A 144,179-nucleotide genomic window follows, 5' to 3' on the forward strand; every position below is an offset into this window, starting at 1 on the left:
CATGATGCAAAGTTAGGTGGGAAAGTAAGATGTACAGAGGATGCAAAGACGCTGCAAAGAGATGGAGAGAGGTTAAGTGCGTGTGCAAGTATATGGCAGGTGGAATACATTGTGGAGAAGTGTGAAGTTATCTGATTTGGAAGGGTAATTGGAAAAGCAGAATAGTTTTTAAATGATGAAAGACAGAGAACTGTGGGTGTTCAGATGCACCCGAGCATCCTTTTGCACAGCAATTTAACATGCAGGTGCAGCAAGCAATTAAGAAAGCAAATGGTATGTTAGCCTTTATTCCAAAGGGGTAATAAGTATAAGAGTAAAGAATCTTACTTCAATTATGTAGCATACTAATGTTCAAATACTAGACTTTTCAAGAGGGTCATGTTTTAAAATGTTTCCTTTTACTTAAAGTAAAATTTGGAATTTCAGAAGTACCCCAGCTCAGAGACATGTCTGTGTGGTGTGAAACTCAAACAGAAATCTATTAAAATCAAGTGACAGTTTTCACACCTTTACACAGTAACTCACAGAAAAGGACAGCTGTTTTGAAAGAAAGTAACTACTACTGTGTGAACAAACAGCTGCTACCACTGGGGAAATGCAGAATGCTTGGTAAGAGTACACCCTGAGTGCTGTTAAGGAGGGAGTTCTAGGATTTCACCCAACGGCAATGAAGGAATGGCAATATAGTTCCAAGTCAGGATGCTGAGTGACTTGCAGAGGAACTTGCAGATGGTGGTGCTCCTATGCATCTGTTGCCCTTGTCCTTCTAGGTAGAAGAGATTGCAAGTTTGGAAGGTGCTGTCAAAAGACCCTGGGCGAGTTGCTGCAGCGCATCTTGTGAATTGTGCACACTACTACCATGGTGCGTTGGTGGTAGAGGGAATGAATGTTTAAGATTGATGGGATAAGAATCAAGCAGGTTGCTTTGTCTGGGTTGGCTTCAAGCTTCTTGAGTGTTGCTTAAGCTGGGCTCATTCAGGCAAGTGGTGAGTATCTCATCACTCCATCACACTCCTGACACGTGCCTCACAGAGAATGGACAGACTTTAGGGAGGCAGGAGGTAAGTTACTTGCTGTAGAATACTCAGCCCCTGACTTGCTTTTGCAACCACAGCATTTATATGGCTTAACAAAACTAGTTAGATTTTGTTCAATGGTAACCCCCAAGATGTTGATGATAACACCAATGAATGTCAAGAGGAGATGTATCCACATTTCTGACCTTCTCCTGTAGGTGATTCTACGGCCATGATTGGATAGATAAAAATGGAACCAAACAAATTAAGTCTCATACAGCTAGACAACAGACAGACAATGAAGGAGGATGGTGTGATCGACAATGGCAAAGATTGTTGTCAGGTTGAGAAAAATAGGAGGGACAATTTACTATGGTCACAGTCACATTTTTATTCATTCACGGGATGTGGGCTTCGCTGGCTGGGCCAGCATTTATTGCCCATCACTAGTTGCCCTTGAGAAGGTGGTGGTGAGCTGGCTTCTTGAACCGCTGCAGTCCATGTGGTGTAGGTACACCCACAGTGCTGTTAGGAAAGGAGTTCCAGGATTTCGTCTCAGTGACAGTGAAGGAATGGCAATATATTTCCAAGTCAGGATGGTGAATGACTTGGAAGGGAACTTCCAGGTGGTGGTGTTCCCATCTAACTGCTGCCCTTGTCTTTCTAGGTGGCAGTGGTCATGGGTTTGGAAGGTGCTATTGAAGGTCCTTGGTGAATTCCTGCAGTGCATCTTGTAGATTGTACACACTGCTGCTACTGTGCATCGGTGGTGGAGGGAGTGAATGTTTGTGGATGTGGCGCCAATCAAGTGGACTGCTTTGTCCTGGACGGTGTTGAGCTTCTTCAGTGTTGTAGAAGCTGCACTCATCCAGGCAAGTGGGGAGTATTCCATCACATCCCTGACTTATGCCTTAATGGTGGATAGGCTTTGGGGAGTCAGGAGGTGAGTTACTCTGCACGATTCCTAGCCTCTGATCTGCTCTTGTAACCACAGTATTTATATGTCTAGTCAAGTTCAGTTTCTGGTCATTGGTAACCACCAGCATGTTGATAGTGGGGGATTCAGTGATGGTAGTGTCATTGAACATCAAGGGGCAATAGTTGGGTTCTCTCTTGTTGGAGATGGTCATTACCTGACACTTGTGTGGCACAAATGTTACTTGCCACTTGTCAGCCCAAGCCTGGATATTGTCCAGGTTTTGTTGCATTTGGACATCTGTGATGCTGGCAACCTCCGGAGGAGGCCGAGATGGATCATCCACTCAGCATTTCTGGCTGAAGATTGTTGCAAATTCTTCAGCCTTAACTTTTGCACTGATGTGCTGGGTTCCTCCATCATTGAGGGTGGGGATATTTGTGGAGCCTCCTCCTCCAGTTAGTTGTTTAATTGTCCACCACAATTCAAACCTGGATGTGGCAGGACTGCAGAACTTAAATCTGATCCATTGGTTGTGGGATCGCTTAGCTCTGTCTATCACTTGCTGCATTTGCTGTTTGGCACGCAAGTAGTCCTGTGTTATCACTTTACCAGATTGACACCTCATTATTAGGTATGTCTGGTGCTGCTCCTGGCATGCCCTCCTGCACTCTTCATTGAACCAGGGTTAATCCCCTGGCTTGATGGTAATGGTAGGATGGGGTATATGCTAGGTCATGAGTTTACAGATTGTGTTCGAGTACAATTCTGCTGCTGCTGATAGCCCCCAGCGCCTCATGGGTGCCCAGTCTTGAGTTGCTGGATCTGTTTGAAATCTATCCCATTTAGCATGGTGGTAGTGCCACACAACACGATGGAGCGTATCCTCAATGACTGTGCGGTGGTCACTCCTACCGATCCATCTGTGGCAGGCAGGTTGGTGAGGACGAAGTCAAGTATGTTTTTCCTTCTTGTTGGTTCCCTCACCACCTGCCGCAGACCCAGTCTAGCAGCTATGTCATTTAGGACTCAGCCAGTAGTGGTGCTCCTTCTTGGTGATGGACACTGAAGTCCCCCACCCAGAGTACATTCTGTGCCCTTGCCACCCTCAAGTGCTTCCTCCAAGTAGTGTTCAACATGGAGGGGCACTGATTCATCAGCTGAGGGAGGGAGGGCAATAGGTGGTAATCAGCAGGTTTCCTTGCCCATGTTTGACCTGATGCCATGAGACTTCATGGAGTCCGGAGTCAATGTTGAGGACTCACAGGGCAACTCCCCCCGCCCGACTGTGCCGCCACCTCTGCTGGGTTTGTCCTACCAATGGGTGAGGCCATACTCAGGGATGGTGATGGTGGTGTTTGGGACATTACCTGTAAGGAGGATAACTATGTCAGGCTGTTGCTTGACTAGGCTGTAAGACAGCTCTACCAATTTTGGCACTATCCCCCAGCTGTTAATAAGGAGGATTTTGCAGGGTCGACAGGTTGTCGTTTCCAGTGCCTAGGTTGGTGCCGGTGGGTCCATCCTTTTCCCATTCCTCTTTTGTATATTTGTAGTGGTTTGATACAACTGAGTGCTAGGCCATTTCAGAGGGCATTTAAGAGTAAACCATATTGTGTCTGGAGTCAAGTGTAGGCCAAAATCTGTGCCTATCTTTCCCGGAATTCTAAGTTTGAATCGCTCAAGGGCATTAGCTCAAGATGGGTTTTTACAACAATTGACAATGGTTTCATGCATTGGACTTTTAATTCCAGATTTTTTAGTGAATTCAAATTCCACCATCTGCCATGGCTGGATTCAAAGCTGGGTCCCCAGAGCATTACCCTGGCTCTCTGGATTATTGGTCCAGCAACAATACCACTGTGCCATCACCTCCCCCTAGGATACCATTTATGACTTTGGTGAGAGCCATTTTGGTACAGTGGTAGGGCCAGAAAGCTAACTGAGCAATTCAAACGTAGAATTCCGGGAAAGATAGGCACAGATTTTGGAGCATATTCAATGACTTTGGAGAGGAAAGGTGATGGTGTGGAGATGGTGTGAGTTTGCAAAGACAATGGGGTCAAGGGTTTTTTTTTTTGTTTTGAGAGTTGATATGGAAGATCTGAAGGTAAGAATGACTACCTGAAGGGAAATAACTATGAACAATATCAGCTAGTATAGCATCCAGGAAGGGAAGCTGGGTGGTGAGCAGTTTAGTTTGAATAGTGTCAAATGACCAGGAGGTGGGCCGCCTGGGCAAGATGAGCTTGGAGAGGGCACGAGGAAAGAGAGGAGAGAAACAAGAGAAAAATGCGAGCTCAAGGCTAGGGGAAAATCAATTAGGAAGGCAAAGAGGAACTATGAAATTAAACAAAACAGGCATATAAATAAAAAGAGTCAGGGTGGGAATAGTCTCTGACAGACAGGACAAAAAACACAAGCAGTGATAGTGAAATGGTAAACATATTAATTACTTTCCTTCAGTATTCTTATTGTTTTGTATGGTAGTAACAAAAAGCAAATCAAATGTTAACATCTAAGTCAAATATTCAGGCCAAAGCTTCCAGTGTAACAGTGTGGATATCTTGTAGGGTGCCTGTGAACTTCCTGAGGGCAGTGATTAACGATGTGCCTACTGTTGGACAAGGAAGGTTTGATCCTTCCAGTTGTACTGTGGAAGGTGTTTTTGGCAAGCTTTCCCTCTGCAACACGAAAGGATGCTTTTACAGCTCAGTTTACAGCTCATGGGTGTTGAGGTGGAATGTGGATTTGGCTGGTCATTATTGATGGAGGTAGGCTTTCATAAATTACTAGTCAGGCTGTCCTCAATGTGGCGGGGATGGGGACGGGACAGGTTGACAATGCTATACAAACATTTGGGAGTCAGTTGTTCGATGTCCTTTATCGTCTCTTCTGAGTGCTGGTGTATACACAAGTGTACTAGGTTGCTAAGCATGGAGTTGGAGATGATGGATCATTGTTCTGGAATTTAAAATGGTGGACAGCTCCAAAAGCAGGCTATGCTTCTATATTGTGTGTCATATACTACTGTCTGTTCCACAGTATGCACAGGGAGATGGATCAGGTCAGTCAGAAGAAGAGATTCAAAATAATATAAAATCATCAAACTCAAAGCATAAAACCACCCTTGGTCCAGACAGATTGTACCCAGCCATTCCAAAAGAATCAAGAGATAGCAGAGGCATACGTAAATATTACATATTTAATAATTGAATAAAGGTGTCGTGCCAGAGATCTGGCCCATTGATAATATTATACCTGTATTTAAGAAGGGAGTTAGACCATGTCCAGGGTACTATAGGCCAACCAGCTCAACATTGCTGGTAGGAAAAATAATGGAATCCCCTACTAAATGAGAAAATAGAATATCTGGAAATCAAAATATAGACATGAATAGTCAGCATGGATTTCAAAAGGAAAGTTGTATTTGACCAACCTCATTGTATTCTTTGAAGCAGCAACAGAGTAGATAAGGGTAGTGCAGATCTAAGTTATCGATATTGCCAAAAGCCCTCTGAGAAGATTCCATGTAATAGATTACCGAGAGAATGGTGAGAATGTGAACTCCCTATGACAGGAAGTAGTTGAGGTAAATAATATAGATACATTTAAGGGGAAGCTAGATAGGCATATGAGGGAGAGGGAATAGAGGGTTATGCTGATAGAGTTATGAGGAAGGATGCCAGGAGGCTCAAGTAGAGCATTAATGCCAGCATGGATTGATTGGGCTGAATGATTTGTTTCTGTATTCTATGAAATTGTATATTCAAATTCAAACTCTGTTACAATAACCTGGTCATTGTACCACTGTCCATTTTCTATTCTGTCTCTGTGCAATGTTTAGTTCTAGTCTGAACAAAGGTCTGGGCTGCAACATTTTTACGCTCTTTTTTGGAAGAGAACAGAGTGGAGATCCTACAGGGTCTCCTGTACATCAGCCCTTTTCAAAGGAGTTAGTACGTCCTGTAGTATAGTAGCCCTGACCCCATTCACATTAGCCTAATGAGCACTAGGGTTTGTAATCAGTTGTAATTGTCCTGTTAACACTTAACTGAAGCAGTAAAACATCACCAGTTAAGATGTTACAGGCTACTGTTGCCTTGTAGTAAATAACTAGTCAAAACAAATAGGTCTGTTTTAATAAAATTCATTAAAAAGATTTTAAAATTTCCCATCACTTTAGTACAAATGAATGATTTTTCTCTCCCACTGGAAGGGAGAACAAAACAAATCAGTTATTGCCAAATATGATACAATTAATCAAAAACAATACATTTACAGTGAATAGATTCCTGGAAGACAACAAGTTGCACCACAATGGAGGGATTTCAACCTGCAGCATGGGGAACCGAACACTCGAATGGGATTTTAATACAATGGGTCAGGGTAACCATTTAACATTTCGAAAGCAAATGATTAACTATTGTACAAAGAACTAACTTGCATTGATACAGTACCTATCACTACCTCAGGACATCAAAGCATTTTTGAAGTGTGGTCACTGTTATAGTGTAGGGAAATTCAGCAGCCATTTTGCACACAGCAAGATCCCACAAACAGCGATGGGAAAATCACTAGATAATGTTTCTGTAATGTTGATTGGAGGGATAAATATTGGCTAAGACACACTGTAGAACTCAATGCTTCTTCAAATCGGTCCTATGGCATTATTTACATCAACCCAAGAACGATAAGAACCTTCTGATGCCTCATCTGAAATGCTGCACCTCCGAAAGTGCAACACTTCCTCAGTACTTGGCCCACGATGTTCTGAGTCAGAGGTGAAAATTCTACAACTAAGCCAAGGCTGAAACCAAGGAGAGCAAAAGGCTCTTCTTGGCTCTTTTTTTCAAATGGGTAGTTTGGGGGTTAGGTTTTCTATCAGACAGATACGGGATTTTTAGTACAAGTAATCTTCAGAAACCAGAGGAAAAACACCTAGTTATAGCAATGGACAGGAGATCTGCAGTTTCTATAATCCATTTTAACATAACAGTTCTGGAAAATTGTAAGGGTAGAGACTGCAATTTGCACAGTTCACTTACAAACACTTGACACACTTGGTATTACATTTTTCATTGCACTCAATTTTAACAGATATGGGATTAATAATCAATTAAAAACAGCCCACAGAATTGTTACAGCACAGGAAGTGGTGCCAATACATGAACTTAACCAATTGGAGCTTTTAGAACAGGTTAGTTCCAAAGGGAAAGTTTCTCACAATCGCCTCTTTGAAACTGCTTGTTCATTTATTCTAGTGAACGCCTTTGTAATCTACACATCTAAGGGTAACGTGAGTCATGGAATATCTGTCATCTTGCAAGCCAATAATTGCTGGAGATAGACCAGTCTTGGATCTATAACAAAATACTTCAAAACAGGAGACATACAACATATATCTCAGGAATGGGTTGATCTATAATGAGTGAGCAATGAGATCAATGGTTGACTAATGATGTGGGTCATTAAACTAAAAAAGAATCTCAATGGTCTTCATGCATTTGATGTGTGGATTATATAACAAAAGTCACTGACATCTTACTTCTCTCTTTCTCTCCCTGCCCCCAAAACAGTGCTCAAATTGATATAATCTTCTTGAAATATAAAACAAAAGAAAAGGACTATGATTTAACTGCATGCATCATGAAGTTAGTTTTAATAAAAGAAAAACCGCTAATTACTGTGGTATCTCAGAGTTGACTATTGCCAAGTGTTTGATTAGTCATTTTGTGAGCTTGAATTTCTGGAGGGGTTTTCAATTGTCCAATGTAACTTGGGCAGAGGCTTCATGGAAATCTGGAGTCAGTACTGCTTCTCCAGTGTTCCTGTCAATCATCCCAACTGGTTATAGCAGTGATTAGGAAAACCCCAACCTCCTCACAGGGTATACAGTAATGTAGACCAATGTGCACATTGAACAACATTATGAAAAGGCATTGTCCAGGGGCTGCCAATTATTCCAAAGCTACCTTGATATTTGGTTTCATAACATCTTGCTGCCATCTTCTAGACAGAATACTTATTGTTTTGGTTGAATGGAATCCAAGAAATCAATTTCTAGTGAGAACAGTCCAATTGTCACTTAAGTAGCAAGAACTGTAGAAGGATCCTGAATTAAACAGGCATTTCAATAAACCAAAGTGGAAATACTGTCAAATCTTTATTCTTGAATCTTTGGTACATTCAATATTTTTTTAAGTCTAAAATGAGTGAGTGTAATGTGTCCCAATTTAAAAAGAAACACACAAACCTAAATCTCTTCTTTAGAAAGTATTTACAATAGAAATTACAATATAATACAAGTGTCAAGCTTATAATATGACATCAAGTTTCCATGAAACATTGAATCTCTCCTGATTCGGGTTATGGTGTTTGTAGCATGCAAGGTAGAAGGGGACTAGGCCCAGTTACAAGTAACAGTGTCTTGCAAAAAAAAACGCTGAATGACTGAGAGCAGGGGTTTTTGTACCTCGTCTTGCATCAGAAGGATGATTTTGGTAAACCACAGCATAATATATATATCTCCTTTTTAAAATTCCCCATATCCCCAGATCCATTCTAAAAAAACTTTCTAGTGTGTAATAATACAATATATACAGCATCTTCACACACATCAGTACTACAAAAGGCTGGGGGGCGGGGGGGGCCAAGTCTTCCAAGCAATACCATCCATTCCACAAACACCATGATTTGGGCAGCATTACTCACTTGTACACAGATGCACTATGTAACAGTGCTTTGCTGTTACATGCTACCAAATTGTCAAATGAGTGTATTAGTGTTATTTACAGCATGTGAGAGAATGGAGAAGATGGAAATGTAAATCAATTTGTAACTGTTGAATTCCTCTTGAAACAGGAGAGAGAAAGAAAAAGGAATACACCAGCTCTTTGAGGTTGGTGGAGGGATGCTGCGGGAGAAGGAAAAGTGAAGGGGGTGGGGTCAGGAAGAAAAAGGACACCTCACACTGCTGGTTAAAAAGATCTTTTAAAAAAAAAATTACAATAAAATTTAAACATATGGCAGTATTCCATATACAAGCAGTGCCATAACAGCTGCACTGAAGAGACCAGAGACTGGGACGGTCACAAACCAGGCCAGGAAGATATTACGAAATAGGTGCCAGTCCACGGCTTTGCGTGATCGGATCCATCCCACAGCCACCACAGATCCAACCTGGGGAGGCAAATAATAGCAAACACAGATTAGTACAAGTACAAATGGTGATGATTGTGGGGGTTTTGTGGAAAGGAAATAAAAAGAGAAAACATGAACGAAGAGTAGACCAATACTAAATTACCAGGAGCTTGTCAATTGGCAAAATCATGCGGGTCGCAAATACACTTTGTATGTACTCAGTGGTGCAGGTCTTGCATTTGACGCATTGTAGTTACAAACATTACACCCTGACACAGCTTGGTTCTCACCCAACCATGTGTACTGAAAGAGTTGCATTAAAATCAAGTGCCTTAAAAGTGAAACAATTGCACCAACTCTCACTTTCAAAAGGCACTACAGTACACTGCAAGATCTGCATTCCTTACAGGGAAGTTGTGCTGGGGAAGAGCCTAAGTCAGAGATGAAGCTAAAACTCTGTAATCTTGATGCTCAGACTCACGATCTATTAAATAAAGCTCATCATTAGGAGTGTGCCCATGCTCACTCTGAGTAAGGTTTTCCTGGCCCGGGAATGCAGAATCAAGTGAAATTATCCATTTGAATTTGCATCAGTATCTCAGGTTTGGAGAAGTTATTGGTCTACTCTTTAAAAACAAAAAAACAAGTTAGTTTTAAACTAAGATTTATTTTGTGATGCATTAGGTAGAAAAAAAAATAAAGTAGTTAATAGGATAGTTGGAGAGTGAACAAGTTAAAAACTTTTAGCAAAATGAATTTGACTGATGCAGTTTGCCTTCAAAACATGATAGAACCCTGATATACTCTGAATTGGTCCTTCCTCTCTCCCTGAGAGAAAACACGAGTTCCTCTAATCAGACCAAGTACAAGCCAAAATCTACAACCAGACTATATAGATGATGTATTCCAATTCCCAAGCAGGTGCAAACACGATGTCATCTTGAATTATGTTTCTCATCTCCTCATTGCACTCGCCAAGGTTTCGGCCCATGTTCCCATCCTTCCCCAAGGCTCAGGTCCTTGCCCTCTCACTACCCAAGGCCTAGGCCCTTGCATCCCCATCCTGCAGGTCCTTGCTCCCACCTCCATCAAAGGCCTGGCCCTTGCCCCACAACATCTCTTTCCCAAAGCTTGACCCTGATGGAAATTCCTTCAGATAGCTGCCGAGGGGCAGGAATGAAATTTTATATATGTGAAGATAGCTTCAAAATTTAGGCAACCTAAGGCTGCCTCATAACTGGTTTTCTGCAGGTGCACTGCAATTGCTTACATTTTGGGAGAATCAGGAATGTACTAGGCCAGAAAATAAATCATTCTGGTCCAAGAGGAAAAAAAAACTAACGTGGAAAAATGATTTTGTCTTTGCAAAAAATCTTTTATTTGCTTATTCTCAACTAACTCAAAAGTATTATCTGAATAAAGAAAAATAATATAAAATGGAGATTGTATAAAGCCCTGTACAACTTCTTTCTTTTCCTCGCCCTCACTTCCCACCCTGCCTTAAGCCACTCAACAGAATGCTGGCCTCAACTAAACAGCCTATGCTCACCACTTCATGGAGATCACAAAAAAACCTGCCAAACTAGGTCTGAGTTAGCATTGGCTGCAGGGAATCTTGCCCACATCTGGGAATATTGGAAAATTGTAGGAAACAGCCACAAGTTTCCAAATGCACCGGTAGTGGACAACAGTAAGTCTGAAGAACTCACTGTACATATACTGTAATATAAAAAAAATTGTCCTGTCAACATCCCCATGATAAATAATGATGCAGTAACTTATCTGTTATGATGCAAACTGTCCAGGCAAACATGTCACACTGCAATAACACTCCTGCTATCAGAGGTGCTACAGCATAACTGCTGGCAGAAGGACGGAATTGTGTGATAAACTACAAGTGTGGACATGGGAGCTCATCATATAAAAATATACAAAAAGGACAGAATATAATATATGTGCCCTTGTCTGATCAGCCCCCATTCTCTAACCCCACTTCATCTGGTCCACACTCAGCGTTTGGAAAATCAACTACTTTATCAACAAAAATACACATTTGAAAGGATCAAATTGCAATCTTGCTTTCATCAATTAACTGCTAGTTTGGAAGGAAGCCTTTTGCATGCTACACAAAAGAAGGCAGACTGCAACAATCAGCACGATTTTAGTTCATTTGTTTGGTTTGCTAAAGGTGGTAGCGACACGATCACTGCATTAACACGACACGTGAATACCTTGCAATGAGTGGAACTTATTGGAATGCCCACATTTGAGGCTACAAGTACAGTTAGCGCACTCATTACTTCAATGCAAAATCCACTGTGAAGAAACAGAAAATATAGTTTGTAGTAGGAAAAGCAGGTGAAAGACATTCCATCACAAACATGCAATGTGAAACTGAGAGTGAGTGACATGGGTTCCACCAAACACCAACTCCTGCCCCAAGGAAAGTACTGCAGATCAGTACAGTGGCACAAAAATCTCATCTTGAGCTAAAACAGTTCAATAACTATCAGCTAAACAAGAACTTAAGGCCATCGAGTGCTACAAAAAGCATTTTTGGGTGATTCATTAGCAGCTGTAAAAGGAGTGCAGTTTAAGCTTTAAAACCTTTTGTCTATTCAGCGTAGATTGGCCTTTGTCCCACAAGTACAGTGCAAAAGAAGCATGAGAGATTTGTTTCCTAAAAGTCAAGTCAATTTGTCTGGATGTGGCTCATGTTACAGTTAAAGTTTTTAAAACTAGCTAGAAATATAACACTCACTATAATGGATGACCTGATCATTATCACACTGCAGTGGGGCCTAAACAGCACACAAACTGACCACTTACCTTTCCTACATTACAACAGTGACTGAACTTTCAGGATGTCCCAAAGTGCTTCACAGTCAATGATGTCATGAAAGGTAGGACATTAATGCAAGTTATATATAGTACTGCACAGGAGGAGGCCATTCAGCCCATAAAGTCTGCACCAGCTCTTTCAAAGAGCATTCCAGTTAGTCCTAATCCCACACTTTCTCCACATTCCTGAATTTTTTTTTGAAATATATAAAACTTCTACTTCTGTCGTTTATTATTGCTGAAACAGTTCAATAGGCAGCAACTGTCTACTGGCACCATCCCCAGCAGGTTTTATCATGCATGATAAAAAGGTTATTATAACAAGGAGGGCTTCACGGCTGAGTTCAAAAAGGTCCTCATCCAACAGGGACCACTCGATAGGACCATCAGCAGCAGCTAACCTGGCTAATCATATCCCCCCTCTTGTCCAGGGTGAATGAGGGGCTGCATCCAATTATAAATATACTGGGACTTTTTCCATTAAAAGATCTACCAATGCCTTGAGTTTAAATTCTCATCCACATGTTCAAATCTTCCCCATCTCGCTCACCTCCTCCATCCCAACAAGTTATCCCTGCAAGATGATCAAAAGCTTGGACAAAGAGATAGGTTTTAAGAAGGATCTTAAAACGATGAGAGAGGTGAAGAGGTTTAGGGAGGTAATTTCAGAGTTCAGGGCTTAGATAGCTGAAAGCATGGCGTCAATGGTGGATGATTGAATTGGCGATGGGCAGAAGGCTAGAATTAGAACATTGGGGCGATCTCCTCTACATAAGACAGAAAGCAAAAAAGTCATTGCTTGACAGATGACAGGCCTCTCATCTTTAGTTTCCAACCCTCTACTCTGTTAGCATTTCCTACCTTTCCTTCTCTTTGCGCCCCCCCCAATCACAGTGAACAGGATGAGCAAGACATGCTGCAGCCTCCCTGTCTAACTCATTATTTAAAGCTGGCAAAAATTAGAAAAGGATTTACTTTGTTCAGTTCTGTCAGGACAAGTTAGCAGTAGAATACCAGTCCTTTCCATTTGGGTTCAAGTCCACATTATCTTTTACATCAAAAATGCTCTTTGTAACCAGGCCTGGCACCAAATTGGGTGCATAAAGGTAATCACTTTGCCTTGCAGTTTTCCTGCCTCAGGATGAGTCATGCCACCAGGAACTGAAGTGAGCCAAACCTCACAGTAGTACAGACTGAACTGCTTGTGTTGCAGTCACAGGGCATACGCATACCTTGCAGTGTGTGGTACTGATAGGAAGTCCAACATTGGAAGCAACCACAACTGTGAACGCCGAAGCCAACTCAATAGTGAATCCACTGCAGGAAGCACAAAACAACACTTCACAGTCATTCGAGTCTCAAGATTAATACCATGTTCAGGCAGCATGCAAGAGTCTTACCGCAGTTCTGGATAAATATCCAAGACACATCATTTTGAAAATATCCAGTGCACACGTGTGGATTTTTTTTTTAAAAAGTAATTTAAAAAAAATTTAATTAATTACATCAAGATCAAGACATAACACATTCATGTTTGTGCTGAAATTGTTATTGTGCTGGCATCACTTAAACAAATTCAGTGCATGTATGAGGTTTAGCTCGGGTGAGTGGAACAAGTTCCATACAATAGCCTTGAGTTACTAGCATCAAGATATAAACTCAGCACCAAGCTGATGACATGCAACATTCACAAGGCTCTGTAAATGTGACTCACATCATATGGAAAGAGCCCCCACCGCTTCTCCCAACACACATACAAAATAATTCATATGACCATTGCATATGCGATACTAGTGCACTGCCACATGGTGCAACAATCCCAAAGCACTCCAATGGCTACTCTTAGGAAGTTCTTTTGGTGGAAAATCAGTGCTACTTCCATTCTCCCCCACCCAGCCCAAACCTTATCCGATTAATGAAGCTCAGTCATGAATGGCTACTGCTACTCATGCAAGGCACTATAACCGCGGTAACGGTGAAGGCTTTTATGTCAAACTTGTGCACATCAGAAGAATCCAATTATTTAAGAGAGTAAATCTTGGAGCAGTAATGGAGCAAAGGAGGCAAAGAAAGGACTGGCATTTAGATAGCACCTCCTTACATAGTCAAAGTGGCTGCTGCCTGGGGAAAATTGTTAAAATGAGGCCCAATAAGTGTTCAGTGGTGGTGGGAAGAGGGAGAAGATCTTTTACTCTCTTTGAAAAGGCCACATCAGGAGGGTATAAGGGACAGTGATCTTGGGATCTAAGCCAGTGCATTTTTTAACAAGTGACTGTTTAGAGCCACCAAAAAGCACAAAGACCTGGTCAGCCTGTCCACGCGCACACTATCTTTGAAAGCCCAGGAGGTTTGTGTGGATTATTTTTTACTCTTTTGTGGGGTGTGGGCATCGCTGGTTAGGCCAGCATTTATTGCCCATCCCTGATTACCCTTGAGAAGGTGGTGTTGGGTCACCACCTTGAATCACTGCAGGTACACCCACAGTTCTGTTGGGAAGAGTACCAGGATCTTGACCCAGTGACAGTGAAGGAACGACGATATATTTCCAAGACAGGATGGTTTGTGACTTGGAGGTAAACTTGCAGATGGTGGTGTTCCCATGCATCTGCTGCCCTGTCCTTCTAAGTGACAGGGATCATGGGTTTGGAATGTGCTATTGAGTTGCTGCATTGCATCTTGTACATTGTACACATGCTACCACTGTGTGTCGGTGGCGGAGGGAGTGAATGTTGAAGTTGGTGGATGGGACGGGGTGGGGTGGCAATCAATCAGGCTACTTTGTCCTGGATGGTGTCAAGCATCTTGAGTGATGTTGAAGCTGCACTCATCCAGGCAAGTGGAGGGTATTCCATTACACTCCTGACTTCTGCCTTTTAGATGGTGGACAGGCTTTGGGGAGTCAGGTGGTGAGTTACTAGCTGCAGAATTCCCAGCCTCTGATCTGCTCTTGTAGTCACAGTATTTATATGGCTAGTCCAGTTCAGTTTCTGTTCAATGATAATCCCCCAGCATGTTGATATTGGGAAATTCAGTGATGACATTGCCATTGACTGTCATGGGGATATGGTTAGATTCTCTCTTGTTGGATGTGGTCATTGCCTGGTACCTGTGTGGCATGAATGTAACTGGGATAGCCTGTCAGACTTGTGCACTGGCTGCTAGGTAGTTGGTTCCTCCTTTGTTAGTCGCAACATGTGGGCAAGGCTGGCGTTCACTACCTATCCTTAGTTGTCTTAAAGTGGTGGTGGGTCTTCTAGAACCACTGCAGTGAGCACAGTAGCTGCAAATATTCTTTGTAGTGGTTTGCTATTTTAAGGGGGAAGCTTCTGAGGCTGTGCCCTTGCACAGGTCAGACCAGAAATAGTTTGAGATGCCTTTAAATGGCAACTAGCATTAGATTTACCAACCTGAACAATACTTGGCAATTACCGTCATCACCACCACATGCTGGAAGGAGTTTTGGGTACAACAAGAAAAGTGTGTTAGGATATACACTTCAATGTTGAACATGCAATAAATGTAACTTGCTGGAATTTCTGTGCTGCCCATCCACTGGCTACTCAAGTGGCTCATTTGATGCATAGAATGTGGTGAGGGAATACACAAGAGAGGGGCAGGTGGAGATAGCCAATAAACAAATACAAAATTAAGTCACTGCTTCAATTTGGAAGGGCACAGATTCACCTTTTGTGGGCTAGGGATGTTTGAGAGAAAATAAAAAGCAAGACATCTGATTAAATGATTCAACCTATACTGTGCAGTGGGACAAGCCATCTTCACACGGTCACCTGTTATGTTAGTCGGTGCAACATTAAATGTTGTAGATGCTGTTGGACCATACTCACCTAGATGGGGTGATTGGGGTGAGATCCTTGCCCAGCGTCTGAATTACTCGCCTTCCCCAGACCCAGAGACCAGCACAGATGCCCAGGCCACCATATAGCAGCAACCAGATTGGTGTGGAGGCATTTTGCAGTACAGCTCCTTCCTGGTAGATTAGCCAAAGAGCAACAAGGGGGCCAATCGCATTGCTTAAAAGAAAAAAAAGGGAATCTCAAAACCAGAGAAACAAAGAACCAAACATCTCCATTAAAAATTAAAAAAAATATTGCATGAGTATTAAAACATAAGCTAAAGCTTTCAGAGATAATTCAGCAAACCCATGTTTCCCAGCAGGAACAGCCTTTGCAAGACGCACACTTCAGACAGAGACACCGTTCTTACTGCTTCAGCCCCACGCAGACACAGAATGAGGGGAGTCTTGAGGAAATGCATAATCTCAGTGTCTCGCTTCATGAATTAGGGATCATGGAGTGAGGCACACAGGGGATACCACCAGTGTCATAGGTCGTCTAATAGTTTACTCAGCATCAGTTTAAGTGAGTGGTTGCACATCTGCCTCAGTCAGTAGGTCCTGAATTCAAGCTCCAGTCAGAGACTCAAGCATATAACCTAGGCAACACTGCAGAGCAGTGCTAAGAGTGTGTTGCATTGTCAGAGGTGCTGTCTTTCAGATGAGACCTCTGGCCACTTGGGGAACATAAAAAGATTTTCAATACCAGAGAGAAGGCGATTAGCAGTAATTAACACATATTTAAAAGGGTACTTGCAGAAGCTAATGGTGGTGTGGTGCACCTCAGACAGCAACTTTTGAATATTTGAATGTAACCCTGCATCTGCAATTCACTTGAAGAGCACTGTCATTTCACAGCCAATTCTGGCCCATTATTTCATTCTCAAGACATTGGTATTGCTGGTAAGGCCTGCATTGCCCATCCCTAAACTGAGCATCTAACTGAGTATCACTTCTGATGGGCAATTAAGAGTCAGTCATGCTGTTGTGGGACTGGAGTCTCATTTAGGCCAGACCCGGTAAAGATAGCAGGATACCTTCCCTAAAAGACATTAGTGAACCCGATTAGGTTTCTATTAGTATTTATTGATGCTAGCTTTTCATTTCCAGATTTGAACACCCATTATCTGGATTATTAATCCAGCATATTAGTCCGGTAATGTAACCAGCATTACTAGTGCTGTAACATAACCAGGTTACCACCACACCCATTCTAAAAAGTATAAAAGGGTATCATAAATGTCCTTAAATGTATTTCGATGAGCAACATGAAATTAATGTGAAGAAACTCGGGATGTTTTTCTATGCCTGTTAAATCTGTATGTGTCAGTGCAGTAGTTGCTGTTTCACAGTGTTCACACTACCACAAACCACAGTCATGAGGACTCGAAACATCAACTGTGCTCTTCTCCACCGATGCTGCCAGACCTGCTGAGTTTTTCCAGGTATTTCTGTTTCTGTTTTTGTTTCACAAACCACAGTAGATGCGGCAAAACAAATCTCAAGCAAATAAAACATGCCCAGATTTCAACCAGGCTCTACAATCTGCCAAGTTCAGGAGCCACTTCTGTACATTAAAACGTAAGCCTCGGAGATGTACAACACTTAAAGTGTTAAATTCATATTTCTAGAGGTGGGCTGTGTTACAATTTCAGATTTACTGAATGATGAGCCTAGCTAGTCAGAGCAGGGGCTCCAGAAGGAAATGGTTGGTATTTGTTAAGCCACAGTACAAAACCAGTTCATTCAAGTCAGTGCTGTGGTACAAACTATTTTTAAATTGAACTGCGACTGCAGCAGGCACCATGATGTACAGCAGCAGTTAATGAGCACTTCAGTGAAGCATGAGCTTCACCGGTACCAACAAGGCTTGTGCACATCAACAGAACACTTAGTACAGCTGCCAGGCATGCTCAGAGCTCCTGGAGAGGTCAGACGCACTAATCGGCAAATTCTGTGTAACTACATTCCTGTCACAATACCTTCCTCCTGCATTTAAACCCCAATCCCACCTTGCTTTTTTCTTTAAAAAGACAATTGTTAAAAATAGGTTAATCTTTCCAGCCTGATACCCCAGCTATAACACAGAGCAGGATGTAGTCCTTTGCCTTTACCAGCACCAGCTAAATCAAGGTGAATTTGCCCTTCCAGTATCATGCCAGGAACTCTCAAATCAGGTCTCGTGAGAGGATTTAAAATGAGTTGGCGGAGGGGGGTTGCTGCAGGCATGAGCTCTCACCTTGTGGGTATAAGGCGGTGTGCTGGGTTTAATAGACTGTACTACTGCAATAAAGGGGGCCTCCTGTACACATAATTACTTCCATAGATGGAGGAGTTGAAAGAAATTCTCACACTAGGTAGCGGGGAGAGGTGCATCCATTTTGGTTGATGAGCTTGTGGATTCTTAACATTCAGCAGGAAACAAATTCAGGACAAAGTCATCAAAAGCTGACTCTCTTTTCCACGAGAATTTAAGCAATGCAACAGCAACACCATCTCTAGTACTACAGAGGGAGGTAGGAGGTGCTACCGTCGTTTATATTTGTTAAAAACTCCTGTAGTGGAGAATGCAAAACTAATGAGTCTCTCTCTCATAAACCTTAAGCATTTGTAGAGAATAAATTTGCAGGACTTCAGGGAAAGAGTATGTGAGAGAGAACTGAGTGCCCTAGTACATATTAGCCTTTTGTAATTCATGCAAGTACAAGAAGTAATTAGGAAAGCTAATAGAAGGTTATTGTTTATTACAAGGGGAATTGAGTAAACAAAGTAGGGAGAGGCTATAGTTCAGTTGTACAGGGCACTGGTGAGACCACATCTGGGAGTACTGGGTCTCCTTATTTAAGGGAAGATGCAAATGCATTAGAAGCAGTTCAGAGAAGATTTACCAGACTAATATCTGGAATTAGCAGATTGTCTTATGAGAAGAAAAGAGTTGACGTTTCGCGTCCTCATGACCCTTCGACAGAACAGACTCGAAACGTCAACTCTTTTCTTCTCCGCCGATGCTGCCAGACCTGCTGAGTTTTTCCAGGTAATTCTGTTTTTGTTTTGGATTTCCAGCATCCGCAGTTTTTTTGTTTTAATGTCTCATGAGAAGGTTGGATAGACTAGGCTTGTATCCGCTGGAGTTTAGAAGAGTAAGAGGTGACTTGATTGAAACATAAGATCCTGAGGGGTCTTGACAGGGTGGAAGTGGAGAGGATGCTTCCTCTTGTTGGAGAATCTAGCACTAAGGGTCACGGTTTAAAAATAAGGGGATGCTCAGTTAAGACAGCGATGAGGAGAAATTTCTCCTGTCTTTGGAACACTTCCTCAAAAAGGCAGTGGAAGCAGGGGCTTTGAATATTTTTAAGGCAGAGCTGGATATAACCTTGATTAACAAGGGGGTGAAAGGTTATTGGGGATAGATGGGAGGTTACAATCAGATCAGCCATGATCTTGTTGAATGGTGGAGCAGGCTAGAAGGGCCGAGTGACCTACTCCTGCTCCTAGTTCATATGAGAGAGATTAGCCTAGCTGCTCTTGCAGAGAGCTGGCACTCGCAGGACAGGCCGAATAGCAGTAACCATTCTATGATTCTATAAACCTACCAATGATTGAACCTTGACTTTCAACTCCCTCTCTAAGGCCTGGTCATTTGAACCAACAATAATGGATAAGTAAAAACAGAATTACCTGGAAAAACTCAGTAGGTCTGGCAGCATTGGCGGAGAAGAAAAGAGTTGACGTTTCGAGTCCTCATGACCCTTCAACAGAACTGAGTGATTCTAAGGAGAGGGATGAAATATAAGCTGGTTTAAGGTGGTGGTGGTGGGGGAGTGGAGAGAAGTGGGGGGGTGGGGTGGTTGTAGGGACAAGCAAGCAGTGATAGGAGCAGGTAATCAAAAGATGTCACAGACAAAAGAACACAGAGGTGTTGAAGGTGCTGATATTATCTAAACGAATGTGCTAATTAAGAATGGATGGTAGGGCACTCAAGGTACAGCTCTAGTGGGGGTGGGGTGGAAAGGCTAGCAGGGCATAAAAGATTTAAAAATAATGGAAATAGTTGGGAAAAGAAAAATCTATATAAATTATTGGAAAAAACAAAAGGAAGGGGGAAGAAACAGAAAGGGGGTGGGGATGGAGGAGGGAGTTCAAGATCTAAAATTGTTGAATTCAATATTCAGTCCAGAAGGCTGTAAAGTGCCTAGTCGGAAGATGAGGTGCTGTTCCTCCAGTTTGCGTTGGGCTTCACTGGAACAATGCAGCAAGCCAAGGACAGACATGTGAGCAAGAGAGCAGGGTGGAGTGTTGAAATGGCAAGCGACAGGGAGGTTTGGGTCATTCTTGCGGACAGACCACAGGTGTTCTGCAAAGCGATCGCCCAGTTTACGTTTGGTCTCTCCAATGTAGAGGAGACCGCATTGGGAGCAACAAATGCAGTAGACTAAGTTGGGGGAAATGCAAGTGAAATGCTGCTTCACTTGAAAGGAGTGTTTGGGCCTTTGGACGGTGAGGAGAGAGGAAGTGAAGGGGCAGGTGTTGCATCTTTTGCGTGGGCATGGGGTGGTGCCATAGGAGGGGGTTGAGGAGTAGGGGGTGATGGAGGAGCGGACCAGGGTGTTCCGGAGCGAATGATCCCTACGGAATGCCGCCGGGGTGGGGTGAAGAGAAGATGTGTTTGGTGGTGGCATCATGCTGGAGTTGGCGGAAATGACAAGAGGATGATCCTTTGAACGCGGAGGCTGGTGGGGTGATAAGTGAGGACAAGGGGGACCCTATCATGTTTCTGGGAGGGAGGCGAAGGCGTGAGGGCGGATGCGCGGGAGATGGGCCGGACATGGTTGAGGGCCCTATCAACGACCGTGAGTGGAAAACCTCGGTTAAGGAAGGAGGACATGTCAGAGGAACTGTTTATGAAGGTAGCATCATCAGAACAGATGCGACGGAGGCGAAGGAACTGAGAGAATGGGATGGAGTCCTTACAGGAAATGGGGTGTGAGGAGCTGTAGTCGAGGTAGCTGTGGGAGTCCGGAGGCTTGTAATGGATATTGGTGGACAGTCTATCACCAGAGATTGAGACAAAGAGGTCAAACAAGGGAAGGGAAGTGTCAGAGATGGACCATGTGAAAATGACGGAGGGGTGGAGATTGGAAGCAAAATTAATAAATTTTTCCAAGTCCCGACGAGAGCATGAAGCAGCACCGAAGTAAACATCGATGTACCGGAGAAAGAGTTGTGGAAGGGGGCCAGAGTAGGACTGGAACAAGGAATGTTCCACATACCCCATAAAGAGACAGGCATAGCTGGGGCCCATGCGGGTACCCATAGACACACCTTTTATTTGGAGGAAGTGAGAGGAGTTGAAGGAGAAATTGTTCAGTGTGAGAACAAGATCAGCCAGACGGAGGAGAGTAGTGGTGGATGGGGATTGTTCGGGCCTCTGTTCGAGGAAGAAGCTAAGGACCATCAGACCATCCTGGTGGGGGATGGAGGTGTAGAGGGATTGGACGTCCATGGTGAAGAGGAAGCGGTTGGAGCCAGGGAACTGGAAATTGTTGATGTGACGTAAGGCGTCAGAGGAATCACGAATGTAGGTGGGAATGGACTGGACAAGGGGTGAGAGAAGGGAGTCAAGATAACGAGAAATGAGTTCCGTGAGGCAGGAGCAAACTGACACAATCGGTCTACCGGGACAGTTCTGTTTGTGGATTTTGGGTAGGAGGTAGAAGCAGGCCATCCGAGGTTGGGCGACTATCAGGTTGGAAGCTGTGGGAGGAAGATCTCCAGAGGAGATGAGGTCCGTGACAGTCCTGGAAACAATGGCTTGATGTTCATTGGTGGGGTCATGATCCAGGGAGAAGTAGGAGGAAGCGTCTGCGAGTTGATGCTCAGCCTCCGCGAGGTAGAGGTCAGTGCGTCAGATAACAACAGCACCACCCTTGTCAGCAGGTTTGATGACAATGTTGAGGTTGGACCTGAGAGAACGGAGTGCATTAAGTTCAGAGAGAGACAGATTAAAATGGGTGAGAGAGGAGAGAAATTGTGACGACTAATGTCACAGCCTTCCGGACTGAATATTGAATTCAACAACTTTAGATCTTGAACTCCCTCCTCCATCCCCACCCCCTTTCTGTTTCTTCTCCCTTCCTTTTGTTTCTTCCAATAATTTATATAGATTTTTCTTTTCCCACCTATTTCCATTATTTTTAAATCTTTTATGCCCTGCTAGCCTTTCCACCCCACCCCCACTAGAGCTGTACCTTGAGTGCCCTACCATCCATTCTTAATTAGCACATTCGTTTAGATAATATCAGCACCTTCAACACCTCTGTGTTCTTTTGTCTGTGACATCTTTTGATTACCTGCTCCTATCACTGCTTGCTTGTCCCTACAACCACACCACTCCCCCACTTCTCTCCCCCCACCCAACACACACCCCCCCTCCCCCCCCAACCACCTTAAACCAGCTTATATTTCACCCCTCTCCTTGGATTCACCTAGTTCTGTTGAAGGGTCATGAGGACTCAAAACGTCAACTCTTCTTCTCCGCCAATGCTGCCAGACCTGCTGAGTTTTTCCAGGTAATTCTGTTTTTGTTTTGGATTTCCAGCATCCGCATTTTTTAGTTTTTATCTAATAGTGGATAAGTGATTAGTCTATCATTCATTATTTTATATTTATTTTTTTAAAAATCAATTATCCAATAATTGCAAATGCAAATTCAGCAATGAATTTTATCTACTTACTCTTGGGATGTGGGGCATCGCTGGCAAGGCTGCCATTTGCTGCCCACCCCTAGCTGCCCTGACAACTGAGCGACTTGCCAATCTACTTCGGACGGCAGGTTAGAGTCACCACTTTGATCTGGGACCAGAATCACAAAATATGCCAGACTGGCTAAGAATGGCAGGTTTCCTTCCCCAACGGACGTTATTGAACCATTTGGGGTTTTTTTTTTAAAAAAAAGAGAATCCGACAGCTTCACTGTCACCATCACTAATAACCAGCTTTTTATATCTTTCTGAATTCAAATTCTTAAACTGGCATTCCCATTCTCTGGATTACTAGTCCAGTAACATAACCACAATGCAACATAATATGCCAGACCAATGGACTAAAGCAATTTGGGACTATGAGCTGACTACATTTGGAAGAGAAAGCAGGTGGCAGCTCTTATTTCACTCTGACAGTAAACAGCTGGGGAGAGCTCAGGCCAGGGAGCAGAATGTCAAGTGACTCTCAATAAAGGTGACAACGACACAAGTGGTGTCATGTGTAGAGCTATGGACCCATGTACCATGCTGCCTTTTGCAGTTGCCAAGGTGCCAGCACGTGCAGTGGGAAACTATACTTGCTATATAACCAAAGAAAGAGCTTGTATTTAAATAGAGGCTTTCACAACCTCAGGATGTTCCAATGTGCTCTGCAGCCAATGAAGTATTTTTGTAAGTGTAGTCACTGTTATAGTGTAGGGAAAAGGAGCAGCCAGTTTTGCTCATTGGAAATCCCACAAACAACGGAGCGGTAAATAACCGCTCAGTGTGTTTTTAAGTGACGTGGATTCAGGGATGAATGTTACCCAGGAAGTTGAGGAGAGCTTCCTTTCTTCGAATAATACTGTCCAGAGAGGGCAGGAGTTATAATGCGATTGGGGGTGGGTGGGGAAATTGGGAGGGGAGAGCATGTGAACAAGAGAGAGCATGTGAACAAGAGAGAGCATGTGAACAAGAGAGAGCACATGCGAGAGAGAGCAAGAGAAAGTAAGTCACAGCGATATAAGTTGGCATCTTATATTACACACACTTCATAAATGTCACATTACACAGTAAAAGAACAACATTATAAGTTGACAACAGATACTCCAAATGGATTGTGTTCACTTTTAAATTTAACCACAGCACTTCTCACATCCTGCCTTTCCTAGAAGTGCAACAGTAGAATTAGTTCAGTCTCACTGCAGTCATCAGGGGACAGGCTTTAAAGGAGGTTACAACTGCTGCTACTTACCTATCTTGCAGAAAGAGAGAACTACAAATGTGACAGGATTTTCTGAGGCAGATGGTTGTGGATTCAAGTCCTATCCTCAGCCGTTAAGACGGTTCTTCCGGCAGTGCAGCAACTAGAGGAGTATCAGCATGGATTATGCACTCAGGTCTCTGGAGCAAGGCTTAAAACCCACAACCTTCTCACTCAGGAGAGTGCACTACCCACTGAACCAAGACCCTTCCATTGCCTCAATGAAATTATCTTTTCTATCATTTAATAATTTTCTATTAAGTAGGTTGCAATCATTCTGACCTGTCAACTCACTCTTGTCATCAAGAGTAGCTGTTGTTTGTCTCCCCTTTCTATTCCCCTCAAAATCCCCATTTCAGGTGGCCACTGATTCAGAGCAATTCAATGCCACCTCTCCATCCACCTAACCCACCTCCCCACCCCACCTGTGTGAGAATTAAATTGCAAGGATTAGTCTATGCATAACACACAGCGAGAGGCATTAGAAACCTAGTGGACTGGGTACAAAGCAGCTGTGCTCGATACTTAGAGTTCGGATCAATGACAAGTGACCTTAAACTTCTGTTCAGTTCAATCTTCAGTTCGAACAACGGGCCAGAATCTCAAACATTAACAGATGCTGACTAACATGATGTGCAGTCATCTCAAAAGCTACACCCAATGTACTGCAGGGAAATGCTACCATGGTGTAAAAAGTAGTCATGTCCTTACTGTATTTACTCAACTGGTTGCAGATCCTATTTCGCCCTCTGATCAAGTTTCTGTACATGTCTACATACAGCAGTCCCAATTTTACAAACTTAAAACAAAGTAAATAAATAATTTTATAGCTACTAGCCTCCCAATTCAGAAAGTCAGCAATAAAGGATTCAGAGCAGGCAGAGTCCATCCTCATGTGTGAATCAAACTGCAAGGATTACTGTGTGCAGTCCTCGTCACTATACTACAAAAAAGGAGACTGAAGCACTGCAGAAAGGGTAGAAAATATTCACAAGGATCTATCGGAACTGATACAACGGTCAAGAAATTGGGAAGGCTGCAGCACTTTTATATGGGGGGGCGGGGGGGAAGAAGGTGCGGTGAAGTAAGACATCTGACAGAAAACTTCAAAATATTGAGGGAGTTTGATAGTGTGGACGTGGAGAGATTTTTTTCTAGATTCCACAAGTAGAAACAAAGGCCGGGATTTTCCGACCCCGGCACGGGTGAGGCGGTGCCCCATCGACTTGCAGCGGGGCTGGACGATCCTGGCAGCGGGTGAGTGCGGAAAATCCCACCCAAAGTGGACAGAAATATAAGGAAATCACTAACACTTCAAGTAAAGAATTTAGGAGAAATGCTGTTACAGAGTGGTCAGAGTGTAGAATTCGCTGCCGCATGTAGTGGTTGGAGGAGATAGCATTGACACATTTAAGGCGAAGCAGGACGCACACGAGGAACAGGAGAATACAGGAACATGGGGTCAGTTTGGGAAGAGGTAAATAGACAGGAGGAGGTTTGTGTGGGGTATAAACATCGACATTAACCAGTTGGATCAAATGGCCCATTTCTGTGCAATGGACTCTTTGTAATTCTGTAACTAACCCAGTTGGATTTATGTAAAACTGATACTAGCACTGCCCTCAAGCCTGCTGAGCTTCTAACTCAAAGTTAAAACACAAGGGCATTTACTAAGAATTGATAAATGAGAAAGTGGCCGGAGGTTTCTGCAACTCCACTTCCACAATCCCCTAAAATAACCGCGTGCTTCTAACCAGTTCAGATGAAGCACATAAAACGTTTATGGAGGATGTGTCCAATGATATTCAGCACTGAACTCTGGCAGGGACATACACATCTGGATTATTTTTATATAATCAGTGGCCAATGACCTGGAGGAAGAACTTGTGTGGGTGAATAATGGGGGCGGAAATGCCCAATAAATCCATAATTAGTATTTCCAATTTGCCATCAGTTACATTTTATACTCTTTCCTCGTGCTTTTTTCACACAGGTTACCTGCAGCCAGGCCTCTATTACACCATAGTGTGCTGCTGCTCCAAAGGAATGTACTGCCCCAACAATCTGTTATGTTTCTGGACACTTCATGCATGTACAAAATCCAGGGAATCAGCCTGCACCTCATTAAAATAGCCTGTCCTACATTTTGATAAATGTTAAGCCACCTGAACATTAGAAAATTCAGCAGCTCTTGGATAGAGGGAGCAGAAAAGAAAAAGAGAATTTGCACTTATATTGAAGTCTTTGTGACCACAGGATGTCTCAAAGCGCTTCACAGCCTATTAAGTCCTTCTGAAGCTTGGTCATAGTTGTAACATAAGAAACACGGCAACCAATTTGGACACAGGAAGTTTCCACAAACAGATGATCTATTTGTAGCCATGTTAGTTGAGAGGTAAATATTAGCCAGGAAAATAATGGACAGGACCCTGGGGAGATGTTCCTGTTCTTCACAACAGCGTCAAGGGATCTTTTACATTCACTCAAGGAGACAGATGGAGCCTTGGTTTAAGGTCTCAAAGAGTACTTTCGACAATGCAGCACCCCCTTAATACTGGAGTGTTAGCCTAGAATATGTGCTCTGGTCTATTATCAGTGGGCTCAAACCCACAATTCTTGTAACCCCGAAGAGCACCTACAACATAAAAACAAATCCAGGGGATCCCTCTCTGGACTGTCTCCTAACAGCCCTCCACTGTCTCACATGTACAGATGTTGGCTAAGAACTAAATTGGGCTTGGCTGTTATCGCTTACTAATTCCCAGCAGTAGCTCAACATTTGAGTTCACAGAGGAAAATGTCCATCTGGGCTCTGTATCTTCAGGAGGATGTGTAGATGAGAATAAATGAATCAAAAAGAGAGAGAAAAAGAGCAAATTATCTGTTGCGGTTAAGCCCACATTTTTTCCCCTCCACCTCTATTAAACCTGCTTACAAAACTAACAAGTTGAATAACAATTGCAGGTGTATGGGACTGCTTATTGCCTCTTACAGTCCAGACCCCATGTAGGCACTGTTCAGTGCATTACCGCCAAGGAGTCCTGCACTATCGGCCTTTTGTGCGAGATAGTAAAGTGAGTCGCTGTCTGTCCTCTTAGATGGCGTAAAAAATCCCAAGGTTCTATTCAAAGCAGGGTAGGGGAGGTCCCCAGATAGCCTGGCCAACATTCATCCATCAACAGCAGTTTATCTGGTCATTTACCACATTGCTGTTTGTGGTATATTGCAGTGTAGAAACTGACAGCTGCATTTTCCTACATTATAATGTGCACGACATATAAAACCCATTTGATGAAGTGTGTTTGTGGGAGAAGAGAAGAGAGGGATATGGGGACAGGGTAGAAAGAGGTAATCAAGAGTGGGAGAAGTCAGGTGTGGAACCAACATGTTAGTTTGGCAGACAGATTCAGTCCAATATTAACAGGAATGCCTTCTTTAGATCGGGTTCTTACCAGGAAAAATGAGTTAATGACTTATGAAGCTTTTAAGCCAAAGCAAGATAAGAAAAATTATAAGCCACCATTTTGCTTAAACTGCTGGAAGTTTCACAACAGACTGTTACCGCTTCCTCAATCCTCAGCAAACCTTTGACATTCCACGTGCTTGGCACTAGATTTCATCCAAAGATTACTTATTAGACTGAAGTGTACTTGCAGCCAAGAGTTAAGTTTGTGGCCCTATAAAAATCTGTTCAGTTTAACTCAACCTGCACGGCCAGTCCATGGGCCAAAGTTTGGGTTCAGCAAAGGAATGCACAAATATATATGGTTAGTTCTTGTGGCTCTTTTCCAGAGGCATCTTGGAAAGTTAAACTTTGAACTCGATGTACAAAAACATTAAAAAGAATTACAAAACAAAATGGGTTAATAGGGCACTGTTTACTAATGCTCTGCCAAATTTCCAACCTCACTGTATAGAACACCACCTGGGCAAGCCTGGCAAACTAGTTTGAAGTACCTGAAAGCCTTCCGTACCTAGTGGGTGCCACAGGCACAGGAGTGCATAGTAAACAGGGTTAATATTACTTAATCTGATAAGTTTTCCTTTGCTCTTTACGATGTAATTTTCTGTTTGTTTTGCTCCTTTGAAGGGCTACTTTGCATTTGATGACACTGGGACAACATTATTGTTTAAATGAAGGCATACACAGAGCGGCCTATTGTAAAGGTAAAAATGGGAGAATGGATATAGCTGCATCAGCAATCCATGGTCACACACCAATTACATGCTCAAGTCTCTGGAGTGGTCTCTAACCCATGACCTTCTGACTCAGGAGGCGAGAGCACTACTGACTGAATCAGTACTGACATGCACGATAAGGTGTTACCTCGGCACATGTTGGTGCCAATTCCACTCAACGAAAACAATTCAGAGCCACCATTTTGAAGTGTGAGCTTACCTAACATCATTCCCGCCATGTGCAAATGACCCAAAGCAAGCCGTGAGGATCTGCAAGAAGTGAAAGAGCAGATGGACCTGGGGCTTCTCCTCCTCCTCTTTGTCTTCATCCATGGCATTTTCTGGTGGTGGCAAGGGGTCGCTCAGCTCACTAGCCAGCTTCAACTCCACCCCTCCTTCCTCCGCCTCAATCTCTGCCTCAGCCACTGCGTTGCAGTAGCTGGAGTAGCTGTCATAGCGGAGCCGCTTCTTGGAGTAGGAGGCCATTTCACCCACAAGCTTCTCGCTGTCCTCTGTCCCCACAAAGTCAGAGGACTTGAAGGTCGGCTGCACAGGCATGCCACAGATGGCAGCAGTGTAACATGTATAGCTATTGTTGCGACGGAGAAGCCTGTAGGAATTCTCGGGCTGCGTCCGATCATCGGTGACCTTGTCGAAGTGCATTCTGTGCAAGAGATCTTTGTACAGGCCGGAGTCTTTGTGGACTGTGTGGTACACATGACCGTCACTCCTTGTGTGCCCTTCAAAATTAAACGCACCATTTGAAAACGGAGATTTCAGGCTGCCATTTGTGAGAGATGCAGCTCTACCTGTAGAAATAATCAGGAGAGTTCAGGTTTCAATTTTGGAACAAGATCCTGCCAAACAAAAAGAAAAAAAAAAAATCACAAAAATCAGCAATGCCTCAAATGTTTCTTTTCCCCAGTGATCAATGCGCAGCTACAAGACACACACACAACACACACAAAACAACTTTGCCATTGACACCCACACCCAAAAATGGAAAGGAAAAGCTGTCAACACCATGCAGGTAGCCAGTTTTGATCTCCAGTCTGTTCCAAGTTAGTGGATCCCAGGGTTCAACCAAAATCAGCATTACACATTATCACAGTCCAAAACTGTTGAATCAGGATGCTGTGCTAACGCCTTCAGGCTGAGAAGTTAGAGTTTCTAATCCCATACAGGAGCAGTGAAGTTGAAAGGGTGACCCAACAGAGGCCTTCAAAGTCACTAAAGGATCCAATATGGTAAATAATAAGAATGTTTTGGTGAGATAGTAACAAAAGGGCACATGTTTAAGGTACATCCCAGAGTGATAAAGCAGAGGGTTAGAAAAGTAATTAAATACATAGAGAGCAGTTCGAATGTAGAATTCCTGCCACAGACTCTTGTTGAAGCAGAACCCAAAACTACTTGTAAAAGGAAATTAAGTAGTTACTTGAAAGCAACATTAAAGGGTATGGAAGTGAGCAGGACTGGGATTAGACTAGTTCTGGGTAGTAAGCAGAAGAGTGATGATCTAAAAATAAATAAATAACTGGTACACGATTGCATCTAAACTGTCCCCAAATATCAAAATTGGCTAGATTGGCTTAATTTGGAAGGATTAATTCCACACGCAGCCATTAAATTCACAGCATGACAAAGGGCAAGGGGAAAAACAATAGCTTAATAGCAGAGTCTCTATGTGGAGATACGACTGGCATCATCAAGTTGTACACTTTGGCACGAACCAAAAGCAACAGCTGCTCACACTTTGTCGGTCAGATTTCAGCCAATCCAACAAGCTCATGAAACCACCTTGTTTTCACCAGAAGGAAAGGGAAGTAAAATTAGTCACTGCCAGTCTGGTTGGTTCTACCTTCCCACGCTGTGGTTTCCTCCACAACTACTTTGGCCAGTGGACAGCGACTGGAGAGAGTATTTATAAACAGCAAAAACCTATGCTGTTTTGGTCCATAGTTTTAATATGCTGCGCTTCTATTTTAAATCATATACATGGAATCACTTTGGATACTCCCTATGCGACAGTCAGGAAATCTGGGAATGATAAACCTCTACACAGCTGGATTGAAACTCCTATATTTGAATGAAAACGGTGTTCAATTGATCTGCCAGAAGACTCAGAATTGGTTTCAGGGGTGGGGTGAGTTGGGAATGACAGTTCAGTACTGAGGTCAATGTGGGCAAATCAGGAATTGGATTTTGCACAAGCATTAGTTTCCAAGATGCGTGCCAGATTATTCTGTGTACACCAGATTCTGGCCTCCTATAATATAAACAAATCGTATGAGTTACAAGATGAGAAAGGCATTTCTCCTGTCTGATACATTGTGACTTTAGGTGCACATTTCTTTTTGCATAGGAGCATATGGGTCGAGAGAAGGTTTTCAATGCTGCGCAATGGAGTCATCTTAGACCGTTTACAAATAGAAAAATATCAGTGATGTGAGGAAAATGGATGCCAAGAAAAAACGGGAGACAGGCAAGGAAAGAGTTACTAAAAGCTTGGTTTTAAAGAGGGTCTCAAAAGGAGGAGGAGGAAGAGGGATAAATGGAGAAGCAGAAGAGTTTATTGAGGGAATTCCAGAATGTAGGTCCAAGGTAGTTGAAAGCAGGGCCACCAATTTTGGAGAGGGAATTGCATAGAAATAGCAACATCAGAGTTTGGAGGCAGCATTAAAAAAAAAACAGCGAACAATACTGGAGGTAGCAGTAATTAAATAGGGAAGGGCAAAGCCATGAAAATACTTGATCATTACAGTGGTTCAATTTTGAGCTCGTGCACAAAGGGAGGTAAGAACATCGGAATTGCACACAAAAAAAAAACCCAAGGCACCTCTAGGTCATCATTTCAAATCGCCAGAATATAAATGCACCATGGGCCATGTCACTACAAACATCAAGTCAAACAACTTGAAGAGTAAAAGGAACAGGCAGCGCATACAACCAAAATAGGCTACTCAAATCAGCAGTGTCAGGCTACTCAAATCAGCAGTGCCAAAAACAGTATTTTAATGCAAAAGTCTCCCCATCGAGGCATGTCAGGTTGCTGTCACCAATTGGCTAAAAGCACCAGAGCATACCAACAGTGAAATGTGACTCACCATTTGAAACTCCGGTTGATCCAGCGACGACGTGGCTGTCTGGGACTCCACTAGCTTCCTCAGAGGCTTCACTAGTGAGAGGCAGCACAGACTCGTCTGCCACCTTTGCACCCGGCAGCTCTTTAAATACTGGCGTTTCCTCATCTTGGCTTTTATCAAGGCTTTCATCCGATATCCTGGACAGCACACTTTGCTTCAGTTTACCTTAAGATAGATAGATGGGTCAGTTCTAACTCAGGCCAGCATTCAGTTTTCAATATCTGCAGTTCTCACAGCTTATTTAATGGCAGGGACTTACCTTCTATTTTCCTCTTCAGCCAAGGACACACCAACAGCCACACAACGAGTGCACACACCAGTGCTCCACCAAGGGTGATCAGTGCTATTGCCCACAAGGGGAGAGTGTCCAATCCTAGTACTACAAGAGGAAAAATGCAACCCTGTTAGCAGGTTCATTCAGCCTTAGAACTCAGCAATTTAACTTTAAAACCTGGAAGCACAGTTTGCATTCTAGCTCATAGGAACAGGAGTATGCCATTCAGTACTTTGGGCCTATTCTGCCATTCTGTTAAAATTAAGGCTGATCTGCATCTCAGCTCTATTTACCCAACTTTGACCCACATCCCTTGATACGCTTACCCAAGCACAACAAGAATCTATCAAACTCACTCAAATATTTTCCCAGCATCTACAGCCTTTTGACGCTAAAATTGTTCCAATTTTTTATCTTTCAATTGCAAAATAGGAATTGGAACAATGTAATGACTATTAATTGATTAAGAGACAGAGGGGAAAAAAATTCAGATTTGGAAGGTGCTGTTGAAGGAGGCTTAGCGAGTTGCTGCAGTGCATCTTTTATATGGTACTCACTGCTGCAACTGTGCGTCAGTGGCGGAGGGATTGAAAGTTTAAGGTGGTGGATGGGGTGCTGATCAAGTAACCTGCTTTGACCTGCACTCATCCTGGCCAATGGAGAGTATTCCAACACACTCCTGACCTCTGCCTTGTAGATGGTAGACAGGCTTTGGCAAGTCAGGTGGTGAATTATTCGCCGCAGGATTCCTAGCGTCTGACCTGCTCTTGTGGTCACAGTATTTATATGGCTAGACCAAAACTGTACACAGTACTCCAGATGAGGCCTCACCAACACCCTGTACAACGGTAGCAAAATATTTCTACTTTCATATTCTATTCCCCTTGCAATAAAAGCTGACTTTCCATTTGCTTTCCTAATCACTTGTTTAACCTGCATACCAAGTTTTGGTGATTCACTTACCTACAGGACACCTAGATCTCTCTGTACCACAGAGTTCTGCAATCTTTCTCCATTTAAATAATATGCTGCTTTCTATTTTACCTGCCAAAGTGGATAAGTTCACGTTTTTCCACATTATACCACTCTACCATTACCATCAAGCCAGGGGAATCAACCCTGGTGCAATAAAGTGTGCAGGAGGACATGCCAAGAGCAGCACCAGACATACCTAAAAATGAGCTGTCAACCTGGTGAAGCTACAACACTGATTACTTACACACTAAACAACAGAAGCAGCTTGTGATAGACAACTAAGCGATTCCACATCCAGTGGATCAGATCTAAGCTGTGCAATTCTGAAACATTCAGCCAGGAATGGTGGTGGACAATTAATAACAAAGAGGGAGAGGCTCCACAAATATTCCCATCCTCAATGATGGGGGAGCCCAGCACATCAGTGCAAAAGATGAGGCTGAAGCCTTTGCAACCACCTTCAACCAGAAGTGCCGAATGGATGATCCACCTCGGCCTCCTATTGAGGTCCCCAACATCACAGATGCCAGTCTTCAGCCGATTCAGTTCACTCCACGTGATATCAACAAACGGCTGAAGGCACTGGATACTGCAAAGGCTATGGGCCATGACAACATTCCAGCAATAGTACTGAAGACATGCTCCAGAACTAGCTGTGTCCCTAGTCAAACTGTTCCAGTACAGCTGCAGCACCGGCATCTACCTGGTAATGTGGAAAATTACCCAGGTACATCCCATCCACAAAAAGTAAGACAAATCCAATCCAACGAGTTAACATTCCATCATCCTTCTTTCAATCATCAGCAAAGCAATGGAAGGTGTTGCTGACATTGCTATCAAGCAGCCCTTACATAGCAATAACCTGCTCACTGGTTTCCACATGGGCCACTCGGCTCCTGACCTCATTACAGCCTTGGTCCAAACATGAACAAAACAGCTGAATTCCAAAGGTGAGGTGAGAGTGACTGCCTTTGACATCAGGGAAGCATTTGACCAAGTGTGGCATTAAGGAACCCTTGCAAACTGAAGTCAGTGGGAATTGGGGTGGGGAAGGGGGGTGAATCTCTCTACTGGTTGGAGCCAGGCCTAGCACAAAGGAAGATGGTAAGATGGATGTTGATGCTGGAGGCCAACAATAAAAGCTTCAGGGCATTGCTGGAGTTCCTCAGGGTAGTATCCTAGGCCCAACCATCTTCAGCTACTTCATCAATGACCTTCTGTTCATCATAACATCATAACCCTAACCTCCTTAACAGTGGATTATAGCACATTCCCTATGGCAGATGTTAGGCCAACTGGCCTATAGTTTCCTGCTTTCTGCCTCCCTCCTTTCTTGAATAAAGGTATTACATTAGCTATTTTCCAATCCACTGCAATCCTTCCAGAATCCAAGGAGTTTTGGGAGACTATAACCAATGCATCTGCTATCTGTGCCACTACTTCTTTTAAGACCCTAGGATGCAGACCATCCGTCCTGGGGACTTGTCAGCCTTTATGTCTATTAGTTTTCCTAGCACCTTTTCCCTGGTGATGGTAATTGTTTTAAGTTCATTCCTCCCTCTCGATTTTCAATTATCTTTGGGAAGTTTTCTAAGTCTTCTACCATGAAGACAGGCACAAAGGCAGGGATTTTCTAGTCCCGCCAGCAGTGGGAGTCATCACTGATGGGATTTGACAGACCAGCCATAGGTCCATTGACTACAGGTAAGAATTTCCAGTTCCATGATGGGTGGAACCAGAAAACCCTGGCCAAAAGTTCAGCACCTCCACTATTTCTTTGTTTTCTATCAACGATTCCTCAGACTCACACTCCAAAGGACCAACACTAGCTTCAGTTACTTTTTCCCTATTCAAATACTTGTAGGAAGTCTTACTATATGTTTTCATATTACTAACTAGTTTTCTCTCATATTCTGCTTTCTGCCTCATCTTTTTAGTCATTCTTTGCTGGTTCTTAAAGTCTGTCCAATCTTCTGACCTACCATTGATCTTTGCAGATTTGTACAATTTCAATTTGATGCAATCCTTAACTTCCTTAATTAGCCAGGGATAATGCATCCTTTTCAAAGAGTTTCTTTTTCTTACTGGGATAAATATTGCTGAGAGCTATTAAATATCACCTTAAAAGCCTGCCACTGCATCTCTATTGTCCTATCATTGAACCTAATTTCCCTGTTCACCCTAGCCAGCCCTGCCTTCATACCCTCATAGTTACCTTTATGTTTAAAGACTAGTCATGGACGTGGACTTCTGTTTCAAAGATAACATGAAATTCTATCAGGTTGTGATTGCTGTCTCTTAGCAGCTCCTTTGCCATGAGGTTATTGATTAATTCGGACTCATTGCACACTACCAGCCTGCTCCCTGGTTGGCTCTAGAACATACTGCTCTACGAAACTACCCCGAAAACACTGAACTCATTTTCCTGGTTACCTTTGCCAATCTGATTCTCCCAATCTTTGGGTAGATTTATTGCTGTACCATTACCACGATGTCACCACCACCACCTCTCAGTCAGCAGGTGAAAGGACAGTGTGCTACTCACCTAAATCAGTGCTCAGCTGCTGCATTAGAAAAATATAGTAGCATGTAGCAGATGGGAAGCATTCATGGCTGGGAAATTTATATATGAGTTGCCCCTCCTCAAATTTCCTGGCCCATATTTTCAAAACTCAGCATATTACAATATATATTGGCAAATTGGTAACAAAGATTCCCTATTTTGGCAGTGGATAGTTGATAGAAGCCCAGAATGTATTTATTTAACAGACAAGAGATCCAAAGAGGTGCAATTTTTATTTGAATCAGCTTAAATTTGCATCATTCCCCAGTTATAATTCAAGAGTGACGGAATTTCTTTCAAATACCAGGCTCATTACTTCTGATAGACCCAAGGTCATTAATTCATACAATGTTTCTCTGTTGACAAGTGTTGCTTAGTTACAAAGCTATCCTGGAATTAGAATGTAGATCACAGCCATAATGAAGCAAGACTTAAACTTTGGTTCCTATTTTTAATAGCCAGTTATTACAAACACAACAGGACTGATGAGGATAAAACCATCTGCTGATTATAGCTTGGGAGGTCACCTTTGATTCACTTGTTCCTATGTACAGTTTCTACCAGTTAGCCAGCAATAGTCAAAATGTAAATGGAATGAAATTGATCTTAGCCATTGGGGCAAAATAGATGATGATGATGAATTGCGAGCCCATTTTACACCCTGCCCCATTTTCTTATTCTTGGGGCAAGGTGTAAAATGGATCTGCCAATTTGCTATCACCAAAAACTGTTTTCATCACTAATCGGCCTATACCAGCTTCCAAGAGGTACTTACGTGGAGCTCCTGTGTACATGATTGAGAAGGTATTGATCCCTATAGTAGCAGCATAAAAGAGTGGGAGTGCACGCAGGCCATTTGGTACTGGATCCTCCTACAGAAATGACAATGCAATCAGCACATAGCAAATCAGGGGGTGGAGGAGAAGAATAAAAAGGTGTCACAATTTGCAAGGTTAACCTCTCTAAAACACTTACCTTTTTCAAGATGAAAAATCGAATTAGAACGAAGAGTATGCCGGACATGGCGCCAGATAGAAGTGGGGAAATGAACCAGGAAGCAACTGCAAAGATAAAACCCACATGGTAAAACAATGTGGAAAGAAAAGTGTTAGAAATGCTTAACAAGAAGCTCTGCAGCAATCAATAAACCACAGAAAACAAAAGAGGGAGAATCAGCCCAGTCTCTCCATGTGTTGCAATGGGGAGCACCGGCTCGAAGAATTGTGCGGGTCCCTTGCTGGGATAGGGATTACCAGCTGTTCTACAAGGGACAAATCCACCATGGAAACAACTAACATTTAAGAACAAGTTAGCTAGGTGGTGGAGGGCAAGGGAGATAAAGGAATATGGGGACAGAGCAATCAAAAAAAGGATCTAGTTGGGTCAATCAGCCTGTTTTAGTCTGTCATTTCAGTGTAATTCAAGCCAGCATTTGGGAAACAAGCCACAAGCAAAAAAAAACTTTAAAAAATGTTGTTTGTTTCCTACTTGGTAAGGTAAACAAGAAACAAAACACGTGAACATGTAATCTTTGCCAAATGGGGGTCAGGGCACAGCAGGGGTTAAACGTCAGCAGGACAGGCTGTTCCAAAGGTGATTTCTCACTGGTATAAAAGGAAGATGTGCAACAGAGATATGAAGCCCTGTTTACATTGGGCTGCTTCCAAAGAGAAAACACCAAAAAACCTGCCTGATAAGTCAACTGAACCAAATCTGAATAGCTTGGAATGGGCTGGATAGGGGGCCTCTATTTTTGGGCATGGCTTTGGTTGGGCTCTTTGAATACAATCACAACTTCAGTGCATCTATATGTATAAACCTTGCAATATTCCCGCTCAATGGAACAGCACAAAGGAAATCAGCATCGGTTGCCAGATGTAGTTTAGTGCAAGAAATGAATAGGTGCTTGCACTCCCATCTCACTCCAGAGTCAGTCACCTGCAGATGCCACCTTTCAAATACTCTCCTGGTCACCCTCCCATCCTCTCCTCTGCAAATCTTATCCTATCCCACACAAAGTCTAACTCACCCATCACCATCGGTCTGACTGCACTGCAGTAGTTACCATCTCCCAATGACTCACTCACTTTAAAATCTCTCCATGGTCTTGCCCCTCCATAACCATCTCTAACCTCCTCCAATCAACGGCTCCCAACTCTGCATCACTCCAATACTGACCATGTGTACAGATTCCTCTTCAACCAACCTTCAGCAGATATGCCTTCAGCTGTCCAAGACCTACATTCTGAACTCCCTACCTAAAATACTTATCTCTCCCCTGTTCCTCAAGGCCTCCTTAGAACTGGAACAAGGGCAATCCTGAGAGTGTTCACGAAACATGCATCTTTTTTTAAAAAAAATTTAAATGCTCAGCAAACTGAAGTTAAAGACTTAATTCTCTGTGTGTCGCAAAATGGGTGACAGAAGTGTTAAGCGGACTTACAGGACACAAGTAATTTCTTCCATGCTGGAGAGATTTTAGTGGTTAAATTTAAAATTGACCTGATATGAACGTTGGAGTAAAAGGACGTTAGAATTGTTTTATTATTTGATAGAATATATACGATAGATATAACTGAGATAATATTGTGCCAAAGCAATATTTTCTTTGTGATGATTCAGTTACACTCTACTTTTCAAAGAGACACACCAATATGTGACAATTAAAAATGAACTTCAATGCAATTAAGATAATTCATTAGAAGGCAGTTGAAAACAAACAAACAATTTGATAGGGAAACAATGTGATAAGAGTGGAGCCAATAACCCTGAAAAATAGATGTGTCACAAAGGACTGTCAAGATACAAGACTAGCTGGTATCCTAAAGGATAACAACTGTTATCAGGATTGGCTAGAAGAGAAAGTGAATTCCTGACTGTTCCTATTTATTTCCCTCTAAGTGGAGTATCTGGTCATCCTTTGATAGCATTTCCACTCAGATAATTACAATGGGATAGGATTAAAGTTCAACTCATTCCATGCTTTTTGTATGGTGTCCTGAATGTCATGAATGTTAACTTTCATTGCAAATAAGGTCAACTTATGAGAGTTTGTTTTTTTCAAAAGGAAATCCGACACTGCTCTCTCTCAGGCTATCTCCTACTGTTATTAAGGTTGTTGAAGTATTGAATAAAGTTCTTGCCTGCCTATTTTAATGAATTTGAATCTTCTTCAGACTATTGTATACCAGTACTGAGAAATACACACTAATCTAAACTGGCTGGGTCTGAAAGAGTTGATTGACATGGGGTCTTTTCTTTAGAAAAGAGCCGGCCAACATGTGACCTGTCGGAGATAATTTGGCTCAATAAGGTAGACTTTTGAGAAAATGTTTCCACTTGTGGGGTTTTACAAAACTAGGGCCCATAAATAGAAGCTAGCCATTAATAATTCCAGAAATAATTCAGGAGAAACTTCTTTACTCAGTGGCAAGAATGTGAATTTCCTGCTATATGGAGTGATTTGGGCATATAGCATAATGTATTTTAGTTGGAGTTGTGAAGCAATGGCATCAGCATTGATTCTGGGTCACTTAAACCCTTGTGTGTCGCAAAATGGTGTGGTTGCTGCTTGGCTGCTCCCAGGTAGTATAGGAGTTTCCACACCTTGACTGCATGACGCCAATCTTCTCTACTGTTTCCCACCATGTTATGAGGCGTCCTTCAGCAAGAGACTCGAGGAGTGATGTATTGCGACATTGGGGTCTTCACTTTCCCTATTTTCTTTGAGGTGCCCCTTTCTTCCCAGGGTCCTGCAGGAGATGAAAGATTTTCCAAAGCTCCGGGGAACAAACACACAAACATGGTAGATATCCATCTTCGGGAAGTCATGAGGGTTATTTCGGAGACGTCCAGACCAGCATGGCTCGAGTGGCTTCGTGCACTAGCACATATGATGTCCGCATGGAAAACATCCTCCACAAAAGAGCACCAACTGACAGTTAATGAAGCACTCCCATTAACAACAGACCTCAAAAAGGAAAAACACCCACTCATCTGAAATCCATTAGTCCCTACTGGAACACACTCCACACCCGACAACAGCCCCACCTCTCGATGGAACACCACCTGGTTGACTGCAAACATCACCAACCACAACCTGGTAACTGACCCGGGTGGTAAGGTCCATGGTTTCAACCTTCCACAGAAAATGTGGGCAACCCTCAACAAACTGAGGATGGACCGGGGAAGATGCGGCCACTTTCTCCAAAAGTGGAACATGAGGATCACCTCAGATTGTGACTGTGGCCATCCAAGTCAGAGCATTGCCCATATACTGAACTTCTGCCCTGAGAGATCACAACCATTTACACTGCATCAGCTGAAGCCATTGAGTGGAGTGTTAACCCCAACATCAAACTATACCTGCTTCCCCGGCCATTCGAATAAAGAAATTTAAGTTGGAGTTAGATAATTCTGTGTATGAGGGAGAAAGGGATGGAAAGAGAAGTTGATAGGGTGAGATGAAGGTGTGATGAGGCTTGTATGGTGCGCTGACACCTGCATTGCCCTTCTGGGTCAAAACAGCCTGTTTGTGCGTTTGTGTTGTGAGTTTCTACGTAATATCCTCAATGTGTGCGAAACTTTTTAAAGTGTATCTGTTATTCTATAAACATCGGGTCTACTGGTGAGCAGAGAAACGGAGAGAGCATCATTATATTTGCACCAAACTACATCAGGAAAGAAAATACTGAACATCGGGTCTACTGGTGAGCAGAGAAACGGAGAGAGCATCATTACATTTGCACCAAACTACATCAGGAAAGAAAATACTGAAGTAAGGAAGCAAAAGTGGTCAGTAATTGTTAGTCCATGCTCATGTGCACAATATGCTCACACAAGCAACGGAAAAGATCAATTACCAATCTTGATGAGCTGAATCCATCGGACACTGTGAGCACCGACTGAAACGAGCGAGAAACCGATGGTGGCTCCAACTATGCAATGTGTGCCTGATATTGGAAGCTTCAGGAATGAAGCAATGAGTTGCCAGACAGCAGAACCTGAATAAAAACAAGAACACACACTCAAATTTGAGGAATTAACACATGCCATTAAATCACATTTCATTTCAACATACATTGCCTGGTTAATACTTGCTCCTCAACCAACATCACTAGACTAGATTATCTGGTCATTATCACTGTTTGTCTAACATGGCTGTGCATAAACTGGCAGCTCGCTTCCTACATTGCAATAGTGACTGCACTTCCAAAAAGTCCTTGACTGGATGTAAGTCCTTGACTGGATGTTAAGTGCTATGGGATGTCCTGATGTTGTGAAAGACGCTGCATAAATGCAATATATGAATGCAATTTCTTTATTTTGCCCAATATGAAGTGTGTTTACACTCCAGATACTAGTCTAAACCCAGGTGTTAGGAGTTGGGTTCCAAACACAGAAAAGTTGGTTTAGCTCCTTAGCTGCCTAGAACATGAGAACATGAACTGTCCTAGCGAGCAGAGACCACTGCACATGTCTGGATACATGTGGTTGTCTTCCAACAGATAGAAACTTAAGCAGAAACTGGACCATTAAAATCCCTCAGGTCACTTACTCTGCCCTGGAACTGTTGCATGCTGACATGTCAGATTTAAGTTTCAATTTTTAAAAAAATTGAGAATAAGCAAAAGACTGTCTCATGGACTTCAGTAGCTTTGCAAGCAGTGTCAGACCACCTGACTTTGTACAGAAATGGTGGGAAGTCAGCTAACAGCCTTTAAACAAAACCCGGGAATTAAAATACCTTGAGACTCTCCTTCCTGCCACCCCTGGAACTAGCGATTTCTGAGCTGATATGAAATGCCAGTTGAAATCAAGGGCCTAAAGCAGAGAGATGGACAGTGAGGACACTTGAACAGATTGTTGTCAAGTGGCCACAACAAAGGCAGCTTGTAAGTATAACCAAAACGTCACCTTGGCCAATTGTGACATAGGTTGGTTTTGTGTGTCCAAAAATCACTTCTGGGTCAGAAGAATGAAACACTATATCTGTGACCAGAAAAAAAATTAATAATATATAAGAAGCAGTTCTTTTAAAAAGTATGAATTGAAGTGAAAACTTGTCGTCTCTGTAGGGCATGTTTAGCTGATGCACGACTACCCTCAGCAGTGACTCCATTATTTGGAATGATAAGTAATGCCAGGGAGTCCCTCTCTGCTTCTGGGGAGGGAGAAAAATGTGTTCCTGGTATATGATAGAAGAACAGTGGCAGTTTCCCCAAGCCCACACACATTTAAAAGGACATCAGTAGGAACTTAATAGCAGGTAATCTATTTTTTGAAGATTTTAGAAGCTACAGGTTAGGAGCTACTATTACTCACGCAGTCAGCAGCACATACACAGATTTGATCCTGGATCTGACTGCAGTTAGTTAATCTTAGCCAGGGTGAAAGGTCATGATGAAAGTAAGAAGGAGGGAGAATGAACAAGATCCCACTCTTAAGTCTTAATCTATTGCTCCTGCTGAAAATGCACAGTGAAGGAGTGGTCACGCTTGGCTGTGATGCCCAAATGATTAAGTAGTTTGGCAGAGCATGCCATTAAGGGTCAGTGAAAAATATACCAAAAGCCAACACAGAAGTCTCATAAAATGACCAATCCTAATGGCAGTATCTCTGCAAAGACACCTACACAGGACTATCAGCATTCAAACGTACCAGAAAGCAATGTCAATTAACATCTCAAAATGGTGATACTGCTGTCTAAGATTGGACAATTCCTCTGCCAATAATTAAAAATCAAACTCATTCCTCTCATTAAGATAAAAGCAAAATACTGCAGATGCTGGAAATCTGAAACATTAACAAAAATAGCTGGAAAAACTCAGCAGGTCTGACAGCATCTGTGGAGAGGAAGACAGAGTTAACGTTGAGTCCTTATGACTCTTCATCAGAACTGAAGAGAAATAGAAATGAGGTGAAATATAAGCTGTTTAAAGAGGGGTGGACAGGTGGAGCTGGATAGAGGATCGGTGGTAAGTGGAGGCAAATGAGAGATTGCCAAAGATGTCATAGACAAAAGGTTAAAGGGATGTTGATGGTGGTGATATTAGCTAAAGGATGTGCTAATGGTGACATTAAGGGTAGGAAGCAGGATGAGCAAGTGACAGATGGCTCTCGTGGGGGTGGGGTGGGGGGAAGGGATTGAAATAGGCTAAAAGGTGGAGATAAAACAATGGATGGAAATAAATTCAAAAATAATAATAGAAATAGGTGGGAAAATAAAAATATATTTTAAAAATATAATAATTATTGGAAAAAGGGGGATTGGAAAGGGGGTGGGGATGGAGGAGAGAGTTCATGATCTGAAATTGTTGAACTCAACATTAAGTCCGGAAGACTGTAAAGTGCCTAATCGGAAGATGAGGTGCTGTTCCTCCAGTTTGCGTTGAGCTTCACTGGAACATTGCAGCAGGCCATGGACAGACATGTGGGCATGAGAGCAGGGTGGAGTGTTGAAATGGCAAGCGACAGGGAGGTCTGGGTCATGCTTGCGGACAGACCGAAGGTGTTCCGCAAAGCGGTCACCCAGTCTGCGTTTGTTCTCTCCAATGTAGAGGAAACCGCATTGGGAGCAACGAATGCAGTAGACTAAATTGAGGGAAGTGCAAGTGAAATGCTGCTTCACTTGAAAGGAGTGTTTGGGCCCTTGGATGGTGAGGAGGGGGGAGAAATAAAGGGGCAGGTGTTGCACCTTCTGCAATTGTATGGGAAGGTGCCGCGGCCCACAATCCTCCGATTAGGCACTTTACAACCTTCCAGACTTAACAGTGAGTTCAACAACTTCAGATCATGAACTCTCTCTTCCATCCCCACCCTCTTTCCGATCCCCCTATTTCTAATAATTATTATATTTCTAAAATATATTTTCCTATTCCCATCTATTTCTATTATTATTTTTGAATTTATTTCCATCCATTGTTTTATCTCCACCTTTTAGCCTATTTCAATCCCTTCCCCCCACCCCATCCCACTAGGGCCATCTGTCATTCTGCTTTCTACCCTTAATGTCACCATTAGCACATCCTTTAGTTAATATCACTACCGTCAACACCCCTTTGACCTTTTGTTTATGACATCTTTGGCAATCTCTCCTTTACCTCCACCTATCACTGGCCCCCTATCGAGTTCCACCTGTTCCACCCCCCCTTAAACAGCTTATATTTCACCTCATTTCTATTTCTCTTTAGTTATGATGAAGAGTCATACGTACTCGTAACGTTAACTTTGTCTTCCTCTCCACAGATGCTGTCAGGCCTGAGTTTTTCCAGCTATTTTTGTTTATGTTTCATTCCTCTCATTAATCTGTTCATCCACAGACTGAACCAGTGCCCTGTACACTGACAGCAAAACGCAAGAAATTCAGTTTAAAAAATTGCTTTTCAGTGCCAGAACATTGAATTATGCACCAGTAATTAAATAAATGAAAAAAATTAAAGGATGTGATGCTTCAATTAAGAGACAGGGCTTCTTGCTGTTTGAAGTGAAATTGTAAACGCGTGCACAGAGTGGATGACTTCAACAGAGACAAACTTCAGAGTCCCTCATGAAACAGCTGCCCCACAGCTAGTGACCAAGTGAAGAACATATAGCAGATTGTGAATGAGATAGTTAAAGAGTGAATCAATATAGCTTGGTCAAATATTGACCCATGTCAGTGTGACTGAATGAGATGTAATGCTCACTGATGCTGTCCACAAACACGAAACCATCTCCACATGCCAACTCCCTATAGGTGGCACAGGTATCATCAGCAATGAACCAGTTTAAGTATATGTTTTATATCCAAGTCAGGAGATGGAGTAACTTGTAAGTGTTTCTAACACATTACCCAAGGCACAAAACAAAAAAGAACCAAGGGAGAAACCTTTACTTCATGTGCTCAAGTTGAGTGATAGGGAATGTAACCCTTACTGTATTCATCCAATCAGCAACAATCTCTCTCTCTATCCTCTGTTGAAACAATGTGCCATTACTCTCAAACTCAAAGACTACTGCATGTGACATTTCTTTCCCCCACACCAGACACCATGGCCTCACTGAGGTATTCCATAAAAAGGGCAGCTGGTGCTGCAGTTCCTGCCCACCAGGGTCTGCATCGAGACAGTGAATCATTCAGTCCCTCGAACTCAATCCGCTTCATTTGCCTGCCTTTGCCTTATATCCCTCGATACCCTTGTCAAAAAAAAATGCCTTTGAGGGAGTGTTCTATATTTTCATCACCCTTAGTGACAGGAAGTGCTTCCTGGTTTATCTCCTGTATGGCTCAGGTCTAATTTTAAGGTTGTGCATCTTGTTCTAGATTCCTACACCAGAGAAAATATAGTTTCTCTCTCCTAGATCATCCTTCAATCTTCCACACTCAAGGCAATACAAATGCAGGCGTACTTAATCTATCAACATAATTTAATTCACAGCATCATTCTGAAACACCTAATCCATTTTACATAGAAACATTTCAGACAGAGACAATTTTTCACAAATGCTGGGTAAGGACACAATGCCCAAAGGTGAAAGACCAGAAAAATACATTGAGGAAGTGTCTGTACTAGAAGATTCAATGAATAATTTTGTTGCATTTGTGAAACCAATTTATATCATCAATTATAAAAAAAATGAAGCAAACACTAGAGAATGTTGTCATTCACATTGCTCTCATCTCAGATTCCATGTCTCTTCAGCAAAATCAGATTTAACTTTTAGACCTGGTTTCAGGAGGAAATATTAACTTTGCTATAGAAAGTTAATTAAGATGTTCCATCAACCCATGTCCATTACACAATTATCCCCAAATAAAAGTCTCCCGCGTATCTGGTTTACAGGGAGCTGAAGGGATGGTGCTTGGGACAAAAGGCAAGGGTTACTGGGGAAATTGGCACAGCCAACAAATCGTCAAGAGCAAGGATGATGCCGTCTGAAGCTTGGCACTTGATACTTGTTGACATTGCAGACATGTTCAGCTAATCCTCAAGGAGACACGAGCTGCATTTGTTTCATTTTAGGTTGTATGGCCATTCTTACAGTTAGTGAAGCACCTGGGGCAGTATCCAGCTAGCACTTTCAGTTGGACTTTAGATTGAGAAATTGTTGATGAGGTGAGAGAAAAATAAAAATATACAATAAAAAGTCTTGTTCACACACATGGCCATCACTGGCAAGGCCATATTTATGGCTAAGAAAATGGTGTCCTTCTCCTTGAACGGCTTCAGTCCTAATGGAGCAGGTGCTCCCATTACGGGGTTAGTTAAGAATTGTGGAGATTTGGACCTTGCAAGACACTTTGAGATACGTCCAAGTCAGGATGGAGCGTGACTCAGGAGGAGATGGCGTTTCCACGACATTGTTACTCTCATCTTCCTTAGTGGCGGGAACCTAGGGGAGGTAGATGATGTGAGGTAATCATGTTGAGTTGTTGCAATCCATCCTGTGGATCATACATACTCCAGTCATAATTCACTGGTAGTGGATATATAATGGCAGCCACACCAATCAAGCTCTTTCCTGGATGGTGTACAGCTTAAGAGTATTGTTGTAGCTGCACCCATCCAGGCAAATATTCCATCACACCTTTGACTTGAGCCTTGTAAACTGTGAAGAGACTCAAGGTGAGCCATGTGATGCTGCAAGCCCAGCATCTACAACGTTTCTCACTTGACCATTTTTCTTTACTGGAGACAGTGGGTTGACGAGCCTAGTTGTGCATGGATTGGCATTAATGGTGCAGAAAAATAAAAAGCATCAAATAAGCTTGAGGTTTGGACATCCCCAGAACAAGGTTTTGCAGAAAGGATTTACAAGGATGTCACCAGACTGAGAGGATGGAGCTATCCAGAAAGACTAAGCAGGCTTTGGGTTCTTTTCTCTGCAGAAAAGATTAGGAGGGGACCTGCCAGAAGTCTTTAAGATTATGAATGGATTCAACAGAGTGAAGAAACTGTTCCACTTGAGGTCTAACCCAGAACAAGAGGGCATTAATATAAATGGTATATAAACAGCTAACAGATCAAATAGTGAATTTGGGAGAAATTTCTTTACACAGAGATTGGTGAGAATGTGGAACTGACTGCCACATAGAGCCATTAAAGCAAATATCATTGATGAAAGGCGAAACTTGATGCATACAAGAGAAGAAAAGAAGTTTACAGGGACAAGGTGGATAAAATGGCAGAAAGCTTCTAAAGGACATGGAGCAGTTGGGACATGGCCAGTTTCTATGCTGCAGATTCAACGTAACTGATAAGAAAATTCGTATATTGCTGTAGTGTGCATGACACGTGGCATCAGACAGGGTAGATGGCACCCCAGTCCTTCATTAACTCTCCCACAAATGTATCAAGGATTATCCATTAAAAATTGGTACAGAGTGGGCTAAAAATTCTCTTGCCCATAAAAGGCAATGCACCACTTTCATGGTGTCCTTCACTCCACCCTCTATTTCCAGCATAGTGTTCTGTCAGGATATGGCTGCACACCAATGTGCCCCTTGTGTGTGCTGGAAGGGTCTGCTTCAGACCTGTCATGATATAGCCCATCCAGCTGGTGTGAACCCAAATCTCAAATTTAGGCAACAAATGTCCAAGCAGCACCTGCATTATTTACTCAACAGAAAAAAAGTGAAACTGCAAAATGGGCTGTGCAGAAGTGTAAGGGCTAGGAGTCCTGATTGCAGGCAAGTTACATTTTGGAACTCTTTCCTCTTGGAAAGTAGAAGCACACAAGTGTTTTGGTGAACACCAGGATTTGCCAGAGAGCACTGCTGCTTTCTCAAGGGGCATGACAGGGTTGTTGTGCGGAGGGTTAGGTGACCCACGCACATGAAGACTGCAACAGGTATAGTGCAGCCACAGCAGCACCACTGGGTCTGGCAGCATGATAGGAGATGGGGCAGAGGCAGCGAGAGGACAAGCTCTGCACAATGTCCTCTGTCAAACTGGATCCAAGCTTCTCCATCCTCCTTGCCAATTAAAGGAGGCTGTCTGGCTGGCCAGCCTATGCACCCAGTATCTCAGTCTGCATGTTCATTTAGCATTCTCCCTTATTCCACCCCATCGATGTCCTCATCTGAACCTTCTGCAGCAGTACTCATCTGCCACTTTACCCTTCGGCGAGCTGGCAAATGAACCATCCTTTACCCCTGGCTTGGCTGCAGACCCAGGTGGCTCACCACAAGCTGATCCCAACTCCACACCAGCTGTCAAGGTTTTTGCAGTGCCAGTATCTGAGTTGGTACTTGCAAGTATCAGATCAAGTGATAGCACTGATGATGAGGTCCTATCCTGTTGCTCTCTTTCCACTTCCTGGAGTTTCTGTAGGTGGCTGCTCTTAGGTGTCTGACAGTGGGAATGCAGAAGGAAAATATTGATATGAGAGAGGTGGGGTGGATGGGAAGCCTGTGGTTCAGATCACACCACCAGTAATGCGAAATGACAGGATGAGTGTGGACTTGGAGTTTAGAAAAGATGTAAGGCAGGAAGATGCTCTCAAAAGTGTCAGGCCCTGTTAAATCCAGCCCCAACCTGTGGAGAGCCATCACCTCCATAGGGATCAGAAGATGCAAGTGTCCTGGGTCCCTGGTAGTTATGCTCTGCTCACTATTATGTATCACTTGTCGGGTGTGCAGCATTATACTTGGGTGATGTACCTGCCATACTTGAACAATTGGAGATATATGGAGGCATTGAGAAGTGGCTGAGAGGCTGGCAACAACTGTACAATTAGGGTGTTGCAGCATTAGGCCAGAGTGCCAGGGATTGGGGATGGCGGTGTGACGCAGTGAGCAGCATGAGAGACTTGTGGTATGGTGGGCATGTGATGCCACATGAAGATGCATTCACTGATGCTGATCACCCATGCGAGGTCAATAGATGTCTTGTGGCACTGTTGCCAGTTCCTTGGACCCAGACTCTGAAAGTTGACCTTCCTCAGGCCACCCTTTGAAAGGATTTGGAGCAGTCTCCTGGTTCTCATGGTCTCCTGGATTCTCTCTCCTTCCACCTGCACCACTAATGCCTCCAGCACACACATCTGTCACCACGGACCCTTCCGTCTTTCTTGGTATTCAGGTTGTAATAACTTACATTGCAGCAATATTATTGTGCAGCTTCCCTTTAAGATACTACCTATCTTTAAGGAGAAAGCTGTCTGTACCAAGTGGTCTGCAAAAAAAAAAATGCTGCTGTGGGCAGGGGCTACAGGGAGCATTCAGGAGCTGACAGAAGAGCCAAGGTCACTTGGTCTAATGTTACAAATCATTCAGGTGAGATGGGTACATAAAATTTGCATGCTGTTCAACTTGATCTGAATGGGAATAGAAGGAAGCAAATCACAACCCTGCACCTAAAAAACAGGGTTATCCAATTTCTAACCCTAGGTCTTTAAAAGCTTTTTGGAAAAAAAATGCATTAAAAAAGGCTCTTTTAAAGCATAGGGGCATTAAAACATAATTTAGCTGAACAGCTACAACTACTGCCGAATGCAGAAATGGTTTGTACTGGCAAGACAAAAAAAAAACACATATGCCTGAAAAGTCAAGATAGTCTTAAAAGCTAGAAAATTGTAACATTATAGAAAAGGAATGATAAGCGCGTGAGGATAGAGAATAATGTAAAGGCAGAATGGCTAGAAAAGATTTAGAGCAGATTCTTCTTGGTGCCGTCGCTGAAGTTAAGTGTGCAACAATTAGAGAAATTTAAACAAAACTGTGCAAAAAGACTTTGAAAGAACTAATCACAAAAGTAAGTGAAGTTGGGTAGAGAATAAAAATCAGAAGGTAGCAATAAGCTACCCAAGCCCTAAGCTCTGTAATTCCCTCCCCAAATCGCCTTCTCCTCCTTTATGATATCTCTGAAAATCCATCTCTTTGACCAAGCTTTTCGTCAACTGTTCCAATATCTCTTTATGGTGCTCTGATGTCACATTTTGTTTGATGAAATCATCCCCGTGAAGTATCTTGAGATATTTCACCACACTTAAAAAGACACTTTACAAATACAAAGTTGTAGATGTTGTTGTTATACAAATAGATAATGAACGGAATTATATTAATATAGCATGGAGGCAAACAGGATTTGGGTAGTCACCATTTACATCTGGTTAGGGATAGCTCTGCAACAATATTGGATTTTAAAGTTTAAAACAGGTTATTTTAACCTTGTAGAAATAATTAGGAACAAAATAATTGCTACACAAAAAGAACATCCTGATAGTTGTGTGGTACAATGATGGGAATTGTTAACTAATCATAACAATTAGTCCCAGACATAAAGGTGATGCAAGTCTCAGTGGTGGAGTGTTTTGAGAACCAAAGGTCAAAGTCACCTGTTCCTTCCAAATATGCTACACCTACCAAAATGTCAGGTCTCAAATTACTCATACTGTATCCCAGGGTGTTATTTTATGTATAATTGAGTATTACTGCACAGCTCCCTTTCAAAACAATGTTTTGTTCTTTGGATGCCCATCTCTAATTGCTGCAAGGTCATGGATTACCTTCTTACAATTATTTTTACAATAGACAGGCCACTTCAGAGGGCATTAAGGGTTAACCACAGTTTGGGAATGAAGCCAGATGCAGAGCAGACCAGGTAGGGGTAGCAGATTCTTCGGTGAGCCAGTTAAGTATTAGCCAGATTGTTTGAAATCAACTTCACAATTTGCCATGGTGGGATTTGAATTCAAATCTCTGGTTTACTCACCCAGCACCATGAGCATCACACTATCATGTCAATGCACTGGAAGTGTAGCTAAGAACAAGGCTAGACAGATTTTCACCAAATGGTTTCAACTTGAGAAAGAATTATGGGTAGATACAAAGCAAATCTTATAAAATGCTGAAAGACATGGGTCATGCAGTTGTAACCTGCCTGACTAATCTTACAAGTGCAAAACCTTACATTAAAAATTGCTGTTCCTGTAGGCATAAACAATGTGAATTAGACTTGCAGCAAACATAGTTAATGCAATGGCCATCAACTCCTTTAAAGATAGATTAACACAGTTAAATGAGTGCACGATGATTAAGAAAATTGCAGGTACTTTGCCTGTGATTTTCCTACATTATCCAAGTGCAGGTGAGGGACCTGTTTCCCCATGTCCTGCTATGTCATATGAACAAAGGCTGAATAGGGTTCAACAATGGAGAGTGGACACAAGCCAATGTCATTGGGGAGTTTGCACTTATTTGGTTCACGGATCTAGGAAGCATTTTCAGTGTTTTATCTTCTGTGACAGTTTTACCTGCAGCTCTTTGTTTCTTCACAACGGGAAAAGTGTGGAGTCGAGTTGGTAACATTGCCATTGTTAATTATCCATCAGAGAGCAGGTTGTAGGAACTGAATTGTCTTGTTCTTACCCCATTCATTTGAACAGACAAGAGCAGAAAGGAAATTATGCAGTTCACATTTGAGCAGACAGCAGTGATCTCTAAAATGAGAGAACTGCAGTGTCTATTTGGATTACTCTACATTCCTGGAATTATCAAAATTCATCTAACAGGAGGGCGTTCTCTCTCTCTTTGCTCACTTATATTTTCAAAAAAAATTCTTTATGAGCTCCAACAAACAAAAAATCCAACTAGCATCTACAATCTCAAAAAGTAGGCTACTTACCAACCATTGCACTGACTTCGCCAGCCATAAGCACGCTTTCACTCCCGTTGTACAGGTTAACATCAATGATCCCCTTCCGGATAGTTTCCCCAACCTTTGCTCCTAGCAGTACAGATCCGGTTGTTTCAAAAATGGAAGCCAGGATGCAGGCCTGGCGTAGTGTCACGACACCCGAGCCTACGGCAGTACCAAAAGAATTGGCCACATCATTCGCACCCACAGAGAAAGCAAGGATAAAGGCTATTATAAAGCCCACTATTACCATCCACATGTAATCCTCCAGCATCATTTTGTTTTTTGGGGTTTTTTCAAGTATGTGCACAGAAAAAGGAACTGGAAGAATCACTGACAGACTCTCTCACGCACACGCACACACACACTCTAACAAGCACACCTGGCCAAGCTTCTGTAAACTAGTTTTTTTCTGAGAAAGTGCTTTGTAGTATTCGGAGATGTTTCACTGCTAACTAATGCTTCTCTGGGTAGTGTTAACACAGTTTCTTAAGCTTGAGGGTATCAGAAGATGAATGCATTCCATAGTTAAGTGTCCAGCTTGGCAGGCAGAGACAGTCACCTCCTGTAAAAACATTAACAAAAGAAAGAATCAGCAAAACATTTTATACTATCAGAGGTTAAAAAGACAAGCAAATTCACGTCTTTTGCATTAAAACAGTGAGCTACATGATGAGCACTTTCCCACAATAAAAGACAGCCACATGCAGTGGCTACACAGGTAAACAGTCTGATCTGTACTATCATTCTCTCATTCCCTCCTCCATTGTTTAGTTTTGGGACATCCCAACAGGAGTAGGTCATTCAGTTCCTGAAGACTGTTTCAAAACGTTAAAAGCTGCAGCAATCCCTACCAAATAACCCAACTGGACATCGCAATTTTGGCAAGAGAACTGGTAGTCATGATGTGGTGCAATTAGCAAAATTATAAGCTTTGAATATTGTTTAATCTCAATTCATATAGAAAGAAAAATGAACAGAAAAGAAAAAGGACGATCTTGCACTTCCCATATGCTTTTCACAATGTCTCAAAGCATTTCACAGCCCTTTTTCAAGTACAGTCATTGCTGTAATGTAGGGAAATGCAGCAGCCATTTTCACAAAGCAAAATCCCACAAACTGCAAGGCAAAAACCCAATTCCAGTAAAACTAAAAAGTAAATCACGATGGAAAAAAAAAAGCGGGTCTAGGGAGTTTCAGATTTAAATTAAATTATGGTAAAGCTGTGACCTCTGCCCAATTATTAGATTGTGAGAAAGAAAGCAATGGGGCTGATCCAGGATTTCTGCAAACTGCAGGTGGAATCTAGCCAATGGACGCCACTTGAATTGAAGCTACATTCACACAAACAGAAAGCAAACAACATTCCAGAAAACCATTTGCAGATTTCAGCAAGAATTCAGGCTTTAATAAACAAATGAGCCACAAAAGGGCAACAATATCAGCAATACACTCTTCATTCATTTGCTTAAAAATTATCTAATAATTCTAAACATTTTATCACTAGATTCTCACTTGCAGCTAATATTTATATTGAAACAATGGATCACTTTTATGGTAGTTTTATCATCAGGAATAAAAAAAACACACACACATCAAGATAAGCCCCAAATAAATACACAAGCTTTTTAATATTCTACTGAAGAGCAGAAGACAAAACTAAACTGCACTTTGGTCTAGCTTAGAACACAGTCATTGAGAATGAGGAGAACTGTAGTCATTTAATCTTGCTGCTTTTCACACGGCGGCCTTTGGCAGAGGTTCCAAATTCAGGACCATGAACAACCATATTTCAACATTGGTGCCCAAGTCAGAAAAGTGGCTTCAGACATCTCCAGGAGGAGGAGATTGCCAAACCTCGGTTTTAATCCATCTTTTTTGCGTTTGAATATAAATTTGTTCTGGATATTAAAATTTATACATTTTACACAACACAGAACTATCACTGTTACTCCTACTCATACTTCATTTCACACATATTATTGGATTTGACATGACAATAAAAATAAAAAGGGTACTGGATGTGCAACAGGATAGAGCACTTGAAGGGATTGTAAGGCATGCTTCCTCCACGCTGGTACTTCTCAATGTGCACCAGTTACTACAAGGAATTGTTCCAGAACCCGCAAAGGAGCACTTACCATGGAAACAGGTTACTCCATTTGGTTGACACTATAGGTCAGAGCTGTGCTATTGCTTGTTGAATGACAAAGCAGAAGTCAACAGACTTTGCCCATAAACAGCTAGCAAAGAGTAAGGAAAAGCAAAGAGGAAGAACTTGTAGATATACTTTTTGCTTTGCCAACAATTCTGAAGAAAATGATCAGGTTTAAGCACCAGCATAATAGTAAGGAAGGGTCAGCGTCAGCAAACAGTAGAAATTCCTATCCAGTTGGCACTTCTGAAACAAAACTGGGACCTGTCTGTGCACTGCAACACAGGTCTAAACATGGCACACAACAACACAGGTCTATCTTACACGCTCCATAAACTTGAGCCCATATGCTAACTCACATCAAGTCCCGATCTGCCAACCTCCCCATGTTTGCTGACCTACATTTGGCTGCCAGTGCGGCAACGCCTCAATTTTAAAATTCTCATTTGGGATTTCAAGTCTTTCCATGGTCTAACCCCTCCCTATCTCTGTAACCTCCTCCAGCCCTACAAGCTTTCCCCTCCCTATCTCTGTAACCTCCTCCAGCCCTATAAGCTTTCCCCTCCCTATCTCTGTAACCTCCTCCAGCCCTATAAGCTTTCCCCTCCCTATCTCTGTAACCTCCTCCAGCCCTACAAGCTTTCCCCTCCCTATCTCTGTAACCTCCTCCAGCCCTACAAGCTTTCCCCTCCCTATCTCTGTAACCTCCTCCAGCCCTATAAACTTTCCCCTCCCTATCTTTGTAACCTCCTCCAGCCCTATAAGCTTTCCCCTCCCTATCTCTGTAACCTCCTCCAGCCCTACAAGCTTTCAAGGTCTCAGTGCTCTTCTAATTCTTGCCTCTTGAGCATTCCCGATTTTAAGTGTTCCATCATGCTTTTAACTGCCTTGACACAAAGTTCTCCAACTCCTTCCCTAAGCTCTCTACTTTCTCATCCTTTAAAATACTACTCCTTGAAACTTACTTATTTGACCAATCTTTCCTAAAGTCTCTCCATGTGACTCGCTGTCCAACTTTGTCTTCATAACCAGTGCTCCACTGGAGCAATTTATGTTTTACTGACATTAACTATAGGCTGCTGTTGTTTGTTGTTTATGAAACACAGTTGTGGACAATATAGCGCACAACTATAGAGCTGACAGCCATTTCATTGACACCTTTCACATGAGTCCAGTTAACAAAAGACATCAATAAAAACCAAAAATGAAGCAGCAAAAGCTTAAAATGTGATCAGCAGTCTATAAGAAGGAACAAAATAATCCAGCAGACCTGTCAACAAATGAACTAGGGATTGCAAATGATTTCACTGAAATAGGACTCAACAATTGGCTCTAGAAGTCGTACAGTAGAAAACCAACATAAACTGCTAGTAGGTCTTAAATGCACCGTACAACTGGACCACTCTCAAAATACACTAATTTCAGGAAGAGGGATTTGCAATTGTTTTTAAAATTGGGAAGAGCCCTAAGTCACAAATTATTTACCGCTCTCAAATGATCATTCACAATTGTCCGAGCACTTCAAATGAGGACGATGCATCAAACCTAAGTGTGAGAGGGAGCGTGAGAGAGAGCACGAGACGTGCACGCACACACACACACAAACAAACAAATTGAGCCAAGGAGGCATAAAAAAAGAGCTAGAAATAGAAGCACTTGTCATAAAGAAAACAAAAAGACAAACTCACTGTGCACAGAGATGTTGAGATCATTTGACAACACCTTCTTGAAATGAATTACAAATGTGGATAGATTTGGTAGTGTAATTCCCTGTTTGTATAAGCAATCTAGCTCTATTCAAGAGTTTGGGGAGTGGGGGGTGGGGGGGGTGGGGGGGGGTGGGGGGGTTAAAGAGAGTGAGGAAGGTGGTCCCTGGATTACCCTGCACAAGTTGGTCACAGCTCTGAAAGAAAGAGTGTTTTCATCTCATTACACAGGAGCTATTTGACACGTGCTGACAAAATCCAGTTGACAAAAAGAACGAGAACAAATGTTCATTTATAATGGCACCTTTCATGAATTCAGGCATCCCCAAGCGCTTTACATCTAATTGAATAGTTTAAAATGTAGTCACTAATGTAACATAGGGAAATGCGGCAGCCCAATTGCACACTGGAGCCCAGAAACACCCATTAGATAATGATCAGATGATCTATTTTTTAGTGATTGCCTGAAATGGATAACTGTTGGTGAGGAAACTTGTGAGAATGCTGCTGCTCTCCTATAGTATATAGTGCCACGGGATCGCTTTCATCCACCCGAAGGAAGACTGAGCACCAATTTAATAGCTCATCTGAAAGATGCATCGCTGACAGTGCAGCACTCCCATGCTGACACTTCAATGCAGTAATGAGGATGTGTTCAAGTCTCTGGAAGGGGAGGCCCCTTGACTGGCATCCAATCCACTATCTTAAATATTCACTCCCTCCACCATGGCGTTGTGGCAGTATGACAGGATGCATGCACTGCAGCAATTCACCAATTCCTTCTGCAGCACCTCCCAAACCCACAGACAACAAAGGCAGCAGGCAAATGGCACGTCATCCCAAATTGGAAATATATCGCCATTCCTGCATGGTCACTGAATCAAAATCCTGGAACCCCTTAATACCAAAGTAAGTGTGCCTACACCACATGAACTGCAGTATTTAAGGCAGCAGCTCACCAGCACCTTCTCAAGGGCAATTAGTGGCGGCCTTGCCGGTGACACCAACATCCCATGAAATGCATAAACGCCCCCACAACCTCCTGGTTCAAAGGCATGAGCATTACTATTGAGCCACAGTTAAAAACAAACATTCAATACAATGATGGTTTGCACACACTTGCTGATGTTAAAAACTTTTCAAATATTCCCATATCCTTCAACAATAATACAACGCAAATAAAAATTATAACCAAAAAGATTTTTTTAAAGTGGGGATAAAAGCAAAGGCAGGATGAATCAGAGGCTTGCTCCAGATTCCAAAAAAAGCATCAAAAAATTACAGACACAAAATAACACTTGCAGATTCCAGGTACTTCTTGTCCTTTTTTAAGGGATAGCACAGGCTTGATACTAATAAACAGAAGGGTGTTAATTCCACAGTGCCCAAGCCATTGAAATTCCATTATTGTCACACTTTCATCATTTACTTAGTGCCCTATGCCAGGGGTGGATTAACACGTGGGTGCTACAAGACAAATGCCCAGGAGCTCTGGCTCAAACAACACAGCAACTACATATAACTGCTGGGCTAGTAACATAGGAAACTATTTCTTTGTGTGTTTTACTACAGGTTTGAGGGCTAATGGATTGACAGAGTTATGTAAGAGGGCCCAGAATGCCTAATGCGCCCAGAAGCCAAGAATTCATAAAACATATTAAATTAACACAATACACTTGATCTGCACCAAAAGGTGAATGCCAGTTATTTTCTGATTTATCCAAAATCTAGTTTTAGAGGTAAACAAAGTGGAGAATGGTGAAAGACTTCTGATGAATTTGCGACTTCCTCCCATACTCCTTTACATTTGATCAATTTAAATAGTTATATCCAAGAGTGTGGGTTCAAAAGTAATAACTCACCTGCACTGAACTCCACAAAACCAGCCTACAAATTGTGAACCATCATATTTCGCGCCTGCAGCATTAACTCCCAAAGTAAATGGAGGGACAAGGAGCAGTGCTCAGACAAGTCACTGGGTCCACTGTACATACCCAGGTCTTCTCCACTTTCTCTTGGGATGTCCCTCCATTTGGTGTTAACACGAGTCAGTACAGTCCTGAACTGGGGCCAGGTTGAGCTGTGAATCTCCACACCATGCATGGTGTTTCTTTCCGCCTTGAAACGTGCTGCTGTTCTATACTTCTGTTTTGAATCCCCAAAGCAGTAAATCGGCGTGTTTTTTTTAAGTGTCATACAATCCCCGCAAACACCGCCCCCCCACCAACCCCCATACGAATTTAAAATATTACAATAACCATACTTCTGTACGCGGTTAGCACTGAATTTCCAAATAAACCGAGCTACAATCGATTGAAAAATATCGGTGGGTTCCCAGGGAAGTAAACACATCTAAAAAAAACATGAGGGAGAAAACTTTCTGATCGCACTTCAAACAAAAAAGCTTTGCTGAGCCTTTATAGCTTTAGAAAGTTTTGCCCTGGAGGAAGTAAACGCACCTCCAGGGAAGATACCGAGAATAATCTGGTGGAGCTACCTTACCTTCTCACTCGAGTGACTGATGCAGTGTGCGGGGTCCAGCTCAGCAAGTTTCAGCAGCCCAGAGTTTCAGCGCACTAACCCTTAGCCTCCCACACAGATTTTGGATCCTCAGCACGGCTGCTGGTAAAAGACTAAGACTCTGCACTTTTATAATCTGAGCGCTGGGAGTGTCACCTGGTGCCACGGCACATGACAGTAAAACGGGAAGCAGCGAGAGAGAGAGATCCGTGGGAGGTCCTTGGCATTTCCCCAACAGGCATGGGTTACATATGCAGATGCCACTCGCCCAGCCTGGGCACTAGTCCAGGCTACGGATTATACACAGGAGCAAGTGAGTCATCTCTTGTTCGATACCCAGAGCATGATTTTTGCAACTTTAAATCCGGTTCCATGTGAAACCAGTATGGGAAGATTTCACCCCACCCCCTTACCCAAATTAAATTGGATCCCTGGGAGTAATCCATCACTGCCATTGTGAAACTTGCAGGCAAAAAGGTACTATGGGCATTCCACTGATCTACCCCATTTCGGATTCAGATTCCTTTTCTACACGCAAAACACAAAAATAAGTTTTAGAGGGGACACACAGGGAGCAAATAAAAACAGGGGTCATACAGACTCCAAATGTTAGCTCTGTTTCTCTCTCCACAGATGCTGTCAGGCCTGCTGAGTTCTTCCAGCATTTTCTGTTTTTAATTTCAGATTTCCAGCATCCGCAGTATTTTGCTTTTACACAGGGAACAAAGTGGGTGGGGGGGGGGGGGAGAGAGAGGGTGAGAGATAGACGTCAAGAGGACAGACAGAACAGGGCAATAGCGAGAAAGAAAGGACAGAGGAGCAAAAGAGAAAGTGGAGAGAGGAAACTGGTGTGTTCATATCAGGAGTGAGTGACATTACATTTTAGGCTAATCTACTCCTGTAAGTGGCTCAGACCCCATAACTTCCCTCCCGGCCCCTCATGAAGGTGACCAGGGACAAAATGGTGACAGAGAAGCTTTTGGGAACATTAATTTTGATATCTTCAGCAGTTTAAAAAACCCCCCCAAGGAATCTGCCTGAAAGGTTGTGCAATGACCTGCAACAGCTGTTACACATTCACTACTTGAAAAATCTTATACAATTATTTACCCTGAAGGCTTCTCACTTCACATTAGGTTTTCACCTGCACTGCGGGAATTTGCCCCGAAGCCAGGTCTGAACAACTCCAGTCTGGTGTCCTTGGGGCATCAGCAATAAGAGTTCACAGGAGAAATGAGCACACTGTTCTGAATTAGTAGCATCTTTCCTTACTTGTTTTTTTAGCAAATTACATGGTTCAAATCCCTACATAAACCAATAGGCAAGCATAATGTTTATTTTTTCTTTACTAAATTTGAAGTAATATATACATTTTAACTATACAACTAGCTATTTAACACATGTAGTCATATAAAAGAGGTTCAATAACCAGAGGACACAGATTTAAAGTAATCGGCAAAAACGAGGCAAGATGTTGAGAATATTTTTTAAGAAAAACAGCATGTTACGATGATCTGGAATGCACTGCCTGAAAGGGTGGGGGAATCAGGTTGAGTTGTAACTTTCAATAGGGAATTGGATATATAGTTGAAACTGAAGAACAACTGTAAAGCTATGGGTAAGGGCAGGAGGAGTGGAGATAACTCTTAAAGCTCCTTCAAACAGCAAGCACCAGCACGACAGGCTGAAGACTTCCTTCTGTGCTAGAATTCTATGATGCTCTCCAAGAGGACAGGGGTTGCCTACTTTAGAGTAAGATAGTTTGGGAAATGTTTAAACTCTCTCAGAATTGAAACACTTCCTACCATGAGCTAAATAAATCTTAGATGGAGACAGAAGAGGAGCAAGAGGAAGAAAGGAACAAAAGAAAGTGGAGAGGAGAAAGAGAAAAAAAAGTTACATATGCATTTAGAAAACCAAGGAGGGGTGTTTTAGCGAGATGATTCATGCCATTGGAGGTGCTAATTTACTGACAAGAGCAAAGAGTATGGTACTTAGATTAGCTATTTTCTAATAGCCTCTTGTTCGTTTAACATTACCTGATCTCTACTTGATATTTAATATTCATACTAATAATAATATAAGCAGAGCTGTCCCTCGGGTGGGGTGAATCGACATCACGGTGTCAGGTGTAAAGCGTGGGTCGGGCTCAGCACCATCCGTCACCCTCGGAGATGGCAGCGCTGACCTCGGCAGAGTGGACTTTATTCCGAGACCCATTCAGTGTAGAGGGGCAAGATGAACTATTCCAAACTAGTTAACGCCTTTAAAGGCAGCATATGGTGCATAACGTCCGACCTGCACGGTAAATCACTTGCTGTGTTTATTTTCGATCCTGGGCAATTTATTTTATTTTTCTTCCAGTACGCGTTTGTGACTAACATTTGCTTAGCCTTGGAAGATGGACATTGTTTTTTTATATAAAAGTTGAATTATTTTCTTGCCACGTGTTTATCATTTTATTTTTAAAACGTTGAACACGGTGAATGTCCTCACTTCGACATTTAGGCTGGAATTTTCTAGCCGCACCCCCGTCCCCCGTGGTGAGGCCGGCAAGCCATGGAAATCTCCGTTCACATTGGCGGGACTAGAAGATCCGCTGGCATGAGGGGCTGGAAAATTCCGGCCTTAAAGTTTTCTCCAATTGGGGTGTTTATTGTGTGTCGGTAAAAAATGTTATAATGGAATACCAGAGAGATCATAGATTTCTCCTCATCAAAAGGAGAGCCAACAATTATGTTCAGCCCTGGAAGCAAATTGTAGCTTCACGTATTGCACAGTTATCACAGTCAATATCGCAGTACGTGCTTGTAACCGAGTGTTCAGTAGCTGGATGCTGCTGGTGCTCCTTCTCACACACACAGGCCCATGGACCCAGCCATCACAGGAAACTTGTATAAAGTTGTTACGGCGGCCCACACTATGTGATTTGCTCTGGGCCCCGCACCTAGGGACAGCCCCGAACATAAGTCTAAGTTTGAAGGCTGACTTAATTGAAGTGTACAAGATTATGAGGGACCTAGATAGAATAGACTGGAAAGATCCATTTCCCCTACCAGAGGAGTCAATTACCAGGGGGGCAAGGATTTAAAGGTGACTGGTAGAAGGATTAGGAGGAGACAAGAGGGAAAAACTTCTTCACCCAAAAGGTAGTGGGTATTTGGAATTCGCTGCCTGGTTTGGTGTTGGAGGCAGAAACCCTCAACTCATTTAAAAACCTGGATCAGCACCAGAAGTGCTGTGACCTGTTAGGCTACAGACCAGATGCTGGAAGGTGGGAATCGAATGGGTGGCTTTTTTTTTGTTTCAGATGGGCCGAATGACCTCTTTCTGTGGTGTAATTTTTCTATGGTTCTATAATTGGACTACCAACTTTGCCACAAAAAGTCTGACCAGTAAAAAGGCAGAAGGACCACATTTCTGCATGTGATTCAAAAGAGAGTAAAAAAAAATTCCTCTATTCCACTGAAATAGAACACCTGTAATTTCTCCTCTGTATGCCTAATAAATTAGGACACTGAACAGCTAAGATAATAAGCCAAAACTGAGTCACAGGACCAGGCCCCAAAAACATACAGAACACACAGGCAGACTTATAGTTTCCTCATTTAATTTGATCATTTTAGTGAAGTAGATGTACAAGCTACAATCTCAGAAAAGTTGCTTGCTGGATTTGACACTGTGCATAGAGTGTTGCACTGATCCAGAAATCATGGTGTCAACTTGGTTCAGTTGTTAGCACTCCAACTGGTACCCAAGTACTTTGGGTCATTCTGCCTATGTGAAAGGGGCTATATAAACACATCGTTGGGTGCTAACTATAGTTCAGTGGTAGCAGTCTCACCTCTGAATCAGGAGGTTACTAGTTCAAGTCCCACTAAAGGGCCTAAAGGACAAAAAGATGACAGTCAATGCAATGATGATATAGTGCTGGAGGTGCCATTTTTCAGATATGTTAAAACAGAAGCCCCATTGGTTCTCTCAGGTGAATGCAAAAGTTCCCATGGCACTATTTTATGGAGATAGCGTGGAAAGGTATATCTGAATTAAACGTCAGCACGATCTTATTAAATGGCGGACTGAGTTAGAAGATTGCATTTTAAGTCCAAATGCTACATTGGTAGAAGTCTCATATTTTGAATGAAATATTAATTTTCAGCTGCTGTCTGTTCACATGGGGTTAAAAAAAATCTCAGGGTAATCAATGGCAAGTAGGGGAGTTCTCCCAGTATCTTGGGAAACATTCCCCCCTGAACCAAATCTACTAGATCAGGAATTTTTCTCTTTGCTGTGAGCCTTTGCTGTGAGAATATTGGTTGCTGCATCGGTGAATGCACTTCAAAAGTACTTCACTGGCTACAGAGTTCTTAAAATTATATAGCACCTTTTATCATATCATAAGAATGAGGGGAGGAACAAGTTTCTTCTTACTTCTTAATGATCATTCCTGAAAGTCTCAGGCAGAATTACTCCAAATGAAATACCAGATAGCATGTACTCATCAGGGTAAATTAATTAAAAACAGAGCCTGAACCAGTAGCTTAAAAAAAGTTAATCAGAATAAGGTCCAAATTATACTGCATAACACCATGCAACCAAAAAAAAACTGACCAACCACCCAGATATTGATGCTTCATGTGAACCAGCTTGTCAGCTGAAATCTACACAACGTCACTGCCCCTTTCTAAACAAGAGGGGTCCTGAGACAGGTGAAGCGGCGCGCAGAGGGGTCCTGAGACAGGTGAAGCAGCGCGCAGAGGGGTCCTGAGACAGGTGAAGCAGCGCGCAGAGGGGTCCTGAGACAGGTGAAGCAGCGCGCAGAGGGGTCCTGAGACAGGTGAAGCAGCGCGCAGAGGGGTCCTGAGACAGGTGAAGCAGCGCGCAGAGGGGTCCTGAGACAGGTGAAGCAGCGCGCAGAGGGGTCCTGAGACAGGTGAAGCAGCGCGCAGAGGGGTCCTGAGACAGGTGAAGCAGCGCGCAGAGGGGTCCTGAGACAGGTGAAGCGGCGCGCAGTGTATCAGTATGTTAAATTATTCCTTCATGCAGTTGAGCCCTCTCATATTAATGTACTGCTAAAAAAAAAATCAGTGACAAGATTTAGCTGGTGCATAGAAATTCATAACGATTTGGTGATTACTTATTCCATAAACATATGCACAGCTTTTGATAGGGAACTACTTACATTTATATAGTGCCTTTCACAACATTCACAATGAGCCAGAGAACTTCATAACCAATGAAGTATTTCTGTAGTAATGCAAGAAATGTAACCATCAATTTGCGCACAGCAAAGTTCCACAAACAATACTGAACTAAATGACCAGACAACTTGTTTTGCTCAGGACAGCAGACAGGGCTCCCTCGCTTTCTTTGAATAGTGCCATAGGATCTCTTCCATCCACCTGAAAGAGCAGACAGGGCTGCAGTTTAGTGTCTCAGTTGCAGATGCCATCTTTGACAATGCAGTACTCCTCTAGTACTGCATAGTAGTGTCAGCCTGGCTTGTGCACTCAAATCTCTGGAGTGTGACTTGAACCCTTGGCCTTGGAATGATGCGCACTTTCAATCCAATCCACAGAACTTCAACAAAACAGATTATAGTCCAGGGACAGCTTTTCTATTGTGTTTTTTAAAAAAGGTACTAAATGGACTTTTTTCTTGAGTGGAACAGAGAAATAGAACTTTAAAGAAGCTGATCACAACTGTGGAAAACAATCCAGAAGTGAGCATTTAACTCCAGATCTAACCATGTAAGTCAATGTTTGGTAACCCGCGAGCTGTCATAATACCTCCAATTCCACTGTGCCATCTGCATTTAAGCCACCATGGCAAAGGGCAGCTGCTGGTCATCTAGGGTCATATACATGGCTCATGACTCGGTGCACAACCAACACACACGTGTGCAGCATGCATACAATGAAAGTCATGTCTGCCAGATAAAATGGTGTGCTGAAACAACATTGCCACTGCCCGCACAGCTCTGTAGGACCCCTGTTGTACTTGAGAGAGCAGATATCAAGGTGGTCCATTGTATGCTGCAAAACCTCACCATCATGAGGGCACAGCTATCACCACCAGCTTGGGAGCAGGGGGAGGAAGGGAATGGCAACCTAGGCAACCCCTTTTATGAGTGGGCGGTTCATGAAAAATCAAATGATTGCAATACCAGTAAACACAATGGCAACTTCCATTCTTAGAGAGAGGAGGAGAGATAGCAAGCACAGAAGGGCAAATGCTGTCATCTCAAGGGAACACAGCAGGCTGCACACAACCACTGCCACTAGCACCTAGCCAATTCTAGTAATTTGTTGGAGGACAGATTACTACAGTGTTATGACACCCAGAAAACCCCTTTGAATGCTGGTATCTGTAACCATGACGACAGTAGTCTGAGCCCACAAAAGAAAACTGTGCGTTCCCATTAGCCTTCTTCTGCAGTCTGCCACATTGCAGTGTTTGTCAGAGACCTCTGCAGCAGAACTTGACTTTGCCCTCCAGACTGCTGACAGTTGCACTACTGTTGGGTCGTGTCCTGGCCGCTAGTCACTCATGCCAGATGGCTCACCAAGTACAGATTCCACCTCTAAGCCACCCTCCAAATTACACAGTGTCTACATCTGAGCAAGTGGGTGCATGTGAGATCGAGTGAATGTTTCTTCAAAATCAGTCGTCTTCCATTATTGCCTGGTCGGGCTGCAGTCCTTAAGTGTCTAAAAGAAGAAAGGCATAAAATATGGTTGTGGCAAGGCTGCAGTAGTGCCGGCTAAGGTTTAAGTGAGGCAAAACTATGAATGTTAATATGATTCGTGAATGACAGATCGGTGTAGCTGTAAGATCTGGTGCATTGAGCAGTTGCTATATCTGGGATATGGTATTTGAAGATGCTTTCTGACCTTGACCATCTGAGATGTTATTGAAATTTTTTTGCTGCACTGCATCCAGGTACTTGGGGCTTAGCCTTGGAGGTCACATCAAGGGTCATCTGTTCCAGCAATATTTCAAGTCCACTGGAGGGCAGACAGGATTTTGATTTACCGTCTCATCTGAAAGACGGCCTGTCCAACAGTGCAGTGCTCCCTCAGTACTGCACTTGAGTATCAGCTTAGATTTCACGATCAGGTCTCTGGAATGGGACCTGAATGCATAAACTTTTGATTTACAATTGAACCAGTGCTACTAACCATGGAACCTAGCAACCATGGGACCTAGCCCGGAGTTTTTGTAGTCTTAAAAGTAAGTGTATTCCCTGTCCCAGGGAGGGAGCTGTAGAAAAGGATAAAGGAAGTTATAAAAAAAACCTCAGAGTTAAGAAAATTAAAGCCAAAACTTAAATACAGGCCGCAATAGCCTGGCGTCAAAATGAAGCCAAATACTTTCCTACGTTAAATCATATGATACAGAAAGCTGGCAGAGTATTGGTGCACAGTGACTACTGAGCCATTGTTGTGGAGTTTGGAGCTGATACTTGGATAACTTGACCATGTTTGCAGTTCAACAGGCAGAATCAAAAAAAAAGTTTCCAGCAACCCCACCAGATAGGGTATTTGAATCTTCTGTCAATCCATGGATGACTGGAAGACCTACACCCACAAACGTTCTTGGATGACACTACGCTTGCGGTGCTGCAGTATCTCGATTTTGACTGTGGTCTCCCAGCCTGGTGAAAGAGAGTGAGGGGTGTTGGAAGATGGGGGCAGGTGAGATGTGCTGTGGCTGCACTGAACGAGCACATCATGCAAGACAGAATTAACACGATGTCTGGCAGGTGGACCATGCAATCCAACATTCAGAAATTCCAAAAGCCCTGTTTACCTATGCCCAATGAAAAAAGTTATACAGGCACCACACAAACCTCATGCTGCCTGCTCAGTCCCATGATAGCAGTGTACAACCCAGTGCTAAACACATTAAGAGCTCCCAAAGTTTGTTCAAAGCTAGTATTAATTAAGGAGAGGTGCATTTTGGCTGCAGCTCTTCCAACTGACCAGGAAACACATTAGAAGCTGGAATAAACCCAAGTAATGGCACAGCTGGTCAGAAAGGAAATGCCCTTGTTCTCTGGAGGTCTTAGTGCAGGAGGTTGAGAGGAGATGTGCCCACAGGAGGCAAGCAGGCCCTCCAAACAGTGAAGTTAGCACGAGCTGATAGCCATGGAGGTCAATACTAGGAATCTGGCGCTGAGGACTTGGGTACAGTCCAGAACAATTTTAATGATCTCACATGATGTCACAGTCAATAAATACATTTTCAGATGACAACTCCTACCTACACACACATACACACAACCAACGTCATACTGCTCAGTGTGTGCCAACATCCCCATCACTCACCCTGCAATCTCCAGCAATTAGGACTCATGACTAACATTCATTTGCTCCACCTCACTCGTAATTATCATGTGTGCAAGCCTCACCCACATCTCCATTTTCCCAGCAGGCACATCAACCAAACACATTGCAACACACTCACCGACGCTTCCCTCTCTTTTTACCGGGTCCATAATAAACAGGAGCAGCAGCAAACCGGCTAGCCCCAATGTAGTTGATGATAGGGATAACTGGAGCGGATGTGACTGAGGCCATGGCCTGCAGTGTCATTGAAGCCATCCAGGATGATGGTATGTTCCTGGTTTAGGCACCTTCTCAAATCTCACTCCATCCTTACCTTGCAGACTGGGTAGGATATTGAAGCTGCAGATGGTATAACCATGTATTTCTTGCTTTCTCCTCTGTTCCCTTTAACTCACCAACTCTCCCCTTGTGTATTTATGCTTTCAGATACTCGAGAATTGCCACCAGACCAGCCAGCAGTGCCCGAGATCGAAGGTCCAGGAAGAAGAGCCAATCTCTGAAAAGAAAGTCATTTGCTCTGACACTTGCAGCCAACAACTCAGATACTGGTACTGCACACACCAAATAGGCTGCTGCCTAGCTGGGGGAAAGGATTGTGCGCATACCAGCTCACCAGGGGAGTCAGATGAAGGCTTCAATGGGGCATTACAAGGAAAGGCTGTTGATCATGCATACAGAAACGCTTAGAGTGCACTGGCAAGCTTGCCAGCGTGCCTGTTGTCACTGACAAGGAGCAGGGAGGAGTCCAGCTCCAACTTTGCAGAGTGCTTCACAAGAGTTTGGAGCCAATCCTTTCTGGTGTGGAAGTGGTGGCCAACTGCACGAGGATGCTTATGGGCGCAATAGTGATGCAGCGCCTGATGGGTGATGCCTCTACGTGTGCTAGAGTAGAAGCTATGTCAAAATGCAACAATGGAAGCTGACAGAGGTTATGAGATCTCTGCTTATTGCCATTTGAGCCTAGTTTGGTGGCTTGTAGGCTCAGACTGCTCCAATCATGGCCGCTCACAAACATATACTATTTGAGTCAACCAGTTCATGCTGGTTTTCGTGCTCCCCTCGACCCTCCTCCCATCTTTCCTTCATCCAAATCTATTAGCATAACCCTCTAATCCCTTCTGCCTTATATGCTTGTCTAGCTTCCCTTTAAATGCATCTATGCAATTTGCTTCAGCCACTCCACATGTCCTATTAAGTGCCACATACTCATCACTCGGGGTAAAGAGTTTCTTCTGAATTCCCTACTGGATTCTTGGTAACAATTTATATTGATGGCATCCAAGCTTCCTCTCCCTACGAGTGGGGGACATTCTCCCTGCATCCTCTCAATCAAAACCCATCATTTAAGAGCTGTTAGGTCACCCCTCATCCTTCTTTTTAATCACCCCACCAAGAGGGGAAAAAAAAAATCCAGCCTATTCACTCATCCTTGACATATAACCTCATTTATGATATCATGCTTGTAAATCTTCTTTGGACCCTGTCCAGTGCCTTTAAGTGCAATCTGACCAAGGACTGATGCAGGTTTAGTATAACATCCCTCAGTGCAGAAATCTGTGCTCCAGCAGATTACCAGGATTGTGACACTTCCCCAGGGCACTGTCAGTGACACTGGCTCCATGGCACACAAACTGGATGTCTACTCTGAGTCTAACAGCATTTATGTATCGACTGCTGCCACTTCTCCAGTGTCCTTGCTGTTATCCATCAGCCAGTCCCAGGCTGCTGCCATTTGTGCAGTATGATGGGTCTTCAAGGATGTCCTGCAAGTCCATCTCAGACAAGCTCAGCAGCCTTGCATCAGCCCTTCTGCAGCCACAGAGGTACCACTGCAAGCAGCATCAGCCTGACAAAGCCACCCATAAACCAAGCCCTGAAGGGACAGCAAAAGAGTACTTGCAGGAGTATTGTACAGTATGTTGGATAAAGTTGGTATGGAATGGCTGTTTTGTGGTGTTCTTTTTAATTTCAGGATTGAGATCAAGGGATGCAGCAATGGCTCTGTAACATGAGGATGGGAAACCTTGAACATCAGGAATCTGGGGATTTATTCAGGTGAACTGGAATCTGATTATACAAACACTAACATCATTTACAGCCCACAGATGTGCTGGCCATCTCCTCCAGAGATGGTTGCTAAATTCCCAGTGGCAAGGGTTATACACTCATGATGACAAAGGTTGTGGAGGACAATAGCCCACCACAAATCAGGAGCAACGCCCTGGCAACTACTGGAGGGGTCCCTCCAAACAATTCAGGCAGCAGAACCATTGCTTCAGAATGTGAATGGTCTGCTCCATGATGTTCCTAGCTGCAGCATGGCCCATTGCAAGAGCATTGGCTATATGTAGTACATTTTGGAGAGAAGCGATTAACAGTGTATAGCCATATGTACAGTGGATAGCCATAGTAGCTAAGCAGCCTCCTCTGGGTTGACAGTGGCTTGAGGATGGCTTTAACTGAGGGCTGGCACAGGATAAAAGCATTGTGACTGCTGCCAGGATAGTGAGCATCCACCAACATGATACTCTGGGTGCATACACACACCGACTGCACCTTGAGTGGTACCCCTTGTGGTTTTTGCACAAAGGAAAATCTGCTGCACTGCTTAGGGAAGTGATCAGAAATGGGACATCACCTTTTCTTTCCTCAACTGGATCCCATAGCACTAGTCATTTTGCTGCTACAGAGCTAAATGTGTTGCCCAGATCCCTTAGCTTCCTACTGCCTTGCAGCACAATCTCTCACACTTACTATTGAAAATATTCTGTTCTTGGGCCAAGCCCCCAATCTATTGTTGTACAGGGGTGATGGTGGCAGGCCCTGGTCTCATCTCCTTTAACTGATATAGCCCTCAATGAACGTGCTAAAACAGGCATTGGATAGGTAATTCAAGGGTATTGACCCAGCGACCATAAAGGAATGATGGGCTATGCCAATTCAGAATGGAGAGAGACTTGTAGGGAAATCTGGAGCTGGTGGTGTGTTTCCATGACATTGCCACAACAGCACTATTTGAATAAGTTTGACCAGTTGCTCTAGTTTTTCCAGCAACCACAGTGTGTCAATGGTGGATTTAAATATGATGGCAAGAATGCCAGTTAAGAGAACTACACTGTCCTAGATGGTGTCGAGCTTAACTGTTGCTGCAGCTGCACCCATCCAGGAAAATAGTGAATATTTCGTCACATTCCTGACTTGAACCTTGTAGCTAGTGAATGGGCTTTGGAGTGAATCAGGAGTTGAGCCACATGTCAGAGTTTTCAGCGATTTCTCTGCTCCTGTAGTCATCGTCAATATAGTTGATCCAGTTGAGGTTCAAGTACATTGCCATCATCATCAACCTCATCTTCAAGATGTTAAAGGCGAGAGGCTTTTCAGGCATCGCTGAAGTCAAGCCAATGATTGGGATTTGACATCAATTAGACACTTTGGTGGCACTAATGTTAGCTGCCAGTACAAGCATGGTACTGGTCCTGGGCTGCCTCATTATCAGGAGTTGCAAATGGAGCTGATCACTATGGATTCATCAGCAAAACTGCTTCAATCAACCTTCTGACAAAAACCTTCTGAAGGCCACTAACAAAAACAGCTAAAAATGGTTGGGTCCAGGACGTTTCTTCAGGGTGCTTCTTTGAGTGATGTCCCAAGACTGTGACAACCACCTCCCTTTGCACTAGGTATAGAGGAGTGTTTCCTTTCAACCTGAAGTTTTGGTTCCATATTCAGTCTGATGCTGTCTTGATTTTGAGGGCAGCTACTAATCCCCTATGCTCTTTATCCATGTCTGGATCAAGACTGTGATGAGGTTTGGAGCCAAATGATACTAGCTGACCCTAAGCTGGGCAGTGAACAGGTTACTGGTGAATAGGTGTTTGATCCCATCATTGATGACTCCTTTCACACTTCACTGATTATCAGGTGTAGGCTGATAAAGGCAGTAATCGGCTTACTAATTTTATTCCTTTTTTTAAAAATTGGATAGGATATACATGGGCAATTTCCCCTGTTGATGGTCAAAATTCTTTAGCACTACAGATGTCACAAAATGAAGCTTTGGCTGGGTCAAGGCAATTGTTTTAATATCACATGGACTTAACCAAATTGGCATGACACATTTGTAGGAGGGATCTTGGGAGGAGGCAAGAGTAACATCATCCATTGTACATTTACAGCTAACAGCAGTTGCCAATACTTAACAATGGAGGAACCCAGCACTTAAACACTAGAGTTAAGGATTATCATGGAGCGTTATCCTCCTGCTTTGCCTGCTTAGCCACTACCATTCTTGACTGGACAAAAAAATGATACAAGGAGCTTTCTAGTGATCATTTTACTGATGCCATAATGGCCAATTCGTATTAGCAGCAGGTAGGTGGAGGAGGACAAGGTCAATAGGTTACTTCCTTGCGTGGTTCTTCATCTGGCAGAGGTTCAATCAACAGCTATGTCCTTCAGGTCTGCCAGCTAAGGCCTCAGAGCCAGTCTTAACAATAGATATTCAAGTTCCTCAAAGTACCTCACTACACCTCCCCTGCCTCACCCCACCGAGTACAGTCTGTTTCCTTGCTTCTCTCAAAGGTTCCAAGTGATGTTCAACATAAAAGGATACAGAATGATCAGCTTGGGTAAAAAAAAAACAGCAGATCACGATCAGGAAGTTTGACCTAAAGCCACAAGGCTTTATGGTGCCTAGAACGAATGTTGAGAACTCCAAGGACAATCCCATCTATGCTGGTTTCCATGGGCTGATCTTCTGCACCACAGGTAGTTGCATGTCTGATATTGGTTGGATGGTTCTTAGATGAAAAGGTTGTTAGGTAAAGATTAGGACAACAGCTGCATTGTTATTGACAGCTCTTTATGGAGGAATTGGGGACAGGGATAAAAGTTTATAGCATGTTCATGAGAACCAGTTACCTTTGCCTATCTTCTAAAAAGATGTAAACAGTTATAGCCCAGGAAAACTCAGACTATAGGACCCAGGAATGTGTTCCACAGATTTTTATATTCGTAAAATAGATAACTCATTGTAAAACTCTACAGAAATCCAAGTATCAACTGACTATTACATATGAAACTGAAGCCCAGTTGGCAGTCACACTGTCCGACCCTAGCACAGCAAAGTATGACATCTTTCTCTACTGTGAGAATATGGGAATTGCTAGATGAGAGAGAAAACAGTTCACCTCATTTGGCATGTAACCATCCTGGTGTCTCGTGACACAAGCAGAAGATGAGAGTTGTTGACTAATCATAAGAACATAAAGAATGGGTGTAAAAGTAGGCCATGTAGAAGCCACATGGCCCTCAAGCCTGCTCCAGCACTTAATAAGATGACAGATTTGCAAAACTGCACTTTCCTGCCAATTTTAATTTATCCTATGATGCCCTTAAGAGTCCAAAATCTATCAATCTCAGTCTTGAAAATACTCAATGATTGAACATCCATATACATCTAGGAAAAAGAATTCCAAGGATTCACAATTCCCAGTGAAGAAATGTCCTCTCATCTGAGTCCAAAATGGCTACCCCCTTATCCTGAGACTATGACACCTAATTCTAGGCTCTCCAGCCAGAGGAAACAGCCTCTCTGTATCTACCCCATCAAGCCCTTGCAGAATTTTATCTTTCAATGAGATCACTTCTCATTCTAAACTCCAGAAAGCATAGGGCCACTCCACTCAACCCATTCTCACAAGACAACCCTCTCATCCCAGGAATCAGTTTAACAGACCTTCATCGGACCAACTCTTAAGGCAGGTGGAGACACCAAAAATTGTACAATGTACTCCAGGTGTGGTTTCAGCAAAGCCATGTATATGTGCAACAAGACTTCCTCACTCTTGTACTCCAATTCCTTTATGAAGGCCAACACACTATTTGCCTTCCTAATTCTTGTTAGCTTTGTGTTTCTTGTACAAGGCCACCATTTTCCTCCAAGCACCAACATTTAATAGTTTATCACTTAAAAATATTCTGTTTTTCTATCTTCCTACCAAAATGAACTGCCTTATTTTCCCACATCATACTCCATCTACCACCTTCTTGCCCACTCACTTAACCCATTTATATCCTTTTGCAGGCTGTGTCCTCCTTAGTTTTATTTTCCCACCTAACATATCATCAGCAAAGTTGGATCAATTATACTTGATCCCTCATTCATGTCATTAATATAGATAATAAGTAGCTGAGGACCCATTACTGATTCCAGATATCCCAACTGGAATTCTATCATATCGCCTTTCCCCAGAGGATACCTTATGAAATTAATAAATCAATCCTGTCTTATTACACAAACAAAAATTTCAAAAAATGAAAATAGCCTCTTCTCTGGCTGGTTCCACAGGAAACTGTATGCATTCCATGAACTTGTCCTCCAAACTACTTTTGCCAATTTGATTATGTGCAGAATGAAGAATAAAGTCCATGATCATGGATTACTGTCCAGCAGTATATCCACTGTAAGGGGGGTGGGGAAGAGGGCTATAAATGACACCCACCAGCATTTTCTGACTCTGGTTATTCCTTATCTCCACCCATACTGATTCTACTACATGCTATCTTCTGAGCCAAGATACTACATCACCACTGGCCTAATGTCATCCTTTATTATATGGGCTACTCACCCCAATCTTTTCCATTTTATCTGCCTTTTCCAAACATCAGGCACCTTGGAATATTTAGTTGTCAATTTTGATGGCCATTCAACCACATCTCTATTAAAAGCAATTTCCCCATTTGCGCTGTTAATTCATCTATCATGCTAAGAGGGAGTCTTGCATTCAGATACAGTGCATCTAATTTTAACTTTTCATAATTGCCCTGATTTGACCTTACTCAATTCTACACGATTAAACTTTATCCCTTCCAATCACACACCTTTTCCCAAATCACTGCACTACTGTGTGGCTAGCTTAATGAAACAACTGCAACCCATGCCATCACCTACAGCTGTTGAGGGACACTGGTCTCCAAACTATTCCTTGGTGCATTGGTGCATCATGAAGATTTATTTTGAAACAATCCTTCAGATCTGTTCCTACTTCTCTCCACAAGACTGCTCCTGCCCACCGTTATCTGAATTTAAGTTTACTACCCATAAAAAGGTGTGAACCTTTGGCTCATTGGCACACCCTATGAGAACAGAGGTGAAGGTTCCAAGTCCCTCTCCAGACAGCCTCGATAAGAGATGGGATGCTGGCACTGAACATTAGGTTGGCGCCCAGTGGAAGTAAATGTGCCTGATGAGTGTAGGTGGCCCTCTACAACCACAATGCAGATGAGGAAAAGGGCAAGTTTAACATCTTTAACTTTGGTTACATTCTGCCTTGAAGGTACTCCAAAGATGAAAGCTGTGCAGAAGAAATGGGAATAACTATTTCTTTCTAGCAAGTGGTATAAGCATCTCACATGTCAGAATGGAGTTAGAACCTGCCTGAAGGGCAGGACTCAAATGAACAGAGACTCACTGAACCTCCTCCCCCAACATGAGGGTATAAAAATACCCTGTACCTTTGTAAGAAGCCTTCCAGCCTGTCCCAAAATAAGACCTTCTCCACCAACTCAGCAGGTTTGGAGAGAGGGAGACATTTAGATGACATTGGGAAGAGCATGATAAAGCGCAACAAAATTAATTAGCTTACGTAGGCAAACATGGCAGCCATTTCATACACAGAGATGAAATCACCTTTTAATATTTTTTGAGATTAGAAGAGAGAAGGGACTTTACACAAAGAACTCTCTGGACATCTCAAACCTTTAACAGAGCCAGCAGAAAGGAGGAGATCATCTGTTGAACATCTGAAAATCGACAGATGAGCGTTTCATAAGAATTGCAGACAAGTTATTCTGGGTGAAGTCTGCACGTTTTAAATGGAATAGTCAATACTTCCACCCACCCTTCCAAAGAGAGCCACATTCCACATATGCAGATCAGTTCTAAAACTTCAGGAGGCAAAAAGGTTTGGCATCTCAGGCCAATTTTCAACAGGTCAAGTAATCATTACCCAAATGTAATGTTAGGCAAGGAAACAATTATTGAACATTTTATCATTTACACAGAGGTGGAGGATCTGCTTCAGAAAATAACCACAACTTTCTCGCTCAATTTAAAAAGATGCCAAACCAGAGTGGAATAATCCATTGTAGGTAACCCCAAAGCTCATAATGGGTTCAATAAGTAGCCTGCATTTATATTAAAAAATTAGAATAATTTCATCTGTTTGGAGATCCTGAAATTCCTAGAGATGCAAAGAGCAGAGAGTCGCATCTCCATCCTTCCCATCTGCCTGCAGAGGGTAGGAGAGAGTTCATGCATGTGTGGGGTGCAGCACCAAGGTTGCACCAAGAATGGGTGTTCCATCCACTAACACCCTTCCTGCCCATTAGAAGTCAACAGGAAACTACCTCAACAGTAAGTGGCTCAAGAATCGCAAGAGACTGGAATTCAGTTCCTGCCATCACAAAAATCACAGGGGCATGCCTGGAGTGCTCTGCAACTTCCCCTGGAATTACATCATAAGAGGAAAGAAATTGAAGCAAGCGTAGGCCATTCAGTCCATCAAGCATGCTCTGCCAATCAATAAGATCCTAGCTGATCTGATTGCAACCTTAACTCCACTTTCCTGCTTGCCACCCCAGCCCTCTAACTCCCTTGTCAATCAAAAATCAGTCTTACTCAGCCTTGAATATATTCAATGACCCAGCCTCCACTGCTCGCTGGGAGACAGAATTCCAAGCACTAATGACCCTCAGAGAAAAGAAATTTCTCCTCAAAAATCAGTCCTAAATGGGAGACCCCTTACTTTGAAATGGTGCCCCCAGTTCTAAATTCCCTGAGGGGAAACACGCTCTCAGCATCAATCATGTTAAACCAACTCAGAATTTCATGTTTCAATAAGATCATCTCTCATTCTCTTAAACTGCAATGTCATTAATACAGATTGCAAATCGTTGAGGCCCCAGCACTGATCTCTGCAGCACTCCTCTAGTTACAGTTTGCCAACCTGAAAATGACCTATTTATCCCGACTCCATTTCCTTTTTGTTAGCCAATCCCTTATCCATGCTAATATATCGCCCCAACACTAAATACTCTTATCTTGTGTAGTGACTTTTGATGTGGCACCTTACTGAATGCCTTTTGGAAATCCAAATAGACTACATCTACTGGTTCCCCTTTATTCAACCAGTTTGCTACATCTTCAAAGAGCTCTCATTTTCCCATGAAGGTATGAAAATAGTCCAAATTTTACTAGGAAGAGATTAAGATAAAGGGGAGCAATGCCAGTGGAGACCAATTACCACATAACTCCTCCTAGTCCTCCTCAACCTGTCTGCAGCCTTTAATACAGTTGACCGCACCATCCTTCAACATCTGTCCACTGCTGTCCAGCTGGGCGAACCTGCTCTCACCTGATTCCATTTTAATCTAATTGTAGCAATGGCTTATTTTCCTGCTCCTGCACCATTACTCTCTAGTGTCCCCAAAGGTTTTATCTTTGCCCTATTTCTCATCTACATGCTGACTCTCAGCGAAATCATCCAAAGACATGGTATCAGTTTTCAAATGATTACTGATAAGACCCAGATCTACTTCAGCCACACCTCTCTCAACTTCTCCAATGTCAACTAAATTATCAGATATCCAGTACTAGATGAGAAAAAAAAATTCTTTCAAATAAATACTTGGGAGAGTGAAGCCATGGTTTTGGTCCCCACTCCAAACTCTGCTTCAGAGTGTTAACTCAATCCCTCTCCCTACCAGCAGTCCGAAATTAAACAAGTCTGTTCGTAACCTTGGTGTTACATTTGACCCAGAGAGAAGCTTCTGACCTCAGCTTGTGCAATCACTAAGACCGTCTATTTCCACCTCTGTAACATTGGCTGACTTCGTCCTGTCACAGCTCATCTGCTGCTGTAAACCTCATTCATGCATGTTACCTCTAGACTCAACTATTCCAATGCACTCGACTGATCTGCCACATTCTACCTTCTGTAAACTTGAGGTCATCCGAATCTGTTGCCCATATCTTAAATTCACAGCAAGTCCTGTTCCTCTATCACCACTATGCCCACTGACCTACATTGGTTCCTGATCAAGTATATCTTGGTTGTAAAATTCTCATCTTTATTTTCAAATTCCTCCACGGCCTTGTCCCTTCCTATCTCCTCCAAATTCTGGCTTCTTGTACATTCCCAATTTTAATTGCTCCACCAAGCTCTGAAATACCTTCTCCACACCTCTCTACTTCTCTTTCCTTCTTTAAGACATTCCTTAACACATACCACTTTGATCAAGCTGTTCTAACATCATCTTTTACAACTGTCAAATTTTGCTTTAACACTGGGTGAAGCACCTCAGGACATTTTATGCAGCATCTTTAAAATAAAACAAAAGTTGTTGACTAGGGTAAGAATTAACAGGGCAGGCAGAGATAAAGGTAGATCCAATAGAAGACCTAAGGGAGGGAGGCAAGAAAAAAAATCCTAAATTCAAATAAGCAAAAGGAAGAAGTCAATTGCTGAGTAGCAGGAGACAGTTTTAATATCTGTTTCTGTTAAATTAAAGTCTAATAAATAGAGGTATGATAGAATCATCAACCAGAGCTGGAGCAGCAGCCAGCATCACAGCTTTTAGCCTGTGTATCGCAATCTGGATAGCATATACATAGAACCACCCCACAGCTTAAGAAAGGCAGAGAAGAAATGGGTGACTGTCAGACAGACGATGAGGACCAGGCAGGTATTAGAGCAAACCCTCGAGAGCATCTCTCTCTATAACCGGTTGGTATTCAATTCTGAATACTGGTCAGGGCAATGATACCTCTAGGGAGCACAGCCAAATTAAGGTCCATGGCACCGCAGGTGGCTCAGCCATAGCATCAGCAGTGGTGCAGTGAAAAAAAGATCAGGAAAGCAGTTGTGATACATTATTCTACAGTTAAGGGAACAAACGGACATTTCTGCAGCTGCGTACATGATTCAGTATGTAGGTTCCCTGGTATCAGGGTTGAGGATGTCACTGAGCAGCTAGAAAGCACTCGAGGGTGAAGGGTGAACACCCAGAAGTCATGGTTCATATCAGTATCAATGACCTAGACAGAAAGACGGATGAAGTCCTGCAGGCAGATCTTAGAGCTTAGAAAGAAACTAGAAAGCAGGATCTCAAAAGGTAGTAATCTCCAGATTGCTCCAGGTGCCACAGAAGCATAGAATACCAGGATAGAGCAGATCAGAGCATGGCTGGAGGGATGGTGTAGGGGGGAGGGCTCTAGATTCCTGGGGCATTTGGAACAATTCTAGGGAAGGTGCAACTTGTACAAGCCAGAGGGGTTCACCTCAGAGCTGGGATCAACATAGTCACTGGGTGGTTAGTTATTTTGTTTGGGGAGGGTTTAAACCAATTGGGTAGAAGGACAGGCACCAGCATGTAGCATTTGAAAGAAGGTGCACAAAGGATTGGGAGAGACAGATAGTACTAAAGTAATGAATGGCAGGTTATTAGGTGGAGTCAGACCAACAAAGACTATAAGGAGGTCTAAATTAGGTTTACGTGAAATACGATGTCTGATAAGAAATCTCACTCATAAAGGAGGAGGACTGGGTACCAAGTTTTTGGAATTAAAGGGTGACAAGTCCCCAGGACCTGATGGCCTACATCCCAAAGTCTTAAAAGGAAGTGGCAGCGGAGATAGTGGATGCATTGGCTATAATATTCCAAAATTCCCTGGAATCTGGAAAGTGGATTGGAAAAATGCTAAAATAATGTCCTTATTCAAAGGGGTGGGGGCAGAAAGAAGGCAACTATAGACCAGTTATTTTAACATCTGTCGTTGGGAAATTGTTGGAAACCATTATTAAGTAAGTAGTAATGGGGCACTTGGAAAGTCAAAATGCAATCCATCAGAGTCAGCATGGTTTAATGAAGAGTAAATCATGTTTTGACTAATTTGCTAGAGTTCTTTGAAGATATGACAAGCAAAGTGGATAATGGGGATCCTGTGAATGTAGTATATCTGGACTTCCAGAAGGCCTTTGATAAAGTGCCGCACAAAAGATTAATACACAAGATAAGATCACATGGAGTTGGCGTACTATTAGCTTGGATAGAGGATTGGTTAACCAACAGAAAGCAGAGTTGGGATAAATGGGTCTTTTTCTGGATGGCAAGCTGTAACTAGTGGGGTGCCACAGGGTTTGGTCCTTGGGCCCCAACTATTTACAATCTATATTAATGACTTGGATTCAGGGATAGCAGGTATTATAGCCAAATTTACAGATGACACCAAAATAGGCAGGAAAGTAAGTTGCAATGAAGAAATAAGAAAATTACAAATGGATATGGACAGGTTAGGTGAATGGGCCAAAATGTGGCAGATGGAGTTTAACATGGATAAGGGCGAGGTTACCCATTTTGGTCAGAAGAATAAAAAGGCGACTTATTATTTAAATGGGGAGAAACTTCAGAATGATTCAGTGCAGAGGATCTGGGTGTCCTTGTGCATGAATCGCTGAAAGCTAGTATGCAGGTAAAGCAGGTAATAAGGAAGGCAAATGGAATTTTGGCATTTATTGCTAAAGTAAGAGTATAAAAATAGGGAAGTGTTGTTGCAACTGTACAAGGTATTGGTAAGACTGCACCTGGAGTATCGTGCACAGTTTTGGTCCCCTTACTGAAGGAGGTAGTTGCACTGGAGGCGGTTCAGAGGAGGTTCACTAGATTGATTCCAGAAATGCGGGGCTTGTCTTATGGAGGAGAGATTGAGCAGTTTAGGCCTATACTAAACTCTAGCGAGAAGGATGAGAAGAGATCTAATTGAAGTATATAAGATGCTAAAGGGGATAGACAAAGTAGACGTGGAGCAGATGTTTCCCCTTGTGGGGCTTACGAGAACGAGAGACCATAGTTTTAGGCTAAAGGGTGGTAGATTTAAATCAGAGATGAGGAGGAATTACTTTTCTCAAAGGGTCATGAATCTGTGGAATTCACTGCCTGAGTGCAGTGGATGCCAGGACACTGAATAAATTTAAAGGAGGAGATGGACAGATTTTTAATTAATAATGGGTTGAAAGGTTATGGGGAGAGGGCAGGAAATTGGAGTTGAGGCCGAAATGAGATCAGCCATGATCGTATTGAATGGCGGGGCAGGCTCAAGGGGCTGAATTGCCTATTCCTAGTTCTTATGTTCAAATATTCCTGGATATAAAAAGGTGTTAATACTTTAATTATCCTAACATGTACAGGGTCAGTATTAGTGTAAAGGACAGTGAGGGAAGAGTTTCTGAATGGGTTCAGAAAAACTTTCTTGATCAGTATGTTTCCAGACCAATGAGGAAGGAGGCATTGCCAGATCTAGCTCTGGGGAGTGAGGTGGTCAAATGTCAGTAGGGAAACATTTAGGGAACGGTGATCACTGCATCATAAAGATTTAGGTTCATTATGGAAAATGATAAGGAGCAATCTAGAGTAAAAATACATAATTGGAAGGGAGCCAATTTCAGTGCAGTGAGTGAATAGAACTGATACAGGTAAATCAAAGATTGGCACACAAAACTATAAAGAAACAACAGGGCTATTTTTAGAGATGATGGTTAGGGTGCAGTCTGGGTACATTCCCACAAAGGTGAAAGGTCGGATAAACAAAGCTATAGCTCCCTGGATGACGAAAGAAAGAGTATAAGATAAAGCAGAAAAAGGGTGTCTATATGAAAATAGAAATGAGGATTAGTCTGAATACAAAAATAAGAAAAAAGGTAAAAAGAGTACAAGAGCCAGGCAGCTAACATAAAAGAGAACCCAAAGGTCTTCTATTCGAATATAAATACTATAAGATAGTGAGAGAGAGGGGTGAGGCTGATTAGTGACCAGAAAAGCAGGCTAATGTTCTTTACCAAGATGCTGCCAAAGTCATAGTGAAGGGGAGGTAATTGGTGGGATGAAGTTGATAAAATAAGAGGTATTAGACTGGCTGGCTGTATTTAAAAGTTGATAAGTCACTAGGGCCAGTTGGGATGCTGAGAGAAGCCAGGGTGAAAATTCCACAGGTACTGGCAAGGCAGTCTGAGAAAGCAGTTAATAGGGCATACACAGTCCTGCGCTTTATAGAGGTGAGCACAGAAGCAAGGAAACTACGATGAACTTTTATAAAACACTGATGTGGCCTCAATGGCTAATCAGTATTGTATTATATTGTGTGCAATTCTGGGCGATGCACGTTAGGACAGATATGAAGGTATTGGAGAGAGGGTGCAAATAAGATAAACAGAAAAGGTTCCATGAAATGAGAGACTTCAATTACATAGATCAGGGATGGTCAAACTTTCTGAACCTTGGAGCTCCAGACATTAGAGAGAGCTGCAAGACACGGACAACCTTTCCAGACACATTTTTATTACTATTGCATACACTTGTGTCCTCCCCCCATTCACACCCTCCATTCACTCCTCAAGCCCTCCCACCTCACTCAGCCACACTTACTCATCCTCTTCCTCACCATTCAGCCATACACACTCATCTCCTCTTCCCATGCCAGCCTTCCCCCCAACTTGGATTTCTCCACCTTTCCTAGATGTGGGAGAGCGGGCTTGGAAAGAAGCGGCCGTCAGGGCCCAAGCCCCGATCCTCAGGCCCTGCCGCCGCGCCCCCCCCCACACCTCCCCCCGTTCTCACCCAAGTCTGGCAGCATCTATCCCTGCATCCGAGGCAGGCCGACAATCCAGCTCAGGAAGGTGCTCTGCAGGCTGCCATGGGAGCAGTAACTACTGAGGGTGCGACCTCTACATCGTCAAATCACAGAAGCTGAGCTGGACCAGTCAGGTTAGAGTTGGGCCACTGGATGTGGCAGCTCCACACATGTAGCCAAGACCCCACTTGATTCTTCAGAATGATCCAGATTCATCTCCCCAATTTAACAATTGCCCCACTTTATCTGTAAAAACAGGAAGCCACACACGGTTCATGGCTTGGCCATTCCTGACATGGATACATTGGAGAAGCTGGGGCTGTTCTCCTTAAACAGAAAGTTGACAAGACATTTGATAAGAGCTGTTCAAAACCATGAGAGTAGATAGAAACTCTTCCCATTGAGAGAAAGTTTGAGAATCAGAGGACACAGAGTTAAAGGGGATTAGAATTAGGATCTGGAATACATTGAATCTACCCACACTGTCAGTCAGGGCCTTCAAAAAGGAAATTGGCGCAGTAACGATGGCAAAATATTTGCAGGGCCACAGGGAAAGGGAACGGAACTAGCTAAACTGTTTTAGCAGACAGCTGGCACAGGCTTGATGGACCGAAGCACAGGAAGACATTCTATGAATGCCGGTCTTTTATTAGCATAACAAATCACTTGCGTTGTAAATTGTGAAGACAATTATAGTCCTAGTTCCTGGATCAAGTTACATTTTAAATTGGTTGGACACAGATTAGGTCATTGTTGGGCAGATTTCACAACATTACATTTATACAGCATTTTAACGCAATGTTCAAGGCAATTCCACGGAAAACTTCAGATTGCTGGGTTGAAGAGTGAGGAAAAGAGAGGGCAGGGTCTTGTCCAGTCAATCAACTCGAGCGAAAATTCAATATAAGATATAAAATATCTTTCACAACCTCAGGACACCCCAAAACTTCAAGAAGCCATTTTTGAAATGTGATCACTTTTGTATTACAGGAAACACAGCAATGGGCATTGAGGTAACCTCATTGAGGTAAGTATTTGTGATATTGAAAGAGGGCCAGGGAGAGCTCATGACTCTACACTTCCAAATAGCGCAGAGAGATCTTCGGCATCCACCTGATCAGACAAGCAATTCAACATCGCACCCAAAGGATGGCACCTGTGGCAGTGCAGCACTCCACTTCAATGAAGCTTCTTTAGAGATTACCCAATATTTTAGATTTCTAATGAAAATGGATTTTCATTAACAGCAGAGGAACAATCAAATCGCTGAATATTGATCTATCAGGTACTTTCCTGTCACTGTGTGAAACATATTGCTCAACTGGATCCCTTAAGGAATAATGTCAAAGTTCTGACTATATCCTTGATGAGGATTTGCCACTAAATATAAAAGTACAAACTCTGCTTGGCAAAAGCAAATTCCAGCCCAATAACACGTGTTCCAAAAAAGATTTTCAGTTAAAGAGTGGCGAAATAGTCACAATGGATGAATCCCATGGTTAGTATTTAATATTTGCACCAAGATGAAAGGGAAAAATATCATAGTTCACTTCTAAAAGTTGCAAGTAAATCAGTGATGGAGAGTGTTTCTCAGGAAACCTCATTCACATGATGAGGTTTCCTGAAGCTTTTATAAAGTAAATAAATTTTTCCTGACTTCACCAACATGTCCCAACTCATGTGACATTGTCACATGAGGGGACATTTAAATAAATTTTTACTTCATTTATTAAAATGTTTTATAATCTATTCAATCTCAGAGGCAGCTCCGTGCCTCAGGGAGACTGCTGCGCTCTTTTGCACGCATACACGAGAGCGCGCAGGCCCCGACTCACTCTCTCCCTGCCACCCACCCAGGTAGCGCTGTTGGCCATGCGTTACACTGGGTGGACCTTAATTGGCCCGCCCGTGTAAAATAAAGGCACACAGCCAATCGCGAGCAGCAATTGGCTCTGCGCCTGCCCGCCATAGGAAAAGTCATGGACCTGCAAGAACATGGAGCTAATTTTCATGTCTGGACAAGTCTTGGCGAAGCCATTAAAATGCAAATGATCCTTCCTGCAATAATGGCTGCATTTCTCCAACTAATTAGTTCACAATTATGTTCCAGCCTCTAAAACTACAACCTTGAAATCCAGAAACAATTGGTGTGAAAAGCTCTTATTTTATCAAGATGATATGTGGACAAGTGACTTACATACACGCATTGTCTGACAATGGCCTAACCATCGAAAACTATTTATGAGAACGATGGGAAGGGATGCTCTGGTCACATGACAGAGATAATGTTTCTGATAAGGGTTTTAATTAGGCACATTCTGGTCTTACAGGCTGAAACATTTATGCCAAAGGGAAAAGACCCAGCCTAAGAACACTTGCTCTTAAGCCACATGTAGGCAAAGATTTGAGTTAGTCTTGAACTTTACCCAAGGAACCATACCAGGGCTCCACCTTCGTCCCTTGACTGGATTATAATAAGGTGGGGGGGGGGGGGATTTGCTACTGAGAACATAAGAGTGAATCTGTCCTAAACAACCAGAGCTTTTCTTCAGTGGACAAAAGGGATTACAGGCCTATATTGTTTCAAGTCTTCACCGCAGAGAAAATAACACTTGAAAATCCTAAGGTGCATGCTAGTTTTATAAATCGATCTTTTCCCAAGAGTGCGAGCGAGCGTAGTTGCATATACTCAGATATTGAACAATAAACATCTCTTTCAAAACCCTGTCACTTGCCTGTTCCTGACAGTTAAAACACTGAGGAGTTAAAACACACTGTCTTTGGTCAGTGGATGGGTGAGAAAAAGGGAAGCCATACCCATTATCTCCCCTCTCCGTAACAGCTGGCAGAGGTATCAAATTTCCTTAGATAACATTTTTGTGAAGAGCCTTGGGGCATCCCACCTTAATAAAATGCACCATACAATTGCAAATTATTGTTCAAAATGTCCAAAAAGGATTTGATTGCTTTGCCATACTGATCCAATTTCCCTTTGCCCACAATAAGAGGATAGCCAAGCTATTCAGGAATTACTTTCCTTCCCCACCACCGACACACAAAAGGAAAGAAATCTGGAACTTTTAAAATCCAAAAAAAAAGCGCTCTGGATTCCATGTCAACTAAAATTTTCAAGACTGAACTCCAGAGATTTTTGTTGGGCAAGATTATCAAGAAATATAGTGCAAGGGTAGTTAAATGAAAGTGAGGAACAGGATCAGCCATGATTCAACTAAATGATGGAACAGATTAGAAGTGCTGAATGGCCTTGAGTTTTTAAACAATAGATTTTCCTCTTCCACCCCACCACTCCCCAAGTAAACTGTAGCACTACATTGTCAGATGAATCACACATGTCCCATCCCAAATGCATTGGCCATCATGCCAGGCTAATGCTCGTTGACACGTGTTGGTTGACTGGGCAAGCAAGTCAGGTGCTGGGTGTAGAGTCAAAGATAGAAGGCTGGGTCGGAAATTTCTGTGTGACAGCTGCAGCCAAAAGCATGCTTGCAACAAGTGAAGGCTTGGAAAAAAAGTGTTAAACCAATTCAAGCCAATGCTGCAGTACAGGAGACTCCCAAAAAAAAATGTAGCAGACAGCACCATCCTGTGGTGGAGCCCTGGAACTTCTGAAATTCCCACACCAAGTCTTTCTCATTCTCTCTACCTTTATGTCCAAGTAATTGCCCACCTAAAGATCTTGGTTTGACGTATTTTTTTTTTGTTTTTCATTAATTCATTTGTAATTCATTAGGAAATTTCTGAATATTAACAAAAAAATTTTTTAAAAAACTAGATTTCTCAGGAGCTGAAAAATTGAATCAGTAGCAAGTCACCTCAACACCAGGAATTTCCATCTCTCCCGTCCATGCCGCCTCCATAAAAATGGGTGGGCAGCATCTTTTTCTAAATGTATTCATTCATGGGATGTGGGCGTCACTGGCCAGGGCCAGCATTTACTGCCCACCCCTAATTGACCTTGAGGTGGTGGGAAGCTGTTTTCTTGAACCAATGCAGTCCGTGTTTGTACGAACGCCCACAGTGCCCGTTATGGAGGGAGTTCGAGGATTTTGACCCAGCAACACTGAAGGAATGGCGATATTAGTTCAAGACAGGATGGTGCATGGCTTGGCGTGGACCTTGCAGGTGGTGGTGCATCAAGTTGAAGTAACACAGGCATGAATTTGGGTTTCAACAGCAGACGAGCAGAGGAAGTGACACACTTGAGCAATGTTGCATGAAAATTGGTGGGCTTTGTGATGGTGTCAATGTATGGTTGGAAATTCATACCAGGGTCACACCAAGGTTATGAACAGTCTGGTTGAGCCTCAGACAGCTACCAGGGAGAAGGATGGAATTGGGACCCAGGGAGCAGAATTTGTCACAGGGACCAAAGACAATGTCTTGTCTTCCCATTACTTAATTGAAGGATATTGCTGCTCATCCAGTACTGGATGTTGCACAAGCAGTGGTGGTGAGGTAGAGCTGGGTGTTATGGGCATACATGAGAAACTGACACTGTTTTCAGACAAAAAGCAGGTAGCCTATAGATGAGAAATAGGAAACATAGACAACTATGCAAACATAAAACAGGTTGTTCCAATAAAGGACAATTTGAACCTACTCTAACCACACACAAAATGCACCATCTCTTACCTGGTTTCATGAAGCTACTTATTTCATCCCATATACATTCGCTTAATTTCTTAACTTCATTGAATTTTAACCCACTTATTGGAGGTAAATGAGGAATAATTATATCGACAGCCAATATCTACAGTAGAAGTGCAACATGGCCCAAAGCTGGTATGTGGTTTTACAATTTCAGTGCTACATATGAACATTTTGTGCAGGGTTTAAGCCTTTGAGTTTCCCGCAAGCTTAAAATCATCCCAGTGAATATCAAAATAAACACTACCACAGGAGGAATACCAAATCATTTGGCAAGCACTGAATTTTAATATTGATCTGTAAATTACAATCATTGTAAACATAGAAAATAAAGCACTCTCATCTATGAAGATTTTGTAATAAAATAAAAAACCTGAAATTATATGGCAACCTTTTGATCCAGTAAAATGGCCCAAGGTGCTTCACAGCAGCATATGTACCAGAGCATAAAATTGACATTGAGCCATAAGGATAAGTGATAACCAACAGCTTGATCAAAAGAAGGTAGGTTTTAAAAAGGGCCGAGCAGAAGATAAAGAATCAGAAAGATTTAGGCAGCAAATTCCAGAGCTTAGGACTGAGATAGCTGAAGACATGGCCATCAATGGTGAAGGAAACAAGAGATACACAAGAGGTCAGAACTGGAAAAGTGCAGGGTTCTCAGAGGGTTGTAGAGGTGGACAAGTTTATAGAAATAAAGGAGGATAGAGGCCATGAAGAGAATTGACCATAAAGATAAGAATTTTTAAATTTGAGGCACTGGTGGGCCAGTAGCTAATGTTGATCAGTGTGCAAAAGGGTGATGGGTTAATAGGAATTGGGATACTGGTGGAAGAATTTTAGATGCACTCAAATTCATATCAGGTGGAAGTAGTTGTAAGACGGAAGCCTGGACAGGAAGTCGACACTGGAACACAAGTCTGTAAAGTAACAAAAGCAGCAGAGGCATTAAGGGTAAAAACAAGTGATCGTATGGAGGTAGAAGTAGGTGTCTTTGTATCAAGGAATTGCTGGAAATACAAAACAGGACTATCTGTACAGAAACAAGAAGTTAACATTTGGAGTGTAAACTTGTCAGGACACCCCTAACAAAGGGTCTTGATCCAAAATGTTCAGACATAGACTGACACGTACTTACAGAATTATGTTCCATTTCCAGTTTTAAAGATGACTTATTCACCTTGACAATTACTAGAGATTTATCAAGTCACACAGACTACTTAAAATCCAGAATGTGAATGTGGACCACTTGATAACTACAATCACTTAGTAAGCTTATTATCATGGTTACTTCAGAAAGCAAGAAGGACCTGGTTTAGCACAATCTAGATATTCTCCAACAAGTTGGGAAGGCACTCTCTGACCAGGGGAGACAACCACTTCGTAGTTCATACAAGGCAACTTGGGTAGCTTGTTAACAATCAGAATGACAAAGAGATCCTTGCTGGCAATTGCAATTTCCACTGACATTCCTCCCTCTTTTGAAGCAGTTTAATTTAGACAAGAAAATTCTGAACCCTCCGATTCCAATTATACAGCCAAAATTTAACTTCACCTTCAAGCAAAATGGTGCAATTTGACTTTAGCCCTCAAATTAAATAACTGTCCTGCATAAGTTGATTTGGATTTTACAGAGTTGACTGTTTCAATTTTGTAGTTTTTTTTTAATTATTCATTCTCATGGGAGTCACTGGCAAGACCAACAATTTTGCCCATCCTTAATTTCCCCTCGAGAAAAGTGGTAAGTGCCATCTTGAACTGCTACATTCCATGTGCTGTAGGTAGACCCACAGTGCAGTTTGTGGGGGGGTGGGGGCAGGATTTTGATTTAATGATGGTGGAGGAATGGAGAAGGGTACGCTTCAAAGTAGGGATAGTGAGAGGCTTGGAGGGGAACATCCCCATGTGTTGCTTTTCTTCTAGGCAGTGCAGTTCGCTGGTTTGTAACATGCTGTCAGAAGAAACCTTGGCAACTTGCTGTAGTACATCTTGTAAATGGTACACAATGCAGCCAGGTTGCAGCAGTTGTGGAGGGAGTGAATGTTTGCTGGGTGAACGGGGTGCCAATCAAGCAGGCTGCTTTGTCTTGGATGGTGTCAGTGCTTCAAGTGCTGTTGGAGCTGCACTTATCCAAGCAAGTGGAGAGTATCCTATCATACTCCTGACTTGTATTTTGGGGAGTCAGTAGTGTTACTTGCCACAGCATATCCAGTGTCTGCTCTTGTAGCTATATTATTTATATAGCTGGTCCAGTTAAATTTCTGATCAATGGTGAGGCCCAGGATATTGATGGTAATGCCATTGAATGTCATGGGGAAAATGGCTAGATTCTCTTTTTGGAGGTCACTGCCTGACACTTGTGTAGTGTGAATGTTGGCCATTGCTCAGTCCAAGCCTGAATGCTATCCAGATCTTTCTGCTTGTGCACATGGACAGATTCATTAATGAGGAGTTGTGAATTGAACTGAACATTAGCAACGAACATCCCCACCTTTAACCTTATGATGCAGGGAAGGTCACGGATGAAGCAGCCAATAGCGGGTGTGCAGATGATGCTAGCCTAAGGAACTCTTCACTTAACAAGGAAACAACTTTTAAATATTTGTTCTTGGGATGCAAGCAACTTGATACCACCAGAATTGTTACCCATCCCAAGCTACCTCAAACCACTGTAGTCCTTGTGGTGACTGGTAGTTAGTATGGAACACCTGGAACTCTGAGCAGAATCTTGAGCCCTGCAGGGGCAAGACCAAGAGGGAAATCTGAAAGGTCCACTTCATGCCAGTTCCCCTACACATTAGTGCCTCAAAGTGATCTTGCCAGAGGTGGGGCAAGACCAGAATCAGCAAGTAGCTAATCAGCAACTTGAGACAAATTGGTGATACCCCCCAGGATATTACTGGTGGCAGATGGGCCTCCTGCTGAGGCTGAAGCCCAGCAGGTTACTGGAGGCCGCCTCCCAGCTAGCCAGGACTAGTCTAATCCCCCGGTCCCCAGAAGCTGTGGGTACCACACAGCAACCATCCTGTAGATGGGTGTTTACTCACCAGGGTGATGGCCCGGCAGCTGTAGCCAAAGTGAAGTATTTATTTCCCCCCCCACTCTTCAGAGGGCACCTCCAGTTTGAGGTCGTCCACCTACAGTGGTAGCACCTTCTGTCCCAGAGAGGCAACCAGCCACCCAGAGACTTAGGCCCTCCTGATTCCCTGTTCCACCTGCCATCCTTAACTGGATGGCAAACACAGAAGTAACCTGCTGATTGGCTGCCTCCCAGAAGATCTCCCCTGCCAACACACCACTGAACCAAGCAGGGTCAGGACCCTGAAATGGTACCGGCAGCCAAAACATAAAAGCAGAATGTGCTGCACTTCTAAATGTTCAAGTCAGAAATTATATGCAACTCAGAGCTGCTTACCTATTGGTGCCAGTAGTCTGGCCCTGAAGGTAGCTAACATTCCTCATCGTTTCGTCTCCTAAAAAAAGTGAAAACATTTTTTTCCTCATTAAATGTACAAGAGGAGCCTCAGTCTGAGTATCTTCCAGATCAGGTACCACAAAGCCAGATACAGAATAAGGTTACTTATATATTTCCTAACTTTAACAGTAGCAAACCTTACTGCACCATTGTTCTCATTCCCCAGGCCAATCAGCCATTAGACCTTGGGTTAACGCTGGCAGTTCAGTGCCAAGCTGCCCAAAGGCAAAAGCAAATCTGGTTCCACCCTTTCCCGTTTGATATTGAAATGCACTCTACTTATATCTGCACTGCAAAAGCAGAAATCTAGATCACAGCCCATTCAGGGAGCCATGCCAAGTACCAACTCTATAAAGTCAACTTCAGCAACTGAAATACACAAAACCCTAGCCAAATGGTGAAACACTACTCTTTGATACTCATGACCTGGACTAGGTATACAGGGCATAATTTAAGAGTTTTGCAAATGACAAAACTTAACGTAGTAAACAAGGATAGCAACAGACTTCAGGAGGACATAGACTTGAGACACACAAATACAATTCAACACAGAATTAAGAAGCAATTCATTTTTGTACAAGAATGAACAGAGAATCACGCAGTGCAGAAGAGGCCCTTCAGCCCATCGGGTCTGCACCGACACGTGAGAAACACCTGACCCACCTACCTAATCCCATTTACCAGCACTTGGCCCATAGTCTTGAATGTTATGACGTGCCAGGTGCTCATCCAGGTACTTTTTAAAGGATGTGAGGCAACCCACCTCCACCACCCCCCCAAGCAGCACATTCCAGACCGTCACCACCATCTGGGTAAAAAACTTTTTCCTCACATCCCCCCTAAACCTCCTGCCCCTCACCTTGAACTTATGTCCCCTCAGAACTGACCCTTCAACTAAGGGGAACAGCTGCTCCTTATCCACCCTGTCCATGCCCCTCATAATCTTGTACACCTCGATCAGGTCGCTCCTCAGTCTTCTCTACTCCAATGAAAACAACCTAAGCCTATCCAACCTCTCTTCATAACTTAATGTTTCATCCCAGGCAACATCCTGGTGAATCTCCTCTGTACCTCCTCCAGTGCAATCACATCCTTCCTATAATACGGTGACCAGAACTGCACACAGTACCCCAGCTGTGGCCTCACCAAGGTTCTATATAACTCCAACATGATCTCCCTATTTTTGTAATCTATGCCTCGATTGATAAAGACAAGTGTCCCATATGCCTTTTTCACCACCCCACTAACATGCCCCTCCACCTTCAGAGATCTATGGACACACATGCCAAGGTCCCTTTGTTCCTCAGAACTTCCTAGTGTCATGCAGTTCATTGAATACTTGCTTGTCAAATTACTCCTTCCAAAGTGTATCACCTCACACTTTTCAGGGTTAAATTCCACTTGCCAATTATCTACCCATTTGACCATCCCGTCTATATCTTCCTGTAGCCCAAGACACACAACCTCACCGTTAACCACCCGGCCAATCTTTGCATCATCCACAAAATTACTAATTCTACCCACTACAGAGTCATCTATAACAAAAACAGAATTACTTGGAAAAACTCAGTAGGTCTGGCAGCATCGGCGGAGAAGAAAAGAGTTGACATTTCGCGTCCTCATGACCCTTCGACAGAACTAGGTGAATCCCAGGAAGGGGTGAAATATAAGCTGGTTTAAGGTGGTTGGGGGGGGGGGGGGGGGCGGTGTTGGGTGGAGGGAGAGAAGTGGAGGGGGGTGGTGTGGTTGTAGGCAAAAGCAGTGATAGAAGATCATCAAAAGATGTCACAGACAGCAGAACAAAAGAACACATAGGTGTCGAAGTTGGTGATATTATCTAAACGAATGTGCTAATTAAGAATGGATGGTAGGGCACTCAAGGTATAGCTCTAGTGGGGGTAGGGGGAGCATAAAAGATTTAAAAATATTTAAAAATAATGGAAATAGGTGGAAAAAGAAAAATCTATATAATTTATTGGAAAAAAACAAAAGGGGGAAGAAACAGAAAGGGGGTGGGGATAGAGGAGGGAGGTCAAGACCTAAAGTTGTTGAATTCAATATTCAGTCCAGAAGACTGTAAAGTGCCTAGACGGAAGATGAGTGTTGTTCCTCCAGTTTGCGTTGGGCTTCACTGGAACAATGCAGCAAGCCAAGGACAGACATGTGGGCAAGAGAGCAGGGTGGAGTGTTCAAATGGCAAGCGACAGGGAGGTTTGGGTCATTCTTGCGGACAGACAGCAGGTGTTCTGCAAAGTGGTCGCCCAGTTTACATTTGGTCTCTCCAGTGTAGAGGAGACTGCATTGGGAGCAACGAATGCAGTAGACTAAGTTGGGGGAAATGCAAGTGAAATGTTGCTTCACTTGAAAGGAGTGTTTGGGCCCTTGGACGGTGAGGAGAGAGGAAGTGAAGGGGCAGGTGTTACATCTTTTGCGTAGGCATGGGGTGGTGCCATAGGTAGGGATTGGGGAGTAGGGGGTGATGGAGGAGTGGACCAGGGTGTCCCGGAGGGAACGATCCCTACGGAATGCCGACAGTGGGGGTGAAGGGAAGATGTGTTTGGTGGTGGCATCATGCTGGAGTTGGCGGAAATGGCGGAGGATGATCCTTTGAATGCAGGAGGCTGGTGGGGTGATAAGTGAGGACAAGGGTGACCCTATCATGTTTCTGGGAGGGAGGAGAAGGCGTGAGGGCGAATGTGCGGGAGATGGGCCGGACACAGTTGAGGGCCCTGTCAACGACCATGGGTGGAAAACCTCGGTTAAGGAAGGAGGAGGACATGTCAGAGGAACTGTTTTTGAAGGTAGCATCATCGGAACAGATGCGACGGAGACACCTATGTGTTCTTTTGTTCTGCTGTCTGTGACATCTTTTGATGATCTGCTTCTATCACTGCTTTTGCCTACAACCACACCCCCCCCCTCCACTTCTCTCCCTCCACCCAACCACCACCACCACCACCCCCCCACCACCCCCCCCACCCAACTACCTTAAATTTCACCCCTTCCTGGGATTCACCTAGCTCTGTCGTAGGGTCATGAGGACTCGAAACGTCAATTCTTTTCTTCTCCGCCGATGCTGCCAGACCTGCTGAGTTTTTCCAGGTAATTCTGTTTTTGTTTTGGACTTCCAGCATCCGCAGTTTTTTGTTTTTAACAGAGTCATCTATGTCGTTTACATAAATGACAAATAACAGGGGACCTAGTACAGATTCCAGTGGTGTGCCACTGGACACTGGCTTCCAGTCACTAAAGCACCCTTCTGTCATCATGCTCTGTCTCCTACAACTAAGCCCATTTTGAATCCACCTTATCAAATTACCCTATATCCCATGTGCATCTGCCTTCTTTATAAGTCTCCCACGTGGGACCTTGTCAAAGGCTTTGCTGAAATCCAAATAAACTACATCAACTGCAATACCCTCATCTACACACCTGGTCATCTCCTCAAAAAATTCAATCAAATTTGTTACGCACGACCTCCCCCCAACAAAGCCATGCTGACAATCCCTGATCAAACCTTGCCTCTCCAAGTGGAGATAGATTCTCTCCTTCAGAATTTTCTCCAATAGTTTCTCTACCACTGACATGAGACTCACTAGCCTGTAGTTCCCTGGCTTATCTCTACAACCCTTCTTAAATAGCAGAACCACATTAGCTGTTCTCCAGTCCTCTGGCACCTCCTCCGTGGTCAGAGAGGAATTAAAAATTTGGGTCAGAGCCCCTGCGATCTCCTCCCTTAGCAATCTGGGACACAAATCATCCGGCCCCATATAAACCAAAGGTATAATTTCAAAGGGGGTTCAGGAATAGAGACACCAGGGGATGCATGTACAGAAATCTTTGAAGATGGCAGAACAAGATGGGAAGGCCATTAAAAAGGAATGCACAATTCTTGGTTTTATAAATAGAGGCAGAGTACAAAAGCAAGGAAGTTATGGTGAACCTATATAAAAAGCAGTGGTTAGGCCACAGTTGGCCAATTCTGCACACCACACTTTTAGGAAGAATGCCAAGGCCTCAGAGAGGGGGTGGCTAGGTTTACTGGAATAGAATGGCACCAGGGATGAGGGGCTTCAGTTATGTGGAAAGACTGGTGAAACAGGGACTGTCCTCCTTATGTCAGAGAAAGTTAAGGGAGACTTGACAAGCATTTTGATTGAATGACCAAGGAGAAACACTTTTCCAGTGACATAAGAATCGGGTAATGTGGACAAATGCCAGAAAAAGTAACCATGAAAGCAAAAGGATAGTCATGAATACCAACCCAATAACCCCACTTCCCCACTCTCAGGGTATCACCTTCAAGGAACTTCAGGCCAATAATACATGGCTGACTTGGTGCCCTCTGAAATTACTTAGCGAATCAGCAACTTCTGAGGGCAGCAAGGAATGAGCATTAAAAACAGCCTTGACCCTGCCTTAGAACAAGAAACCAAGGACACTATTAATAGCCCAGCTGATTAGGTCTTCATCTGCATTACACCCATGAAACCAAAGCAATTTAAAGTTTAAAAACTTTCTCCGATCCAGCTAGTCAGTCAGTCTAAAACAAAATCAAGTGTCCAAAAACAATGTTTACTTCACAGTCGGACAAATTTGGCAAATTCTATTCCTGCAAAAAGCAGCAACATTTGTCCAACCAGCACCATCACAATCTCCATATAGTTCTGCCTTCCTTGGCCCCTCCACCATTGGCACAGTCAACAAGTTATTGCCTCAAAAATTTTACAAATCCTCTTGGGTAACTATTGTTCTTTAAACATACACAAATGTACAAGACCATTCCAAAAATAATTTCAATTTTTCAAGAAAAATATGTAATATCTACCCAACTCTGCTTGTTGTATTACAGGTCAGTTAAGGGGCAACAGTACTATCTCAATACAAAATCCATTCTAGTTCTCCATGGCCTTGCCCCCTCCCCTTTTCTCTAAATTCCTCCAACCCTCCCAGATATCTGCACTCCTCTAATTCTGGCCTCTTGAACATCACCAATCATAACTGCCTACTTTTGGTGGCCATGCCTTCAGCTGCCTAGGTCCCAAGCTCCAGAAATCCCTCCCTACACCACTGCCTCTCTCTCTCACTTTCCCTCTTCAAGAGGCTTTTTAAAACCTACCTCTTTGACCAAGCTTTTGGCCATAGCCAGAATATCTCCTTATGTGTCTCAGTGTCATATTTTGTTTGTTCCTGTGAAGTGCCCTAGGATATTTCATTACGTTAAAGTTGCTATATAAATACAAGTTGTTGTTCTACCGTAGTGTTTCCATTACACTTACTTTTGATAAATCAGGTCACACTAATAAAAACTCAAAACATTTCACTAACAGTTTAATTCTCAGGAAAATGCAGAATGAAGGATGTTCAGTAATTCATTCAACTCAATAATCATGGATAGAAGCAAAAGAAGATCTGAAGAGTCATACGGACTCGAAATGTTAACTTTTTTCTCTCCGCTGATGCTGCTAGACTTGCTGAGTTTTTCCACATTTTCTGTTTTTGTTTCAATTATCATGGAGTCTGCCTCAGATTAGTGGTATTCCCACCTCAAAGTGCGGGGTTCAAACTAAACTCCCACAGTCTGCGAGTGCCAGATCGGAATTCTGGTGAGTATCTCCCACACCCGAAGTATGTATTGCAGGAGGCTATAAAACTCCCCTGTTATGTAGAACGAACCTCAGTACTAAGTGTAAAATGGTTGTTGCCAAGGAAAAGTGTTCACACGCAGTCTGTCAGAATCTTTCCATTATTTCACACTATCCAGCAAGGAAAAAGCAAATCCATAACTGGCATTCATAATTTTCCATTGTATACAAAATACTTGTTCTTCAGATGTGGGCGACACAGGCAAACTCATGCCTAGTTTCCATGTGGCGGTGGGCCTTCAACTACGCGAGTTATAATCAGGAATATAACTATAGAGATTGACCTCCAAATGAGGGAGGAAGAATAAATCGTTTAGCCCCTTGTTCCACAATTCAATAAGATCATGGACCCAACTTCATATGTCCAGCTTTTCCCTATAGCCCTTAATAGATTTTTGTTAGCCAAAGGTGTATCACTCAGTTTTAAATTTAAACTATTGATATGGCATCAACTGCCATTTACAGAAGAGAGTTCCAATCTCTGCATGCAGAAGTATTTCTCTCCCAAAAAGGTCTGACTCTAATTTTCACACTCCCGAACCAGCAGAAATTGTTCCTCTCCATATACCTTATCTGTTCCCCTTAGTACCTTGTAAACTTCAACCAAATTATCTTTTAAAACTTTCCAAATTCCAGGGAATAAAACCCTATTTTGTGTAATCTCTCCTTGTAATTTAACCTTTGGGAGTCCTGGTATCATTCTAGTAGAGTTACAGTGGATTTCCTTCAAGGCCAATATATCCTTCCTAAGGTCTGGAGCCCAATTCTGCTCACAACGCTCCGGGTGTGATCTAATCAAGGCTTTGCATAGCTGAACCATGACTTGTTTTGTATTCCTCTAGATATAAAGGGCACCATTTCACTGGAATGTCTGATTATTTTCTGCACCTTTTTTTAATTCATTCATGGATGTGGGTGGCACTGGCCAGGCCAGCATTTATTACCCTAGTTGCCCTAATTTAGGGGACACTTAAGAGAGTCAACCATATTGCTGTGGGTCTGGACCATGTAGGTCAGACCAGGTAAAGACAGCAGATTTCCTTCCCTAAAGGATATTAGTGAACCAGATGGGTTTTTACAACAATCAGTGGTTTCATGGTCACCATTAGACTTTGAATTCAAATTCTGCCATCTGCTGTGGCAGGATTCGGACCCAGGTCCCCACAGCATTACCCTGGGTCTCTGGGTTACTAGTCCAGTGACAATACCACTACGCCATTGCCTCCCGAGTACATTTTAAACAGACATGCACCTGGACACGCCCACAACCAACGACCTCACTCCCCCACCAAACCCCCAACATGACCTCCAATGTTTCTAGCTTTTCACCATTTAGAAAGTACCCTATTCTACCTTTCTTAGAAAGTGAAGGGTCTCACATTCACAGATACATTTGCCACAGTCTTACCCATTCACTTAGTCTATTAAAATCTGCTATTTTACACTTCCATCTGCACAGCTTACAATACCACACATTGTTGTGTCATCAGAAATCTGGACATGTGGCTTTCTATCCAATTGTCAAAGTCATTAATAAATATCATAATAAATATCATCACCATATAAGTGATGATCCAAGTCTCACACACCACATCCTGACTTGGAACTATATTGCAGTTCGTTCAGTCACTGGATCAAAACTCTGGAACCAGTTCCCTGATGTGTACCACATCGTCAGGAAGATATAATAATTTCCAATAACATTATGAAAATTATTGGGAAGTAGAGTAATAGTGGGGTCTGTGTCTATGTCTGTGTGTGGGACTTAACTGAATTAGAGGCAGCTGATCTGAAGGCTTTGATGTATCAAGATAAGCTAGGTTTCAAATGTTAATATAGGTAAACATGGGGGAAGTTTTAGAATGTGATGTATGAAGGGAATATTTGCATTTTTAAATAAACCAGACTGAATTCAAGGAGGGGGCAAAATGTTTCACCTAGCCAGAATAAGTTAAGAAACTGTGTGTTTATTTTTCCCAAAGATTACTGGTAAAATTGGTGTGATGATAGAATTTTATTATTAGAGAGGGAAAGTCCAAAGACAGAGTGAAACAATGAGAATTTGCAAAGGGGAAATCTGTATAAAGGTGATTAGGTTGCGGGGTGGAAAGGCAGCATTAAAATCTAACCAGTGTGAAAAGCCTCAAGCTGCTGCCTGCAAGGAACCGAAGCAGAGAAAAACTCATTTTGTATTTGACTGTTCAGGATACTGTGCGTTACTTTGTCTGGCTCTTTTAAAATCTGTGTGTCTCATTGTTGCCTTAATGAAGGTTTAACTGGGGGTTGGATTAATTAGGGGATTTAGAAGTTATCATAGTAGTAATATGTAGATCTATGTATGTGCTTAAAATTGTTTCTTCTATAAATAAAGGTTTAATTTAGTTTTGTATGAAACCTACAAGACTTAGTGGCCTTCTTTCAATTGAATTCAAAGCCCACATCTCGAAATATATATGAATTGCAAAACAGTTGTGGCAGTTGTTTCAAGTTTCCCTTTGGGATTTAAGCAGCTCAGCATTCACCATCAGCTATGTCATAACAACATCATAACCAAGTGGCTTGCAAAGCCACTTTAGAAGGCCACCAAGAGTTTACATATATTACAGGATTGGAGATACATACAGACCAGACTAGGTAAGGGTAGCAGGCTTTCCATCATGAATATTAATGAACTAGTTGAATTGTTTTTTTTTTAAATTGCAGACTCTTGTGTGGCGCTTGACGCAAAAATTGATGGGATTTGAACTGATGACCTTTTGAGTTATCAAGTCCGGTACCATTATTCACATCACAAAGTGACACCATAATTGGTGACACCATAATTGATATTTCAACTCTAAACACAAACTTACTTTGATGGGTCTGGCAACATCTGCTGAGAAAGAAAAACTAGAGATAACATTCAGGTTGATGATATTGATATGGAACGTTAACTGTTTCTCCCTCCACAGATATTGCTAGACCTGCTGATCAAATATAAACAATTTCAGAATTCTAGCATTGGCAGTATCTTGCTTTTGAACTTACTTTTAGTTCCTGTATTCTGTGTAATGTGAAAGATCAGACATTTCAAACACAAATGCAATCTGCAATGTGGACAGGATTGATTCCGTGACAGCATGAGACAGGGAGAGGAAATAAGTAGCAAAATTATATTTTCCCCCAAATGTGCCATACCCAGTACTGGAACATCCCCAGAGCCATCTGATAAACAGCCCTGGAATAGATTTTTATTTATGCCCTGCACTACAGTACAACTCACCAAGGCTCCTTTGACAGCACCTTCCAAACCCATGCCCTCTACCATTTAGGAGCTCAAGGGCAGCAGGCGCACGAGAACATCACCAGCTGCAATTGCAGTTCCTTCAGTTACGATCAAAATTCTGGAACCAGCTCCCTTGCATCACAAATTGCAGCAGTTCAAGGCAGCGACACTCATCACTTTCTCAAGGGTAATAAATGCTGGCCTCACTAGTGACACCTACACTAAGAACCGATTTTAAAAAGTTGAGAATCAGGAGCCTATAGTCTGACTTTAGAAACATAATTTATTAGCTATCTAATTGAGATAGTCAAAGGCCAACCCTCTGGTTTTCATAGCACTATGAAACAGTGGTCCAGTATAATTAAAGGAACAGGATGTTAGAGTTCACTTTTTCAGGTAATCTCTAGGCAATAGGTTATACCACAGTAATCCATTTAATGTACATCTGGACTTTTAATCATCCAAGGACTGTACAGAAGAAACTCTTGCTCAAACTTGCACTCAGCAGGAGCCAGGATAGGTCGCTTTCTCCAGTTTAACACTAATGCAATTAAAACAAAAAACTGCGGATGCTGGAAATCCAAAACAAAAATAGAATTACCTGGAAAAACTCAGCAGGTCTGGCAGCATTGGCGGAGAAGAAAAGAGTTGACGTTTCGCATTCTCATGATTCTTCAACAGAACTGAGTGAATCTTAGGAAAGGGGTGAACTATAAGCTGGTTTATGGTGGGGGGGGTGGAGAGAGAGAGAGAGACAGAGGGGGGGCGGAGAGAAGTCGGGGGTGGTGGTGGCAGTGGTGTGGTTGTAGGGACAAGCAAGCAGTGATAGGAGCAGATAATCAAAAGGTGTCACAGACAAAAGGACACAGAGGCATTGAAGGTGGTGATATTATCTAAATGAATGTGCTAATTAAGAATGGATAGTAGGGCACTCAAGGTACAACTCTCGTGGGGGTGAAGTGGAAAGGCTAGCAGGGCATAAAAGATTTAAAAATAATGGAAATAGGTGGGAAAAGAAAAATCTATATAAATTATTGGAAAAAACAAAAGGAAGGGGGAAGAAACAGAAAGGGGGTGGGGATGGAGGAGGGAGTTCAAGACCTAAAGTTGTTGAATTCAATATTCAGTCCGGAATGCTGTAAAGTGCCTAGTCGGAAAATGAGGTGCTGTTTCTCCAGTTTGCGTTGGGCTTCACTGGAACAATGCAGCAAGCCAAGGACAGACATGTGGGCAAGAGAGCAGGGTGGAGTGTTCAAATGGCAAGCGACAGGGAGGTTTGGGTCATTCTTGCAGACAGACCACAGGTATTCTGCAAAGTGGTCGCCCAGTTTACGTTTGGTCTCTCCAATGTAGAGGAGACCGCATTGGGAGCAACGAATGCAGTAGACTAAGTTGGGGGAGATGCAAGTGAAATGCTGCTTCACTTGAAAGGAGTGTTTGGGCCCTTGGACGGTGAGGAGAGAGGAAGTGAAGGGGCAGGTGTTGCGTCTTTTGCGTGGGCATGGGGAGGTGCCATAGGTGGGGGTTGAGGAGTAGGGGGTGATCGAGGACCAGGGTGTCCCGGAGGGAACCATCCCTACGGAATGCCGCCGGGTGGGTGAAGGGAAGATGTGTTTGGTGGTGGCATCATGCTGGAGTTGGCGGAAATGGCGGAGGATGATCCTTTGAATGCAGAGGCTGGTGGGGTGATAAGTGAGGACAAGGGGGACCCTATCATGTTTCTGGGAGGGAGGAGAAGGCGTGAGGGCGGATGCGCGGTAGATGGGTCGGACACGATTGAGAGCCCTGTCAACGACCATGGGTGGAAAACCTCGGTTAAGGAAGAAGGAGGACATGTCAGAGGAACTGTTTTTGAAGGTAGCATCATCAGAACAGATGCGACGGAGGCGAAGGAACTGAGAGAATGGGATGGAGTCCTTACAGGAAGCGGGGTGTGAGGAGCTGTAGTCAAGGTAGCTGTGGGAGTCAGTAGGCTTGTAATGGATATTGGTGGACAGTCTATCACCAGAGATTGAGACAGAGAGGTCGAGGAAGAGAAGTGTCAGAGATGGACCATGTGAAAATGATGGAGGGGTGGAGATTGGAAGCAAAATTAATAAATTTTTCCAAGTCCCGACGAGAGCATGAAGCAGCACCGAAGTAATCGCTAATGCAACCTCACTTTACTACAGCAGGTGCTGAAATCCATACACAATTCTTTTCCATGTGAAACTGCAAAGATATCCCAAAAACAACCTTAAAAAAGGAAACCCATGATGTCAGCTTTGGCTGGAAAAAAATTAACCCAATTGTCCCAACGCCACCCCCCCCCACCCCCCCCCCCCCCCTCCACCCCCACCACCACTGCTTCCTATACCAGCAATAGGGCATAGTGGCAGTCACTCATTGCAGGGTGCTGTGAGGGCAAAAAAAATAATCACCATAAACTGTTATCATCACACAAAATTACGTGGCACTTTCATTACCAATGTGGATTAGAGTAGAGTAAATTTGGCTGCTTAGGTTTTGGTGTGGTGCTGGACACAAAAATTGGTGGGATTTGAACTGGCAACCTTTGGAGTTATCAAGTCTGGTAGCATTATTCACATCACAAAGTGACACTATAATTGATATTTCTACTCTAAACACAACTTACTTTTGATGGGTCTGGCACCCCACCCAAGCTAACGATATCATTCCCCATGATCTCACCTTCTTCCAGGCTGCCTCAACTAGAATTCGTGCTTCCTTTGGTCTAGTCAGACTCTAAGCACCCACTCAGTTTTCCATTCTTCAACTCTGGCTGCTGTGCTTCATGTTCCACTTGAGTAACCAGCTCTTAATCTACCATAATATTGCCAAGTATCTGCGAACTTTTAAACTTTCCCTTGAAGCAACAGAAAATTAGTCCCACCACCCAGGTTAACTGACAAATTCTGCCAGAATATAGAAATATAACAACCAGCAATAGAATTAAAATTAGCCAGTTTGATCCAATATCGTTCAGATAAAAGGAAAATCCAGAACAAGGGGGCATAATTTTAAATTAGAACTAGACCATTTAGAAGTGAAAAATTGGGAAACACCTTTTCTAAACAAGGAGTAGTGAAAATCAGTAGCTCTCTTCCCCAAGACTGTGACTGTTAGGTCGTGAAACTTCCAAGATCAAATGGTTAGATTTTTCTTTTCAAAGGGATCAAGGAATATGGTGCAAAAGTGAGCAAAAGGAGCCAAGATATAGGACAGCCATGATCAGGCAGAATAAAACAGCTGACTCTTTTTGTACTGTCAGCCCTTTCCCCATCCTTTTCTTTTTAATCAATTTCTTGAAAAGCCATCCACTTTTCTTCCAATGGTTGCATTTAACACAAAGCCAGCTACAGGATACTCCTAATTGAGCCACTGGGATAAAAGTAGCAGGAGCAGTCAATGGTTCAAGTATTTTTAGTCACCACTTTGCTTCTACCCGCTCCGCTGGGGGCCATTCTGCCACAGCAACAGGTTTCTTCAACTGTCTCCCCACCACCCCCCCTCCCCCACCGTCTCCACATCTCCTAAAAGAAGAAATGTACAACTGCAGGTTTATAAAAATCATTTCCAAAAGCAGCTCTGTACTACACCTGAATTTATAAGACATTTTGTGCTTACAGCAGGCAGATTTGTAGGCACCACAAAGCAATTTTTTTTGCATTGCAACACTGCATATAAAAAAATAAAGTTAACAATTTAGAGGTTCAGCTACCAACTTAGACAGGCCAGGCAGGTTACAAAAGGTCGCGTCTGTGTTGAGATCAGTCAAGCAAGACATCAAGGAAAAAGAGTGGATTTGTATGTATTTTAGTGATAAACCTTCCACACGGACTATCCTCAACCCACTTAAAACTTCGGTAAATCCCAGAAATGGACGGTTTGCTTAATGAATTGAGGGTACAGGAACGTGACAGCTGTGTTACTGGGCTGATAATCCAAAGGCCTAAAATAATAAAGCAGAAAATGAAAGGTCTAATCCACAATGCCAATTTGAAAATTGGACTTTTTGTTTATCTGAAAATGAAATGCTGGTATCTGGTTTACTAATATTTTTGGGGGAGGAAACTTGCCATCCTTTACCTGTCTGGTATACATGTGATTCTGACCCACACCAACATGGTTGACTCTAAACTGACCTCTGAAGTAGCCTAGCAAGTCACTCAGTTACATCAAACCACTACCAGCAGGTAAACAAGCACCCCATTATAACCTATTCAGAAGTGCCAGAGTTGGGCAATATTCCAGCAAATCTACTATCAAGAAAAAACTTGCATTTTCATGCGTCACTATATTGTTTTTGCCTGCATAGATTTCAAATCTGTCCGCAGAGCCACATGAGCTCCACAGTCAGTTTTGTTCATCATCATCATCACCACAGATGCTGAGCTTCCTTTCAGGTTTTGGTGAGCCCTTTCATATTGCATGTAGAATTACAATTGTGCCCAGAAGTTCAAATGCAGAAAGAGTTTCAAATGTTTTACAAAGTCACTACTTTTGAATTGAACAGTTTTTTTCAAAAGCCTTACATTTGGACAAAGAACCTAATTTATACCGAAGATTAAGGGATCAAATATTTGACTGAATAGGTTCAAGGTCAATTAGTTGGTACTGTACCTATAGTAATTAAATACACTCTTCACATTCTGTAATCCATCATAAACTCAATATGCCAAAATTCAGTCTTTTACACGTAATAGGCACCATGTGTTAAAACATCACTTAAAATGTTCTCTCTCCTTAACCCAATCCCTAAATAATGCAAGCTACAATTTCACTTCAAAACCACTAAAGTGGAACTTTCAGCTAGCAAAGAGCGAAGCTGGGAGCAACAATGGATATAAATATTTATTTTCAGAACCTATATACGCTCTACAATAATGCAACAAGATGCTTCAAAATACACAGCACAGCCATTGTCAAAAATCAGGAGTTTGGAAATTTGGTAGCAAAAAACACCTCCCCCTCAAGGCATTCTCACTGCTCCAGCTTCACATCAGCTGCAAGTGATAAACAGAACTGATTTTTACGCTTTTTAAAAAATACTTTCCAGACACTGTGTACATTTTTAATATAAAAGCAAAATACTTTAAATCTGAATTATAAACAAAAAACACTGGACATATGCAGCATGTCAGGCAGTATCTGTGAATAGAGAAAGTTAATGTTTCAGGTCAGTGACCTTTCAACATTTAAAGTGTTAGCTTAAAAAGTGGATCAATGAGCTAGTTGAAGTCACATCAGTGGCATACAAGTGCAGATACCAACAACTTGCATTTATATAGCATCCTTAATATTGTAAAATGGCTTCAAGTGCATCACAAGAGTGTATGCAAACAAAAATTAGCAAGTAGACGACATTGGGATAGAAGACCAAAAACTAGGTCAAAAAAGCAAGTTTAATCAAGTTTTAACAAACAAAAGGGTGGAGAGAGAGGTAGAGGGGTTTAGGGGGGCAATTTTGGAGCTTAGGGCTTAGATGGCTGAAGGCATGGTCATAAATGGTAGCATCAAAAAAGTGGAGGATGTACAAGAGAGCTGGAGGAGGTGGAACAGGGTTGTAGGGCTGGAGGAGGTTAAAGAGATCTGAACATACAGAACTGATGGGCTGGAAAAGACCCATCAAACATGCACCTTACTTCATGAAGGCTGAAGCATCACGACCAGGCTTTGTCTATCACATCTCCATCCCAAACCATCTGGGCAAGGGACAAAAACCAAGTTTGGATGTGATGAGCCACGAGAACACGAGGATGAGAATGTTTAAAACGGAGGCATTTGTGGAATGGGAGCCAATACAAGCACAGCAATGATGGGTAAACAGTTTAGTGAGCATTCAGAAGCTTTCCCCTGTTGTTTGCATATACTGTCATTTAGGAGAGTTAGGTTAGTCAGTCCCCCTCTCTTTCATGGTACAAGTTCCAACAATTGTTATTGGATAATTTTGTATTCTCTCCTTCCACTCAAAACAATTTATTAGTGAGACACATAGTAGCAAGAAAGAGCCAAGTATTTATTTCAGAAATTGAACTTTTTCTATACAATAATGCTGAGGGGGTTAGGATAGAAGTTAAAATGTGAAAATAATAAATTAAAATAAATAGAACTAACTTAATAGCTTAAAATATCTTTTGGGTGTAAATATATATTTAAAAAATCAGCAAGATTAGAGTATGGAGTGATGTGTGGGCTATGAATGATGTGGCCCTGCCTGGACTCAAGTACCATGCAGAGCGAATCTATATATGAACTGTGTACAATTGCTGTATGCCAACAGAAAGTTACACAGCCAAAAGAATCAACCAGACATCACTCCGCAACATTCGGGTGGAAGAGTGTTGGTAAGGGTGTGCAGATGTTAGTAAGGGAGACTGGGTGATATCAGCAGGACGAAACAAGCGAGGTTTGACAAGGAACCTGTGGTACTGGATTTGTCTTACAAATATCCATTTAGGGTCCAGTGATGCAGACATCCTATCTTCCAACCCCATCACAGAACTTCCTTTTGCTCTCCCTGCACCGTCTGCCAGCACAGGCTTTGCTCTTTCATGTTCCCCTCTTAAAATCCATCACATCTCTAACTTTTCTCAGCTCTGATGAAATACACTGACCTGAAATGTTAACTCTTCCCTCTCCACAGATATTGCTAGACCCAAGTACTTCTGGCATTTTCTGATGTCATCTGAAATTTCTAGCATTTGCAGTATTTTGCTGATAATTGCAGGGGATTGATCAGATATGATCCAGAGTCCCCAGTAGTTTGTTGTTCCCCATGTGCCAGGACATAGGACATCAGGAAGAAAATACAAGAGGTGCTGGGTGGGCAGTGAACAGTTCATGTGGGAACCAGTGAGTAGCTCAAGGCTGTGCAGGGAACTAAATTCTAGGTAAAGAAATAAAACCTCCAGGGTAATAAAGACCTGCAAACCATATGGGGACAGTCACCTATCTTCATGTACAGAACTCATATGAAGCACAATAAACCAAAGACTAATAAATACAGCTTAAAGGGTATGACGCAGCCAGAGACTTGGCTATAAACTGCAAGTGACTGGGAGCTAAATATTCCAGGTCACATGACTTCTTAGAAAGGACAGAAAATTGGGAAAGTAGCAGCAGCAATAATGATAACAAAAAACACAATTACCGGAGTAGAAAGATGAATTACAGTATGGGTGATCAGATAGTGGAAACACGTGGTTAGAGTTAAGAAACAGGAATGGGTGCAAGACTCGATAGCTGTCCACAGACTTGATGTGATCTAACTGTGAGGTGTAGAAACAGATCAGTGATGCATGTACAGACAAATCCATACATTCAACATCCACATTTCATTTATTTAACACAGTAAAACATCCCATGGTCCTTCACAGGATTGTCAAATAAAAATTTGGCATAAGTCACATAAGGAAATATTAGCACAGATAACAAAAAGCTTGTGTAACAAGAAAATTGTTATAATGGGAGAAATTAATTAAAGCTCAAATAGTAAAGGGAATGCATTTTAAGAATGTATTCAAGACAGTATTCTGTAACAATATGCCTTAGAGCTGACAAAGGAACAAGCTATACCAAATTTAGGTGATGAGTAGAAAACCAGAATTAGTTAATCTGTTGGTAAAAGGGCATCCTGCAAATAGTGATCATAAATTGACTGCATGCGATATGAGAATGAGAAGGGTGAATCGCAAATGCAAGTTTTTAATTTGAGTACAGCAAACTTGGAAGGATGAAAGCTGAATTGACCATAGCAAAATAGGCTAACGTACCAGTGGGATGTATTCAAAGAAGCGCTTAATCACAGTACGAGAGCCAGACAACTAATCCAATCTTTAGAGATCAACTGGATGGAACTTTACAAGTAAAGTTACAGAACTGCACAGTAGTATGTAAAACAACTCCACATTACACTCAGTTCAGAGAACTACAGACTATTTATAAAAACAGAAAGTGTTGGAAATACTCAGGTCTGGCAGCATCTGTGGAGAACAAGATTTAATGTTAAGTCCAATATGACTTGTTCAGAACTAAACAGTTCTGAACAGCCATATTCGACTGGAAACGTTAACTGTGTTTACCTCTCCACAGCTGCTGCCAGACCAGAGTATTTGCAGCACTTTCTGTTTTTGTTTCAGATTTGAAACATCCGCAGTATTTTGCTTTTATTGGAGACTACACAAATTTGGGTTGAGTTCTCATTGGTGACATCTTCGGTGTACCCGATGGGTAAAGAAGGTTGGTTAATACCACCAAATAAATCATAGCAGGTTCCCAGCAAACAGGTACCAGGTTATTTTCAAGAACACTGAACGATCCAATTGCTTCAACATTCATCATTTTAGCAAATTTTCATCTACCAAATTGGGGAGAAATTTCTCGAGAATGTTACACTTAACAGCACAATACAGGATAGCTTAAGAGTGGCACAGGATTGAGAGTGACCCTGACATTATACTGGGCCCCGTGTCTGTCCCACGACCGGACTCCAACTCTGCTTGGGTTTAGAAGGCCCCAGGACCTACAGTGCTGCAACAACCAGGTCCACTGTTTCATTGTGCCTTACAGCCTAAGGAAAGTACAAGCCTGACTCACTTATCAGGTAATGGCTCTCACTGGGGATTGGGCTTGGGGTAAGGGGCTGGGGCGGGGGATGAAGAGGGGTACAGGTGGTCCCTGGTTGTTGTGAATGAAAGAATGTGTCAAACACACACGCAGCCCTGCCGCCAGCACACAGCCCCGCCGCCAGCACACGCACACACGCGCAGCCCCGCCGCCAGCTCATACACACACACACGCGCAGCCCCGCCGCCAGCTCATACACACACACACGCGCAGCCCCGCCGCCAGCTCATACACACACACACGCGCAGCCCCGCCGCCAGCTCGCTCTCTCTCGCGCGCAGCCCCGCCGCCAGCTCGCTCTCTCTCGCGCGCAGCCCCGCCGCCAGCTCGCTCTCTCTCGCGCGCAGCCCCGCCGCCAGCTCGCTCTCTCTCGCGCGCAGCCCCGCCGCCAGCTCGCTCTCTCTCGCGCGCAGCCCCGCCGCCAGCTCGCTCTCTCTCGCGCGCAGCCCCGCCGCCAGCTCGCTCTCTCTCGCACGCAGCCCCGCCGCCAGCTCGCTCTCTCTCGCACGCAGCCCCGCCGCCAGCTCGCTCTCTCTCGCACGCAGCCCCGCCGCCAGCTCGCTCTCTCTCGCACGCAGCCCCGCCGCCAGCTCGCTCTCTCTCGCACGCAGCCCCGCCGCCAGCTCGCTCTCTCTCGCACGCAGCCCCGCCGCCAGCTCGCTCTCTCTCGCACGCAGCCCCGCCGCCAGCTCGCTCTCTCTCGCACGCAGCCCCGCCGCCAGCTCGCTCTCTCTCGCACGCAGCCCCGCCGCCAGCTCGCTCTCTCTCGCACGCAGCCCCGCCGCCAGCTCGCTCTCTCTCGCACGCAGCCCCGCCGCCAGCTCGCTCTCTCTCGCACGCAGCCCCGCCGCCAGCTCGCTCTCTCTCGCACGCAGCCCCGCCGCCAGCTCGCTCTCTCTCGCACGCAGCCCCGCCGCCAGCTCGCTCTCTCTCGCACGCAGCCCCGCCGCCAGCTCGCTCTCTCTCGCACGCAGCCCCGCCGCCAGCTCGCTCTCTCTCGCACGCAGCCCCGCCGCCAGCTCGCTCTCTCTCGCACGCAGCCCCGCCGCCAGCTCGCTCTCTCTCGCACGCAGCCCCGCCGCCAGCTCGCTCTCTCTCGCACGCAGCCCCGCCGCCAGCTCGCTCTCTCTCGCACGCAGCCCCGCCGCCAGCTCGCTCTCTCTCGCACGCAGCCCCGCCGCCAGCTCGCTCTCTCTCGCACGCAGCCCCGCCGCCAGCTCTCTCTCTCGCACGCAGCCCCGCCGCCAGCTCTCTCTCGCACGCAGCCCCGCCGCCAGCTCTCTCTCTCGCACGCAGCCCCGCCGCCAGCTCTCTCTCTCGCACGCAGCCCCGCCGCCAGCTCTCTCTCTCGCACGCAGCCCCGCCGCCAGCTCTCTCTCTCGCACGCAGCCCCGCCGCCAGCTCTCTCTCTCGCACGCAGCCCCGCCGCCAGCTCTCTCTCTCGCACGCAGCCCCGCCGCCAGCTCTCTCTCTCGCACACAGCCCCGCCGCCAGCTCTCTCTCTCACACGCAGCCCCGCCGCCAGCTCTCTTTCTCTCTCACACGCAGCCCTGCCGCCAGCTCCCTCTCTCTTTCTCTCTCACTCGCAGCCCCGCCGGCAGCTCTCTCTCTCTCGCACACGCAGCCCTGCCGCAAGCTCTCTCTCTTTCGCACACAACGACACACACAGACACATCTCCACCGCGAGCCCTCCCTCACACGCACACACACACACAGCCCCGCCGCGAGCTCTCCCTCATATGCACACACACACAGCCCTGCCGCGAGCTCTCTCACACACACACACACACAGCCCTGCCGCGAGCTCTCTCACAGACATACACACACACAGCCCTGCCGCGAGCTCTCTCACACACACACACACACACACACACACAGCCCTACCGCGAGCTCTCTCTCACACACACACAGCCCTGCCGCGAGCTCTCTCTCACACACACACACACACAGCCCTGCCGCGAGCTCTCTCTCACACACACACACACACAGCCCTGCCGCGAGCTCTCTCTCACACACACACACACAGCCCTGCCGCGAGCTCTCTCACACACATACACACACACAGCCCTGCCGCGAGCTCTCTCATACGCACACACACACAGCCCTGCCGCGAGCTCTCTCACACACACACACACACACACAGCCCTGCCGCGAGCTCTCTCACAGACATACACACACACAGCCCTGCCGCGAGCTCTCTCTCACACACACACACACACAGCCCTGCCGCGAGCTCTCTCTCACACACACACACACACACAGCCCTGCCGCGAGCTCTCTCACACACACACACACACACACACACACAGCCCTGCCGCGAGCTCTCTCTCACACACACACAGCCCTGCCGCGAGCTCTCTCTCACACACACACACACACAGCCCTGCCGCGAGCTCTCTCTCACACACACACACACAGCCCTGCCGCGAGCTCTCTCTCACACACACACACACAGCCCTGCCGCGAGCTCTCACACACACACACACAGCCCTGCCGCGAGCTCTCACACACACACACACACAGCCCTGCCGCGAGCTCTCTCACACACACACACAGCCCTGCCGCGAGCTCTCTCACACACACACACAGCCCTGCCGCGAGCTCTCTCACACACACACACAGCCCTGCCGCGAGCTCTCTCACACACACACACAGCCCTGCCGCGAGCTCTCACACACACACACAGCCCTGCCGCGAGCTCTCTCACACACACACACAGCCCTGCCGCGAGCTCTCTCACACACACACACAGCCCTGCCGCGAGCTCTCTCACACACACACACAGCCCTGCCGCGAGCTCTCTCACACACACACACAGCCCTGCCGCGAGCTCTCTCACACACACACACAGCCCTGCCGCGAGCTCTCTCACACACACACACAGCCCTGCCGCGAGCTCTCTCACAAACACACACAGCCCTGCCGCGAGCTCTCTCACACACACACACAGCCCTGCCGCGAGCTCTCTCACACACACACACACACAGCCCTGCCGCGAGCTCTCTCACACACACACACACAGCCCTGCCGCGAGCTCTCTCACACACACACACAGCCCTGCCGCGAGCTCTCTCACACACACACACAGCCCTGCCGCGAGCTCTCTCACACACACACACAGCCCTGCCGCGAGCTCTCTCACACACACACACAGCCCTGCCGCGAGCTCTCTCACACACACACACAGCCCTGCCGCGAGCTCTCTCACACACACACACAGCCCTGCCGCGAGCTCTCTCACACACACACACAGCCCTGCCGCGAGCTCTCTCACACACACACACACAGCCCTGCCGCGAGCTCTCTCACACACACACACAGCCCTGCCGCGAGCTCTCTCACACACACACACAGCCCTGCCGCGAGCTCTCTCACACACACACACAGCCCTGCCGCGAGCTCTCTCACACACACACACAGCCCTGCCGCGAGCTCTCTCACACACACACACACAGCCCTGCCGCGAGCTCTCTCACACACACACACAGCCCTGCCGCGAGCTCTCTCACACACACACACAGCCCTGCCGCGAGCTCTCTCACACACACACACAGCCCTGCCGCGAGCTCTCTCACACACACACACAGCCCTGCCGCGAGCTCTCTCACACACACACACAGCCCTGCCGCGAGCTCTCTCACACACACACACAGCCCTGCCGCGAGCTCTCTCACACACACACACAGCCCTGCCGCGAGCTCTCTCACACACACACACAGCCCTGCCGCGAGCTCTCTCACACACACACACAGCCCTGCCGCGAGCTCTCTCACACACACACACAGCCCTGCCGCGAGCTCTCTCACACACACACACAGCCCTGCCGCGAGCTCTCTCACACACACACACAGCCCTGCCGCGAGCTCTCTCACACACACACACAGCCCTGCCGCGAGCTCTCTCACACACACACACAGCCCTGCCGCGAGCTCTCTCACACACACACACAGCCCTGCCGCGAGCTCTCTCACACACACACACAGCCCTGCCGCGAGCTCTCTCACACACACACACAGCCCTGCCGCGAGCTCTCTCACACACACACACAGCCCTGCCGCGAGCTCTCTCACACACACACACAGCCCTGCCGCGAGCTCTCTCACACACACACACAGCCCTGCCGCGAGCTCTCTCACACACACACACAGCCCTGCCGCGAGCTCTCTCACACACACACACAGCCCTGCCGCGAGCTCTCTCACACACACACACAGCCCTGCCGCGAGCTCTCTCACACACACACACAGCCCTGCCGCGAGCTCTCTCACACACACACACAGCCCTGCCGCGAGCTCTCTCACACACACACACAGCCCTGCCGCGAGCTCTCTCACACACACACACAGCCCTGCCGCGAGCTCTCTCACACACACACACAGCCCTGCCGCGAGCTCTCTCACACACACACACAGCCCTGCCGCGAGCTCTCTCACACACACACACAGCCCTGCCGCGAGCTCTCTCACACACACACACAGCCCTGCCGCGAGCTCTCTCACACACACACACAGCCCTGCCGCGAGCTCTCTCACACACACACACAGCCCTGCCGCGAGCTCTCTCACACACACACACAGCCCTGCCGCGAGCTCTCTCACACACACACACAGCCCTGCCGCGAGCTCTCTCACACACACACACAGCCCTGCCGCGAGCTCTCTCACACACACACACAGCCCTGCCGCGAGCTCTCTCACACACACACACAGCCCTGCCGCGAGCTCTCTCACACACACACACAGCCCTGCCGCGAGCTCTCTCACACACACACACAGCCCTGCCGCGAGCTCTCTCACACACACACACAGCCCTGCCGCGAGCTCTCTCACACACACACACAGCCCTGCCGCGAGCTCTCTCACACACACACACAGCCCTGCCGCGAGCTCTCTCACACACACACACAGCCCTGCCGCGAGCTCTCTCACACACACACACAGCCCTGCCGCGAGCTCTCTCACACACACACACAGCCCTGCCGCGAGCTCTCTCACACACACACACAGCCCTGCCGCGAGCTCTCTCACACACACACACAGCCCTGCCGCGAGCTCTCTCACACACACACACAGCCCTGCCGCGAGCTCTCTCACACACACACACAGCCCTGCCGCGAGCTCTCTCACACACACACACAGCCCTGCCGCGAGCTCTCTCACACACACACACAGCCCTGCCGCGAGCTCTCTCACACACACACACAGCCCTGCCGCGAGCTCTCTCACACACACACACAGCCCTGCCGCGAGCTCTCTCACACACACACACAGCCCTGCCGCGAGCTCTCTCACACACACACACAGCCCTGCCGCGAGCTCTCTCACACACACACACAGCCCTGCCGCGAGCTCTCTCACACACACACACAGCCCTGCCGCGAGCTCTCTCACACACACACACAGCCCTGCCGCGAGCTCTCTCACACACACACACAGCCCTGCCGCGAGCTCTCTCACACACACACACAGCCCTGCCGCGAGCTCTCTCACACACACACACAGCCCTGCCGCGAGCTCTCTCACACACACACACAGCCCTGCCGCGAGCTCTCTCACACACACACACAGCCCTGCCGCGAGCTCTCTCACACACACACACAGCCCTGCCGCGAGCTCTCTCACACACACACACAGCCCTGCCGCGAGCTCTCTCACACACACACACAGCCCTGCCGCGAGCTCTCTCACACACACACACAGCCCTGCCGCGAGCTCTCTCACACACACACACAGCCCTGCCGCGAGCTCTCTCACACACACACACAGCCCTGCCGCGAGCTCTCTCACACACACACACAGCCCTGCCGCGAGCTCTCTCACACACACACACAGCCCTGCCGCGAGCTCTCTCACACACACACACAGCCCTGCCGCGAGCTCTCTCACACACACACACAGCCCTGCCGCGAGCTCTCTCACACACACACACAGCCCTGCCGCGAGCTCTCTCACACACACACACAGCCCTGCCGCGAGCTCTCTCACACACACACACAGCCCTGCCGCGAGCTCTCTCACACACACACACAGCCCTGCCGCGAGCTCTCTCACACACACACACAGCCCCGCCGCGAGCTCTCTCACACACACACACAGCCCCGCCGCGAGCTCTCTCACACACACACACAGCCCCGCCGCGAGCTCTCTCACACACACACACACAGCCCCGCCGCGAGCTCTCTCACACACACACACAGCCCCGCCGCGAGCTCTCTCACACACACACACAGCCCCGCCGCGAGCTCTCTCACACACACACACAGCCCCGCCGCGAGCTCTCTCACACACACACACACAGCCCCGCCGCGAGCTCTCTCACACACAACCGAGCTCACACACAGCCCCGCCGCGAGCTCTCTCACACACACACACACCCCGCCGCGAGCTCTCTCACACACACACACACAGTCCCGCCGCGAGCTCTCTCACACACACACACAGCCCCGCCGCGAGCTCTCTCACACACACACACACAGCCCCGCCGCGAGCTCTCTCACACACACACACAGCCCCGCCGCGAGCTCTCTCACACACACACACAGCCCCGCCGCGAGCTCTCTCACACACACACACAGCCCCGCCGCGAGCTCTCTCACACACACACACAGCCCGCCGCGAGCTCTCTCACACACACACACAGCCCCGCCGCGAGCTCTCTCACACACACACACAGCCCCGCCGCGAGCTCTCTCTCACACACACACACAGCCCCGCCGCGAGCTCTCTCTCACACACACACACAGCCCCGCCGCGAGCTCTCTCTCACACACACACACAGCCCCGCCGCGAGCTCTCTCACACACACACAGCCCCGCCGCGAGCTCTCTCTCACACACACACACAGCCCCGCCGCGAGCTCTCTCACACACACACACACACAGCCCCGCCGCGAGCTCTCTCACACACACACACAGCCCAACCGCGAGCTCTCTCACACACACACACACAGCCCCGCCGCGAGCTCTCTCACACACACACACAGCCCCGCCGCGAGCTCTCTCACACACACACACACACAGCCCCGCCGCGAGCTCTCTCTCACACACACACAGCCCCGCCGCGAGCTCTCTCACACACACACACAGCCCCGCCGCGAGCTCTCTCACACACACACACACAGCCCCGCCGCGAGCTCTCTCACACACACACAGCCCTGCCGCGAGCTCTCTCACACACACACACACACACACAGCCCCGCCGCGAGCTCTCTCTCACACACACACACAGCCCCGCCGCGAGCTCTCTCACACACACACACACACACAGCCCCGCCGCGAGCTCTCCCACACACACACACAGCCCCGCCGCGAGCTCTCCCACACACACACACACAGCCCCGCCGCGAGCTCTCTCACACACACACACAGCCCCGCCGCGAGCTCTCACACACACACAGCCCCGCCGCGAGCTCTCTCACACACACACACACACAGCCCCGCCGCGAGCTCTCTCACACACACACACACACACAGCCCCGCCGCGAGCTCTCTCTCTCACACACACACAGCCCCACCGCGAGGCTCCATTAAGAATTGTAAATGGTGTCCGGAGGTTCGGTCTTCCAGAGCGCGGGCTCCGCGCACATTGGCAGGTGAATCTTTCTCTCCATGTGGTTACTGCAGATGCCGGCAAATGCACGACACGAGAGACCAACACAAACACCCGTGCCTTAAAAAAAAAGGAAGCTGCAGGAGGAGGTCGTCGGAGACTCGGCCAACCCTCGCAGCTCGAGAGCCGAGCCTGAATTTACACAGGAAGGTGCCGGGAAGTGAACCGCAGGGGCAGAGCAGGGGGAAACATCGGGCCCGACCGGCACCGGAATGCCGCCATCAAGGGACTGCAATCCAGGGGGGAGTTTGAACCCGAGGAGAAAGAAAACAAAAATAAGTTTAATTAAACAAACTTCCCGGTGCCGGGCTTGCCGGGGCCTCGGTCACTTACCAGGATGAGTGGCTCTGGTTACTCCCAATAAGATGCCTGCGCCGAGTGGCCGGGGGGAGGGGGGTCCTTCTGCAGAAACGTGTCTTATCCCCGGGTCGCGGAGGGTGGCTGACTGGGTTCCAGAATTGCTGCTTTTGGCAGATCCCCACTCCCAATGCCAGACTCCGGGATGATCTACACCGCCATGTTAACCCAAGTGCGAGCGGAGGGAGCGGCTCTAATGTCTCTCCCTTTATAGCAACTGGAGAGAGAGAGGAGGCGGAGCGGCCACTGGGTCCCCTGTGGGTGGAAACGAGGGAGACACCGGGGTCAGACACCACTTATTACTGAGAGAAAGGGAAACCAGATAGTCCTCACACACACACACACACACACATTTACACGCCGGACTGAACAAACCACCCACACCCATTAACACCAGCGCTGCCAGAGACACCTGCAGTGGCCAAAGCTTAAACCTCACCAACTCACTCGGTATAATAAACACCGCCAGCACTCGCCCAAACATTAACATCCACGCTCACGCCGCCTGTACCAGAAACATCAGCTCCCAAACAGCGCCTTGGAACAGTACAATGTATAAGTGCAAGTGCTTGTTGTATCCTAAACTCCATCCTCGCTATAAATGCCATCACGAACCGTAATATAAACGCCAGCACTATCTGTACCACCAGTTACCAGTCAAATCATATACCCCAACACCGGGATCACCCATACCATAAACACGAGCTCCTACAGCCACTGGGAATGTTTTACTATTTTAAAAGGTGCTATAAAAAATGCAAGTTACTGTACCCCGAGGCTTGGCCTAAATAGCCAAGTGGTTATGGTACTGGGTTTGTAACCCCAAGATCAAGAGTTCAAATCTCACAATGGCAAACAATGTAACTTCATCTGAAAAAACAGATGGAAACGTGTTTGTACTCAAAAGAGTTACTGTGCCCCGAGTACCGGTTCCAACCATTCTACCACTGCCTGAACCATAACCACTTCTAACTGAACCATAATCAACCAAACATCAGCACCAATCATTCCCTTAACCTCAATAGCAAATATAGGAGAAACAGCAGTACCCATTCCAGCTACACCATGCCGACCAGGACCAGCTCCAAATATACCATAAAAAAGCATTCACTCCAAACTTACCATAGCATTTAAAAAGTATTTGGATATGCACTTGCGACGCCATGGCATACAAGGCCTAGTGCTGGAAAATGGGATTAGATTAGTTAGGTACTTGTTTGGCCAGCGCAGACTTAATGGGCCAAAGGGCCTTTTTCTGTGCTATTAACCTCTATGACTCTAAATACACAGGTGTGGGAAGAACAGAAAACACTGAGCAGGTCAATCTGGATCTGTTGAGAGAACAAGCCAGTTAGCGTTAGTTTAGACCCTTAGTGAAGGGTCTGCATCTGAAGCATTATCCATTCTCTCCACTTCTGGATACATGCTGGTGCCTCCTGATGTCTTACATTTATTGACCATTCCCCCAGGTGCAAATTTCAGGAGCAAACAATCTGTGGGCCCAGTAAAGGCCAATCAACCATGTCCCTTCCACAAACCATGATCAACACTTTACCCTTGTCAAGGACTCAGCCCAATTTAAATAACCTCTTGAGAAAGTGAATAAATATGGGTAACAGTTCTAGGAAGATAAAACTGTAAAATTTCTCTTTGACAACAGACAACCAATTGTTATATATTGACCATTCTCTTCTTCAATCACTAACTCTGGTAGTTGATTCAACAGCCTTGCAATCCTCTATAAAATGAAAGTTTCTTAAATCTATGCCTCCTTGTTCAAGGCCTTCAGTGACTGGAAATAGTCTGTCTCTACCCTAGTATGTCCCATTTCTTCAGCATTTTAAATGTTTCTGTCAAAACTCAAACTGCTCTGTTCTGATAAAAACAAGCCCAATATTTCATGTCATTCAAACCTTGCAGTCTGCATTATTCAACCATTTGTATTCACAGATGGCATTTCTGTGGTCCCAACAACACAGGAACTATCATGCAGCATTGAACATTTGACCATCTGTGTCTATACTTAGATATATAATCTTCAATCATCTAAAGAGCTTCTCTGCATAATTTTTGTACTTAAATACATTTTTAAAATCGCCTATCTAATTTTATATTACATTGTGCAACTAGAACAGTAACTGATCCTCATCATTAAAAAGACTCAGATTCAGCATTGTCCACAGTATTCCTTCACATAGACCCTTGCCTCTATGTCACCCATGTTATCAGACTTTTTTGTCAATATTTCTCTCCCAACAGCGGTCAACATTGAATCCCCACTCATTTATTTCTCTACAAGTGCAATTAATAGCAAAAATATCAAAGTTGCACAAACCAGTATTAATCCTATAATACTGATGAAGCAAACAATGGAGCTCCCAACCAGACATCTTTAACATAAAAGCCTACCACAGAAAATTCCTAGGATCAATTTGCTTTCTTCATCCCCTTGCCTGAGCAAACAGGTAACCAGACCTGTTTCACTTAAGTCTATTGTCACCTGTGGCTAAGGGTAGAAGTTTTACTTCTGAGTTATAGGTTGTAGATTCAAGTCCCCTCTCCAGAGATTTGAGCAGGTAATATAGATTGACACTTCAGTGCAGTACTAAAGGAGTGTTGCAGGTGCCATGTTTTGGGTGAGATGTGTTGTGTATTGATCTCTGCTGAATGTACAAGATTCCACAGCACTATTCAAAGAGTTCTCCTGGTGTCCTGATCAGTATCCTCAACGAACATTGCCAACACAGATTAACTGACCATTTATCTCATTGCTGTTTGTTGGAGATTTGTGCGTGCAAATTAGCCGCTGTGTTTGCCTATATTACAACAGTGACTACATTTTAAATGTACTGCGTTGGCTGGAAAGCAATTTGGGATGTCTTGAGGATGCAAAAGATATATAAGTGCTGCATATGCCATGCCTTCACTTACCCTTGGGGAAAACATTAGAAACAAATGACACAAAGGAGGCCAGGATATGTGTAACCTAGGTATGAAGTGGAAAATAATCAGCCCTAAGCAACATTGTTGGTTTTCAAATATTATTCAGGTACACAACCAACGGCAGGCAAATGTTTGTCCTTAGTGCTCCTTGTGGAAATGTTGAATTCAGCACGTCTCCACCCCCCCAACCCCTCCACCCCCTAACAATTTTTCATCCACATATTGCAGTTTAGAACACACCCTTATACGCAATAGGGGTTTCTAAAATTTGAGGCAATTGCACGGGGAACACTAAATGGGGAGAATTTGCCCCACTGCTTTTTGAAGCATGATGTTATAATCATAGAGTCATAGAAAAAGGCTCTTCAGCCCATCGAGTCTGCGCTGCTCAAACAAGTACCAAACTATTCTAATTCCATTTTCCAGCACTAGGCCCATAGCCTTGTATGCCATGGCATCACAAGTGCACATCCAAATACTTCTTAAATGTTATGATGGTTTCTGCCTCTACCACCCTTTCAGGCAGTGAGTTCCAGATTCCCACCACCCTCTGGGTGAAAAATTTCTTCCTCACATCCCCTCTAAACCTCCTGCCCCTTACCTTAAATCTATGCACCCTGGTTACTGATCTTCCACCAAGGGGAAAAGTTCCTTCCTGTCTACCTTATCTATGCCCCTCATTATTTCATACGCCTCAATCATGTACTCCCTCAATCTCCTATGCTCCAGGGAAAATAATCCCAGTCTATCCAATCTCTCCTGATAACTAAAACTTTCCAGTCCAGGCAACATCCTGGTAAATCTCTTCTGCAATCTCTCCAGTGCAATCACATCCTTCCTATAATGCGAATTCCAGAACTGCACGCAATACTCTAGCTGTGGCCTAACCAGCGTTTTATACAGTTCCAGCATAACCTCCCTGCTCTTATATTCTATGCCTCGGCTAATAAAGGCAAGTATCCCATATGCCTTCTTAACCACCTTATCTACTTGTCCCGCTACCTTTAGGGACCAGTGGCATGCACACCAATGTCCCTCCAATCCTCGGTACTTCCCAGGGTCCTACCATTCATTGTGTATTCCCATTCCTTGTTTGTCCTGCCCAAGTGCATCACCTCACACTTATCCAGATTAAATTCCATTTGCCACTGATCAGCCTATCTGACCAGCCCGTCTATATCCTCCTGTAATCTAAGGCTATCCTCCTCTCTATTTACAATTTTTGTGTCATCCACGAACTTACTGATCAACCCTCCTACATTCAAGTCTAAATCGTTTATATATACCACAAACAGCAAGTTTATTTATACCACAAACCACAACACCGAGCCCTGTGGAACCCCACTGGACACAGGTATCCAGCCACAAAAAAAACACCCCTTAGCCATCACCCTCTGCTTCCTGCCACTCAGCCAATTCTGGATCCAATTTGCCAAATTGTCTTGGATCCCATGGGCTCTTACCTTCGTTAACAGTCTCCCATGCGGGACCTTATCAAAAGCCTTGCAGAAGTCCAAGTAGACTACGTCAAATGCATTGCCCTCATCTACACACCTGGTCACCTCTTCGAAAAATTCAATGAAATTGGTCAGACATGACCTCCCCTTAACAAAACCATCCTGACTGTCCTTGATTAATCCCTGCCTCTCCAAGGTCAGGATTTCCCGGTTGATGAGTGGGGGTCGGGGCCCGCTCGCTGACGCATAAAATGATGCAGGATGACGTTGGGTGGATCTTCCAAAGTCACCCCGCCCCATTTCAATTTTCAGGTAGGCGGGGGCTCAGTTGAATCAGTTGTGCGACTGCTGACCTGTCAATGGCCAATTAAGGCCATTGACAAAGTAGTTAAAGTAATTAATGGATCTGTCCGTCCAACCTTAAGGTTGGCAGCAGGCTGGGAGTTCTGGCGGGCTTAAGAAAAAGCATGAAACCTCATCCACGGGGATGAGGCTTCATGTAGGTTTTAAAATTTTTAATAAAATTGTCAATGAAAGTGATGGACGTGTCCCAACTCATGTGACACATGAAGGGGACGTGTCAGGGAAATTTATATCCTCTGTTTTTAAAATTTTTTCAGACTGGAGCCGATTTCTCTGAGGCAGCACTTAGCCTCAGGGAGATGAGTGCGCTCTTTTGCGCGCGTGCGTGAGAGAGCGCACTCTCGGCTCAGGGAATCCCCTCCCCCACCCCCACAGGGAGCGCAGAATTGCTTCCAATAATTTCCCCACCACTGAGGTTAGATTGACTGGCCTGTAGTTCCCTGGTTTATCCCTTCCTCCCTTCTTGAATAATGTTATCCTTGCAGTTTATGGTCCCGATCCATTTTGTGAGGAGAAGGTAGCTGTAAGTGGATTGGGGAAGGCGTTAATATTAATCTACTTTTGCTTACCAACTTTCCACAGAGACAGATTACTGCTCTAAAATACTTTTGTGACGACAGTGGTTTGCATCTTCTCTGCCTGATGTTATGTGCTGCTGTCTGCTGATTTTTTTTGGGCGCTTTGCTAAGCATCTGATTTAAGTTTAAATGAGAAACTGCATAATCCCACAACTATCTTTATTTGATTCTGCAGCCCTTTCCAAAATAGCCCAAACGTTAAAAAAAAATCCAGCTTCTAATTGCATTTAATTACTGAGCTACAATCATGGAAAACTGATGTTAGCTTTGGATTGGTCAGTCAGCCTTGTGGGCATGACTAACACTATGAGGTCCAAATATGACCTAGTGATGTCCCATCTGGCTGACCAACAGCTCCAAATACAGAAATGTCCTACATCAACAATTTGGTAATTCAGTAGAATTGGATTTTTTTTCCAACTCGTGTTATTCTGAGAAGTACATCAGAATTAAATTAAATAAATTGTGTCACTGTTTCTAGTAAGCTATTGTTTTAGCCCTAGGCCATAACTTCTTCTTTGAGGTAGGGCAACAATGTCATTGAGACTTTGTTTTTTGATTATTTTTGTTTTAATTCTCGTGATTTCAACTACCCTTGTTCCTGCTGAGCAACGTGAAGTGTTTAATGATTGGTTGAGTCAAAGTTAGGACCTTGTGTAAATAAGGGAGGAGGGAGATGCTGCATCAGCAACTCACCTCAGTACTGATGAGGTCTCTCATCACCTCTCTTAAGATATCTCCTCTGCCTGTGTCTGTCTGTAACATATCATTTTCTCAGTAGATTTTTGCTGTCGCTTTTTTCCTTAGATCTACTTGTGATATTTGCTTATTTTAAATGCGCTATGAGAATGTACAATGATAATTCATAATCAGAAACAGCAATGTGTGTATTTCAGATGAAGATGGGATTGAATCTGACTGCCAAATGGCCCCATTCATGGTGGCAAGTGATTGAGAAATGGCTACAAGTCTTTGAAAAATCAGACAGCCCTTGACTACTCACTGGCACTCGTGTGGGAAAGGGGATTTGGTGGTCTCATAGAAGAAAGGGAAATGATGGGGGTGGTGGGAAAAGACTCTAGGGCAGAAGCGACCTAAAGTTTCTTGTGGAGCCTGAAGGAGAAGTGAAAAACTTACCTGGAGGACTCTTCAGCTTGTTTCCTCACTCTTGTCACACTTAAAATCACTATACAGGGACCTGATGATGTAATTGGACCTCGATTAGCATGTATGAGTTGACGCCCCATTGGCTTTGGATGAGTTACTTTGCACTCAGCTACCCCTAGCACTCCTGACCAAAGGAAAACCCTGGTGACATCACAGAATACCCACACCCTGGTCATAGAGATATATAATAAGTACTACCCCTGCAAATATCATAAAGCTTGTACTACTTATCAAACCACATCTTGATAGTGAATGTTAACTTGTTGTATCAAATAAAGTCAATAGAATTTATGGTTTAAAAAAGAGAGTTGTGGAATGCAGTTAGTTCCTGGTGCTAAATATAAAGCATCTGGAGACGGACAAACTAATGAGAGTGCTGCACTGATCCATATAATTAAGTCCACTATTTGATGTGGGTCTGAGTCATGAAGACTGGGAAAGGTTTGATCCCTACTGTGTGATGAGATGGTCAATTTAGCCCAGGAAAGGGGTTCCACAATTGGCCTGAGCTGGTAACAGAAAGGGAGTGGTATTGTCAATGTTTCTGATCATTGACTGGGAAGGGTTTGTGAGCGTAAGAGTGTGTGTGTGTATGTAAATGCATACATGCGTGCATGTGTGGGTACTCATGTGTACCCACGCATGAGTAAAAATGTGTGCTTACACACGCTCATACGCATTTTTACACACACAAACGCATTTTTACACGTGCGCGTATGCATTTGCAAGCACACGCATGTGCATATGCATTTATGCACACACATACAGATTTGCAAACACACACGCATTTGCAAACACACGTACGCTTTTGCACACACGCTTACGCATTTTTACACGCATACACATTTTTACACATGCGTGCATGTGCAAATGCATACGTGCATTTGTGTGTGTGCATAAATGCGTAGGGGCATGTGTGAGCGCAAATGCATACGTGAACGTGTGTATGTGCGCAAATGCATATGCGTGCGTTTGAGGGCAAATGCATATGTGTGTATGTGAGGGAGCGCAAATGCATATGCACGTGTGTGAGTGAGCACAAATGCATATGTGCGTGGGTGTGTGTGAGTGAGCACAAATGTGTGTGTGATCACAAAGGCAGTGGAGAATATTGTTAGCATGAGAATGAACAAAGCAGTAACCAGAATCAGGAGAAGGTGAATGAGGATCATCAAGATCTGCAGGGAATGTAAGGCACTACAATACCTCATCAACTCATCCTGTTGTTGAACGTCATCCACCCATCTCCTCACAGTACCCCAACTACAACTAGCTCGGAGTACCAAGTTAAGGGCCATTAAATCTTAAAACATTTGCCACATTATAAATAGATAGCATCATAAGTGCTGTAAAAACAAATTTACCATTCAAGGCTTAGTGCAAGGAACCAGCTAAAGAAGAAGGGTGTCTGGGCTGAGGGAGGAAACTGAGGTCAAGGCTGCCTGGAGGCCTGGCTAAGGAATATCTCATCAAGAAGGCCAGGGACACCTCACAAAGAGGTTCAGAGTAGGTATACAGGTACCCCATATGTCACAAAGCACTTTACAGCCAATTAATATGGAAAAATCAGGACACGGAATTAAACATTGGAGGGTATAGAAAATTTAGAAAAGGTAAAGAAGGTAAAAGTGGAGATGCAGTAGCTGTACTTAAAAGGGATAACATAATGGCAGTGGAAAAAAGGGACGCAGATATCAGCATGACAAAAATAAAATCCATATGGACTGATATAAAGGATTATAAAGGACCCATCACACTAACAGATGTAGTAAACAAACTGCTTAATAGTGAAAGGGAGGTGGAGAAGGAAAATGGAGACAAATTAGAAAATTGAGTAACAAAAAAAATAATAATCATGGGAGAATTCAATTACCCTGATATTAATTGGACAGAGGAGGTAGGTAAAGGGAATAAGGGAATTGAGTTCCTACAACATATACTGGATTCCTTTCTAACTCATTATGTAAAAATCCCAACAACGGAAGATTCGCTATTAAATCCAAAGTAATGGGAACCAAAGCTAAGAGAAATAAAAGTAGGGGAATATCTAGACACTAGTGACCAGCATATAGTATACTTCAAGATGATTATATAGAAGGACATAAGTATGTTGAAAACCAAGTTTGTAGGTTGGAGAAAAGCTGATTGAGGAGCTGAGAATAGAACTTGGGAAAATAACATGGGCAATAATATTAGTAAACAATATAGAACAACAAGGGGAAACATTGAAAATGATGTATCACAGTGCAAGAAAAATATATGTCACTAAAAGGAAAGAACAAACGAAACACTAATGAGACTCCATGAATGAATAAAGACATAAGGGAACAACTAACTGAGGGGTAAGAAAGAGGCATACATTAAGTACATGGACAGCAGAGGAGTGCATGATAAGAGAGAGCATGAAGAGGTTAGGAGGTGTTTAAAAATCAATTAGGAAGGCAAAAAGGAACTATGACATTAAATTGAGTTAATAATTCAAGTCAAGTATGATTTCTTCAGAGCAGAAGAGTCTTATTCAACTCAAAATATTAACTCTGTTTCTGTCTCTACAGATGCTGCCAGACAGGCTGAATATTTCCAGCACTTTATTTTTTATTTCACATTTCCAGCATCCACAATATTTTGCTTTTATGAAATTAATTTATCAAGGAACATGAAATATTTTACAAACACAATTAAAAAAGTAGTAAGGCTAGGATGGGCAGAGGACCATTAAAGGATGGACAGAATAATAATGCTAGGTATGGCAGAAGTATTAAATAATTATTAAACTTTGGTATTTACCAGGGAGATAGGACAGGTAGACATGACATTTAATGATGAAATGAGTATGAGATAAGTGTATTTAAAATAAGAAAGGGGACATATTGGATTCAAGCTCTAAGAGGGTAAAGTACTTGTGTGGATGCAGTCCATCCAGATCATTTTAAAAGAATCAATTTTAAAAGGAACTGATTGATTCAAGTAACATAGATGCATTAAATGGAAGCGAGACAAGCATATGAGGGAGAAAGGAACAGAGGGTTACCATGATAGATTTAGAAGCCAACAGATGGGAGGAGGCTCGAGTGGACGATAAACGCCAGCATGAACTGGTTGGGCCGAATGGTTTCTGTACCATATGTACATAATCTGTAAGCCTACGTATTACTTTGAGTCACTGTTGTTATGTAGGTAAATGTAGCAATCAACAGCAGGGCCTCACAAACTGCAAATGAAATAAGTGACCAGATAATCTTTTCAGGCAATGTTGGTGAAAGTATTGGTCAGGACAATAGAAGAATTGTACCACTCCTGCCACCCACTGCCACCAACCCCACCCCACCACCAAATCCTAGTCACCACCATGTTCCTCTTAAAATAGGCTCATGAGGTCTATCATGTCCATCCAAGCAAGAAGAAGGGACTTCGATTTAACATCTTATTTTAAAGATGACACCTCCGACAGTGCAGTACTCTTTTAACTGAAGCACTGAAGCAACAACCTGGCTTACATGCTCCAGTCCTTGAGCCTACAGCCTTCTGATCCAGAGACAAGAATAACTCATCATGTGATCAGTATTTTTAAACAGAATGTTTTTCCTTGTATGATCACATTTAAGGCTGGAAATTTCTGTTTCCAAAAATAGCAAGATGAACAAAATCTTAATGTGTTTGTATTACATTCCTCTGTCTGCTCCCTTAATAAGTGTTAAGCAATTTAAAATAAATTGATTAACTGTGTTAGAAAAATGTCATATAAACGTGTTCATCTGCTTTCATCACAATAGTAATTTTGACTTTTGAGACTGATTATATTTCTGCATGAACTCATGAATTGGACAAAGCTTGCACTTCCATTAATTAAGTGTTAAAATAAATAATTTGTTTCTGACATTCTGTGGTTTAATGCAACTTTGAAAACATTTTATCCTTCAACATCTGCCTTGTATGTGTAGTTTGATGTACTGTAATTTAGAAATACATAGGACAACAGCTGGATAGCAACGAGAATTGGTTCAGCGTGAAAAATACTCACCTCCGTCAGTGTGAACACAAGATTTCCAAAGAACAAACACAGGAAACTTTCTCAACAATTTTCAGTTAAATGACTGTAATCTGCCCCTTTCAATGTGCAAAACCATCTGCAAATTAGTGGTATTTTTAGATCCCTCTGATCCAACAAACTGCAGTGTAACACACTGGAATTGAAATTAGCTTGTTTTCATTAAACAGAGGTCCCGTTTACCAATTCTGGAGCAAGACATCCTTCACCAACAGCACCAAATAAAATTAATGGGTCATTTATTACATTGATGATGTGGGACATTGCCGTGCACAAATTAGCTGCTGTATTTACATATGTAACAACAGCTGCTAAACTTAAAACTATTAATTGACAGTGAAAAATTTGAGCATTCTGAGAACAAGAGGTGCTATATAAATGTAAGTTCTTTCTTAACTAGACCTCAAAAAAATCTGTACATTCCGTAATTTATAATACTGAGGGGCAGATTTCAATGAATGAACAATTCAAATTCAATTTCCTACAATGGAAATTAGCTCAAAATATACATTTCCTAATTTAGTTAAACAAACTTCCAAAATTGTGGATGGATTTCAATCACTAAATTGTTTCTACACCAGGTAAAAATGCGTACTCACAACTGTCAATTTTTTTTTGCTGGTTCAGCATGTATTGACCATCACTAGTTGCCCTTGAGAAGGTGGTGGTGAGCTGCCTTCTTGAACTGCTGCAGTACATGTGGTATAAGCACACCAATGATGCTGTTAGGGAGAGAGTTCCAGGATTTTGACCCAGCTTCAGTGAAGGAATGCCAATATATTTTCAAGTCAGGATGGTGAGTGGCTTGGAGGGAACCTTCCAGTTGATGGTGTTCCCATCTATCTGCCGCCCCTGTCCTTCTAGATGGCAGTGGCTGTTGGTTTGGAAGATGCTGCCGAAGGAGTCTTGGTGAATTCCTGCAGTTCATTTTATAGATGGTAACTACTACTACTACTATTACGACATGTCGGTGTTGGAGGGAGTGAATGTTTGTGGATGGAATGCCAATCAAGCAGGCTGCTTTGTCCTGGACAGTGTCAAGCTTCTTGAGTGTTGTTGGAACTGCATTCACCCAGTCAAATGGGAGAATTCCATCACACTCCTGACATGTGCCTTATAGATGGTGGACTTTGGGGAGTCAGGAGGTGAGTTACTCGCCACAGGATTCCTAGCCTCTGACCTGTCCTTGTAGTCACAGTAATTATAAAGACCAGTCTAGTTCAGTTTCTGGTCAATGGTGATCCCCAGGATATTGATAGTGGGGGATTCAGTGATGGTAATGCCACTGAACGTCAAGGGATGATGGTTAGATTCTCTCTTATTGGAGGTCATTGCCTGGCACTTGTGTGGCACAAATGTTACTTGCCACTTGTCAGCCCAAGCCTGGATATTGTCCAAGTCCTGCTGCATTTGGACATGGACTGCTTAAGTATCTGAGGAGTCACAAATGGTGATGAACATCAGCAAACATCCCCATTTCTGGCCTTATAATGGAAGGAAGGTCACTGAAGAAGCAGTTGAAGATGGTTGGACCGAGGACACTACTCTGTGGAACTTCTGCAGTGGAGCTGGGATGATTGACCTCCAACGAGCACAACCATTTTCTTTTGTGCTAGGTATGACTCCGACCAGTGGAGAGTTTCCCCCTCGATTCCCATTGACTCCTGCTTTTCTAGAGCTCCTTGATGCCACACTAGGTCAAATGCTGCCTTGATGTCAAGGGCAGTCACTCTCACCACCTCGGGAGTTCAGCTCTTTTGTCCATGTTTGAACCAAGGCTTTAATGAGGTCAGGAGCTGAGTGGCCTTGGCGGAATCCAAACTGGGCAACAGTGAGCAGGTTATTGCTAAGCAAGTGCTGCTTGATAGCACAGTTGATGACCCCTTCCATCGTTTTACAGATGATGGAGAGTAGACTGTTGGGCGGTAATTGGCTGGATTGGATCTGTCCTGCTTTTTGTGAACAGGACATACCTGGGCAATTTTCCACATAGCCGGGTAGATGCCAGTGTTGCAGCTGTACAGGAACAGCTTGGCTAGGGGCATGGCAAGTTCTGGAGCACAAGTCTTCAGCACTTTGCCAGAATATTGTCAGGGCCCATAGCCTTTTCATTATCCAGTGCCTTCAGCCGTTTCTTGATATCACGTGGAATGAATTGAATTGGCTGAAGACGGGCACCTGTGATGCTGGGGATCTCTGGAGCAGACCGAGATGAATCATCCACTTGGCACTTCTGGCTGAAGATTGTAGCAAATGCTTCAGCTTTGTCTTATGCACTGATGTGTTGTGTTCCCTCATTATTGAGGATGGGGATATTTGTGGAGCTTCTTTTTCCAGTCAGTTGTTTAATTGTCCACCACCATTCATGACTGGATGTGGCAGGACTGCAGAGCTTAGATCTGATCCGTTGATTATGGGATTGCTTAGCTCTGTCTATCACTTGCTGCTTATGCTGTTTGCTATGCAAGTAGTCTTGTGTTATAGCTCCACCAGGTTGACACCTCATTTTTAGGTGTGCCTGGTGCTGCTCCTGGCATGCCCTCCTGCACTCTTCTTTGAGCCAAAGTTGATCCCATGGCTGGATGGTAATGGTAAAGCGAGGGATATGCCGGGCCATGAGGTTACAGTATCTTCACTGTGCCACTCACACCAGTTCTACCAGTGATGTGACAACTTAGTCTTGGAATCAATAACGTGTATCCCATGGGTCGATGAGTAGCATTCCCATTTCTAAGTTAACAGGTCCGTGGGTTCAAGCCGCATTCCAGGGCTTAAGCATGTAATTTAGGCTGGTACTTCAATGCAAAGCTGAAGAAATACTGCATTGTCAGAGGCACTGTCATTTCAAATGCGAAATTAAACCAAGGACCTGTCTGCCTACCTAGTGGCTAGAAGGTGATCTTAGTTGAAGGAGGGCAGGGGACGTCTCCCAGGTATTTTGTACACAAAATGGGTGCTGGTCATCGACTTTGCACCCCAAAAGGTAACTTGAGCATTTTCTAAAGAAAGGAAGAATTTCATTTATATAACAGCTTTTATAGCCACAAACCACCCCAAAATGCTCTACAACCAGTGAGGGACTTTTCAAAGTATGGTCACTATTGTAATGTAGGAAACACGACAGGCAATTTGTTCACAAGAGATCCCACAAACAGCAATGTGATAATAACCAGATAATCTGTTTAATAATGTTGATTGAGGGATAAAAATTGAACAGGATAACTCCCCTCTCCTTCCTTGAAATAATGCCTTGGGAGCTTTGACATCCACCTGAGGAGCAGACTGGGCCTCACTTTAATGGATTCAATGGAAAGTAGGGGAGCAAAGAGATTTGGGAGTCCTAGTGCACAAATCATTTGAAAGTCATGTGACAGTTACAAAAATAAATCAGTCAGGCTAATGAATGTTAGCTTTTATCTCAAGAGTGGAGGTGGGGAGCGTGCAAGTTGTGTCTCAGTTGTGTAGAGCCTTGATTAGATCCCATCTGGATTATACAATCAGTTTGGGAAAGATATATTGCCCTTGAAGTGGATACAGTACAGATTCACTAGAATAATACTAGGGCTTTATGGATTAAATTATGAGGACAGGTTGCATAAACTTTGCCTGTGTTACCTCGAGTACAGTAGTTTGAGGGATGATCTGAGTGAGGTGTTCATGTGTTAAAAAACAGTTCTGATACAGTAGCTACAGAAATATCTATTTTCTCCGGTAGGAGAATCCAAGGGCAGGATTTTACAGTTGGCATGCGGGGGAGAGCCTGACACGCATGCGCATAAAATGACACGCAATGATGTTAGATGTGCATCCCAACATCACCACACGCTATTGTGATATTTCGGAAGGCAGGCGCTACAAGTTTGGAGGCGCACCCACCATTAATTAACGGGCCAGTTAAGGCCCTTGAGGCACCGATTGAAATCGATTTTGCCCAGCCTATGCGATTTTCAGGACATCGCATGGGTGCAACGGGCAGGCGGGTAGGCCACATTTTCAAAAACCTCATCCACAAGCAGGATAAGAGGGGTGAGTGGGCTCGTTAATGCAAGTTGTTAGTACTTTGGATTATTACTTACTGCTACTTGCTTGTGTGAACAGAACAACTTCATTTCACTTCAGAGCTGCTTTGACAGAAATAACAGGCTTCAGTTCAGGACTCTGGAGGAGTCATAACACTTGGGGCCTTCCAAGTAACAGACAGCCCTTACCCTGGGAATGGGGATTGTGGTCTCTGCTGGAGGCACCTCCTCTGAGGAGGAAGATAGGGTCAGAAGGGGGAGGATGCCAGTATTCAGCCTCCAGGGAAGCCACCTGTGGGAGGAGAGGTGCAGGCACAAAGGCTCAGGACCAAGAAGAAGTCCAAGGCAGAAGGGGCCGCAGAAGACGCCACCATTCTGCTGCCAGGAGGCAGTGTAGCTACCTCAATATGTCTGAGGTGCAATGCTGAAGGAGGCTCCACCTCTGTAGGGAAACTGTGACCTTCATCTGTCAGATAATCGGCCCTGACATCATCCCCGACAGTGTGGGTGGACACCCTATGCCAGTGGCGTTGAAGGTCACAATGGCCCTCCACCTCTATGCCTCAAGCTCTTTCCAGGGGTCAGTGGGGGATCTGTGTGTAGTCTCCCAATCAGCTGTCCACAGTTGTGTCAAGCAGGTGACAGACGTGTTCAGATGTGCATTGACTTCCATTCACTAGCGCATGGATGAGGCCAGTCAGGCACAGCGAGCCAGAGGCTTCGTGGCCATTGCTGTCTTCCCCTGCATCCAGGATGCTATAGACTGTACACATGTAGCCATCAAGGTGCCAGCAGGTGAGCCTGGTGCCTTCGTCAACAGGAAGGGCTTCCACTCCATGAACTTGCAGATAGTGTGTGATCACAGGATGCAGGTTCTGTAAGTCTGTGCAAGGTACCCAGGCAGCTCCCATGACACTTACATCCTCAGACACTCCCAGGTACTGAGGCTCTTCTGTGCTCCAGCTTGGCTGTATGGATGGCTGCTGGGCGACAAGGGTTATCCGCTCAGAAGGTGGCTCATGACACCTCTCCGCCATCCAAGAACAGAGACCGATCAGCAGTATAACAGGAGCCATGCCTCCTCAAGGGCTGTGGTGGAGAGAACCACCTGTCTTCTCAAGATGCACTTCCGATGCCTGGACCGTTCACTACAATACTCCCCAGATCGTGTGTCACTGATAGTGGTTGCATGCTGCACTCTCCACAATCTGGAAAGGGGGAATGCACTGAAGGAAGAGGATGTTGACGCAGCTGCTCTGGCAGCAGACGATGAATCCAGTAGTGAGTCTGAGGATGAGCACGGTCAGGAGAACGCTAAGGGGATAGACGCTGACCTGGGCAAACTCCAGGGAGGCAGGGACACCCTGGCGGCTTTGATCCAACGCTCCTTTAGCCAGCCTACCAAAGATGAACCACTACCACATGCCAGAGCTGCAGGCTCCATACTCGATACCTGACAGGAACATTTTCTTGGTGAACAACACGTGCTATGCGCCATTTCAATGAAGTTCAATGACAAACAAGTCACTCATAACATCATGGGTTCCCCTTCACCCGCAGAACTAATGAAACACCCAGAGGCTTGTTGAGAACAAACACATTTACTGCTTTGCAGCTTGGCATACAGAAATCAAAGTAAATGATGCTCAACATTATACCAACTTAACAATAACTTAAAATGGGGAAAAAGAAAAATACTAGTGATAAGCCCGTGCTTTACCTATGTGGGTGCTACGCCTAGGTGCTCCCCCCTCGCTGGCACCAGCATTGGAGATAGCCTGTTCACTGTGTTGTCCTGTTGGCCCTGACGACCTTGGCGGGTGTCCTTTGGCCCGTGGAGCCTTTGATGTCCTTGCCTGGGAGGGAGCAGTCAGTGGCACGGCTGGCATCTCCCTAGTCGCCACAGCCTCATTGAATGTCATGGTTACTGGCAGAGGGTGGACGAGCTGCTGCCCTCATCTGGAGTGCCCTGAGGGGAGCCCACAGAGACGACAAACAGCTTGTGCACCGTCAGGTCGCTTTAGACCTCCCTGCTCACCATTGATGACAACCACATTATTGAATTTTACATCCAGTTTGAAAGAGGGAAGAGTAGGTCTAAGAATAATATTTTAAACTTAACAAGGGCAACTATGTGGGCATGAAAGCTGAGCTAGCTGAAGTGAACTGGGATGCTAGGCTAAAGGATAGATCAATAGAGGAGCATGGGAGACACTTAAGGGGAAATTTCAGCATATTCAGAATAAGTACGTTCCTCCTATAGGAAATATTCTAAGGTGGGGGGCACCATCCTTGGTTAACTAAAGAAGTCAAGGAAAGCATCAAATGTGAAGAAAAAGCATATAACTGTGCAAAGATAAGTGGTAGATCAGATGATTGGTCAGGATATAAAGAACGGCAGAGAATGACTAAAAGGTTAATCAGGAGAAAGAAATTAGAGTATGCAAGAAAGCTAGCTAGAAGTGTAAAAATGGATACCATGAGCTTCTTCAGGTATTTAAAAAGGAAAAGAGTGAGTAAATGAGTGTTGGTCCTCCATAGAGTGAGAATAGGGAGTAAATAGAATATAATAAGGAAACGGCAGATGAAATGAACAAATATTTTGCTTCCGTCATCACAATGGAGGATACAAAAGACATTCCAGTAATAGCCATAAATCAAGAGGTGGAAGGGAGAGGGAAACTTAGTGAAATTACAATCATGAGGGAAGTCTAACTGAGCAAATTGTTGGAGCTGCAGGCTGATAAAAATCTGGCAGATGGAGTTTAATGTGGGAAAATATGAAGTTGTTAACTTTGGCAGGAAGAATAAAAAAGCAGAGTAGTATTTAAGTGGAGAATGACTGCAGAATTCTAATGTGCAGAGTGATCTAGGTGTTCTAGTGACCAAATCACAGAAAGTTAGTATGCAGGTACAGCAAGTAATTAAGGCGGCAAATGGAACGCTATCCTTTATTCAGAGAGGAATTGAACATAAAAGTAAGGATGCCATGTTTCATTTAATACAGGGCATTGGTAAGACCACATCTTGAATATTCTGTGCAGTTTTGGTCCCCTTATTTAACGAAGGATGTAAATGCGTTAGAGGCAGTTCAGAGGAGGTTTACTAGAAAAATATCTGGAATAAGCAGGTTGTCTTATGAGGAAAGATTAGGCAGACTGGGCTTGTTTACACTGGAGTTTAGAAGAGTGAGGGGTGACTTGATTGAAGTATATAAGATCCTGAACGGTCTTGACAAGGTGGGCTGTTTTAAGGAGAGCACTATTTTAAAATTAGGGGGTGCCCTTTTAGGACAGAGATGAGGAGAAATTTTCTCTCAGTGCTGTGCGACTTTGGAACTCTACTTCAAAGTGGTGGAGGTGAGGTCATTGAATATCTTTAAGGTGGAGGTAGATAGATTCTTGTTAGGCAAGGGAATCAAGGGTTATCAGAGGTAGATGGGAATGTGGAATTGGAAATACAAAGAGATCAGCCATGGTCTTATTGAATGGTGGAGCAGGTTTGAGGAGCTGAATGGCCTACTTCTTTTCTGCCCCTATTTCGTATGTTCATATGTATCAAGATGCTCTAGCAAAACTGGAGTCAATGGGAAACATGGGAAAACTCTCCACTGGGTGAAATCATACTTAGCACAAAAGAAGATGGTTATGGTTGTTCGATGTCAATCATCTGATTTCCAGGATATCACTGCAGGAGTTCCTCAGGGTAGTGTCCTATGACCAACCATCTTCAGCTGCTTCATTAATGACCTTCCTTCCATCATAAGGTCAGAAGTGAGTGTATTCGCTGATGATCACATAATGTTCAATACCATTCGCAACTCCTCAGATACTGAAGCAGTCCATGTCGAAATGCAGCAAGACCTGGGCAATATCCAGGCTTGGGCTGAAAAGTGGCAAGTAACATTTGCGCCACACAAGTGCCAAGCAATGGTCATCTCCAACAAGAGAGAATCTAACCAACTTCCCTTGATATTCAATAGCATAATCATCACTCAATCCCCACTATCAACAACCTGGGGGTTACGATTGACCAGAAACTGAACTGGACTAGCCATATAAATACCATAGCTACATGAGCAGGTCAGAGGTTAGGAATCCTGCAACGAATAACTCACCTCCCTACTCCCCAAAGCCTGTCCACCGTCTACATGACAAGTCAGGAATGTGATGGAATACTCTCCATTGGCCTGGATAAGTGCAACTCCAACAACACTCAAGAAGCTTGATAACATCCAGGACAAAGCAGCCCACTTGACTGGCACCCCTTCCACAAACATTCACTCCCTCCACCACTGATGAACAATGGCAGCAGTGTGTATCATCTACAAGATGCACAGCAGGATCTCACCAAGGATCCTTAGACAGCACCTTCCAAACCCATGACCACTACCATCTAGAAGGACAAGGGCAGCAGACACATGGGAACACCATCACCTGGAAGCTCCCCTCTAAGTCACTCACCATCTTGACTTGGAAATATATCATCGTTCCTTCACTGTCACTGGGTTAAAATCCTGGAACTCCCTCCCTACCAGCACTGTGGGTGTACCTACACCATGTGGACTGCAGTGGTTCAAGAAGGCAGCTCAACACCACCTTTTCAAGGCCAATTAGGGATGGGCAATAAATGCTGGACTACCAGTGATGTCCACGTCCCATGAACGAATTTTTAAAAAAAATATCCAGGACAAAATTAACAGTCACATGGAAAAGTGTGGATTACTTAAGGAATGCCAGCATGAGTTTGTTAGAAGCGAATCATGTTTAAGTAACTTGATTTAGTTTTTCAATGAGGTAATAGAGAGGATTGATGAGGATAATTGGTTTATGTGGTGTATGGGGACGTCCAGAAGACAATTGATGAAGTGCCACATATTAGGCTTGCACCAAAGTTTAAGCCTACAGAATAAAAGGGACGGTAGCAGCATGGTTACAAAGTTGGCTGAGTGACAGGAAACAGTGGTAGCAGTAAATGGTTGTTTTTCAGAATGAAGGACAGTATACAGCTGCATTCCATAGTGGTCAGTGCTAGGACCACTGCTTTTCTTGATATATATTTCTGTCCTAGACTTGGGTGCACAGAACACAAATTCAAACTTTGCAGATGACAAAGTATTGTGAACTGTGAGGGGGAGAGTAATAGACTTCAAGAGGACATAGAAAGCCTGATGGAATGAGCAAATATATAGCAGATGAAATTTCAGGCAGAGAAGTATGAGGTGATACAATTTGGTAGGAAGGACAAGGAGAGGCAGTATAAAATAAAAGATACAATTGTAAAGGGGATACAGGAACAGTGAGACCTGGAGTATATATGCATAAATTGTTGAAGGTGGCAGAAGGGATTGAGAAAGTGGTTAAGAAGGCAAACAGCATCCTAGGCTTTATAAACAAACAGAGGCGTTAAGTACAAGGGCAATGAAACTATGAGCCAACTTTGTAAAATACTGGTTCAGCCTCAACTGGAGTATTGTGACCAATTCCAGACAATACACTTTAGGAAGGACATAAAGGCTTTAGGCAAGGTGTAGAAAATAATCATCAGAATGGCTCTTGCAATGAGGGACTTCATTTATATGGTTAGATTGGAGCTGCTGAGGATGGTCTCCTTAGAGAAGGTCAAGATAAAGTTTGACAGGGGCATTCAAAATCATGAAAGGTCCAGGCAGAGTAGATGGAGAGAAACTGTTCCCACTGCAGAAGAGTCAAGATGCAGAGGACACTGATTTAAAGTGATGGCAAAATGACCAAAGTCGAAATGAGGAAAAGCCTTTATTTACTGTTAGGATCTGGAATCCACTGCCTGAGAATACGGTGAAGGGAAATTCAATCACAGTTATCAAAAGGGAATTAGATATGCACTGGAAGAGAGCAAAAACATTGCAGGGCTACTGGAAAAGGATAGGGAAATGGGATGAACAGAGTTGCTCTTGCAGAGAGCAGACATAGACTAACAGGCCCAAAAGCCTCATTCTATGCAGTAACCAGTCTACAATTCTCACTTCTTCAATTTTGCCTTTGCCTTATTGGGAGCTCATACCAGGAATTCAGTAATGAATTTCAGGAGGATAACATTAATGGAAAACACAACCTGCAATATGTCGCATCTTCCACACCTGACTCCCTAATACATCCTCCCAGCAGGTGAAGTTCAGTTTGGGAGCATGAGCTTGTAGAATGAGCCCTAACATAATACCTCTGAATATTCTTAATTAAAAAGTGAACCAGGCAGCTGTTTTTAATGTGGTTAACTGCAACTTCTTCTCAAGAATTCTGAATAAAGTCTTCAGGGAATTAGAAATTCCAAGATGGGCCAATCATCCTCAGAAAGTATAGTCCAGTTAGCCTAGCATCTGTCTTTGGGAAAATGCTGAAATCCATTATTAAGGAAGTAGTAGCAGGACATTTAGAAAATCCTAATAAAATCATGATGACTCTGGTGATTGTATGAAAGGAAAATTGTGTTTGACAAATGTATTGGAGTTCTTTGCGGATAAAAAGGAACCAGGATATATAGCACATTTGGAGTTCCAAAAGGCATTCAGAATAATGCCACATAAAAGGTCGCTGCACAAGACAAGAACTCATGGTGTTGGGGGTAATATATCAGCACAGATAGAGGATTGGCTAACTAACAGAAAACAGAGAGAAAGTCAGGATAAGTGCATCATTTTCAGGTTGGCAAACTGTAATGAGTGGCGTGCCATCGGGACACAGAGCATCTGAGCCATCTATTCCTTCCCACCCTTTAATCCTTTGTTCTCCTCCTACTAATACCACCTCCTGGCCAATTCCCTATTCCTTGCCCTCTCCTGGTGATTCCGAAAGCACTAGGAAAGGTCTCATTATACCTTTTAAGAAAGACGGAATCTGAGTCATTATGTGTTATTTTAACCAAAGGAATATGGTTGGCCAATTATAACCTCTTGATTTTACTCTCCAAACTCAAGAAACATAGTGTAAAATATGCTGTTAGGATAACAATGAAGATGAAATTGAGGTGGGATATAAGATGGGTGGAGTGCACATTGTGGCAGCCAACCAATGCCATCAGATTCCTACTGGGTGGATAAAGTTAAAGACTTTCTCTAAGTTCCACAATGTGCCTGTAGCCCCTTGTGATACCTTACACTGCACAAGAACTCTGGTTGCCATAAAAGTAGGTCACCATGACTGATATCATGGGACAGCTGTTGGTGTTCAAAAAAAAAATCCACACCAAAAACTGCCGATTGAGCAATAAAGAATCTATATGAAGAGTCCAGGGGCAAATATCTGGTAAAAATAATACTCCTGACCTTTCAGGCTCATGGTGGTATTCAGAATTCTTACCAAGGTTGATTGGGATGGAGTTCATATCTATTCCAATAGAGGGCTAAATGTTTACATGACAAACTGACCAAATACACAGCAGAATATCATTGCAACAAATGTGCATCTTTTTGCAAATCATTTTTATTTTTACTTAATAAAGTTTTGCCTCCAGCATTTTTTGGGTAGGCTCACCCAAGTTTGATTGTCTAAACTGAGGTCTTCCTTATTTTCCGATCATTAAATTTTACACTTTTTAATAATAGAACATCAGATTTATAAATGCTTTTGTAGCCAGAAGGTACAATTAAATGTCTAGTTGCATTGTACCCCAATTAATATCTTTATTTTTGCCTCATTTACAATTTTTGTCTGATTATGTGTCTAAGAAGTGCCAGCACTACATAAATGTAAGTCATTATTCACTTTGAATTAAGCAAACAGAAATTCTACAATTTTTCAGTAACTTAAGAGGCTTAAATATTGCAATGGTTTCCCGTGTTTGTCAAACACTCAACTAAATAATGCTTTCATTATATGGTGAACAACAGCAATTGTCCTTCCATGCGCTTTAAGAATGGAGTGCAGTCAACTGAATTATCTATAATCTAGTTGATATGAAAGTAGATAGATCACTGTAATCATACCTGTTCTGCTCAGTCTACTTTAGTGTGTTTTAGAATTGCTGATTAGAGGTTACATGGAAGCAAATTGTGACACAACAACTTCCATCCAGTGATGTCTTAAACAGGACAATGAATTGTGGGAAGAAATTTGATTTGTGATGTCACTATATTGGCACTATGTGATGTTGCAGGAGGTGGGGCTTCAGAAGAAATGGCCACTTTATCTAATAGTGCTAAAATTTAGAATATGGCAACAGGGGAAAACTGAGAGGCATTAATAGCACTTTTTTATTCACTTTGAAATTAAAGGGCCTTAATTTAAAGCATCTTTCCTTTAAATCTTATCAGAATGTTTAGAAAGGTTGCTGATAAGCTTACAGATTTTAGATAACCGCCTCTGTTTGAACTAATCATAATGGCCAAATAGTCAGCTGGTACCATTCTTTAAACAGAACTATTCAGGTGTCACTACATAATCTTGTGTGTTGTAAATAGTGCTATATGTATACAGGTTTACTACAGCCTGATTCAACTGCACATTCCTACTTTCATTACAGTTTAATCCTTATTTTTTGAAGTGCATGTTAACAAGAAAATACTTTGTTATCAAATATCAACAGTAGCTAATAGAAATTGAACCCCAGTCTAAAGTAATGGAGGAGATTGCACTGTGATCTGTAGAATGTTGGATTAGATTCAAGCTAAACACATTTATGAGCCAGGCTGGCAAGATACATTTCTTTCTGTGACCCACCATGCCTTGCTGTCTTTCATAATGGAAAAACGGAGCAATAATATAATATATATTTTCCAGAGAAGATAGGGCTGTCAAGATAAAAATGTGTGTGTAGAGGAATTACACATTCAGACTCATCATAAATTTTGAAGTTCGCTATCTCTCCATCCCTGGTCATTGACAAGATATTGGTGTAATATAATATGCTATGTTACATTTTACAAATGTATATTCCCACTGGAAAAGCCTTGCCTGCCAGAAGCAGATTTCAGGAATTTGCACTGGTGCTGTCTCCCTCCAACCCTCCATGGTTTTCTTTGAGATGCCTGGATTCTGACATATGAATTCCTTGACGTATGCTCCCAGCTGGTGAGATTCCTCACTGGGAGCAGCCATTGGTGAAATTTATCCTCCCACATAACTTAGCTGAATGATCAAACGCACTAAGACTCTGAATGGTTTATAAGTAAGCCATAAAGACCAGGCTGCTACAATCTGTACTGAGTTAATTGACAATTAATTGGGCAAACAGGAAGATCCAGGAGTTGGTAGGGGCGGGTTCTAAGAGCTGTGGAAGACTCCAATTGACATTAGTGTCCCTTTGGCTATACAGAGAGAAAATCAACCACAATCCCTACTCTTCTTTGCTAACCAGCAACCTGTGCTGGAAGATGTTCATATATGAATGTTGGATAAGCACAGGAACAAGACAGTTCTTTTTCCTCTAATACTGTCTCCTAATTTGCTAATCCTTCTCCTTCCATTTGATGTATTTTCTTTAATATAAGAACATGTGGATTATACAAAACTTGGAAGCCTTGTGAACTGAGGAGGATGGTGTAGAACTTCAAAAGGACATAGACAAGTTGGTGGAATGGGCAGACATGCAGATGAAGTTTAATGTGGAGAAATGTGACGTGATTCGTTTTGGTAGGAAGAATATTGAGAGATTGAGAGACAATATAAAATAAGGGACATGACTCTAAAGGGGGTGGAGGAGCAGAGGGCACTGGGTGTATGTGTACATAAGTCATTGAAGGTGACAGGACATGTTGAGAGAGTTGCTAATAAAGCATAAAGAATTAATAGGGGCATGGAGTTGAAAACCAAGGAGGTTATGTTGAACTTGTATAAATCACTAGCTTAGCCTCAGCTGGAGTATTGCATCCAGTTCTGGGCCCCACACTTTAGGAAGGCATTAGAGAGGGTGCAGAAAAGGTTCACGAGAATGGTTCCAGGGATTAGGAACTTCAGTTATGAAGATAGATTGGACAAGTTAGAACTATTTGCCTTGGAGAAAAGAAAGCTGAGAGGAGATTGAAAATCATGAGGAGTCCGGATAGAGTAGATAGAAAGAAATTATTCCCACTTGTGAAAAATCAAGAACAAAAGGGAACAGACTTAAAGTAATTAGTAAAAGAAGAAAAAGTGATGTGAAGAAAACGTTTTTCATACAGCGAGTGGCTAGGATTCAGAATACACTAACTGAGAGTGGCGGAGGCAGATTTGATTGAAGCATTCAGAAAGGAATCAGACTGTCATCTGAAAAGGAAGAATGTGTAGGGTTACAGGGAGAAGGCAGGGGAATGGCACAAGGTGAGTTGCTCATTGAGAGAGTTGATATAGACACGATGGGCCAATTGGCCTTCTTCTGCTCTGTAACAATTCTGTGATTCTGTGATCAGAAATAGGAGCTGGAGTAGCTTGAGCGTGCACTGTCAATACGATCATGGCTGATCCTCAACCTCAACTTTACTTTCCCACCAGATCCCAATGTCCCTTGATTCCCTTAGAGTTCCCTGATCTCAGCCTTGAATATACTAAATAACTGAGCATTCACAGGGTTCTGGGATAGAGGATTCCAAAGATTCACAATTTCTCATCACCTCAGTCCTATTGGCTGATCCTTTATTCAGATATTAACCCTCCAAGTTCTAAACTCTCCAGCCAGGGGAAACAGCCTCTCAGTATCTACCCAGTCATATCCTCTCAGAATCTTTTATATTTCAATGGGATCGCCTCTCAACCTTCTAAACTCCAGAGAGTATAAGCCCATTATATTCAGTCTCTCCTCATAGGACAACTCCCTCATCCCAGGACTCATCTTGTTGATATTCATTGCACTCCCTCTTGGGAAAGTAAATTCTTGCTTAGGTACTGAGGTCAAAACTGTACACAATACTTCAGATGTGGTCTCATCAAAGCTCTATAGAATTACTGCAAGATCTCCAATCCTCTTGCAATAAAGGCCATCATAACCATTGCCTTACTAATTGCCTGCTGCACCTTCATGTTAAGATTCTGTGTTTCATGTACAAGGGCACCCAAAGCACTCTTAAAACCAACATTTCATAGTTTCTGACCATTTAAAAAATATTCAGTCCTTCTATTTTTCCAAACAAAGTGAATAACATCACATTTCTCCACATTACACTGCATCTATCACCTTTTTGTTCACTAACTTGAACTATTTATATCTCTTTTCAGACTCTAAGGCCTGGATTTTTGTGATGATCAACAGCCTCTCTATTGTTGCAAAAATGGCAATAAAGGCCCGAATCTGGAAGTGCTGCCCCCAAAACACACCTACCATTTTCACTGGGAGTGGAAATAGGCTTGTGTCAGGATTCGGACATGCACATCTTGCAGAGGCAGCTGCCCATAGAAATCAGCAGCTGTCTCCACTCATGTGGTTTTGGTATGAGAGATGTCTAAAAGCCGACGTGTGCTGATTAGAGATGGTAGGAGCAGGCCTGAACTTTGTGGATTCATCTGGATAACCAGGGTATCCTTTTGGATAGGTGATTGTGGCCCTTTGATTGTGGCCCAGGACACCTTTGGGGGAGGTCAGGTGCCCTTTGGGATTTCTAAAATTAGGCATGAATCTGCATAAAAAGTGCACAAGCTCATTTGAACTCTGAAGTTCATTAGAACAGTCAAAAAACAAAAGTCATAAGTGTCAAGATGAACTGTCAAAGGGAGCTGTCAAGCTATCAAGTTATTTAAAACTCCTGCCCTTTAACTCTTTGCCAAAACAGTTTGGAGTGTTAAAAAATGTGATTGTTTGCTATTTCACTCTGCCTGTTGACATAAGCCTTAGGTCCACTACTACTGGATTAATGATGCATGACTGATTTTACAAGAGTTCATTTTCTGCGTGGAGTCTGCCATTTCAGTTTGATTGACAGCTCCAAGTGGTTATGGACTCTTTAAAGTGGGAGTATGAAATCCAATGCCTGTTTTTATAAGGGATTATATAATCAAATGAAATATTTGTTGTTATAAGAGATAATGTAATTGAGGGAATGTAACTGGAGTAAATGAATGTTTATGAATGAGAATGTTTTTAAAAAAATAAAGCCTGCGAAAGACAATTGTACAGTTATTTAATTTAATTTCAGCATGGTCCCTGAAGTCTGCTCATGTTGGGTACTGGGTGAATTGATATTGGAGGTGTAAGGGCAAAGGGTGGTGGGTGGGGAGGCTATGGGTTGGTATAAGTTGACACTAAGTTGGGATGGGCGCTATAAAGGGCCATGCAAGTGGCCGGGGGGAGCATAGGTTAGCATGGGGATATAGGCCAGAGTGGAGGTGTGAGAGGTCATCGGGGCTGGGCAGAGGGGCACGAATTGGCATGAAGGGGTGGGTGGGCATAGACTGGCCTGGAGGTTATTTGCAACCATGGGGGCTGGGTAGACGGTATGAGGTGGTATGGGTAGGACATGGTGAGTGTATGGGGGGATGAGGGGTGAGGGGTAAGGGCTGGAGGGCTGTTTTATGGTTTTCTTTTTTTAAAATTTTGATATAGTGCCTGTGCACCAAGGCAGGCCTTCTACCCAGCCTGCCTCCACACCTGGCATCCTCTGCACTCATTCTGGATTGCCTCGCCCGATTCCCAGGGAACCCCACCACTCCAGAATGAAGATCAGACCTTCCGGGCCATTTTCTCCTCCATAACTCTTGCACTTGAGCTGGTTGGACAAATTGTTTCTGTGACCCTGATTCTGAGGTAACATTTCTGTGCAACCTCTTCAAATCAGATATGGCAGATTTGATTTGGACTGCCAAGGTTGTGGCTTTTTCCAAGGTTAAATCATTATCCTCCATCAGGGGGCATTCCATAGTTTGTGGAGCTGAACACTATTCAATTAATTGGTCACAAAATGGCTTGTTCATTAGTGTGCCAAATTTACATGTAGAAGCCAATTGCCACAATGCTGTCATGCATTGTTTTATGGGCTCACAGTTCCCTGGCATCTCTGGGGGAAGGTATATCGTTCAATCATCACACTTCTCTTTGACCTGACGGAGTTTTTGAGAGCAGTTACTGCTGTATTAAATGTAGATGTGTAAATGTAGAAATATCTGCTGGCCTTCTGCTCCAAGGCAATGTATGAGTATTGCCTTCTTGAGGGTCTCTGCTACATCTGAATTACCCATCCCCAAGCAAGCAAGAAGGTCTTGAACTCCAAAGTCCATAGACCTCATGGTGTGGGTGAATCTCCTAGTAGAGAAAGGAAAGGTACTGGAGCTGGTAAATTTAAACTAATTCATCATCTTGTTGCCAGTTGTGTTTTATGGCTCAGAGATGTGCAGAGATGACACCAGTATCTATGTCTAAACAGGGCCTTTATTTACAGTGCTTTTAAAATGTCTGCTCTTTCTTGATTACAGTTTCTTGCTTTCATTTAGTTTCTGATCCTCTAACCAGATACAGGCTTAACTCTCAGCACATAGTGAACAGTTAACAGATACACACAATCAAACACCAAACAACTGAACAACTAGACACAACAGGTATCACTGGCAAGGCAAATACTTATTTCCCATCCCGAGTGATTTGGTACAACTGAGTAATTTGCTAGGCCAGTGCAGAGGGAAGTTAAGAGTTAACAGTGGTGTGGGACTGGAGCACATAAAGGCCAGCCTGGATAATGATAGCAGGTTTCCTTCCCTAAAGGACATTAGTGAACCAATTGGGTTTTACAATAGTGCAATATCTTCATGATTACTTTACCGTTACTGTCTCTTATTTTTACTTATTTGAGAACAACTTCAAATTCTCAAACTGCCATTGTGGAATTTGAAATAATGGGGTGGCATTTTATCTAAACAAACCAACATGCAGCAGGGGCCCTGGTAGTGGGTTTGGAGTCCATTTGCCATTGAAGTGATAAAAGTAATATACTACAGATGCTGGAAATCTGAAATAAAAACAGAAATGCTGGAAAAACTCAGCAGGTCTGACAGCATCTGTGGAGAGAGAAACAGAGTTAACATTTCAAGTCTGTACATTAAATCTGTTTCTCTCTCCACAGGTGCTGTCAGACCTGCTGAGTTTTTACAGCATTTTCTGTTTTTATTTATTGAAGTGGGCTTTGCTGTTTGCTGTGGCACTTTAACTCAGCCATAGCATTAATATCCTGCTTCTTGATTTCCTGACCAATCTGAGAGGGCAGGTAAGATGATGTACTGAATGTGTCAGAGGAAGGATTTCTAGTTAAAGTGACCCCAACAGGAATCAGAATAGCTGAGCTGTATCTTGAATCCGGAGGCTTTAGCAGCCACAGGATTGGAAGAAGCCCTGAGCTGCATCCCCCTCCCCTCCCCCATCCCACCCCCCTGACCTCTGGCTCTTACCTGGTGCTCCTACTGTGAGCTCTGATGGACTGAAATGAGGTGATGTTTCCCAGGGACTGGAAGAAGATACCAACCTCTCAAGCTAAGCAATAATGGATAGAAGTGGTCCACAAATGAACAGCAGGTGATTGGCGTCTGGATACAGTGCCTTAGGAGTTCAAGAACCTCAGGAGAGCAGGAAAGATAAGTGGAATAACACTTGCATTCTCCTGTATAGCTCGACTTGCAGCTCCACTCATTTCTCACTCTCAAGGTACCTCCTCATATCTCCATCTGGACAGCAGCATGCACTCTCATCCTATTGCCCTTTCCCACCCATGCCTCATAATCACTGCTCACAAATGTTGTTTTCTCCTCTCCACACCAACTATTTCTCACACTCACAACTCAATGGTTTCTCTTCTTGCAGATAGCCAAAGTGGGTTGCCCTCAAGTGCTATCCACCTTGACAGCCACTGGCAGTGCATGCCCACCTGGTCCACTGGGAAGGCTGCAGATATCAACAATAACCTGCCATGAAAAGCTGAGTCTCCTGAGGCACTGGTCCTCACACATGTTGACAGAATTGATGCTTTGCCTGTAGACCCCATGCTGGGGGTCTCACCTCCTTCAAGCTGGATCTTTTTGTCTATCTCCTCTGTCTTATTGAACGGCATGTGCCCGAGGAGAAGGCAGCTGATGGTAGTGTTTCTCCTGCTGCTCCTGGTGATGTTGTTGCTGCCCCTCTTGTTCCTCATCAGAGGTCCAAGGTAGAGTTGATTAAGATCGTCCCATGCTGCCCTGAAGGCTGACAGCAAGGAAGTGCAGATCAAGGTGATTGAAGCACAAGACAGCTGAGATGACTTCCAAGAAGTTGGAAAACACCAGACAGCCAATGAAAGCAAACTCTCCGAAGAAGAGCCGTGAGCAGCAGCCTCTCACTTAGGCAGGGCTGCAGTTGTTTAGTTTCACTTTTTGAAGGCTTGCTAGCCTACCAGTTTCACTGGTCAATCACTCCGGGCTGTGCTTCCACCCTGTTGACCCTGGCTATTTCCATGCAGCTCAGGAAACCTGGGCACTGATTGGTAAAGCCAAATATCCGGGTTAAATCTTGAGTTAATTGGGTATTTAAATATCGAAATTACTTACAGAACAGCTCCATGGGCTTTTCCACAGTCTGCAAACCTGCCCGAGTTTAACCCGGAAGTGGGCAGGATCTTGTTGGGTTCCCAAACTGATGTTAATTTCCGGGCATTAAGTCCCTCACCTGAACCTGATCCCTTTGCCAGTGAAAATTTTGTGCAAATTCTGTGTATTATTTATTATTCCAGGTGCCTGGATTACTATTGCTGGAACATAAGAACTAACCAGCTCTACAGGGAATATGCAACTTTTTTGATAATTGGAAACATTTCTAAAAACAATTGCACACTCCCTGAATAGTTATCTTAGATGCAGAGCTCTGCTAATTCTACCAGTTTGGGTTCTTTACCAGGCAGTAGAGAGTTTGTGGCATAAACTGCTATGAACTGGACTGCCTTTGCGTTAATTAAAAATCAATGTCAGGATGCAGTTTGATTCAACTTTCATAAGTACAAATGACTCATGAGGGAATAAAAGAACTTACATTTACATGAGCATCTTTCATGTCCACAGGGAATCCGAAAGTGCTTCACAGCCAGCCAGCCAAATGCACTTGAAGAGTAGTCACTTTCAT

At 44.0% G+C, this 144,179-nt stretch overlaps 1 protein-coding gene across 5 annotated transcripts; it reads right to left on the bottom strand.

Moving 5' to 3' along the window:
* Positions 1 to 6,066: 6,066 nt before the first annotated feature.
* On the bottom strand, positions 6,067 to 113,823 carry slc20a2 (solute carrier family 20 member 2). Of its 5 annotated transcripts, none has more exons than XM_041186117.1 (11): positions 113,570 to 113,823; positions 50,519 to 51,095; positions 39,773 to 39,913; positions 35,886 to 35,971; positions 35,686 to 35,782; positions 31,358 to 31,477; positions 31,060 to 31,263; positions 28,173 to 28,761; positions 15,762 to 15,947; positions 13,149 to 13,233; positions 6,067 to 9,114 (listed from the first exon to the last, which is right to left on the bottom strand). In XM_041186117.1, the coding sequence occupies exons 2-11, from the start codon at positions 50,805 to 50,807 to the stop codon at positions 8,950 to 8,952; spliced, it is 1,962 nt and encodes a 653-aa protein (XP_041042051.1). In that variant the 5' UTR covers positions 50,808 to 51,095; positions 113,570 to 113,823; the 3' UTR covers positions 6,067 to 8,949. The 5 variants fall into 5 exon arrangements, with proteins under 5 accessions (XP_041042051.1, XP_041042050.1, XP_041042052.1 ...); XM_041186116.1 differs by lacking the exon at positions 113,570 to 113,823 and adding an exon at positions 56,894 to 57,046; XM_041186118.1 differs by lacking the exon at positions 113,570 to 113,823 and adding an exon at positions 56,254 to 56,315.
* Between the last annotated feature and the right edge of the window lie 30,356 nt (positions 113,824 to 144,179).

This window comes from Carcharodon carcharias, chromosome 4 (genome assembly GCF_017639515.1).
Source record: "Carcharodon carcharias isolate sCarCar2 chromosome 4, sCarCar2.pri, whole genome shotgun sequence".
NCBI classification, from domain to species: Eukaryota; Metazoa; Chordata; class Chondrichthyes; order Lamniformes; family Lamnidae; genus Carcharodon; species Carcharodon carcharias.

Excerpts from the sequence above, each read along its gene's own strand:
- slc20a2 (XM_041186117.1), bottom strand. The coding sequence starts at position 50,807 with ATGATGCTGGAGGATTACATGTGGATGGTAATAGTGGGCTTTATAATA. Across the intron at positions 31,478-35,685 it reads CATGTACACAGGAGCTCCAC|TACTAGGATTGGACACTCTC; the intron begins GTAAGTACCTCT and ends TTCCTCTTGTAG. Across the intron at positions 15,948-28,172 it reads CATGGCGGGAATGATGTTAG|CAATGCGATTGGCCCCCTTG; the intron begins GTAAGCTCACAC and ends TTTTCTTTTAAG.